Source organism: Lupinus angustifolius, chromosome LG19 (genome assembly GCF_001865875.1).
Source record: "Lupinus angustifolius cultivar Tanjil chromosome LG19, LupAngTanjil_v1.0, whole genome shotgun sequence".
In the NCBI taxonomy this organism is placed as follows: Eukaryota; Viridiplantae; Streptophyta; class Magnoliopsida; order Fabales; family Fabaceae; genus Lupinus; species Lupinus angustifolius.
The window spans coordinates 3,127,401-3,271,579 of record NC_032027.1 but is presented as its reverse complement, the minus strand read 5'-3'; the positions used below and the strand labels follow the sequence as shown (position 1 = coordinate 3,271,579).

Sequence of the window (144,179 nt, the reverse complement as noted above, 5' to 3'; positions counted from 1 at the left end):
AATCGATTTTGCATGAAATCGGGTTGACTCGGTTAGTTTAAGCCTAAAACTAGTGACTTAGGTGGTCGGACCGGCCGAGTCAATCAAAAAATATTTTTTTAAAAAACAACCAAGTTGATGTAGTTTTTCAATGAAAAATAAGTAATTTTAACTTATTTGTAGTTATGTTTGTCATTTGTTAGTTTACATTATAACAAAATTTCGTTGTTTAATTAAATTTAAAACTTATTGTATGTTTTTGTTGTGGTTAAAACATAGTTCATATGTTGTTTGATGTTGTTATCAACTTACTTATATCATTTTATAGTAGTAAAATGTTCTTTTTTGTTGTTTAATTAGGCATGATGACGTTTTTAAATTCTGAGTATATAATTATTAATTATTGTTACGTAATATTGTGAATTTTTTAGAATTTTTAATGCAAACCGAGTTAATCAATCCAATTATTGACCCTCTAGTTGAACCAATAACTCATTGACCTAGTACCCTGAATAAGTCATTGACCGATCCGAGTTCAATAACACTGGGTTGAATTTTTTTGTCACTCCTAATCACCTCATCCATTTTTTAGGTTTTTTTCCTTTTTAAGTTCCTTTTATTTTTTATGAACAAGTTTTAGCCATTTTTTGGGATTGAAACAACTTCTAGGCTGGAGCAACAATGATAGTAAACTGGATCTTAAGAAACCATACCCAACTAAGCAATACAATAATGCTTGACAACATGGAAGAATGCTGGCCAATGAAATATACATTATGTAGGAACCAGACATGTCAAAGATCATTGTTATTTGCTTTAAGTATCCCATTATTTTCATTGACCTTTATTATGACTAAGATATATATTTTTCATGGAAAAGATTCATCTCGAGCACTAGAGAGTCAAATTATGTTTTTTATATGCATCTTGAAGGATAACAATGTCATATTATTATATTTAATGAGATAATAAGGATATATTATCATGACTTTTCTACAGTTTTTTTATACATTATCCTCTCCAATACTAGACTGACCCTGTTTTTATTTTCAAGTCAATTAACATTTGGGTGTACCCCAAATTATATGGAATTTGGGGAGTTACACTAAATTCACTTTCTTCTCATATTTCAATATTGGAAAATGGGGAGTTGCACTCTCAATTATATGATAGTAATGTGTTGAACTACCTATAGAGAATGTTGGTTTGAAAAATAATATTCAACTACTTGAAAAGAAATTTAAACATAAAACCATATTTAATGGCTAATTCTACTTGCACTCGGGAAAGTCTAAAATATCTGGTTTCTAATGTTTTTATAAGCAAATTTGGTATTAAAAGAGCACAACAAATACTCACATAATATAAGAAAGATCATACTTTTAATCAAACTCTCACTTAAACCCTAAATCACTCACACCCAACATCCACACCAAAACCTCTGCATCCAAAGCTTCTGCACAAAAACCTCATGCACACAACAATATTTAGTGACTCTTCCATAGTGAAAAAGCACTGTTTCAAAACCATATGTGGGCATATTATAATTATCCTTCATGAAAAGTTCCCAGTAAATAACATAATGACTCGGGATAGATTTTGTGTACTCAACTACAGCGGTTTGAACTCGTTGAGCAAAATGGATGCATTTTCAATGGCTTTTTGAATCTCAGCCTCACAAGGTTTGCAAATAGGTTTTAAGTTAAGTCCAAAATAGCACTCAGGAGATTCGTACATAATAATCAAGGGTTGAAATATACCGAGTCATAATATCAGTGATAATAACATTAAAGTACTTTGTGTTCGGTCAAAACCGGGTTATTATAGGCTCCCAGTTTCTCTCCAGAACATTCATTCGTAACAAAATCCGAAAGCTCAAGATCAGGATTGATGAGAATCTTTGTCATGAATTCGAGGAAGGTTCAGACTTTTAGAGTTCGTTTGCGAGTATGTTATAAAAAATAAGAAAGAGAAAAAAAACTTCAAAGTTATCTCATAAATATTTTTCATAACTCTAAAGTCTTACAATTTCTTTCATTCCCCTAAAACAAATTTGTTTGTGAGTGAGTTGGATTTTTCTAATTGAAGGAAAAGAAACAAAAAAAAGGTGTATTTTATGACCTCGAAATCTTTCACTTTCTTTAATTACCCTCTCCAAAAATCAACTCACAAATATGTTATTAAACTAGGTGGCGCATAATGATGCCACAAATGATATGGATGTACATGCTTTGGTTGTAGAGGTTATGGATGAGGAGGGCTTGAGGTTTTTGGGAGTTTTAGAGAGTTTGGTTAAAAGGGTAATTTAAGGAGTTAATGTATTTTTCTTATAAAAAAATGAGTATTTTCAAGCATTTTACACAAATAAAATCCAGTTAATTTTTTAAGTAATAAATACACCACATTTTAATAAAATAAAAATATGTCGTTAATATACTGATTAAATTTTTTAAATCTTAAATTCACTTTTAGAAAGAAAAATTTTAAAGTAAATGCCCCAATGACTTTTTTGATTGGATATTTTTTATGAGAAATGATCCCAATGACTTTACACTCCCCAAATGCATCATACACATGACACAAGGTAATCTCATGCAGATATTGTTTGTTGCCATGTTCCATGTGCCTTCTTTTCTAGATATCAATTATTAATACAATTGAAAAATCCATGAGAGGATTGTTCTGATACGACCAACAAAGTGAATCCAAGTGTAATGAAGGGTCATTGGTCATATACCACAATTCCCCAATGTCAAGCCAATTGAGGCAAAAAATCCTCAATTTCCTAAATATGCATTTATTATTGTCATTAAAGGTGTCACATAAATTCTCTAGACATACCACTATAAATCAGTTAATGTCAGGGATGGTGATTGAAATGACTAAAGTACTAGCACTGTATAATTGCTATCCATACATGATTTCCAAAGAGAATGTCAGTTTAAATGTGTTTGGGGATTACAATGCCAAAGATTATGTCTTGTAAATATCATAAAGTTGTGTAAGTCATTCAAGTATGACTAAAGCTGTATATGTTAAATTCACTTTCCCTCATAAGGGGAATAAAAAGGAAAGGTTTTTATTGGTGCTCAAAAAATTCATTGATAAGGGTATGGGAAAGAGGAAGATAAAGAAAAAAAAATATATGTTGTCTCAAAGTATGTTATAAACTATTTCACGAACTGTGTCCCAAATCAATGACAATGAAGAAAAAAAATATTTAATTTTTTAATTAACATGATATATTTTTATTAGTTTAAGACATACTTTAGGACAATATATCCTTGTCCGATAAAGACACTTTGAGTAAAGGAACAAGTGAAAGTGAAAGGTAGCTAGGGAAAAAGTTGATCATCCACTCAATAAGGGCAGAACATGGGACATGCGGGTAGAGAAAAACAATGAAGCAAAGTTTTTGTACCTTTCTTATTTCTCTGTTATCGTATCTAGCATGGTAATATCTTGTTAGGAAAAGGGATAGATCCTTGTATAAAGCATTTGTTGTATAAGAGAGGGTACACATATTTTCCCTACATAATCATATAGGTAGGGGTCCTTGTCTTTAACATATTTAATTTACTAAAAAAATTAAATTTTTCCCAAGTGGCATGGAGCTTTTATGCTTTACCACCGGGTTTCGAATTAACATTATTAAGGTGGTTGGTCATGCATCTTCAATGTCAATGACAAAATATAAAGTAAAAAAACGAACTAAAAGAAAGAAAATTTATCTCATACTTCCAATGTCACTTTATTTAGTTTTATTGGGAAGAGAAGGAACTCCCTAGTTTACAAGGACTCTCTACAGTTCATAAATACTCATAACTAACCTAACCGAAGTGTTATATATGAATGCTGAGAATCCACATTTAGAAGGGTAACTGAAAATCACCCGACACAACACTGAGCAAGTGAGGAATAACATGAAGAGGATTGATTTGAGGAGTGATAATAATAAGTAGCTAGGTATGGGTTTGGTGCTGAAAATGTTACAAAACATTGAGGTCATGCATCTTCAAACTTTAAACAAAGAGATAAGGGTAGATATTATATACTTTGTGCACCAAGAATTTATATGTTGTACGATCGATGCTGGTTTTCCATGAAACGATTACATGAAAAACATCCCATTCAGCACACCACTTTTTGCCATGGTACAACCTCTCTTATCCTTCTTGTTTTGTGGGATTCATGGGATTCTTCACCACAAGGAAAAAGCTTATAGATTTGTTCATTTATACATTACATTGGGTAGATTGGATATCAGTGATTATATCATTAAATTATTAGACAAATTTTATATTGATTAATACAATCTTCACATTTTATCTTAGTTTTGAACCAAAACATAGACAAGGTCACACATATTATAATATTATATATTGAATAAACTGTAAAATGTTGTATACATCTTTATGTTACGTATATCATTGCTATGTTGTTAATAAAATTAAGAGTTAATTACACTGATACCCCTGAATTTTAGTGAAATTACATAAATCACCTCTCATTTTTCTACGCCTACACAAGCCTCATATAGTTTTTATACTTTCGTTACACTGATCACCCCTGCATGATAAATAAATGTAATATTTTAAACAAAAAATATGATAAATACAATTAAGTTAAACAAAACATGGTATATTGTGAGGAGAAATCCAAATAATATACAAATCAATATATCTTTATTATTTTTGTTACAAAATGCATCAACAATTCTAAAGAGATATTGTTTAAATCGCTCTTATACTATATTGTAACGAACCAAAAATAATAAAGAGGTATCGACTCATATATTATTTGGACTTGTCTCCACAATATATCATGTTTTGCTTAACTTAATTGCATTTATCACATTTTTTGTTCAAAAAATTACACTTATGTGTAATTTCGCTAATGAAAATATAAGAATTAGGGGGTTTGTATATGTGTAGAAAAGTAATGAGTGGTTTGCGTAATTTCGCTAAAACTCATAGGATGTCAGTGTAATTTACTCTAAAATTAATCTTAACATTTTTTTGCTTCCAAATTTAACATTTTTTGGACCTCCGGACTTGTGTGTTTCTCAAAGAAGTAATAACCATGTCGTTGTCTCAATTCTGGGAACGTGGGTGGCTTAATCTTGAAGTTATGTTTGGGGTTAAATATTTTGATACAACATTCCCTAGTGTGTGAAAATGGAATTTTATATGCAAATAACATGTTCCACAAATCATTATTAAATGATGTGGAACATGATTTTGGTTATCAACTCATGATCTCAGTGGAAGTGACATTTTATGTTGGTTCAAACTATAATTAGAAACTTATATCAGTATTATAAGTGACAAGTTTTAGCAAATGTTAAAATATCTGAAAGAGTTATACTTTAGAATTGACAGTGTAATATGTATACTAAGGTTTTTTTTATAGTGTAAGTATATCATTAATAATTAATGTTTTAGTAGCTATTACTTTTAATTAAAAGAATATAAATAAATGATGAATAATGCATTATGATGTACGTCTCTAAACTTTAAAATTTATCTTAAACTTAAATATAGATTGGACCGCCCATGTATTAAGGCCCTATCCAGCTTGTCTAAGAGGATATTGTTTATTTTTTGTTTTTGTTGCATATTGAACACTTTGGTCTACCTAATATTGAACTTAAAACTATTAACCTAATATTGATTATGATTTTGGCCCATTGTAAATTATAGAAGTCGAATTACTTTATGTTATTGATAATGGCCTACCTACGTTACTTTTTATCAAAAACTGAAAAGATAAAGTATTAAACCTAATGGTAAACAAAATGAGGGAGCACACTAAATGCATCATTTTATGAGTGCCCATGTTCTATGCTAGAAAGTGTGTTAGTTCATGTATTACTTAATATGATTGGTTATAAAAATATATGGTAATTCAATTTTTAAGTTTAATATATTTATTCAACTAATCACATTAAATGACACATATAGTGACATATTTTATACGATAGAAGATGTACTCCCATAAAATAATGAATACACTAAATATATGTTTTAAATGTGTATTTTGTTTTAAATATGGTAAAATTGGAATATAGAAATTATACATGTTAAATTATATATCGAATATAGAAATTAATAAAGAGGGCAAAATATAGTACCAAGAAAATTGAGGGGTAGGGAATAAATTTGCTTGGAATGGGGTAACCAAGTTGGGGAATAAGAGGAAGAAATTACTAAAAAGAGAAATGGAGTCATTAATAATTAGGTAATAGATAGCTGACAAATGTGCTAAAACATTAAGTTTGGTTCAGTGAAATAGGACTTATGGGATATTGTCCTTTTTGCCAACTAATAGAAACTTAATGAAATGGAACTTATGGCCTTGTTTAAACAAGAGGAGAGTAGCACCAATTAACATTGCTTTGTTGTTGCCTACCTATATTTTGCTCCCTTATTCATGATCCTATGTTTAATAATCTTGTAGGGTCCTCTAGGCATGTGTTTTTGCCCTTTCTCTAATGTATATATCCTCCTACATATATAGCTTCTCTATCATATGCAAAAAATGAAAAATAATAAAAAAGTTATAATTAAAGTAGAGCAGATGAGTAATAATTAATATTACAACACATTATGTTATTTAACAATAAAACGTTGGTCCAGTGGTATAAGACCCTGATGGATTTCCAAAGTCGAAAGCTTGATTCGTAGGAGCGACATTTGTTAGAAGGGACAGTCACGAACCCAAAACGGATTAATTCCTTACTCAAAAAAGTGAAGGGATATATTTGGTAGTACAAAAAAAATTATGTTATTTGTTATCATGATTTTAAAGAGTATAATATCTATATAATGTGAAATATCAAGATTTTTACATACTCAATATATCATTTATTTTTATTAGTTACATTTTAATGGTTATATATAAATGGTTGATAACATAGGAGTATATAAACTTCACATGCATATATACTTTTTTGTCGATTTTAAATTGCAATTTTATTCCTAACATTGCAATTTTTTGGACAGTAAAGTCACATTGCTAAAAAATTTCATAATGGCAATAAATGTAATATAATCAAAACCAACTTTTTAATATCAGTATTTGATATCCTAATTTCTCTGGTAAAGTAAATATCTCACCTTGCATAAAAAAGTAAATATCTGATGTTGAGGAAAGAAAATAAAAGTTTTCACTATGCACACAAAATCAGCGGCTTGTGGGGAACCTGAGTTATCTTGAGACTGTAGCCTTTATTCTATTTGTCTGGAAGAATGGAAAGATTTAATATATGCATCAAATCGAACAAGATTTAGTTACCTTAAAATGTGTGCGTTCTGTATTTTCACTTGAATTAATAATTACTAAAAAAAAGAACCATATAAAGAATTGAATAAAAATAAACTTCAGTAAATTGTCACTTATAATGAGGTTGGAACTTGGAACAAAAAACTTCGAAATTTTAGATTGAAATTATATTTATATATACCTATATATAAATGTGATATGATGGTGACATATGTATATGCCAAATATTATATTGATGAAAATAAAAACACATTTCAATGTTTATTCATACATCTAAAAAGATGTCAAATTTTGACAGTAAACTAGAGGATGATACACAAATGGATGAAATTATTATAACTAAAAAAAATAAAAAAATTGACTAAGTAAATTAAGTCACTTAGTCAACATATATTGCTTAAGATAAATTATTGTGAAAAATTCACCAAAAAATAAACAAATTTTTTATTGTATTATTAAACTCAGACCGATCAATGACTCGGTCAAGGTACTATACCAATGAGTTATTGGTCTAACCAGTGGTTAATGGTTAGACCGATTAACTCGGTTTACATTAAAAATTCTAAAAATTAATAATATTACATAACAATATTTAATAATTGTATACTCAAAATTTAAAAACATTTAATGTACCTAATTAAACAATAATTTTTTTACTACTATAAAATAACACAAACAAGTTGAAAACATTACCGAATAATATATAAACTACGTTTTAACTACAACAAAAACGTACAATAAGTTTAACATTTAACTAAACAATGAAGATTTTGTTATAACGTAAGATAACAAATGATAAACATAATGCAAATAAGTTAAAAATATTAATTGTTTTTTATTGACTCGACCAATCTAACCGGTCCGACAATCTAAATCATTAATTTAGACTTAATTTAACTAAGTCTACCTAATTTTAATACAAAAACGGTTAGATAAGAGGTTCGAACTAGTTATATGGTCAATTCATGATTGAAACGGTTGATTCGAAAACACTATTTCTCCGAATTATTACTCTTTAAATAATACTAGATTGTTAAGGTTAAAGATTTACAAGATAGTATTGTTTATACCTTAAAACTTAATTGATAATAAAAAGAGGAGTTAGCTAATAGATATAACAATCAAGCTTTTATCGAATTAGGTGAGGTTAGCTAACTTAGTTAATAGATATTTAAATTATTTCCAAAACAATGAAATGGGTAATGAGATTTACTTACTTACCTCCAGACATAAAATAAAGAACAATTTCCCACACTTTAGTCAAGGATAAGTGAGGGAGGGGTCTACTTATTCTTTAGAGGAGCCAAAATGAATCATTACTTTACCATTCTCAGACCCTAACAAAGATAATTGCGTCATCAAATTTCAAATTATTGAAAAATTTAACATGAGTATTAAAGTCTCAAATCTAATACAAATAACAAACAAAATGTGTTGACGATCAACTTGATATTGTTCTATTCTTCTTCCCATCAAATTTCTGTCACACCATATACCTCCATCAACGGGACAGTTTCTATAATTAGATTATACAATTCCCCTAAATTACTTCTTTATATTTTTGCTTAATACGTGCAATTGGACGCTTAGTCAACTCATATATAGATTTGGAATCATTTAATTCAAATTAACTCATTCAAAACATCTACCACCTAGCATAAGGAGTTGGCATAAGGTGATTTAATTGGCAATTTTAAATTCGATTGTATATGCAATTGTATTAGGAACCCTTCCATATTAATCTTAAATATTCATAACCTATCAAAGTTAATCATTGTCGTAGACCCAAAAAAATATGCACGCAAGTATTTTTTTTATATTACCAAGAGTGAGATACCTACCTTATAGATAAAAAAATAATCATTTTTTGGGTTCATGACAGCTCCTCTTAACAAGTGTTACTCTCATGAATGAAACCATAACAATTATCCAAATGCTTCTAACAATTGCTTGGTTGGCATGATAAGGGGAGTGTCATTTTTCCTTGTGATTCCTTCCACCACATAATTCATGTAACCAAAAACATAAGATACAAAGAAACTTCTAATGTGGAAAGAGAGAGCTATAATAAGTAACCTTACGCACACAATAGCCTAGCTAGGAGGAAAACCAAACGAATCATAAACCAAATAGCCAATTAAATATACCTAATTCTCTCATTACATTACATCCTTGATCCTATAGCCCTAGATTATTTTACTATATTGAGGGAAAAAAACTTTGTCGTAGATACAATTAGGTTAATTAGTTCAATGGTTACTTCAAACACCAAAATAATTGGGTGAACTCCAATTTTGTGTCTCCTTTCAAACCATAGCCCCCTACCTTAAAATTTTCATTGGAGATAAAAATCATGAACAGGCCCACCCACTGCAATATCATAATTGATTTTCCGACAATATTCTTTGTGAAGACAAGAAGATCACATGATATCTGGAAATTTGTGTTTAGGGTTTCAAGATCGACCATGAGAAAAAAAATTTCAAATCACTTTGAGAAAAAGAGATCACCACTGAGTACAACATTTCTCAATAATTTTTTTTACATATGGTTAAGGATCAAACCTTCATATGCATGCCCCGCTAATTATCCATTAAAATAATAAATTCAAGATTAATTAAATCACAATAAGTTGAAAAGAATAAAAAAAGAAAAAAGAATGGGATGGTCCAGTGTCAAAATTGATATAAAAATGCCAAAAATAAATAAAATACTTGATATCTTTGCTCTATAAATAAAAAAACCACTGAATTACTTGAGTTATGAAAGAAGGAATATATGATATTGTCCACACACAACATAGTAACTTAGGAGCACGATAGAGAAAGTTATAAGGTAGTATGATGATTAAGGTGAAAAGGTTTAAGAAATGAAGTGAAAGATATCGTGAGTTCGAATCTCGCCTATAACAAATTAAAAAATAATTATAAGGTGGTTTGATATTTAGAAAGAATGAGAAAGAGTAAAATAAATGAAGTTGATGGATCTAATCTCACACATAACAAATATTTGATGAAAAAAATCAGTGTAATAATATTTATTTGTCTATTGTGAATTTCAATGAATTTTGATTATAAGGTTTAATTTCCTGTTGTCAAAATTCTTCACACATACCTTCTCTTGTTCGTTTTATAATATTTTTTGGGTTTTTGTTTTGATTTTATTTATAAAATTATTTGCATAGTTTTTTATGTACAAAATAATTTATTATTAAAATAACTTATTTATTCAAGCAATTTGAATAGAAAGAAAATTTGTTTAGTTTCATTAGTAATGACCGTTTAATAATGTTTCCATCCACACTATAAAAAGAAGTGATGTATTATTAGAAATAGAAAACGACAGTAGAACTTTTTACACGACATAAGGAGGCATTTGTATTATTTAAGCTCCGACTGTTAATAAAGTGAGGGTTCCCACATCTTTTAAAAGTATGCTACATAATTATCAGGATATATATAATGCATGTACTAGTAATTAATAATGAGTTTTTTGGATAACATCAACCTTTATAATAAGGAGTTAAAACAAAATAAGTATAAATTAACTCTCAAAATGACACGTGTGTTCTTGGGTATATAATTATGGCAATATGATGATAATTTTCTTTACTTAATTTATTTACTTACTTAATATCCACACTTAAAAAGTTTAAAAGTTATATTTTTGTGTGCTAGCTATAGAGTTATTTTGGAATTATTTATAGGTAACAACTGATTATAATTTTGACATTTTGATAATAATTGTTAAAGAATATATTAATAAGATTTTTTAGTTGTATACGCGGTCAATTCTAAATTAGATTATTATATTAGTTATGAAAATGATTTCACGGTTGTAAATATTGACAATTTAAGGTTTTGCTTTTTCAAATTAAATGCTTCAATTTAAATTAATTTGATGCTCACATTCAAAATATCAAGTTACACGTTTTTCTCTAATTATAATTAGGAATCCAGTTAAAGAATATTATAAAGGGATTGGTTAAATTATAAATTGATTAATCATTGATATTCCTAGATTAATTGTCTTTAAATGTGGTAAATTAATTGTTATGAAATAATCCTCTTTTATAATAATCAACCCCTTTTAATTTTATTATAATTTTGGATACAAATACGGGATGAACATTCATTTCTAGTATTTATCCAATAGAGGAACTCGTGACTTTTCTCCTTACATACACATGTTCGACAATTCAAGTAATGTCCCCAAAAAAAATAGTTCAAGTAATCAACACTATATATAATTTTTATGGAAAGATAATATCTTAATCAACACTCTATATATAATTTTTATGGAAAGATAATATCTTAATCAACACTCTTTATATAAGAATACTACTTATATCTATACATAATTTTTATGGCTAGATAATTTTTATAACTTCAAGTAATCAAAACTCTATATATAATTTTTTAATATTAAAATGTTTTAAAGGCCACATAATACTCTTATTACTATTTTAATAATTATTCGAACTTCAAATGTAATTATTATTTGAATACATATGAATGCAAATAATATCATAAAATCCTATATTATAATTAAAGTATAGAATTCGTCCAACTACAGTGTTTTGGAGTATTCACATGTCATTCTTACAATATTGTGAGAAACTATTTAAAATTTTCAAAATATGAAATAATTTTTTGACATTGTTAACATAAAGTTTTGAAACTTCTAGAGAAATTTAATTTAGATCTATAATAATTATTTATAAAGAACATTTAATTAAAATGAAGAATAATAATGTAATTTGCTTTAAATTTTATATAATTGTTTTGTCTATAGAATTATAACAATGAAAGAATCTCCCATATTTGTTGTTTTATTTATACACTAAATATTCCCAATAGTTTTGAATTTGATACTAGACGCTAGTAACTTCTAATATTACTCATGTAAATTGAATAAAGATCTTTTCAAGTATTAAGGAGAGAAATTATGATTTTGTTTTTAGTTTTAAAGGAAAAAAAATATAATTTTACTATAAATAAAAAAGAGAATACAAGTATTATCATGTTTTTTCTTTATTTTTTTAAGTACTTTGCTCTCTGTTACCAGAGAGAACATCTAGACTCAAGTAAATCACAAGAAAAAAAAACCTTTTTATATAGTTTTGTATTCACTTTAATTTTTTATTTCCTTCCTTTTTCTTTTAAAAAATTGCATGGTAAACATGCAAGGATAGGATCATTCTCGGAAGTTGGTGAAAGTCCTCTTTTTGAAAGGAAAAGTTCCCTCTTTTATTTTTTTCTCGTTGTAGTTTTTAGAAAGATATGTATGATGAATGAATCCCTCCATGACTGTACATTTATGTTTTTATAATGGATGATACTAACCCCACCAAAGTAGAGCATTCATGCAACAAATAAATGTGATTAATTAATCATTCAAAACTTGATCATGCCCAAACCCTCAATCATGGTCATAATTTCTTATTAATTAAGTGTCACCACCACATAAGCCAGTTTGGCATAGTGACTTGATTAACACTTGTTAGTGTTTAGAAATTGACCATGCTATACATATTTTTTTTATTACTACCAAACATATTTATGAGATGTCAGTAAATGTAGAAAGAATATAAATTTAAAGAGAAAAAGAGAAAAAATGGGATGATGATCTCATATAATAGAAAGAAATTATGTGATTGTTGTTAACCCTTTAAATTATTTATTCAAAATATAAAATATTAAATTAGTGTTTCTTTGGTATTATCAAGTATGAAAGATATTATTTCACTCTATGGATAGAGAATTTTAATAGAAAGAAAGAATAACTAAGAAATGTAGATATATATTTTATTAATGTAAGACGTATGCTATATTAAGTAAATGTTATATGGTCATATGAAGCAGTCATAAACGTGAATTATTTTATGATATAAGGCTTAGCGCAAATAATAACTCTACACATTAAGCTAATTACTTAGTGATTCGGACATTAAAAACCTGATTGTTATTTGTGTGAGAGCATTTATACTTTGTAACTGAATACTGTAGGGATTCTCCCAGCAATTGATTTCTGAAGACCAATGATAGTAATGTATACACCTGTACCATTCTGAAAGTTGAATCAAGTGGGAAACAAATCAGACATATCTATTAGGAATAGTATAGTCATGTCAATGATAGAGACAGCTCATGTAATAACACATTCTCACTTTATATATATATAATATAATTTGATATTTTTATATATAATTAGATATATAATTATTATTATTATATTGATTTAGTGGTATAAGATTGTTCAGGATGATAAAAAAATCAATAGTTTGATTCTTAGGAGCAACACTGGTTAACAAATGTCATGTTTGGATATCCTTGGATACCACATTTTTCTTACACATAGTTGTAAAAAATCATAAGAAATATAAGTTACAATGCGTTTGTGAAGATTTACCATACCATATTTAATCCTTGATTTTGTATTCATCTTTTGTGCTTCATAAATTATATTATTTTGCTTATAAAAATATATTTCAGCCACAAATATATATTTTTGGTACTATAAATAATATTCTCTTAAAATAAAGGAACTAATTTTTTTTACAGTTCATAACTGCTCTTTCCAATAAATATCGTTTCTTATTGGGAGGGACAACAATTCAAAACTGAGCTGCAAAAACAATCCATCATGCTTTTCAATAGTTTTTTCCACTTTTGAAAGGTTGTTCGTGTGGGTTTTGCTTACTCATGAAAGTATGCCCTTGCCTGCGGCTTTGTTTAGCTTTTGTTATTTTATCTCAAATAGGATCTTCACCAAGAAGACCTAATTGATTGCATCCAAATGAAAAAAGAAAACAAGATTAGCATATACCTATTTGATTTGATGGGCATGTACGTCAAACATAACTTTAATCACAACTCATATATCTCTTCAGGATAAGGAATACAAACACTGCTCAAAATATTTTTATTCATTTTTAGTTTAGATCATGAGTGATTCATACAATAGTAATAGTAGGAGACTAGTCTATTTTTCAAAAGATAAATATCAATAAAGTAAGTTTTGCTTTTATTCAATAAAGTCTTCTTTATTTCTTAAGAAATTTCATCTCTTTGTTCAGCCTAAGTATCATATATCGAGTTTTTCATAAAGAAATCAATGTAATAATAATATAAAAACTGACAAATCACGTAAAACCGACGATCTTATGACATAAAAAAAAAAGTACCAGTTACCATGCAATTGTGATCCACCAAGTATGAAAAATTCTTCTTCACACATATGGTAGGTTTTTTATTCTTTTTATTTATCAGAACACATATAGTCCTTACTGCTTCTGTACATCTTTTATCAAGGCATGGTCTCTTGCTTCAGCTTGAAGATTTTTCTCTATATTCCCCAACATAAAATAGCCAATACCCACAACTTGGAGAATTTCCCAGCATCAAATTGAGAACAAAATTGTCAAATCAGTGGTGCATATGTCATAAGGATAACGATAATTGAGCAAGAGAAATAATAAAAACAAAACACACTTATTTCTCTAGGGTACCCTTTCAAAAAAAGTTCTATTGGGTACAATCCAATTTCTTTCCTTTTGCTTTATATATTAGTTAAATAAATATACTATATATATACGTAAATATATATTTTTTCTTTTTAAAGTTATAGTGATTATGGTCAAATTTATTTTTGCCCTTTTCCCTTTTTCTTTTAGTGATTGGGTCCTCACTAGCAAAGTTGTCTCATCTACTTTGAGAGGGATCAAAAGTACCTCAAAATAGCCTTCTTAGAATGGTCCATTTATTTAAAAGATCATATATTTTGTTCCAACCAGAAGGCATGGTAATCATTTATTTGAAAAAAAGTAATATAATTCACAAAACTTATATGCAGACATAATTTCTGTGGGTTATGATGCTCATGCATTCATTACGTTTTGATCTAATTCTGAGTGGCTGTATATCTAAAGGAATCAAGAAGGTATAGTTAATTAGTTAGCCATCTTCCTTTTTATATCGAATAAAGAGTTTTCTTTCTAGTGTCATATTTGATTTATATATCTTTGTTAGGTATGTGCACGGGGTGGTATGAGACAGAAATCATGGTAAAGTTTCATTCTAATCAGTCAGTCTAAATAAAATAGAGTTGGAATAATTGTAAACACATAGCATAGTGTCAAAGAATCTTTGTGATTACAAGTTTTTGAGGTCATAAGATGAGTTGTAGGGAGATTCTATTTTAGAAGGAATAAAAATACTGAATGAACTATTTAAGTAGAATTTGGTGTTACATGTGGATTAAAGTAGAACTTGTTCTCCAAGTCCTTCTCAATTCTCACCTTATTAATAAAATTATGCTCTATTTGCTGATTTGGCCCCAGCCAGGTATCACTTGCACCAAGACCTCCTAGACTTCGTGAAGAATAATAAGATATCTTCTTGAAGTGAAGTTACTCACCAAGAAATCACTTTCCGTGATCAATACAGATTTTGGGTTTTCTTGAATACTTAATATTTGAATATAACAATGTAAACTCAACTCTAAAACTCTAAGTAGAATACTCACAAGAACCTATTCTATATGATAAAATTATGCAAAGGTTTTCAGAAAACAGATTTCACAATTTTCTGAAAAAAACAAAATTTTCTTACTTTCACTTTATAATTTATCAAGAAAAACAAGAATGAATTATGCATGAAACCCCTAGAGATGCATGCTACAACTTCAAATTCTAAGCTCTATTCGACATGCCCTTATTCTCTAAACTTTTCTAATGCAATCTATATGACAATGTACGCTAAAAAAACTTCTGGATATGCAAGATATAAAAATTATGAATGTTATGCTACATGGGTCAGAATTCCAGCATTTATACCAAACATACTGATACTGCTATTAATCAATTAATCGTCCACTTAATCGATTAACCGACTGTTAAAAGTTAGTTTTCTGTTATGTCCTAATCGATTATACAATGTCTTAATCAATTAACACACCATCAACGTCAGATTGGTTAACTACTGTAATTCTTAATAATCGATTACACACAATACTTAATCGATTATGTTGATTGAAAATATTTTTCTTGATGTAAGGTAAAATACCTATATGATATGAACATGTTATACATAGCTTTTCAAATATAATACCTTTACTTCATAAGACTATGTATATGAATACATGAGCCTACTTATCATATTATATCTAGATGTGATATCTCAATTTTAATGTTGTTTATGTTAAATCACTTGTGAGGCTCCACCTAGGTTTACCTAACCTAGACTCGATCTAAGGCAATCATTTTAAGACTTCTAATAAAAAAAGTAAAGCTTACAATATTCTAAGTCTATAGATGTAACCCTTGAGTCTTCGGCTCATTGTTTATTGTAGATCTTCAAGCTTACTTGTATATCCGTTGTCTTCATCAAAACTTAGGTTAGCATCAAATGTTCAAGTCTTGACTCTTTGCACTTTCAAGAGAGATTTTGTATTTTATTTTTGTTAATGACCTCTTAGGTGAGTTTAAATGTGATCCTCTTAGTGTGAAAAGGAAAAATATTTTAATCCTACTTTATGCGGTGAATATATTTATGGACTAGGTCCTCTGATTGTTTACTTCTGAATTTGATAACGTTTTTCTACGTTAAAATTATCAGTGTCAATCTTCTATTTTTCTTTATTTTATTCTTCTATTTGCTGCTTTTGTAAGTACACACTTTGCATCACATATAAGAAAAATTGATTATGAATTTCTATACAAACAATAAAAATAAATGTTGAATGATATATTTATGGTATAAAATATTTTATATTGAGAATGCACACATATTAACTTTTAAAGAAAATGGTTAACAAAATAAATTGTTGTACTTATATACATGTAAACATATTTTGGTGGGTAGGAGGTGAACTACCAAAATTGCTCTTTAAGAAAATGCTTACAGAACTAATACTCTTCCTTTTCTCTACTTGGGGGTGCCAGTAGGGGCTAATCGTAGAAGACTTGAGACTTGGCAAAACACTATTGATGTGGTTACTAAAAGACTTGCTTCGTGGAAACATAAACATATTTCTTTTGGCGGGAGGGTAATTTTTCTAAATTCAGTGCTTGCTAATATTCCTACTTACTTACTTTCTTTGTATAAGGATCCTAAAAAGGTCTTAGCAAAACTTGTGAATTTGTAAAGGCGTTTTCTATGGGGTAACAAGAGAGGTGGTAAAGGTATTGCTTGGATTTCTTGGGCGGAGGTTTGTGAACCTAAATCTCTTGGTGGATAGAGGATTAGAGACTTGACTCGTTTCAATGATGTTTTACTGGGGAAATGGAAACGACATAAACTTTAGGATAATGAGGCGCTTTGGCTTAAGGTGGTTAACTCAAAGTAAGGGTATACCATATATTTCTCATCTTCGGCCAATTCTTCTATATGGTGGAAAAATTTGTGTAAAGTTGGTTCTTCCGTTGACTTTATGGGTGGTTGGTTTGGTGAGAACATTTGGAGGGTCATTGATGATGAATCTCAAACTCATTTTTGGTTAGATATCTGAGTGGGAAATCAAAGTGTGAAAAAGATATTCCCCAGACTTTTCACTTTAGCTCTAAATAGAGAGGCATCTGTTGCGGAATGTGGTGATTGGTGTGATGATGTGTGGAAGTGGGAGGTGGTTTGGCATAGGGATCTGCTTGATAGAGAAATAGATACCATTGCGAACTTGTATGTCTTGATTCAAAATCACTCATGCAAGAGGGCTATTGTAGATAGCTGGAGCTAGAGTTTGGATGCATCTGGGAGATATATTGTCAAATCTACTTATCTCAGTCAAGTGGACCAAAATTCTTCTCCTTTAGGTAACTCTTTAAAAAAATTGTTGGATAAATTGTGTTCCCTCAAAAATCTGTTGTTTTTTTTGGAAGCTCATTAGATAGAGAATTTCTGCAAATGTAGAATTATTTAAAAGCAAGATTATTCAGATGATTGAGGACATTAACTATGCTATTTGTTTGAACCATGTGGAATCCATTGGGCATTTGTTTATGTCTTGTGTTTTTGCTTTTGCTGTGTGGAAATGATTTTACTCTTGGTTACAAGTCTCTGTTCAACCTCCAAATTCGATTAGGGAATTCTTATTAATGCATGATGCTCTTAGACTGAATGTAAAAGGGGTAAGTTTGTGGAGGATGTTATGGTTCAGTGAGAGTTGTTCTATTTGGATTATGAGGAATGATTTGATCTTTTTCAACAAGGCTATCAATTATGTGCATATTTTAAATCCAAGCTAGGTCTTGGTCGTGGTTTCTCTCTAAAGTTGCCCCAACTTCTTTTGTGTTTGCAAATTGGTGTAACAATCCAAAAACTTGTATTATATTAACTTCTAACAAGATCAATTTTCGGCCCTTGTCTTATATTGGGTTAGCACCCTTTCTATTGCTTTTAATGCAATCTACTTACCGAAAAAATAGATTTTTCAAATTTCTATATAGGCATTTATAGAAAAATCATTTATTTCATCAAGTCCAAGGTGATTGGATAAAGCTTTCCTCAAAGTAATAATTAGAAATTTGATTTTGTAACCTCATATTTTACCTAGAAAGATAGGGAAGAGATTATTATCTTATTAGAGAGTCCAATACTGAAATATGAAGTAAATATAAGTTTAATAAATTTTAAAATTATTTTATTTAAAAATATAGATAATTTTTGTTGGTAAGAAATTATAGTAATCTTCAGCAGAAATCTGCATTAAAAAACACAGTCCGTTTTCATTACCTTCAATCATGATTGGGTATAAAGAAAACTCAATGGTTACACTTATTAATTAGGTTTGACTTATGTAATTTCTCATACCTATGCTACTTCAATTAGATAAATATCTTTTTTTTTTGTCGAAAAAAAGGTTTCAGCTAATTAAATCTAAATCTTTTTTTAGTCGCAATATCCTTTTTTTTTTCATTCCATACGGGTATGTATAGAAAAGGCTAAATATTTTAATACAAAAGTAAATGGGGTAATTTATTATCTTTTATTTTCTGTAATAATTGGAAGATGATATATTTTTTTCATATTATAATTTTTTTAGTACCAACAAAGCGTTGGTCTGGTGGTGTAAGGTTATGCTAGATCCTTGTATGATCAAAATGTCAAAAGTTTGATTCCTATGAGCGACACTTATTGTGGGAGACAACTACGAACTTCGAAAGAGATTAGTTCATTGCCATAAAGTAATGATATACTTGGTAGTACCAAATGTTATAATTTTTTAGTAGCTATTTATAGTGTAAGCGTGAGATTCTCAAGCTTAAGAAATCCTAATAAATTGAATTGGCAAAAACAAAAGGAAAACTCAGATTGTTAGATACTCATTTTTTTTATCACTAAAACTTCAATGATCACTGAACACTTATACTACATACCATGCTTTCTGTATAGTGTATACAAGAACAAGCTGCTACTCTTTTAGGAAGGCGTTTTTAATTTAATACTTACATTAATTTGTTTTTTTATCTGCAAAACATATATTATTAATGATGTACCATAGGTAAAAATAACTTACAAGAGGTTAATGATTATTGAATACTCAGATTTATTCATATTTTGTAAAGGAATACCTTGTCCCCGTATAGCTTGAGGAACTTCTAATTCAAAAGATTATGAACTTTAAATATAGAAGTATTAGTATTTAAAAGAAATTAGAAGTATTAGTATATAAAAGAAATTAGAAAACGAGCTAGTGATTCGAGCCAAGGGAGACAAAGTTGTCCCTACTGTATTGAAATATGAATGCAAAAGGAGAATATTACATATAACATATTCTTCCATGTTGGGTTGTTTGGTCTCCTTTACATAATCATGGCACGGTATCGCATGAAGCTGCAAAACTAGCTGCCAACCCTGTTCATATTCAATGAAATGTTTTTTTATGTTTTATTGGTAGAAGTGATATAGATTAACAAATTGAAGAGAAGAATCTAGGGATTATAACTCATAGAAATATATATTATAATGCACTACAATTAACTATGACTTCATTGTTTATATCCAAAATGTTGATGCATGTACATGCATGGATTTATACATACGTCACGTAATTATCATTTTTGGGTCCTTTCTCGGTTAACCTTTAAATTATTGGAAAAAAGTATTTTTTTTAAAGTAAGACTCTCTATAAAATAAATAGGGAGAAGTTCATAAAACTCTCTTAAATTTTATGTCTTTTGTAAGTAGATATCATAAACTATTTTTTTTCTTTATAATTACTTCTTAAAATTTAACTATTGGTGAAATAATATATATTTGTTAATTTTAATCCAAATTATTCATTTTTTGATGGCCACAATAATGTGTGGCACTTCCATCTTAGTAGCTCCAACTTATGCAGTCTGTGAGGACCACTACAAACAAATTCACACCAAAATCCAATATGGAAATTAGAATGTACGTCCCTGATTATTATCAAACAACTATCCTATATCCTGGATAAATCCTTAATATGGTTAATAATTTGTGTCTTCCAACAATATTTTTTGATGTGTTACAACAAAACTACATGTGTATGGTACAGTAATAATTTTCATGGTCTACCTTATATTATCTAATGTGTTAATTCTAATTTTGTTTGTTAATAATTTAAAATTGTATGTAGGGATCAATTTCACTGATAGTTAAAGTTTAAGGAGTAATTAGGAAGAAAAAAAGTTCACGATATCTACTTGTAAAAGATATAAAGTTTAAGGGGGTTTTGTGAACTGTTCCCAAATAAATAAATAAATAAAAGTATATATATTATTGATTAATTCAAAATACATTATTGATAATTCTAGGTTTTTTAAAAATTATTCTATGTTCGCCTTGAAAAATAAATTTAAGCCATCACTATTGTGAATCACACGTATGCAGGGCATATTGGGGTATGGGTTGGTTTTAGGAAAGAGACTTCCCATAAAAGCATAAATGCCAAACAAATATGATGTTGAGAGACTTAAACCACACTCATTGTTAAGTGTAGATTGTGATTTTAGATTGTGTTATATATATATATATATATAAAACTGAAAAACGAAATAATCAATCCAACATTTTGAAGAGGTGAAACTTTGATACTTTTTCTTGGTTTATAAACTAAATTTGTAAAAAAAAAGTTGATAAACCAAAAAAAAAAAAAAAACAATGAAGAAATCATGATTCCATGGTATAGGAGAGTCCAAGTAGAGAAGTCAATATAGTGAGTGGTAGGGTTGGTCTCTGCAACAAAGGGGTATGATATTGATTGTCAATAAATGCTTTTAGTTAAAGTTTTCTGTTGAGTTCATCTATTAATTGCTAGTTGCTACCATTCCATTCCTCACAGTCACAAAGGAATTAGCTACCCCACATGCCTATCAACTAATATTGGACAGTGGGTTTGTTTTAAGATATGATTCTTCACAATATATATCCACCAAAAAATTGTTTAATATTGGTGTTATTCTCATAAAATATTATAGTTATACCCATAAAAGTGTTGATATAGTGATAAAAACATGCTACAAGTCTAAGATAGAACCATAGTGCCATCCCTACAAACAATATTAGTGAGGAAAGCAAACCTAAGTATACTTGAATGATTAGTTCTACCTAGGAAATCAACAAAATATTATAAATGTGTATAATATTGTATTGTAGCAAATAATAATACAATTAATGTGTAACCACCGTAGTAAATATAAAATTGAGCTCAATTATTATAATTATAATATGGGAAGGTTATTAGTGTTTGACAATCAAATTTTCCTTAAAGGAAAACACATTTTTGATGTTGTAGTAATTTTAAATGAAATTATCTACGATGCTAAGAGAACTAGAAGATAATATACCCTATTTAAGATTGACTTTGAAAAGGCCTTCAACTCGATCTCCTAGAATTTCATAGATCAAATGATGTCATGTTTGGGTTTTTGTCAGAAATGGAGAGACTAGATAATGGAATGCATCACTATTGTCACAACCTCAATCCTTGTTAATGGAAGCCCTATGAAAGAGATTCACCTCCATCGAGGTCTAAGATAGAGGACCTCTTATCGCCCTTTTTGTTCTTAATCGTTGTCGGAATTGTTAACGATCTACTAAGACAAGCTAACGCAAAAAATCTATTCACACCTTACAAGGTAGGAATCAAAGACTTTTGTGTACCCTTATTTCAATTTTCCGATGATACTATTTGGTTCAGAGAATGCTCTTAGCAGAATATATTGGTTATGAAGAGCATTTTGTATCTATTTGAATTAGCTTCTGGTCTCAAAGTAAACTTCACTCAAAGCAAACTGGTTGGGTTAAATGTTCAGAAAGATCACATCGAGACTTTGTCCAACTTCCTTAATTACAATATCATCACTCAATCTTTCTCTTACTTGGGTATCCCTATGGGTGTGAATCATAGAAGAAGTGTTGGTTGGACTCTTCTCCTCGAAAGGCTGAAATCAAGATTGTCTACATGGAAATTGACTTATATTTCATTTGGAAATTGTCTTATCCTGATTAATGTTGTTTTATATGTTCTTCTTGTGTATTTATTGTCTTTCTATAAAGCTCTAACTACAGTTTTACATTATATTTAAAAAATTCAAAGGGACTTCCTTTGGAGTGGGTGTGAGAGCAAAAGAAAAATTAATTGAGTCAAGTGGGATAATGTGTACAAATAAAAACATAAGGGTGGATTGAGGATAAAAGACATAAATCTTTTCAATTTAGCTTTTTTAGGAAAATGAAAATGGAGGATACTCATTGAGAGCGAGAGCATTTAGAGTAGAGTGTTGAAGTCTAAGTATGAGCAAACTTTTATTGATCTTTCATAGGAAGGGGCCGCAATCCTTCATTGAATAGTTCCTTATGGTTCAGAGACATAGAGAAGCTAGTATGTAAGGGTGTGGACTCAACAAATTGGTTATGGAATGGGGCTGTGAGAAGAGTTGTGAATGAGACCAATACTAGATTCTAGAAAGATAAATGGTTAGGGCATGGTAATCTTATGAATAGGTATAATAGGTTATACCTTCCGAGTTTGAGTAAGGGTACTCTTATTGGCAACCTAGGGATATGGTCAAAGGGGACATAGGAGTGGACCTTAGCATAGCGAAGGCAACCTTTTGTTTGGGAACATGAGCTAATAGATATCTTACGCAGAATCTCCAACAATGCGCACAATAGAGACATACTCCAGATTCATGGGTGTGGTCTCATGACAAAACTAACCTGTATTTAGTCAAATCTATATACAATCTTCTTTCTAAGCAACATCACCAACATGAACACATCCATATGCCTATCAATCTCGTATGGAAATCAAAACATTTTTTGAAGGTCACTACTTTCACATGGAGACTTTTTCATGACAAATTGCCAATTATGAGTGTCTTGATTTGAGTGAGAATCACTTCATCATTGCGAGGATGACTTTTATGCAGGCTTTGTAATAATTAACTAGAATCTCGTCAACATCGTTTTCACTTGCAGATTCATTTATTTTGATTGACAACTCCTTTACATCTGACTCGACTTTTGTACCACTCTATATTTAGGCCCAACAAGCCATTTTGTCATCTACATACGTATTCCACTCCACTGAAAGTGTAGGAAGCTTTAGAAAATCATATGGTTTGCAACAACATGACCAATTTGGTTAGTTAGAAATGATATCATCTTCAACTTAGTTCAGACGTTTTCAAATCAAATTGTAGAAACAACATTGGTGAAGTCTTGGTTATGAATTAAAGAGAAGAAGAGCGAGCACACAATGCCTTATTCTAATTGGATAATCAATCGTCATGATTTCCTTATAAATTTGTTTTGACTTTACTCATCTTTTCAACCACGAATCATTTAACCTTTGTATTTTCCACTTCACATCCTTGTACTATATTGTATCTTCTTATAACTCTGATACACATCTAATAATATTACTTTTGAGAAAAGTTATTATAATTACAATAACACCCCATATACAAAAATGAATTTATAATAGAAAAGTGTCCAAATTATTATAAACTCTTCTTTTTTATACATACTAAATTAATATAAAACTTAACATTTAACAAATGATCTCCTAACTTTAAAAATTAATTATCTACTTTTATTACTTGTCCTGCCTTATTATTTTATCACTAAATGTGTAGATGAAATGATAAGGATTAACCCAACTTAAACAATGATTTATGCTCGAACCCTAAGCATGTCCAATCCGGATATGATTGTTTGTCTACAAGGAGATAAAGACAAAAAAAATCTTACCTTATTTTCTTTACATCTATTCTTTAGTTTTGTTGCATTCTCACTAATTGAGACGTACACTTCATCTTTATAATTAGGTAGCAAATTAAAGTAGCAACCATGCAGAAGAGAAGGTCCACATTTAGTATTGGCTTCCATTGTTTTTCCTCAATCCTCTCTGTCACACATCATATATTTACATGTACATAAGTAATAGCATACAATTTATTCAGTTTATAACTATCTATAATTGCTTGGGTATCATCATCACTCTATCTCTTAAACCTATGCGCATGGTAAACCGAAGGAAATGTTGTAAATTTTGGAGTATCATTTAATTAGCTACAATATAAATTATCTAGAAATGATATTATTTTTAACTCAATTTAGTAAAATCTTAGGGACGATGGATGAACAACAAAGAAGAATAACTTATTCTAACCGAGTGACAAATCCCCTACAATGTCTACCTTAATTGATTTGTAATTATTCTTTGATTACCATTTTACTCTTGTACTAATTATGCACTTTTTGTGCTTTTAAAAAAAAAATTGCCGACAAAAAAAATAAGTACCACAGACCACATGTCTCAACTACATTTTCATATTTGATTTAGAATAAATTCCTTTTATTATAAGTCATTAGTACATTATTAATAATAAATACTTAATTAAAAACATTAATCCTAAACCAGATAATAATTTATTCTCGATTAGACCATCGACAAAGAAGTGATCAAAATTTGCTGAAATGTCGTTTCAGTCTACAGTTTATCCATGAGAAGGAAGAGAGAGTCTGTGTATGTGTATGCACTGTAGAGGCACCAGAAGTTAGTATGTTCTGGAATTTTTGTTGTCTATGTTATTTAACCGATTAAACTTTACAAAATAGTATTAAAATATAATTTTCTATTTTATAATTTTTTATTTTTAATTGAATAAAATTTTCAAATTGGGTTGAGACATAAAATATGACATGAATGTAAACATATGATTCTTATATTACCATTCAGCCCAACCAACCAAATTGGGATCCACGGTCTTGCATTCTCAGCTATATGGCTGACCTTTTACTCATCCCCTCTTATCTTTCTCTCTCTTGAAGTTTTTCTGTGTGCAATAGAGTGGTACTCCAAATTCAAGAAAATATTAAGTATTTTTATGGGTTATACTTTTACCTTATTGGAGTAGTGAGGGAGGGAAATATTTTTTTGATTAGCAATTGAAATTCATTAATTTTAAGAATGATGATTATGATAACAAGGAATAAGGATTTCTATTAATGGAGAAACAAATATTTGATTTTTTATGTATTTTTAATGGTAAAATTATTATTCATTATATAAAATGAAAAAATATCTTATCATATTAGTTATTATGTATTAATAGAGATGATCCTTACTCGATAACAAGTGATACTTAAATTCACATATAGTTTCTAAAAAATAATAAAAGTTGATGGATTTAACCCACATTCAATATAAGAGAAAATGACATGAGCATATAATATTTTTAGAAGACTCCAACAATACAAATATATGTAAGTGGAAAACAATAATAATTTTAATAAAAACAATATTTCCTTACTTTATGTTAGCAAAAAATAGGACATCATTTATAAATGAACCAAGGGAATAACAAAGTTTTTTCCACACACAAACAAATTCTTAATATCATATTTATGTGGTATACACTTAAATTGTTTCTTACTTACAAACTAATCATTTTGAAGTCATAAAATTGTCAAACTAGGTTTTATCTCTACCAATAATTCTTTCCATAACAACAATAATAACAATATTTTGTTTAATAAAAGATAACCACCCAACCAATGTAAATATATTATCTTTTATTATATCTCTTTCTCTCTCTATCCCAAAGCTGCAAATGAGATCCACTTCAACTCATTGCAGTAGTACAAGCCTCCCTTCATACCCATGTAACTTCAGAATGGGACCATTATGATATCACCAATCCTACCTATATATCTTTGCAGCATCCTTATTTTTATAATATATATATATATATATTTATCTTAAAAAGCTAATCATTTGCTTTGAATTTTCCAAGCAGGGGTGAATCTGAAATGGTATATGTTCCATCTATCAACAAACACATCTTTCTCCACTGTCCAAAGCAAAAGGGCATCATATGCAACCCCAGAACAAAAAGCTGACGTTTATTTCAGTTTTCACAGGATGAAAAGCCTAACCTACAATTAACCATAATATACTATCTAGTACTCTTCATTTCTTCATTCTCTCTAATACTTACCTTAACTAAGCCCTCCTCACCCTTATGCCATACCCTTATAATAATTAATAAATTCTAGGCTAGTTTTAAATCATGGTTGAGATTGCCATTGTATTAAATTGTAATTAAGAAAAATGTAATATTTATGTATTATCAATGTAAAAATTTATATACAGTTAATATATTATTCATTATTCATTTCTATTATCTTTTTTCGAATAGTCGATGATGATTAAACATAAATAAGTGATAATGCAATAATAATGTATAAAACTCATATACAGTCAGTAGATATATTTTTTTCTCCATTAAGAAATGTTGGAGGAAAATATAATTGTAAAAATAGGACTATTGTCATTATAATTGTGGTTTTGGATTACAATTTAAATTAATTAGCTTCACTTTATTGGAAGATATATCTTTCACCCACTCATATTATGTCAAATTGTGGATTAATTAGTGAATACGTAATACCATGATGACTCTTGAGAAAAAGAAGCTAGTTGTTATCAATGCCAAGAAATCCATGAAATGCGCCACATGTATTTGTCCACGCACATCCATCATTATCTCCTCAAAGTTTGAAGAGGCCTACTAAAGTTTATGATTTGAGAGGGAAATAAAGAAAAGAAGAAGTTTTTTTTGTCTAGCATGACCCCCTATAATTAATTTCCTGTTTTGTTCTTCAAGTATATACATACATTTCTGTAAAACAAGGAATAGTTTGATTTACATTATTATAAATAATTTTAGAGAAAAAAATATATGTACTAACAATGTATGAGTAATTCATATATTGTTATTGTATCATTCACATTCATATTTAATTATTATTAACTATTCGATAAAAAGTAATACAAATGAATAATAGATGATACAACAATGGTATATAAATCTTCACACTATTAACTCATTATAAAAAATAGGAGACTTCACTCACTTTAGTGTAGGATGTATTCATTTCAACTTAGTATAAAATATACAATATTTCTGTATTATAAAAAGTTAGTAGATACAATCATAAAAATTTAAAGCTAGGTTACATAGCGGATAAAATATAAAATATATAGTATATGTAGGTGTTTATAGCTTGGCAAAATGAACCCACACACCATATATTGTATGGAAAATTAAATACGGAATAAAACTAATTAATCATAACTTGGTCTACTTTATCATTAGGCATTGTGTGCCAACAAAATTATCATTAGGCATTAATCAATTAGCTTGAGTAGTTATGCTTTTGCCAAAGTTAGAAATCAATCAATGATAATACTAATTCATCTGCAATGCCTTAAGAAGGTTAATATATATGAGAAGGGAAATCTTATACAAGTGAACAAAGTCAAAGAAAATGGATTGGTTTACAATAGCATAAGTGATTTTTTACTTACACATAGAAATGCTTGAAATTAAAATCTCCAGTGGTTGAAAAAATCACTTCTAACAATTTAAACTGAAGGAAAGAAGGGAAGGAAGAAAAGAAGAGAAAAGTTGGCTTTCCATTGAAATTTGGTGCTTATATATAGTTCTACATTAGGTAATTATATTCATCTTCAATAACCATTTGACAAAATAATTAAGATAATTCACATTATATAATTAACCATGCCCCAAAAATTATTCCTTGTTCTTTTATATTACTGGGTGGTGGAATCATCATTATCTTGTTCTACTTCAGAAGCTGGTTCATCTTCTTCTTCAAAGCCATCAATCCCATAAGCTGCATGGCCATTTCCAAAAGCTTTTATATGATCTTTAAGTGACCTTTTGTGCTTGAAATCAGAGCCACAAATACAATACCAAAGCTTCCCACAATTCTTTTCATGAGTTCTCCAATCACCCCTAACTGCAAAGGCTTTACCACATTTTCTACACATGAAGGGCTTAATCCCATGCTTCCTCTTGTAATGTGTTTGAAGTGTTCTAAAATCTTTGAGAGGCTTTGTTCTAGGGTGATCAATGTTGTTTCTGCACCCTGGTGCACAACAATAACATGGAAGCCTTAGCATTGCTGTTGGTTGTGTACCCCTCAGTGATTCAGGCCCTTTTCTGTACTGTGATCCATGCCCCCACATATGCATCTGAATTAACAAAATTAAATAACAAGTTATGATGAACACCTCAAAAAGAAGTTAGGATATATATAATAAGGCCGGTAAAACAAAACAAAAGTTTTACTAAATATTTCTTTTGAAAAACAGAAGAAATTTTATTAACATTATAAATTAAGATACTTGAGAACAACCTCTCAGGTAAGTAAAATTGTTTGGCAATTACATAATGATACTAAAAGTTCAAGATGTAAAAGAATTTTTTTTTATCTTGCTCATGAGTCATGACTAAGTAAATCTCAAGGAGCCATACTGAATTTTTGTAGTGTGATATTAAAAATCATGAAGGTGCTAAGATTTATTTAGAAATGCATGATTTTGTGTATTATTAAATTAACTTATCAATAATGAAGAACTGCAGTTTATACATGGACATTAGTTATCTTAGCAGCGGTTTCTAAGGAACACTTTTATTTCGGAGTTCAATGAAATTCAGATGATGAGTTCTCATTTTTCCAACTTTGGTTGCAATATCTGCAAAGGAAAAAAGAAGGAGGCTAATTTGGATGGTATATTGAAGTGAAAGGCTATAGTCAATGTCCCATGTATGGGGCTATCAGCCTTATAGATATAAAAGATGTTTTGATTCAGAGTTTCAGACCAAAGGGCCACAAAGAGAGGCACAAATTGTTGTAGGACTTTAATAATGTGGAAGAGAACACTGCAAAATTTTCAGTTCTATTTGCAGCTGCCAAAGCTAGCACAGACTTCAATGTATGCTAAAGGCATAAGGAACATTGTTTGTGTTGTTTAATCAACGAAAGGGAAAGGTGTACTGATCTCAGTCTCAGTCTGAATCAGGAACAAAAGAATAGTTAATATTATATAAACTGTATAATATAAACTTGGTCATGCAAAAAATGAAAAAATCAAAATAATTTGACTTCACTATAATGAAGAAAAACTAAGATATGATGACAAGAAAACAGGCAAATATTCTTAGGAAAATGGGTAGAAAAATTATTAAAAAAATGAAAACAAGAAGAAGATGAAAGGGAAAAGAAAAGGAGAAGAGGACAAGTAATCCCAAAGATTTATAACCAAACTTTTTTCTTTTTACATCCAAGCATCAGAGAACCGTTAGTGGTTCAAATCAAGGAAAGAAAGATATCGACAGAAAGGAGGAACCAGAAGCAAAGGGAATCCATTTTTACCTTGAATTGGAAAGAAAGTTAGAAGAAGAAAACACATGACAGAGAGTTAAGAAACAAAATAAGAAGGAAAGCCTTTTAGCTGCATCCATGGTTACCAGATTCTCTAGGAAATCATGTGAACCGCATACTCGGTTGAATAAAATCTTATCTCAAGATTTAGTTAACTTTATTTATCATATTCATACATATTTATGGTAACTTATCATTTAAAAACAAATCATGTAATTGTATGATAGTAACATGAAAATTAGTGAAAACTGAGAAACTTGAAACCTGCATGTTGTTGTATCTGTTGAAAGTTTTACAGCAAACAGGACAAGAGAACTGAGTAGGACCAATGAGAATCTGAGAGGGAGTAGGGATCCAGTACTGTCCCTTGTTGAGCCTGTTGTTGAACATGAACCCAGAAGAATCCTCATTGCCACCATCACCACCACCATGTTGTTCTTTATCAGTGATCTCTGAAGAACAATTATTAGAGGAGAGCATAGATGCCATCTCAGCAGCACTAGGGCTTGGTAAACCTATGTGAAGTGCAACAGTAACAGTGGTATCATCTTCATGTTCTTCTTCTTCTTTGTGAAGGTAGATCCTCTCTTCAACATCCATAGCAGTGCAAGAAAGATATTGTTGTTCTTGTTGATCTTGTTCTTCATTATGAATATTATTATTATTATTATTCTCTTTTTGCTTTGCTGGGCTTTGTGTCAAGAGAGGAAGTTCTTCTCTTAAAGGAGGAGAAGGAGGTGAAAAATAAGAAGTAGTTGTTTGAGTTTGAAGGTGGTGGTGGTGGTGGTGATGAAAGTGTAAAAAGGTGGTGGTTGTGTCATCTTTTGTGGGGTTGATGAAGTTATGCAGATAAGGATGTGGATGATGCTGAGAAGGGTTTGGAGAAGAAGATGAAAAATGGTTGAATTGGAAGAAAGGTGAAGATGGAGGAGAAGAGAGGAAATTAGAGTAAGGGTCAGCCATAAGTGTGTGAAAAAAGGTGAAAGGAATGATGAGAGAGTGGGAACAGTTGAAGACTAGGGTCGCTTTGCTTTTATAGAGAGAGAGAAAGAGAGAGAAAGAGAGTGAGAGTGTGAGTACAAGATGGTTGAAGGAAGTGAACGGTGGACATAGATAGAGAAAGGGTAAAAAGAGATTGAGGTATAGACAAGTGGGGGAGATAATTAAAGCAAAACCAAATTAATCTAATTATTAGTTAATCTTTTATAACAACACTACTTTTGTTAGTCTTGGTAAAATCTTTTTTAGGGTGGTTTTGTTGTAGGTAAGGATGGATGAGGATCACATGTCTTCAACTATGTCTCATTCGTGTCTCAAGTCAATCACATGGTGACATGTGAATAAAATAATATTTTAAAAAACAAAAGGTGACAAAAAGTAGTACTCTGATTGACTTGTTACATGGAGTGAGATACCGTTTGGGACAAGTGATCTCTATCCAGGTAAGGATAAGATTTGTACCGTACTCGTCTCTAAATGAAAATGAAATTAGTTTTGAGATTGTGACCCTTTTTCTAAATGTCTCATTTCGTGTCCCAAACCAATCACATGTTGACATGAGAATAAAATAATATTTTAAAAAACAAGGTGACAAACAATAGTACTTTGATTGGCTTGTTACATAGAGTGAAACACCATTTGAGACAGATAATTTCTATCCAGGTAAGAATAAGCTTTGTACCTTACTCGTCTCTAAATGAAAATGAAATTAGTTTTGAGATTGTGACCCTTTTTCTAAACATAACAAAATCTGAATATGTATAGGCCTAATTACAATGAGATAAGATAAGGATGGGCCCAAGTTGATTTGAGATAAAAGTCACAAGCCTAAAGGTAAAGGTTCGGCATCATGGGACGATCGAGTAGAGTGAAAAAAATTCCACCTTTAAACTGAGCCAAAAATCACTTACTTGAACTTGCTAGTGATCAATTTTTTAAATTGATCATATGGGATTTTTATGTGGATGAGCAAACCAACCCTAAACTTGGTTGGTTCGAACCTTGTTGGATCGAGTCAAAATAGTCCAAGTGTATCCCAAAATGGTGCTTCAGGTCAATACGTCTAATTCTTAGGAGTGGAGGCACAACAAATCCAAGCACTACTCGGTCAGATTCACTTACAACCTTCTTACTCACCATAACCAACAACAACCTATCAAAAACCATCATCTTCTTCTCCTCTAGAAATCCAAAGCTCCGTTGAAGGTCGCTACTTTTATTTGGTGACTCTTTCAAGATAGACTTCCTACTATAGTTGCACTTCTGAGGAGAAGAATTTCTTTCACACAAGGAAGAGGAAATTTATGCACCTTTTGCAATGATCATCCTGAATCTACTCATCACCTTTTCTCTTTGTACACCTTCACCTACTCAGTCTGTCAACTTATCTACAATTGCTTAGACTTAGACATTAGAGTTTCTCTCCCTCTAGCACTAATTCATCATTTTACTTCTCATATAGGCATGGTTAAAGACAAGAATTGTTGGAAAGTTTGTAGTGTCATATGGTTAGCTACTATTTAGGTAAATTAGTTATCTAGGAATGATCTCATTTTAATTCAGTTAAGCCCATTCTTGAGAAGATTCTAGAATCAACAAAGGTTAAATCTTAACTTTGGATCAATTGTTAGTGCAAGGAAAACTCAATTCATTATCCCGACTGATTGTCAATCATCTAAATTGTTTCAGTATCATCTTGTAACTAGTTTTTTCTGACTCTTTGTAACTCTTATATTATTTTATTAAAATTTTATTTTGTGGATAAAAATAATAATATCAAATATCACCATTATAACATACTGTTCAATTTGAATTAATAACCACAAGGGAAAATAAGGAAAAAAATAGTTTTAAGGTTTATAATATGAAATAAGTGAAAAGTGTCATAAGGACAATTAAATAACAACAAAGAAAATAATAATTAAAATGGAGCTATTACATTTTTATGTTTTCCATCAAAGGTTTTTGAATGTAGTGTTTAGAGCTAGGGTGGGAATAGACTTGAATTATGTATCGAATTAAAAGCTTGAGTTTTGACATGTTAATATGATATAAACCAACTTTTAAGGTTTATAATCTGACATATTATGCCAATAAACCTTCACACATATAAATAGGTTAATAGGCCTATACATGTAAATATGGAAATATATTTTCATCAACAAATAAAATAATAGAGTAAGGCATCAAGTTAGTTAGCTAAAACATGATTGCAAATATTGTCATTTAATTTTACTAAAGTTACAATTAAATCACCTAATAACAACATCAAAATATAACAAATTCATTCAAATACATGTATTAAATTATCCAACCACGTACAGAGTAAGGCATCAAGTTAGTTAGCTATAAAACTGAAATAATTCAGAAAGATATAATGTTATACTATATATAATGAACTTTGAATTATAGTCTAATAATTTTATTACATATATATGTAACATTAAATAGGCTGGTGTAATTGGTCAAAAAGACTTTTTTTTTGGTAAAGTTTAAGTCTAGCGGATATAATTATACATATAAGTTTTTAGAACCTTTAGTTAACCTTTTTAATAAATAGATTAGTTTAAGCTAGAGCTCAAATATGTTGAGCCACAAGCTCCATCAGAAAGCCTAATTTATTCTCACTCATACTTTTAAGACTTATTTTATTCACAACAACGATTTTTAAACAAAAATTAAGAGTAAACTTTCATTATAATTCTATAGTTTTCTAAGTGTTCAATTTTATGGTATAAAATAGTAGCTGTTAATTTTTTGGAAGAATTGTTTCTACACATTATTCCAAAATTATAAGTGAACCTAGAGGGAGTGTTTAAAGACAAAGTAAACCTCTCTAAAAATGACAAAGTAATTAGGCCTCTTCTTTTCTATAAGTTGGGCTTTGCTATTAATGGCCAATTCATCTATAGTTGTTTTCCTCAGAGAATGAGAGGTATTTCTTTTCCAAAAAATATCTTTGTAATTTTGGATTAAATGTAATGGTTGGAGTATCTCTTCTAATATTTCAATATGATTCTTTGTGCTATAAATATATACTAGGGATAAGGGCATAAGCGATTCCGATTTAAACCACAAAATTGATGCAATCAAATTGAACCTAAACGCAAAATGTGGTTTGGTTCGGTTTCGCGGTTCGGTTATTTTCTTAAGGAATCATTTATGTCCCGTTCGGTTTATGGTTTTATAAATTTAGGAACCCTTGGAACCGAACCGAATCGCATATTAAAGAAATAGATAGATACTATGAAATGTTGTTTTATTGTTTTTTAAATTCTTCAACCAATTTTGTGGCTTAAATTATCAATTTTGTATGAATTGTAATGTTATATATGTTACTAAATTGCTATTATGTTAGTATTATATATGTTATTCCTTACTAAATTGTTTTCTAGGGTCTTCACGATGTGGAACATATCTTCCAACTTTTGTGGTATTGAGTTTGAAACTAACGTATACCATTTATTGTTATACATATATTATTATAAGTTACTAATTGTAAGGTTATATACGTAATTATTATTATATTTTGCTAATTGATATATATCTTACTGATAGATATATGTTATGAATTGTGGATTGTATTATTATATATATATATATGTGATACTTTGTTTTTTTTCCATAAATTACATAATTGTTATATATGTTACAAAAAAATCATTATGAGTTTCAATTTCTTTACTCATCTGTATATGATTCATAATTTTTAATCATAATAGTAGTAGTTATTTTTCTTCTATGACAAACAAAATCTCTTATAATACATTTTGAACTTTCAATTGATGCAATAATTTTTATTAAAAAATAATTGGAAAAACCGTGGAACTGAACCATTCAAGAGCGGTTCGATTCGGTTCCTATAGTTAAATTTGCGGTTAATTGAGTCGAACCGAACTATATGTTTGTGTTTGGTTCGGTCAATAAAATGCACTAAAAATGGAACTGAATCGAACGTTTACGCCCCTAATTACGAAATTGCACAAAGTATCGCTCAGGTTTGTCATGATAATACACACTTCTTATAGTTTTAAAAATCTCTTGCCTTTTTTATTTTACATTTTGAGTCATAATTTAACTTTTAATCAATTAAAAACTAATGAAATTTGTGGTGTGTTCCTTAATATTATGTTTGGGAGTCTTGTTTTGGATGAAGGGGAGAATGAATGAGTTTGAAAAGTGTTTTCTTGTTTGGAGTTGAGTGAAAGAGAGAGAAATTTTTTGAAGGTTTTCTCAAGCTCTCCTCATGTCTATTTTTACCGTTTTCCCTATTTGGGATTCTTCCTCGAGACAAACATGTCAAAGTACCTAAATGTTTTTACTAAAGTTTTACAATTATATGTTTGTTTGTTTCTCATTGTTAATTATATTTTTAAATAGATGGTAAAATAATATTTTTGTTTTACTCTTTATCCTCATCTTTGACGTTTGATCATTTTTTTTCTCATTCTCTCACAACTCTTAAACACAGTCTAAGGGTTGTCTACGAGTTATGTTTTGGAGATGATAGAAGTGAAATGAAAGGCTTTTTAAGCTATTTTACAAGTAATATATTTTATGACTCTAAAGTCATTTATTTCCTTTTTTCTCCTCTAAAACTCAACTCACAATACTCCTACCAAGCTACCAAAGGTGGTGTTGCACCAATCTGGCCCCACCACCCTTGGAATTAAAGCTCCTACCAAGCTACCAAACGTGTTATGAATGTAAAACAATATCAAAATGCTAACACATGTATACTTGATTACTTGTATTGTGTTATTCATTATTCATTATTAGTTTGGAGATAATCTAATAATTTCTCATGCTCATGCTTTCGCAGCAAAAAGAAAACAAATTCTATAGTAGTTTTAAATGGATTAAACATGTAAAATCACTACGCCAGAATTGATATTTAACAACATCCATTTAACAACGTTTATGTGTTGAATGCTGTTAAATATAAGGCGGAAGATAATTAACAATACTTAATGAAGAAATCGATGTTAAATGTGTTATCTTTAGCAACGTTTATTGAAGAAAGCGTTGTTAAATGTGTTAGCTTTAATAGAGCTTATTGAAGTAAGCGTTGTTAAAGATCGTACTTCATATATTTAACAACACTCTTTCAATAAGCGTTGTTAAATATGTTATCTTTAACAACGCTTATTGAAAAAACTGATGTTAAATGTGTTATCTTTAACAACGCTTATTGAAGCAAGCGTTTTTAAATGTCATATTTCATATATTTAACAGCACTCCTTCAATAAAGGTGATATCTTTAATAGCCACTACGCCAGATATCGTAATAAACAGCGGTCATTCAATAACACAATTTTGAATGGCGCTGTTGAAAATGAGGCGGAAGAACATCAACAACGCATAATAAAGCATACACTGTCAATTTGTGTGACTTCAACAACTCACAATGCGCTGTTAAACATCAGTAACGTTAGCCCTGACTTGAATGATTTATTTTTAACAGCGCATTTGATAGGAAGCATTGTTGATGTGAATATATGCAACAACGCATATTTAAGGAAGCGTCGTTGAAGATGACATTGTAATTGCGCTTGCTTAATTATGCGTTGTTGATGTTTTACGACTTTTAAGCGTCCGAGAAATTAATGGTGAGTAGTAATGCGTCTCTCCGTTTGTTGAAATATTAATGGTTGAGTGATTATGCATTTCTTGGTTGTTGGAATATTAATGGTTGAGTGATTATGCGTTTCTTGGTTGTTGAAATATTAATGGTTGCTCATTTATAAATATTGTGGTTCACTCGATGTTCTAATTTATCAGTAAGCTAAGAGCCTAAGAGTATGTGTTTCTATAAGAATATGATCATGAAAATAGGAGGAAGAAAACACAAAGTAGTAAAAAAAGGGAGCAATACTTCAAAGAGTGAAAAAGAGAAAAAGCACCTAGATTTGTATAGAGGAATCGAAGAAAAATTTGTGTTTCTGTTTCATAATCATGTCAATGAGGTCTTTAACAAGTTTTGATTTTGCAAAAAGACCCAGATTTCATAAGGCAGATGTCTGTCATACAAGATTTGCGTGAGATAAAGTTTGCAATTGAAAGTAAATAAAAGGAAAAGGGGAATGAATTATTTAGTTCATTGAGTATAATTATTTGTCTTCATCATCCGCAACAATTCCTAAGTACAACAGTTCATTGATTTCTTTCATTTGATTTTCATGGGAAAAGCACCCGAATTTTAAAAGGAAATCAATGAACTGTTGTACAAGATTTGTGTAGAGGAGTAGAGGAAAAAATTATGGACAAGATTATTTCCTCTTCTACCAAATTATTTAGTTCATTGTAATGTATTTTGTCTCTCTGAATGAGTAATAAAACAATTATTTTGGATGTTAATTTTTGTTTTTTGTTAATTATTTGGATGATTATTCTCTTTAATATTTTTGCACTGTTTCTTATTATTAATAAACACAATAAACAAATTATCAATACTTAATAAATACAAAAACAAATTAACAAAATATAATGTTTAATATTTTATCCAGTTTCGTATTAATAAATACAATTATATAGTAATAATCTACTTCATGACAACTTCATGTTAATTTAAGTAAATTCATGTTGAATAAATATTTTCCAGTTATGTAAAATGTTAATTTAATAGCACATAAATACGAATACGCTGTTAATTTGGTAAACGAAAACGAGTTTCGTGAACTATAACTATGTTGTCAATTAGATTCTATTCAACATCACATAATTAAGATAGCGCTGTCAATTAGATTCTAATCAGTAGCGCATCATCTCGGTAGCGCTTTTGATGTGTAAATGAAAATAAGTAGTAATCATCTGGATACACAACAACAGCGCAATCCTTAATATGCACTGTTGAAGATGTTGATGCAACGTCGCTACGTTAAATATGTGTTGTGGAAGAGGTCGTGTTCATAAAATGAGTAGTGTACAGTTGGATACACAACAACAGTGCAATCGTTAATATGCGTTGTTGAAGATGTTAATACAACATCGCAATCGTTAATATGCGCTGTTGAATAGATCAATACAACATCGCTATCGTTAATATGTGCTATGGTTACTACAGTTTAAATATCTAAAACATGAATTGTTTCCTCTACACTCTCAAACTTACTCGAAAAGAAATCTTCACACTCTCATCAAACCCTCATACTCTCATAAACTAAAAAAACTTCATCAATGACTTCCTAAAATGGCGATCATGTATCTCACAGTGGTGACGAAGCTACACCGACTCCACAAGATCATCAAATTGTTTCTTAAAAACGACCTCCACATGGAATGACTTCCATGAAGAATGTCATTCGGTCAAGAAGCAAGGACGTGAAGATAGAAGTTCAATGGAACTCTAAAGGCCAACCATTAAACAAGAAGGGTGACAAAGCATTGGTAAGCTACATTGGTGTTGTTGTTAGGCAGAATCTGAAGCTAACAATCAAGAAATGAGTGATGTAGAGAATACCGAGCGTATTTAGAATGAAATAACAGTAAGTTTATATTTTCCGTTTTTGTGTTTTCATGCATTCTACGTATATATGTTACGTTTTGATGCAATGTACGTATATGCATGCAATATATAATATATATGTGTTTTTATTTCAGACAACATTTGATGTTGGTGAGGAGCATAAGGATTATATCTTTAAATCGGCTGGCAAGGCTCTCCGACAATTCTGAATTGATGCCGAAAAATTACTCAGAGATGTTGATGGAAATGTCAAAACCATTTCCTCATTAAAAAAAATGAATTAGGATGCATTGTTGAAGATACTATCAAACCCTAAAAATTAAACTGTTCCCACATTCATCAGCAATCCTAACACTCATTTACTCTCAAAATCGACCTCGAAAATCATTTAACCTTAAAATCATTCACTCATTCAACACCGAAAATCATTCACTCACTCAACACAAAAATCATTCAACGCCGATTTCGAAAATCCTTCACTCGTTTAACCTCAAAATCACCATTAACCTATTCAACACCGAATTGTAAGTGAGTTTTTCTTATAGTTATTTGTCTTTTTAATTATATTACATTTAGCTTGTATTGAGTTATAAATATTTTCCTTATAAATGAGTGAAAGTAATTTCACTCATTTAGCTTGTATTGAGTTGGGGTTTCCGACTCATTTAGCTTACATTATGAGTTAGGATTCTGATCATAATAATTGATTTGCTCTGCTTGGTGAGCTTAACTCTAAGCTTTAAGGATTTACGCTTACATTATAGGTTTTTTTTAATAGAAAATGGATCAAAAATGGATGAGTGTCAATCGATTGACGAAGGAGTATGATGAAGTCATTTGCAATTGTTAGGTCTGCAATTGAGAATACTGAAAACTCTAGTAGAATTGTATGTCCTTGCATAAGATGTTGTTACTCAAACCGAATTACTCTAAATGAGTTAAAATGTCATTTACTGTGTCATGGTATTGATCAAGGTTATGTATGTTGGACAAGACATGGTGAGACGAGAGACATTATGAATTATGATGATGAGATGCATATGAAAGACAAGTACACAAATGCATATGAAGACGATCGGTTCGAGGACGTTGAGAAACCATTATATGATGGTTGTACTAAATTCACAAGATTGGCAGCGGTATCAAGGTTGTATAAGTTGAAATCTGTTAATGGATGGACCGATAAGAGTTTCACCGACTTGCTTGCACTTCTGAAGGATATGTTGTCGGAAGATAATGTGCTCTTTTCTCGAACCTATGATGCAAAACAAATGTTACGCTCCATAGGCATGGACTACACTAGGATACATGCTTGTGAAAATGATTGCATCTTATTTTTTAATGAGTATGCTTCATTAAAGTTTTATCCTAAATGTAATACATCACGATATAAGAAGGAAGACTCAATTTCCAAAAAGGTTGTATGATATTTTTCCATCAAAGCAAGATTCAAGCGTATGTTTAGCAATACCAAAGATGTAAAGAAGTTGACATGGCATAATGAAGAAAGGATTAAAGATGGCAAGCTTCGGCATCCTGTAGATTCTCCTCAATGGAGAAAATTTGATCACGATTATCCTAGTTTTGGTCAAGAATCAAGAAATCTACACCTTCCATTGTCAACAGATGGAATTAACACACATAGTGTTCAAAGTTGCTCCCACATTATATGGTCAGTGATGTTGGTGATATACAATCTACCTCCTCCTCTATGCATGAAGCGCAAATATGTGATATTATCTATGTTAATATCTAGACCTAAACAACTAGGAAATGACATAGACATATATTTGGCTCCATTAATTGAAGACTTGAAACAAATGTGGGAGACATGCATAAATGTATATGATGTGTATAGGGAAGAAAGCTTTAACTTGAGGGCTTTGTTGTTCGGCACAATCAATGATTTCCCTACATATGGTAATCTGTTTGAATATAATACAAAAGGACATTTTGCATATCATGTATATAAAGACAATACTCATTCAATGATTTCCTCGATGTTATGCATATTGAAATAATTGTGTTTGAAAGTCTCCTTGGTACCTTACTCAATGTCACTGATAAGACTAAAGATGGCTTGAATGCAAGGTTTAACTTGGTTAGTATGGGAATAAGAAAAGAATTGGGGCCGATGATAAAGGGAAAACGTACATTTCTATCTTCAACAGCTTATACTTTGTCGAGGAAGGAGAAAATAAAATTTTGTAAATTTATTCATGGTGTTAAATTTCAGAAGGGTACTCTTCCAACATTCAGAACCTCATATCAATGAAAGACCTCAAGTTAAAAGGTCTTAAGTCTCATTATTGTCATGTACTTATGGAGTATTTCTTGTCTATTGAAATACGATCAATTCTACCTAAAAAAGTTCGAAGAACCATAACTAGGTTATGCTTTTTCTTCAAGGCAATTTGTAACAAAATGATTGACCCTGAGAAATTACCTGTATTGCAAAGACAAATTATTTTGACTTTGAGTGAGCTTGAAATATATTTCCCACCTTCTTTTTTTGACATAATGGTTCATCTAAGCATTCATCTTGTTCGAGAGACATAACTATGTGACCCTTCCTATATGAGATGGATGAACCCCTTTGAGCGTTATATGAAGACATTAAAAAGGTATGTGGAGAATCGATCAAGACCAGAGGGTTGTATTGTCGAGCAATATGTTGTTGAAGAAGCTCTTGATTTTTGTACCAGATACCTTACCGATGGTGATTTCATAGGCATTCCAAAGCCTCGATATGCAAAAAAACATTTGGTGAAGGTATTACTGAGAATGAAATATTGATCATAATAAGAAGTAAATTGGAGCAAACACATTTATATGTTTTACACAATGCCGACGAGGTTGAGCCATATGTTGAAAGACACACGGGGATGCTAAGGAAGTGTTACCCAAGTAAGAATGAAAATTGGATTTCCAAATAGCATAATTGGTGTTTCATAAAGTTGCTAAAAATCACATTAATGAGGAGTTGAATATAAATGCATATTCGGTTTCCGAAAGATTGAAATGGTTAGCCAATGGTCCCAGCCTTCATGTCTTATCCTACACTAATTACCTGATTAATGGGTTCATATTTTATACAAAAAAACAAGATGATCAAAGTAAAATGCAATATAATGGTGTGACTCTTGTTGCTCGAACTTTACACATGTCAAGTGCAAAAGATAGAAACTCAATATATGTGAACATGTCATACTTTGGAGTGATTGAACACATATAGGAATTGGATTACACAATGTTTAGGATGCCGATTTTTTATTGTATGTGGGTTGATAACAACAATGGAGTTGATGAGTTAGGGTTCATCAAGTGGATCTTAATAGACCAGAATATAAAGATGAGTCATTTATTCTAGCATCACAAGCTCAACGAGTATTCTATGTTAGTGATCCAACTGATATAAAATGGTACATTGTTCTTTTAACTAACAAAATAATCATCAATAATATTGCTGGCCAAGAATATGAAGATATTGATGAGGATGATCCTTTTTTTGGGACATATCAGTCACATGAGAGCGGACCAACTACAGATGAAGATTTATATTCAAGAGATGATCACGATGAAGGGCTTTGGATAAATCAATATGCTCCTCCAGACAATGATGTCCCTAAAAGACAAAAACAATCAAAGAAAAGGAAAAAAATAGATGCAAGTAGTCTTTGTATAATTTTGATTGTGTGTAATTTTATAATATTGTTTCTTTGTAATTTGTATAATTTTTTTATTTGTAATTATGTATTCTATCAAAATATAATTGGCATGATATTCATTGTTTTGTATTTTGTATTGTATTGATATTTAATAAAACAAATTTCTGGCATGTATTAATGTGTGTGTATTGTTCAGAATGTATAAATGTCTGTGTTGTTGAAAATGTCTGTTCTGCTAATAAATGTATATGCATGTATTAATTTATACAAATCATCAGTGAATTCTAGGGGAAGCCCTGACATACACTATTGTAAAGGATAACTACAACATCGCTTTATATAGAAAGCAATGTTGTACATTATTAATACAACTGCATTATGTGTGTGATATGTTGTTGTATTAAAGTGTTGTTTGAGAAAATTTATGAATAATACAACAACGCTTTTCTGTTATTGCGTTATTAACGCTTTTCTGTTAATAAGACCTATAAAATGCATTGTTTATTTAAGACTATATGATAGAGCTTTGTGGACGAGGCGTTGTTGTATTGATCCATTATATGACAGCACTTTGTGGACGAGGCATTGTTGTATTAATGAACTATATGACAGTGTTTTTTATGTGTTTTGATGTGATATATAGTCAATACAACAAAGTTTGTGAAGCATTGTTAATGATGACCATATACTACTGCAGACAACTCTACTAGTGAAAACATTGTTATACATCTAAAATAAGCATTGTTGAACGACAACTCTAGCGTAGTGAATGTTTCATAACGTTTATAAAGCAATTTTAATTTTAAACAAAAGAATATGGTTTAGTAATAATTAACTATTGGATCATATTAACAAGTATTTATGCAGGTACGTACCAGATGAGTATCATGATACACGTCTTCTTCATAGGTTATTATTATAAATATTTGATGCAAGTTCTTTTATGAATACCGACATTTACGAATATAATTGTCATCCTTTAATAAACTTATAAAGATTGCCCTATTTTATCTCTTCGTTGCCTCTATATACTATACTCACTTCATTTAATATCTTTTCTTAGTTGACGATAACAATAACGTATTAAGAAATCAATAAATGAATTAAACACTCTTATTTATTGTTTAAGAGATACAAAATAAAATTAATAAATTATATAATTAAAAAACAACTTTGATGCATTCTTGAAATTCTAAAACAACTTATTTAAATAAACAAAAATCCTAAATTAAAAAAGACAAGGAATTGAAGCCTTGAAAGGAGTGTTGTGTTAGAGCGGGAGATCTATGGAGAAAATATAATAGAGAAAATGATATCGATAATTTAATGTGGTTCGACAATTTGCCTACATCCACAACTGAAGAGCAACAAGGATTATTTCACTATGATAAAAGAGAACTACAAGTGTTTCACTCACATCCAAAAACCCAAGTACACCTAATTTCACTCTCACTCAAGTATTTCTCACACAATTAGAACAACAGAACAAGAAGAGAGAATATGCACTAAGTTAAGTATTTGATGTGTCTTACAATGGCATGAAACACTCTTATTTATAACCAAAGCTCTTGAAGATTATGTGGCCAAAGAGAAAGAGCATTAATGTTGGTTTCCCCATAGCCAATTCTTTTTAATTAGCTAGAAATTCTCCCTTTCTTTAAGATGATCTTTAGCCACTTTTTTTTTTCTTGACTCAAGAAAGTCTTTTCATCATCTTTTTCTTTTAGCCAATAATCAATAAATCTCCACCTTGGCTAAAAGACTATCATAGTTATTCTCCTGCTACTCTTCTTCATGCTCACTAGAGATTCTGAATATTAATCAAGTCCAGACAATGTCTGAACTTGGTAATTGGAATTGGCTTCGTCATCATGTCTGTCGGATTATCTGCAGTGAGTATTTTCTCCACTCTAAGAACTCATCTCTCCATTATTGATTGTAGTGTTGCTTCCCAACTAATATGCTTAGTTCTTTCATGATACATTGGATTCTTTGTCAGATGTATAGCACTTTGACTATCACAATAGATGGTTGTTTCTTCGAGTTGTATACTCAACTCTTCAATTAGACCTTTCTCCCAAATGTCTTCCTTTACAGCTTCTGTTACTGTGATGTACTCTGCCTCAATTGTAGACAAAGCAACAATTGATTGTAGTGTTGCTTTCCAACTAATAGTACAACCACACAGTGTAAAGACATATTTGGTGAGCGATCTTCGTTTATCTAGATATCGAGCATAATCCGAGTCAGCATATCCAGTGATCTTGTTTGCAACATCTTTGACTTTACCATACAAAAGCCCTATATTTATGGTACCTTTCAGATAGCGCATAATCCACTTCACAGCCTTCCAGTGAACTTTACCAGGATTTGCCAAATATCTGCTTACCACACTTATTGCAAGAGCAATATCTGGTATAGTGCACACCATGACATACATGAGACTCCCAACCGCACTAGCATAAGGTACACTTGACATCTCCTCTTTTTCATTCTCAGTTTGTGGACACAAGGCCATTGAAAGTTTGAAATGAGTCGCCAATAGAGTAGTGACTAGTTTAGCATTTTGCATGTCAAATCGTTCCAACACTTTCTCAATGTACTTCTTTTGTGACAGAAAGAGTATTCCCTCTTTTCTATCCCTCTGAATCGCCATTCCCAGAATTTTCTTTGCAGCTTCTAAGTTCTTCATTTCAAACTCTGAGCTCAATTGAGCTTTCAAGTTTCTAATTTCTGACATGTTCTTACATGCGATCAACATGTCATCAATATATAAAAGTAAATATATGAATGACTTATTTTCAAGTTTCTTGTAGTAGACGCAAATATCATGTTTACTTCTCGAATATCCATTTTCAAGCATGAAGGTGTCAAATCGTCGATACCATGTCTGGAAGATTGCTTTAGGCCATATAAAGATTTCTTCAGCAAGTAAATATGATCTTTCATCCCTTGAACTTCAAATCCTTCAGGTTGTTTCATGTAAATATGTTCCTCCAACTCACCATACAAGAATGGCGTTTTGACATCTAGTTGCTCAAGTTCTAGATCAAAGTGAGCTACAATTACAAGTAGGATGCGAATAGAGCTATGTTTTACCACAGGAGAGAAAACTTCATTGAAATAAATGCCTTCTCTTTGTGTAAAACCTTTGGCCACCAGTCGCGCCTTGAATCTTGCATCTTCAACCCTAGGGATTCCTTCCTTCTTTCTTCTTAAAGACCCATTTGCATCCAACAATCTGTTGAGCCTTCGGCCGCTTCACAAGAACCCAAGTATGATTCTTATGAAGAGACTCAATTTCCTTTGTCATGGCGTAAATCCATTTGGAAGCTTCTTTGTTGTTGATAGCTTCTTCATATGATTGTGGTTCACAATTACTTATATCATTAGCAACATTTAGAGCGTATGACACCAGATCAACATAGCCATACTTTTCTGTAGGTTTTATATGTCTCATTTTCTTATCCCTAGCCAACTGATAATGTTGTAATTGAGAGATATTAGTATCAGTACATGCATCTTGGACTTCTTCTTCTTGATCAAGTGTTTTTTCTTTTGTTGGTTCCACCTCAAACTCCACTTTCTCCAAGATATTAGGATGTTCATTTTCACTTGATGACTCTGTATGAGGCTTTAGTATTTCAGCTTCATTAAAAGTAACATCTCTACTAATAATGTATTTTCTTTTCTCTGGCCACCATAACTTATATTCTTTCACACCATCAGGATATCCAAGAAAAATGCATTTCAATGCTCTTGCATCAAGTTTTCCTTCTTTGTTATGAGCATATGCAGGACAACCAAATATCCTCAAATTTTCATAATTTGTCGGAATACCCAACCACATCTCTTCTGGAGTTTTGAAACTAATGGTCGTTGATGGACATCTATTGATCAAGTAACAAGTTGTACTGATAGCTTCCGCCCAAAATTCTTTTGGCAATCTAGTATTTGACAACATACATCTTGTCATTTCAAGTAAAGTTCTATTCATTCGTTCTGCAAGCCCATTTTGTTATGGAGTGTGCCTCACGGTATAATGTCTAACAATATCGTGATCCTTGCAAAAAATTCCGAATTCTCTGCTGTAGAATTCTAGACCATTGTCAGTTCTAAGTCTCTTGATCTTTCTCCCGGTTTGCTTTTAGATCAAGGTTTTCTACTGTTTGAACTAGACAAATGTTTCACTTTTGTGTTTCAAAATGAAGATCCACGCCTTTCTTAAATAGTTATCAATAAATATTAACATGTATCTGCTACCATCATGAGAAGGTACTTGGGGAAAGACCCCACAAGTCATAATGTACATAATCTAACGTGCCTCTGGTTCGATGAACTGCAGTAATGAATTTTATCCGACATTGTTTTCCAAAAACACAGTATTTACAAAAGTCTACCTTCCCGACTTGTTGATCGCATAGTAATCCTTGTTTGGCCAACTCGACCATACTTCTTTCACCAACATGACCCATTCTTAGATGTCATAGTTTGGTGACATCAGAATCAGATGTTGAGGAGACAGTAGCAACACCCGTGATTATGTTACCTTGTAACATATAGAGACTATTCTCTTTCTTTCCTTTCATTACATTCATAGTGTCTTTAGATATTCTTATAGTCCCTTCTTCACCTTTGTAGCTATAACCTTTTGAATCTAGTGTTCCAAAGGAAATCAGATTTTTCTTCAATTCTGGAACATGCCTTACATCTGTCAACGTCCTTACGATTTTGTCGAACATCATGATTCTAATTATGTTGATGTTAATGACCTTCCAGGGAGCATTATTTCCCAAAAGGACTTTGCCTTCATCTAAGGGTTGGTAAGTGGAAAACCAATCCTTAATGGGACACATGTGATATGAGCATCCAAAACAAGTATCCATTCATCTTTTGAGTCTTGCTCTGAGACTATTAGTGCATCTGCACTATCATAGCCATTTGCTATAACTACATCTCCATATTCATAAATCTTTTTCTTGCCTTTGTGCTCTATGCAATTCTTTCTTATATGCCCCTCCTTGTGACAGTGAAAGCATTTATACTTTCTCGGTTTTGCTTTAGAATTGGACCTAGATTTCCCTCTTTTACCAAATTGATTTCGCCTCTCTGTTCTTCCTCTAGCAAAAAGACTATCACCTGAGCCTTCAGATCTCGAATCTGAAACTCTTTTCTTCAGTTCTTTCGAGTGCAACGCTGCTTTTACTTCGTCCAAGGTCAGATCTTCTCGACCATACATTATGGTGTCGATGAAGTGCTCATAAGAACTTGGAATGGAACATGGTAGAAGAATTGATAGATCTTCATCTTCAATTTTAACATCAATATTCTTTAGATCAAGAATAATTTTATTAAATTCATTCAAATGATCTTTTATGGTCTTTCATTCCTGCATTTGAAGAGTACATCTTATTTTCTTCAAATACAGCATGTTGGTGAGTGACTTCATCATGTACAGGCTTTTCAGCTTCAACCATAATGAAGTAGTTGCAGTTTCATCTGATACTTCTCGTAGAACTTCATCTTCCAAGCACAACAAAATTGCACTATGTGCTCTTTCCAGGTTTTCATCCTTCTCGTCCTCGATCAGACCCTATGGTAACTTGTTTCTACCTTCCAAGGCTTTGCCCAAGTCTTGATGAACTAGTAGAACTTTCATCTTCAATCGCCATAGGTTGAAATCATTTTCTCCATTAAATTTCTCCAAATCAAATTTAGCACTCGCCATGATAACCGTATACAGGAACAATGTCGTAGTCCGTGAACATACACCAGGAAAGTTCCTAGGAAATAGAGGTGGGTCTTAACAGACACGCTTAAATATCAGGTCTTTCCTAAGATAGAACTTTCCTAGACATGCACTTTCACACTATTATACATTTCCATTAATAAGAATAATTCTTTTCTAGTGTATAAGATCATACAATGCTGCGAACACAAAACATACTAAGAATTTTCTTTTAGATCGTACGGCTTAGCATGCAAGAGCTCTACGAGCTCTGATACCAGTTTGTTGGAGCAGAAGACTCATAGAGAAAATATAATAGAGAAAATGACACCGAGAATTTAATGTGGTTCGGCAATTTGCCTACGTCCACAGCTGAAGAGCAACAAGGATTATTTCACTATGATAAAAGAGAACTACAAGTGTTTCACTCACTTCCCAAAACCCAAGTACACTCAATTTCACTCTCACTCAAGTATTTCTCACACAATTAGAACAATAGAACAAGAAGAGAGAATATGCAATTAAACTAAGTATTTGGTGCGTCTTACAATGGCATGAACACTCATATTTATAGCCAAAGCTCTTGAAAATTATGTCGCCAAATAGAAAGAGCATTAATGTTGGTTTCACCATAGCCACTTCTTTTTACTTGGCTAGAAATTCTCTCTTTCTTCAAGATAATCTTTAGTCACTTTTTTTTGTTTGACTCAAGAAAGTCTTTTCATCATCTTTTTCTTTTAGCCAATAATCAATATGTTGTATTATCATGCTAATAACTAATAAGCAAATGATGATAGTGAATTGTTTTAGATTAACCAAACATTATTCAACGGTATCATTGTAAACCTAGTTTCTCTATTTATATATGATCTGATTTAGTTACTTTGTTAGTATCTCCACTCTCCTCCAATTAAAAAAATTGATTTGAGTTTATAAAGGTGAAGACGCTAATTTAGATCAATGAGAAAACACATAAAAATTATGATTTATGTTAATTGACTTATAAATCTGTTGGATTGTCTGAATTTAGTAAGAATATAACTAGAAGAATTATGTATTGTCTACTAACTTTAACATAGGATTCTCAAATTTAAATACAAATCATAAAACATAGGATTCATATGCTCCATTTCGAAAAGCTTAGTCCCATTCAATTGTTTTACCTTTTTGTTATGCTTTTCTAGTGACACTAATTGATTTCGTGCTATTAAATTTCAAAGCCTCTTTCATTTTTACCCGTTAATTACTTCATTAATGTAACATGCTTGCTGAAGATGCTTTATGAAGCTAGGTGTGTATATATATATATAAATACACTGTGTGTATTTATAGCTTAGTTATTGCATATTGTCATCACTGTTTAAGAGTCTAACTAGTACGTGTTTGTTACGATGGTTACTTGGTCATGTATAGTCGTAGAAGAGTGTAAAAAAGCATAGTAACCTGCAGTGTCATAACCTGAGTTTCTGTTCATTAATTGACCCTACAATGACCAAAGGAGCCAAAGAATTTGTGTTGACCATTGAAAGTATAGTGGTCTAAATAATAGCCCATGCAAGAAGGAGCTAGAAGGAGAAGATACAAACAGTAAGGATTTACTGTTTATGAGAATTAAACTTTGAACATTATATTTGTAATCTCTATCTATCACTTATTTTAAATGTTTTAGTATGCATAGATTTTATAAATATTTCAACACATAATGACACCGCTAGGTTCGAAACAAGCCAAACCGAGTGGAACTAGTGTTCAACTCGATAAGATTTACTCGACTCGTTCTTTGACTCAAACTCGAAACAAGTTCAGTCGATTGAAGTTCGTGAAACTAATGTTCGATTCAATTTATTAGCTCAAATTCGTTGGGTTCATTAAGAGTTTGTGAACAATTGATTCTGTTTGTTAGTTCGAATGATAATTATTTATTTAATATATATAAAATAGTTTTTTTTAAATGTATGTATATATATACAATTTATATATAATTAAATCAACTCATAAACCTAACAAGTCGAACCTAATAAGTTTAGTTTTTAGCTCATGACATTCCATATTATCCTTATTCCAAGGTTTAAAGAACAATTAGCAACAAGGGCATGGTTTATTTTTCTAGTTATGGAAATTCTTTATGGATACATGTCCTAAAAAATCTCTTTCTCCATGTCCCAAGCCAATCACATTACAACAAGTAATCAAAAAATTTGTTTTCAGTTTTTAAGATTTTTTTGCTTAACTAGTTGACATTATTTAATATGATTGGTATATAATGGAACACCAAATCTTGGGACATATTATCTTCATTCTTGTTGATGATGAGGGAAAGTAACTACCCACTCAACCTCCTTTTCCTTGCATTTATTATTTAAGATCATGAGGGTATGCCCCTTTATATTTTGGACAGAGTTTTGTACTCGTCCTTGTTGTATCAATTTCCTATAGCATCTATAAGGTCCACACATAGACCATTGTGATATGCCCATAGGAGTGATAATATTTGTGGTGCTTAGACTTGACAATCCATCTTTATTGTCTTAAGATTCACAATTTCGGAAGGTTGCAAGTATCTATATAGTACATATCCTCTACGAGTTTAATTCATGGAATCCAAGAAGCATGCTCACTGAAAATACCTAGAGATAAACTCTTTAGACTTGGTGAACTTTATGCACGTGCTCCTCTTATTAATTGATTGCTTAACACCAACATAATTGAAAATATTCAGTTGAAAACTGTGTGTTTAATCTATTAGTGATCCATCCTTGAACAAACTTTGGATGGTTCAAGGTTGAACATTGTTGGTCATAGCATTGATGCCGTTAGTCGAACCTAAGGGTAAGTATTCTCGACTATATCTTTTTTATAGGCAAATATTAACATTTGTAACTCGAACTTTAACTACCTTATAATTTCAACCCTATCTTCCACCCTAATCGGTTAACCACCTTATGAATAGGGAACTTGCCATGAAAAATACTAGGATTAAAGGATAAAAAGGAATAAGCACTTTCAAATCTTAACTGAAAACCTTACCCTCAATATTGCACATGCCGCAACAAATATTATGATTCAAGGATAAAAAAGGAACCTTGATGACAAGCGTTTCCATGCCAGGAACTTGTGCGAAGAACCATTCTCTGAAGTTGGGACTGGAGTGACTCAAAAGTTTTCATTAAAAATGGTTGTGCACCTCCTTTCGGTGAAAGACTCATATGTGAAGAGTTCCCTTGATGACACAATATAGAGAGGGTTTTCAAAGGGAGGGCCATTACAGATCAAATGCAACTGTTGAATGGGCGCGTAACGATGCTAACTCGATTCATACCCAAGGTTGCAGAAAAATGTATATAATTGTTCAAACTCCTGAAGAAATGTGAAGTTTTAATGTTGAACCCATAATGCAAACTCACCTTCATTGTGTACCTTTCAGCATTTGCAGAGGTCGTTAGTTCAGTCATGCATCATAAGAGAAAGTATAAAAGTTCAAAAGCCAACATATATACTTTCAGTTAGGCCTTTAAGGCCTCAAGCTCAATATCAAAGATTGTAAACATAGACTTTACCCTATTCATGATAGCACACCGTACCATCTATGGTAGTACTTCCAATCTAACCTCCTACTAGATAGAACGAACTTAATTAACAATATCTTAAATAATGGTTTTGATAGCAGTTTCAAAATTTACAAGACCTTAACGTTTTGGACAATTGCATGCATTTATGGTCGATGCAACTACAACTGCGAGCATTGATGGTCGATGCAACCATGGTTTCGTAGACTCCTAAAACTTTGACATATTGGCATGTATAGCAAGGACCAGATTTGATGCATAAAAGGTGAGGTTTGAGTATCTGAAAGGTGTGATACTCAGGTAAGAATTCAAGATGAGAACATCGAGTAATAAAACATCCTTATCCTCATAGCTATTGCGTGTCATCTTGAAGAGTTGACCTTTAGAGTTGTCCAGAATAGGATATTATTTCAGTGGGAGAACAACTAAAGTTTCTAAGAAAGGTTTAGCTTGAAATCTTTGATAGTTGGGTTGCTTAAAATAAATTATTTTGGAATAATTCTAATATTGTCTAAAAGTGGAAGAAGAAGAGAGATTAAAGCTATATAGTTAGGAATTAATAATGATGATGATGTGAGTATAGTTAGACACATGTTGTGTTACACAGTATTTGGGTCAGAGTATGAGCTGGGCTATACCTATTGACTAAATTTGTGTGGTGGGAAAGAAGGAGCATGAAATGGGGTTTAGGCTATAACATTATGTATGTTGCATAATTGTTTTGTCAATGCATGGGGAATTGTTGCTTACAATTACACCATAAATCTAGGTTTTCTTATTCTCATCTCTAACATTTTAAGAGGACCACTTTATCTTCACCACCTTTCTCTTTTTCTTCTCTTCTTAATAGTTAATATATGTAAAACTGTGAGTAAGGAGAAATCCGAAACAGTATAAGAGACAATCAGAATATCGTATTGAATTGTACTATCTTGACAGAAGTAGATCAATAGCATAAATATTACCTTTATTACGTTTTACTGTTATATTAATTACTCAAGTACCTCACCATAGCTTCACGTTTACCAATCTCAGTTTCGTGACAGATAATTAAGATTTAAGAAAAAAGCAAATACTATTTGAAACTAACAAATGAAAGAAACTCATTTTAGTTTACGTTTCATATAATTGGAATGAGACGATATGATAAGTTCATGGTACAAAAATCAACAAAGATTGATTCAATTAGTAAATATCAAGGATTTATCTCATATCCTCGGAACACTTGTTGGGAGAGACAATCACAAATCTCAAAAAAGATGAGGGAATTCCTTGGTAGAGACAATCACTTACTCTTTAAGTACTCTCTAAGTGGTTAACCTATGAGCACATCTATAAACCCTCTTTATGTTGTTAGATCTACTCTAACACTGATGAGCCAACACAGCTCAACTATCTAAACTTACAAAGAAAAGTAACAAATAAAAATAAAGAGTGCAGAATATTCAAAGCTCTAAAAATATCTTGTTCATAACTTAAATTTAATTTATTTTTAATTGTGAAACCAAATAGTGTTTTGAGCAAATACATCATATAACCTAAATTTCATTCATGGATAACATGGAGGAGTGAGTAAATATTATTAATGTTTTTTTTTATCATGTTCCAAGGGAAGGACTTGTAGAGTAAAATGTGGTTTGTTACTATGTAGTCTCTTTGACTGATAAGGAACGATGTTATTTTCAATAGTATGGAGTTGAGTTATATTTAGACATTGGATTTGATCCAGATTAGATCTTGACATGGTTTTCTTTTTTTGTTGGTGTTAATTATCTAGTTTTTGCAAATTGGTACATTGATCCTTCGACATGCATTTTAACTTGTTGCTAGTTTTTCTGTCTTTCTTTTTCCTTTATAATAATGGGTTAGCACCCTTGTACTTTCCTAATACAATTCCTTTTGTTTAGCAAAAAAAAATGTTTGAAGATATATAATTATTTATGGACTCTAGCTTGTTTTGTATGCATTTAACAAAAAAGGTAGAAGTAAAATTGTGCAGCTAAAAGGGGACACAATCAAACAAATTTTCCAAAAAAAGAGTATTTATGTCTACCAGAAATCCCATGCTTCTTTCATCCTTTTACATTTCCAACACTGCATGAGTAAGTTTACATTGTAAGATGAAAATCACTAAATAATTATGTGCCCATGCAATGCCATGTCTTCTGTAAACTTCCAAATATCTCTGTCTGCCATTGCCAATTCCCATATTCTCATGAAAAATAAATAATACTCAATGCTTAAAAAAAATAACTTTCTTAATTTCTGCATGTTCTTGTAATTGTAAGTCTAGTGGTAGTAGGAACTAACATGTATTCCTTCAATCTTTTTTTGTGTGCATATTTTCATTAAAAAAACAATCTTAAATATATCATAATCCGTATCCTAAGAACATTTCTTAATAATATATTCCTCATTACTTTATAAATATTATTTTTTGCAGAAATTTTTAATTCATATTTAATTATCATTCTTATAGTTCAAAACAAAATATCATTCTTAGATATTGAATATTGGTCTTTGACCTTATACAATAACTAACAATTTAATAAGATTTTATACCCTTGAATCATTTTTTTGCTGATAATCATGTTGGGGTTTTGTTAACGGAAAGAAAAGAAGAGAATAGTGAAGGCATTGAAGAAGAGAGAATTGGAATAAGAGAAATGTATTAGTGGAAAGCATAACTAACTTTTGAATTTATCAACTACTTTCTATACTTGGAAAGTCTTAACTAACTCTATTTTAATTACATTTTATCATACACTAGCTTGAGTTACAACTCTATTTCAACATTCCCTTCTAATTCAAGCCTTGGGTAGGATGCAATTTGTGTGCCGAAACCACTCCAATTCGTCTTCTTAACTCTGCAAATCTATCAACTTTGAGTGTCTTGGTAAACTCATCAGCAAGTTGTTCCTCTGTTCTGCAGTATGTCACTTTTATTCTTTCTTTGTTCACCAGGTCTCTTAGGAAGTGAAACCTCACCTCTATATGTTTACTTCTGCCATGGCTAACTAGATTTATAGATAGATTGATGGCAGACACATTGTCTATCTTCAATTGCGAAGGTTTATGCACATCAATCTTTACTTCTGCTAGCAACTCTTCTAACCATACAGCTTGGCAAGCAGCATAACAGCCAGAGATATATTCAACTTCATAACTTGACAGAGCAATAACCTCTTACTTTTTTGAATACCATGAGATGGGTGCATTATTGATCAAGAACAAATAGGTTGAAGTGCTCTTCCTTTCAACAGGATCTCCTCCATAATCTAAATCAGAATAGGCAATTAGTTTCAATGCAGAACTGTGTCTGTCCTTTGGAAATAGAATTTCATAGTCAATTGTCCCTTTGATGTACCTTAAGATCCTCTTAGCAGATAGCATATGAGGTCTTTTGGACTTGCACATAAACCTGTTCACTACTCCAACACTAAATGCTAGATCAGGTCTACTATTGCATATAAATCTTAGGGAACCAACTATTTGTTTGAACTCAGTTTCATTCACAGGCTTTCCTTCTTCATCTCTGCTCAATTTCGAATTTGTTTCAGTAGGAGTTGATGCAGCATTACAGGCTTTCATGTTGAACTTTTCTAGCATTTCTATTGCATATTTATTTTGATGCATTAGAATCCCTGCAATTGTGTATGCAAATTCCATCCCAAGGAAATAACTTAGCTTGCCTAAATCAGTCATATCAAATTCTGCCTGCATAATTTTCTTAAACTCTTTGATGGATTCCGAATTTGATCCAGTGATCAATAGGTCATCCACATATAAGCAAATGATTAGCAAGCCCCCAAGCTTCCCTTCTTTGACATAGACACCATGTTCAACAGTGCACTTCTTAACATTGAGTTTGTATATGAAGGAATCAATCCTTCTGTTCCATGCCCTTGGGGCTTGCTTTAAGCCATACAAGGCTTTGTTCAATTTATGGACCAATTGTTCCTTGCCTCTTTTGATGAAACCGGGTGGTTGTTGCACATAAACTTCTTCCAATAGTGGTCCATGTAAGAAAGCAGACTTCACATCAAGCTGAAACAGAGACCAATTTTTGGCACAAGCAGTTGCAATCACCATTCTAATGGTTTCAATCCTTACCACATGAGCAAAGACTTCTGAGTAATATAGCCCTTGTTTCTGCAACCAATCTTGCTTTGTACTTTGATATTGAGCCATCAGGATTGATCTTCTACTTAAAGATCCATTTCACCTCTATGTGATGCTTGCCCTTTGGTAGTTCAACTAGGTTCCAAGTCTCATTCTTTTCAATTGCTTTGATTTCTTCCTTCATTGTCTGCTTCCAAACTTCCTGTTTTAGTGCCTCTAAGTCATCTAATGGAACTGCTTCAGCCATCAATGCTAGGTGAATCAATCCACCCTCTTCAATGATCTGATCATCTGAATTTACCTCATAGTCACTAAATCTGATAGGTCTTGACCTATGCCTCTGAGTTCTTTGATATGGAGCCACCATGATTGATGCAGGTTCAATTTCTTCTAGATCATATGTTAGTTGATTCTCAGACCTGGTTTCTTCATCAATGCCCCTACGAATCACCTTCTTTAGATTGGTGTGCATCAGTTTCCAATCCCACTTTTCATGTTCTAGAACAAGAACATCTCTGTTGATTGTGATTTTTCTTTGATTAGGTCATACAGCCTATAAGCACATGTGGGGTGATATCCGACAAACATCATTGCCTCACTTTTATCTTGAAGCTTTGTTCTCTTTTGATCTGTGACATGCCTGAAAGCTAATGAGCCAAATACTCTGAGATGGCTAACTGGTGGTTTTCTTCCAGACCGGATCTCAATTGGTACTTTTCCTTCAATCTTCTTAGTGGGGCTTCTATTCAGAATGTAGACTGAGGTTGACACAGCTTCAGCCCATAGTTTTTGAGGTAAATCCTTTTCTTTGATCAAGCTCCTTGCCATGTTCATGATGGTCATATTTCTCCTCTCTACTAGACCATTATGTTGTTGTGTGTCTGATGAAGTTACTTCATGCTTGATCCCTTACTTCATGCAGAATGATTCAAACTCATTTGATGTGTATTCACATCATCCATCTGTTCTAAGTACTTTTAGTTGTCTACCATTTTCCTTTTCAGCAGTTGCTTTGAAGTTTATGAAAGCTTAAAATGCATTTCCTTTGGTTTTCAACACATCAATCCAAGTCATCCTGCTGAATTCATCAACAAAGGTTATGTACTACCTGTTGTCAGGCAAGGATTATGTCTCAAAGGGGCCACAAATATCTTAGTAGACAACATCCAGTGTTCCTCTTGATCTCATACACACATCTGCTTTGAAAGGATTTTTGGTTTGTTTTCCAACTAAGCATACTTCACACATGTTTTCAGGCAGTGAGGTGATTGATAATCCAGTCACCATTTGTTTGGTCCCTAGGTGATGTAGACTCCTGAAGTTCAAATGTCCATACCTTGAGTGCCATAACCAGCTTTCATTAGAGGTTTCCATAGTGGCTAGGCACTGCACTTTAGCTCATTTAATGTCAACTTGGAAGGTTCTGTTTCTTGTCAATTGGCTTCTAATGATCAAGTTCTTTTCTGCATCAAACAATTCAAGTTTGTCATTCTTCATTAGAACACATAAAGAACATCTATGATCATTACCTTGGAGCCATTTTGTCTCATGATGATTACATTTCCCATTCCTTCCACCTCTAATGAGTTGTCATCAAGAAACTTCACCTTGCTCTTCTTTCATGAATCAAAATTAGTCAACCACTCCTTGTGCTTGGTCAGATGATTTGAGCATCCTAAATTCACGTACCAAGATTCAGTTTATGAGTTTCCACCACTTGTTGTTACCGTAGGATTCAGAGGTTCTTAATCTGAGTCTTCTTATGTTGCATAGACTTCTTCATGACCCTTTTGTCTTGCCTTTTCTGCATGACACTCATGAATAATGTCTCATTTTGTGACAATTGAAGCACTCTACATTCTTCTTATCAAACCTTTTGCTATTTGCATTCATTCTTGACCCTCCTCTAGAAGATTCAGGTCAAACATGATTTAGTTTATTATTTCCCTTCCATTTTTTGTCTTTCTTCCTATCATCTTCTTTGAAGTGGCTTGCCTTTAGTGCTTGTTCTGATTTCTTCATTGGACATATATCAAGCATTCTCATTTCATGTGTCTCAACTGAACTTTGTAGCTCCTTAATCTTCATTGCATTAACATCTTTTGATTCTTCAATTGCTACAATAATGAAGTCAAACTTTTGAGGCAAGGATCTCATGATCTTTTCAATTATCATGAGATCTGTAACTTGTTCTCCAAACCATTTCATCTGATTGGTGATTGTTAACACCTTGGTGAAGTATTCACATATCCTATCTCCTTCTTCCATGTACAACAACTCATATTGTCTCTTTAGGGTTTGAAGTTTTACCTTTTTAATCTTCTCTCCCCCTGCATGACTTCGAATCAGAGTATCCCAAGCTTCCTTGGCAGTGGTTGCATTCTGAATCTTCTTAAAGTGCACATCATCCACACATTGGTGAATTAAGAACAGTGTTTTGTTGTCCTTCTTATTGGCATATTTGAAAGTTGCTCTCTACAACTCAGTGGCATTAGTGTGTAATGGAAGAAATCCATCTTCAACCACTTCACTTACTTCTTGAAAGAAGAAGAGCACCTTCATTTGTGTTCTCCATCTATCCCAATTTTTATCAGTGAGAATTGAGAGCCCCATTGATTGAAGATTGGTATCATTTCCCACCATTTTGAATTTTGCAGAGAGTCTGTCCTTCAATCAGTGAATCTGTCCTTCAACTTCAACTTTATGGACTCCACCGAATTGCTTTAATCACTAACTCCTTCGATTTGCACCAAGAATTATTCACCCTCAATAAATCTTGATTTTCTTCAATAGGTCCCTTTTTCGTATAGCGCTGATACCAGAATTTGTTGGGGTTTTGTTATCAGAAAGAAAAGAAGAGAATAGTGAAGGCAGCAAAGAAGAGAGAATTGGAATAAGAGAGATGCATGAGTGAAATGTATATTAATTATTTATGCATAGATTCAATGTATGCCATTTATAGTAAGCAAAGCATAACTAACTTTTGAATCTATCAACTACTTTCTATACTTGGAAAGTCTTAACTAACTCTATTTTAATTATATTTTATCCTACACTAGCTTGAATTATAACTCTATTTCAGCAAATCACAACTACAATGTAAAGTCAAACCTCCAACAGAGAAAATTATTTAACCAATCAAGAGCTATGTGACAAATATATAATGAAGCAATGAAAGAATAAGAAAAGAAGCTATACATAATATTAATGTACTGTCTGGTAGGTCAAATTTTAGAGAGTTGGTGATGTCACTTAATCTTGGAAGAGAGGTGGCAGTTAAATGGAAGCATGATGATTGCAACTAACTGTTCATAAAGGTTGTAACATAATTTCCTCTCTCCAAGTTTAATTTTTTCACTGTTCATGATGAAAGATAGAGCTTAGAATTGTATATTATACATTCATCAATCATCATCAGGCTCATATATGTAATAACACAATTAAGGAAACCTAATACTATAAAGGATGTCTTAACTAAATATCAAGCTATGCACTTTTTTTCCAGTTTCAATATCATTATTGTTTTTCCCATTCATTCTAATGTCAAAGTAATTAACACTCAATTGATGGTGGTATTTGTTAAGTTAACAATGAAAGCCAGATTAATCTTTGTTAATTGTTGTTTCCACACCATGATAAGTCTTTTACAAATTCAGCTAATATATAACATTTCCAAATTTTCATCCATAATTATTTTCTGATGTTTTTTTTTTCCAAGTATTTTGTTGGTGTATGCAGCATCCTGCCTTAGTTAGAACCAGGTAGAGTTAGAGTCAAAATGTGACCTTCTACTAACTTTTGGCTTAGTAGTGAAAAGCACTTAATGCTGTAAGTGATATCAAAGCAAGTCACAAATTTGATTCTAGGTAGTCATGTCTTGGAAGGGAAATTATGAAGTTAATCCCTAACTAATGGCTATAACTTTTGAACTAATAATAAAGATTTAAACCAACATGTATTAACACTTTCATCACTATCTAAAATTAATCATTGTTTTAACCAAGCACAAATAACTTAATCACTTGTTATGAGGCTTCGGTCATGGTGAAGGGCCCTGGGAAAAGTCTAAAAAATAATGTCATTTTAAGACAGACCCACAAACTATATAGTATATACCATTAAAAGATTAATAATTGAGAAGTTGTCACTTTGTGTTGTATCCTTTAAATACCTTAGCAGCTATAACATGAACACATAAAGTGGTATTCAAGTGAATTCATTTTCCTCTGCTGATTTGAAAAATTATAAGAATGTGTTGGATAGGGTATGAACATGTAAGTTAGAATATTGCATTCCTAGACATATCTATGGTGAAAGAAGAAAAACTGGATTCAGCTGACAATGTAATTCTCATGCATCATATTCTGAATGTGTTCAAAATCAAATCACATTAACAACCAAACACCACATTATATCATCTTATACTCCAAAAAATTTCCTCAATAAATACAGAAAGTATTCAATGAGGGAAAAAATACATCTACTGTATTGAGAATATTAATATCTCAATTAGTAGTGAAAGGATTTAGACTTATTCTAAGTATTGAACAATCTATCATAATATATGTAGCTGACAATGAAATTTTCAATAACTAAGTCTGGGTACAAACCCAGGAAAAATAGATAGACACTAGAGTAATGTCAAATAGTGTATAGAAGAATTGGATACAAACATAGGGTAGATTTTCAAAGCCAAAAAAAATGAGTATTACATAAGTCCCTAAACACACATACATAGATGGAGTTCACCAAAACATGATTGTAGATGGAGTCCCAAACTATGTATAGGAGATTATAGTTTAGGCAACAAACAAGTGTTAAGTCTAATGTTGTTTGTCATTACTTTCCTCCAATTGTTCAATCTTTTTCTTTGCAGGAACAACCTTGGATGGGGTTGAACGTTCTGATTGTGAGAACCTAATCAAGATGTGCATGAGAGCAGTAACAATGGCCAAACCAAAAGATGAAAATGCAACACCCTTCCATGATGAAAGTAGTGAAGACCATTGGAGGAACTTTATAAACCCAGCAATAACAAGACAAGCCCAAGATATTACCACCTGTAAAAACATGAGATTAATGGTTCATAGTCAAACATCCATAAACACAAGGATAACTGATTCTAAGGGTTAGATATAGAGAAAGTATCTCACCACAAGAGACTTTATTGGTCTACCAGTATCCTGAAGCTCTTGATCACTGAAAGTATCCTCAGCTATATGTTTGTCTAATAAGGAATCCTAATTTGCCAAGTGGTAGAAGTGTAAATAAATTTGGTATTATATTATTATTATTAAACAATCAAAGAACAAGAATATATACATACAAGGGCTATTGGTTCAAGTTTTTTCTATAAAAAAAGTTATTTATAATTAAAAGAAAAGACCATTATTTTCATCAAATAGTTTTTTCTGAAATGTTAATTTTAACTTCTTGCCAAAATGTTTCTGCAAAATCGAATCTAGAAAGTAAATTTGTTCAGGACCCTAAACAAATGGCTGCATAAAAAGTCTACAGCACCAGAAGCATTGTACACAATTTTAAAAATCTACTATTAAATTTTATTTTTAACAAAAACTGAATAAGTATACCATTGTTATTTGTATGTGGGCCCTGTGGGAATAAAAAATAAAACAGCAACATAAGTTCAATCAGAGCACAAACCTTTGCCACAAATATATCACGACACCATTGAGCAACAGAGTCATCTGTTTCAGGCAATTCCTTCATCAAATGCCGCTTGATATGAACATGCACCTATGGTGGTAAAAATTCAGTAAAGTATTAATTAAACAAGACATTTTAAAAGTATAAGATTTAGGAAGGAAGCTTAGGAATCCTCTTAATGAACTCAAACAAGTTAAAACAAAGGCTAAACATAAAAGAACTATCAAGAAAACTAAACAGCATAAGGAAGCCATGTCAAATTATTCAGCCCACAAGAAGCTAAATAGGAAACATGTATCTTATAGAGGTTAGTATTCTTCAAACAACACTACCTCCAAAGTCCCAAAAATAACTGTGATGTACCACAGAAACCAAGAACAAAAAGGTTATCCAAAAGTCTCCAAGATAACAAAGCAAAGTGAAACAAATGATTATATGTTCAACCATGGTGTTAAGGAAACACCACAATCCAAAAATTGAATACAATTTCAAAAATTCAACTCTGCTCAAAAAGAAGAAAGAATAATTATTGTCAGTAATGCAATAGCCTCCTTACCATGATCTGTTTTTTTCATAGCTACCATTTGTAAAAGCAGTTAGAGAAATACCCTTGTATTAATAGCAGTGTCACGATCGGATAAAATAACATGTACAAAATAATATGCACAAGCACACACGCGGAGCATGGAACCCACTCCTTTTAACAAAATAAGCTTGCTGAGAGCAAAAGAATTGAGCTGTTGACAGTTTCTCTCCAGCAAGATAAAGTCAATCAAGTTACAAGCATGTAATTTGTTGATAGAGAAAAGAATTTCAAAACCAGGAAAACCACAACAACCATGTCAGACTCTGACTGTGATAATAATAATAACAAAACTAATAATAAATCACTCCAAATAGCACATTCAATGACACTTGAGCACATAAAATCAAGAGACTAAAGATATAGTTGCTCCAAAACTACGATTTTAACTTGCTTACCACTGAAGGTTGCCCCTTGAAGAGTCTCAGCATAGTAGGAGCAGGTGAACTCTTAGGGATGGCCACGGTCATATCATAAATGGCAGGAACAAATGAGCGCATATGACTTACTGCTGCAACAAACCCCTAAAAGCAACAGAGTTGAGTTAATAATTCAGAAAAGGCAACAGAAAAGAACAATGGGTCCTAATATAATAGATAGCACATAGCCCCTATTATGGTTCAATACATTAGACTAAATGAACCATAATAGAGGTCATGTCAATATAAGTTATGAACTTGATAATGGAAAAAGAAGCCGGACAACTCAAAAACATGTGATGTTGTGAACTTTCAAACCGCACCTGGTAGCATTGTCATACAATTTTTTTAATTCAAAATAAATATATTTTATGAAAGGAAATACAAAACCCAATACAACAGACAATTCAAAAACTCTACTGTAGAGGTAAAGATTGGAATCATATTATACCACAAGTCACTAGATTTAAGTACCATGAGTCAATCATACAAGACGGTGAGGAAATTGACAGAGATATGAACCATAGGATTCAAGCGGGTTGGATGAAATAGCAGAGTGTTTTATGTGTCATACGTGATACAAAGGTATAGCTCAAGCTTAAGGGGAGGTTATATCGCACAACTATAAGACCTGCAATATTATATGGAATTGAATGTTGGATGATAAAATGTCAACAAGAGAATAGACTAGATGTAGCAGAGATGAGAATGTTACGTTGGATGAGTGGACACACCACCCAGGATAGGATTAGAGATAAATGCATTAGGGAGAAATTGGAGTAGCTCCTATTATAGAAAAGATGGTAGGATCGCGTCTAAGGTGGTTTGGATATGTGTGGAGAAGACTGGTAGAAGCCCCCGTAAGGAGAGTAGATCAAATGAAGGCTAGTCCAATTCCTAAAGGAAGAGGGAGACCAAGAAAAAACATAGGTGAAATGATTAAGAAAGACTTAGAGACCAATGTTTTGTAGATGAACATGATTTATAATAGAGCATTATGACATCGTTCAATCCATGTAGTTGACCCTACCTAGTGGGGTAAAGATTTGGTTATTATTGTTGACCAAACAAAACAACAACATAGTAATGCACCAAAGCTACCCAATCGTTATGCATATTAATAATGGAAACTCACTACAAACCATAGGAAGAACACCAAAGAAAGGCTTGAATGTAATAAACACAATCTTATTCCAAACAAGTTTAGGGGTAGAGAGTCACTCTTAAAGATGAGCATGCTGCTCCAACCAAAAACACCAAAGGATATCAGAAACCGGGGATTGCCAAAAAAAATTACCCTTCTTGTTTTTACCAAGGCCTTCATAACTAACCATCAGAAACTGCTCAAGGTAGAGCATTAAACCAATTATGATTTAATCAAGCCTAATAAAATTCAAAAAATAGCATTAATTGATCAAGGTAAAGCAGAAGTTTTATGGCTTTTCCATCAGTAATGCAGGACATACAAAATCAAGAAATCACAAGTTTAAAGATCACATGATCTCATTCTGGCTTACTTACAGAAAAAAGGCAGGTTGTAATGTCCCAAAGGCCTTACTAGATCACAACTTCTTAGAGTTCTTACTGCTATGAGTTTTTGATTTATTAATTCACTATTTTTAGTCTGTGGTATTGTATTGATTTCTTATTTCATGACGATTGGCTTTTTTGGTCTGTTTTCATGGTATATAGGTGTTATTGGATTTCAATTACACCCCGAGTTTATCTTATTGGTTTGCTAGTGGTGCAAAATACAGAGCCTCGACCCTAGAAAATTGTAAAAATAGGATTCTACTCCCAAGTCTAGTAGGATAAGTTAAACGAGGTTTATCAAACAGTTTTGGGCCTTTGCTATGATGCAGATTCAGAACCGATGTACAAGACTTCATTTTTTTTGGAAATACCTATTTGGGCTCTCAACCAAATTTAAGATTGTTAACTAAGGGTCCCAATTATTGATAAATCCATGCCTAATATGTATGCATGCAAAATATAAACTATTAATCCTTCCCACAGTTGTATGTTTTCATTTTGATCGATCATCAGATAGATGAACTATGGCAGCATAGTGCTCAATTCTTGTTTGTGTGATGCAATCAAACCCTAGATGTGATGCAATCAAACCCTAGATGTGATGCCCAAGCCACTTCTTTTCAACAGTTTTCTTTAATTTTCTACATTATCTAAACCTATTTTTCCTTGGAAGGTAGCATGCAGACACCCAAAATAAGTTTGAAAAAAAAAACAGGACCACAGATTTACAATTCTAATAGATCAAAATATATAGATAAGCTTCAGAGTAACTAAAATAAAGTGTGTTTATCTCTAAGTTGAATTTTATATAGCCCTCAAAGTGTTTCATGAATTGGTTACGCATGCCTATATGGACCTAACATGTGGTTCAAAAAAGTGATATCCACAAGAATACCAACTTTAAATCATGCTCGAGCTGCCCTTGCCAGCTAGAGTGATGTCAACCTACTTATAAGCAGTACAGTAGTAACACGATTTCATCAATAAACCTGCTACAATTTGCAAGTGCATAGAAGCAAACATAGAATAGTTGAGCCTGATAGCTAGACCAGATTAATGCAGCATAGCTTCCAATATAAATTAAAAAAAAACAAGTGCAAGAAGAATACAATTAGACAAATAAGATTAGATAATATTTATACACTTCACCTTAGTTCTAGGAATCAAAGTGTTTCTAGGAACTGGATACCCGGTGGAGGCTGCATATTCCTGAGCAGCTAATAGTTTAGCCTGTGTAAAGCGTGTTCCTTCTACGAAAAGAGCCAACCAAAAGGGAAGAGGGTAATCACTCAGTCGCTGGAGGCCTGACTGCATATATGTTAATGAAACATTCAAATGAGATTCCAAAGGTAATCAAAGTATCAAACAGCTTAGACACACACACTGGGGGAGAGGGAAAGGGCTCTAGACTCATTTTATATAGTGCTGCACAAGTAAGAAAACATCAATAGACAAATACAAAAACATAACAAACTTCTTATCATATGATCCTGAAATGCATAATGAATTATATTCTTTGTAACCATACCTTTAATGTGTTTTCATCCTTAGCCCAACTTCTCTCCAGAAAAAGATACTCCGAAAACCACATTGACCAGCCAATGACCTGCATATGTAGAACTTATCATATAACATTGACAGTAAATAATTGAGATTTCATAAGCAGAAAATGTAACTTTTAATTCCTTACACATGATATGTATGAGATGAACCTACACTTTGGTGATAAAAAAAACATTAGAGTATTTGCTTCTTCCAAGCAGGTAAATTGCATGCATTACTTTAAAGCCTACAATTGTTGCTTTTGAAATATAAAAGAAAGTGGAACATTTAAGAGAATTGAAGGTGTTTAGTGTTACAGTTTTCAAGGATTAAGATCCTCTAAAGTGCATGGCTTATTTCTTCATAACAACTGAATAAAAAAATAATTCCCTCTCTTCTTTACATGAAGTACAAGTCATGCTAGTATACCGGCAGAAACTTTGATGATTTCTTCATCACAGCGAGAGTGCTGCCGAGGCAACCTGAACGCTGTTCAAAAACATAAAATAACCAATCAGCAGTTGAAGCACAAACCAAATAAAGTAGCAGAAATATGGGTAAGCTACTTCATACTTTCATAAGCTATATGACCTGTACTAGTATGACAATATCAAATAGTTCGCGTCCTTAAATGAAATAAGCCACTTGCGCTATACACAAGTGAATTTTGGTTAATTTGTTTGCATTAAAGATGTGGAAATGGTCATACCAAAAAAGATAATCACCTGAGCTAAAACCCATCCAACGAGCCAATCAATATCACTTTTGTGATTGCATATGACAAGTGCATGCTCTTTACCTGGAAATTCCAAAACAGAATCAAATTATTTATATGAAAGCAAATATTGTCCCCAGAAATTCCACTTTTCCTTTCTAGAAGAAGACTAGCATAAGTGCACAACCCAAAAAGAAAGAACAAGGTGGGGACAGATGTATCAAACACTAATTTATGGGTTAACAAAAGACTTACCCATCAAACGAAGGGTTTCACTATCTGTGAATACTTGGACCTGGAGACAGAAAGTTCCAGATCAAATATTTGATTATCCCAAATGCAACATAAAAAACTTACAAATTACATCTCATAAATAACGTCCTTATGACAACACAAGCAATATTTGATCCATCTAGCCAACTCCGCCTAGTGGGAAAAGGCTCTGCTTGTTGTTGTCATTAATTATTTCTTCAAATAACCAACTTCTCTCCGAGAGGATCAGGTTTCTCAAAAGTATTAACAACAACAACAAAGCCTTTTCCCACTAGGTGGTTTAAAAGTATAAAATAATGAAAGAAGATATATCAAAAGAATAAAATTTCATTCAGTTGCATATGTCATGGCTACAATCAACCAACCACCTAAACAATCAGCATCGTTTGACGGGAATGGATTTCAAAAGGAGCTCTTCAAAGAATTGTCTAACAGGCTAACGTTTCCGATTGCTCAAAATACATTATTACAGAAAAGCATTTTCTCCTAATTAAGTTGTAATTTAAGGCAAGAAAATTCAAAGGAAGCAAAAAAAATTATTTCAGAAGAATAACTTCTGTTTTGGCATTTGAAATCGCAAATCGCAGAAACATTTGTTTTAAATAAAACCAAAGGTTTATTATAGAAAGAGATGGAAAATGAATATGTATGAGCTTAATTGAATAGTAGACCATGCCTTGTGACTATTAAATATTAATATCCAGTCTCTCTAAATCTTTACATCTTATGTAGGTTTTTACTTTTCACAGAGATGCAAGCAAAAGGAAGGCCATGTTTTATGAAGAAGGGAGGCAAATATAAGAATATGAATAAGATAACAAATCCCCCTAAGCCCTATAGCGACCAGAAAAATTAAAAATGAGTAATTTCTAATCCTGGCTATTGTTGCTGCAGAAATCCTGGGAAAGTCATCACTAAATTTCCTTTGCTCAATTAAACTTCTTACATGAAAAACAAGTACCAGCTAGAGTAGCTTTAATCAGCTGGAAGTCCATAAAATTCAAGTCACATGTTAATTTTAAGTTTTTAACATTTTCATTCACTTAGTACTGGAAACAAAGGAAATGGGTTTATTTCCTAATGATTTGAAGCAACCTTCACCTACATATTTGGGTCTAAATTATACAAAACACAATATAAACTACAGCTCTAACATATTGTTCCTCGTAAGGCACACATGTACTAGGTAGCCAAATTTCCCATGTCCAATCTTACCACATCATATGATAGAGATGAATAGGCCCAAAGGTTTTTTAATCCTTATAGGTTTGTAACAAAGAACAATTTAAGAATAATATGTTGACTGAATTCCATATTTGTAGAATCCACATGAAGAAAGCAACATGCAAAAACAAAACAACACCCGTGACAATTAAGTGAAAGTGTGAAACTAACTAAATTCATAGACAACAGTAGTGCAAAAAACAAGATTAAGAGAACTTGAAACTGGATAAGCACCTTAAGTCCTGCCCACCAATCAATAATCCATACGAGTTCCAGCCACAACAACTCTGCTACTACCCGGTTGACCCGTCTGTATAAATTCTTTGACAGTGGGCGTACAAGGACATAGCATATTGCCTGAGACCAAAAAAACAAGAGGTCAAGCTAATTGATTGATGTAATTCAAGATCTTCAAATATTCAACTCAACCGTTTGCTTCATATTTATTTGTACCTAGTTTCAAGAGAGAAAAATGTATATAAACTTTGCACACTCAATTTGCATTGATGATAGAAAATAGCAAATTGGAGAAAATAGTTTCTTTAACTCTTTCAAAATGACAGTAGGCCTTCTTGTTAAACAATGAAGTACTGTAAAGTACTACGAGCAATAAAATAAATTTGGGATGCTGAAAGCAAATGTGCCTCCCTTTCGAAATCTTGCCTTTCATTTCAAATTCCTTTTCTTGGCAAACTTCCATATCAAGTACCTCAGCAATCAGAAATGCGCCAACTCTATCACATTGTCTCTCTTTATGAAAGAACGTTTACTGAAGCAGTAATGACTGAATCATATGAATAGCTACACCTAATTGTCTATATGAAGTAATTGGCTATGGAAGTCTGAAAGGACACCAAATTCTACACTTACCCAAAGACTTGTGTTTGAGAACCTTCATAGCAAAAGAAGCCCCTATGGTTATGGTTGGACGTTTGAAAAGAGTAAGAGGGTTGTGCATTTGTACCTTTACATTGTCAACTCATCATCCACCATTTATGTACATGAGTTTTAATATATGAATGGTAGATGATACACTGACCCCATAAAAAAAACCTTCACATTGTTGATGCACACCAATTAAATCAAAATTGAATGTAATGAAATGAATAATAAGTTTGTTCTGTCTCATTCCATCTCCTACCCCAAATTGGTAAGAAAGAAAACTAGAGGTGATATATTTCACCATCTTAATCTTATTTTAAAGAATCCAAACAATAAAAACCTAATAACATCCCATTCCATCCATCAAAACATAGCATATTGTTCAAGATTTGCATATCCATGCCCAATGATAATTAGCAAAACCCACATAGAGATAACATATAAAGCCCATATTTTTAGCTAATAAAATATAAGACCGGTCCACTACACGAAGCTCTCACCTAATGACATATGCAGTCCCTCACAGGCGAAGAAGTTGTTTCTGGGTTTGTAGTGAATAAAATCAAAGCAAAAAAACACAGAAAATCCAGCAAACTAACACAGCATGGATCCCAATCTCAGATAGGAATAAAAACATAGCAATCAACAAATCACATGAAATAAGAAGCAATAATAATAATAATAACCTAGAAAATAGAATAATAAAAATAATAAAAAATGAAAATGAATGAAGAAAAACCTGAATGAGATTAACAACGAGACCTGAAGCAAAGAAGAGCAAGCCCAATGGAACCACGACAGCTGCTGCTGCAACAGCCATCGTTTCTCTCTCTCTCTCTTACTCACACAACAAATATTATATATATATATAGAGAGAGAGAGAAAATAAATTGATGAAAAAATGAATGAATTGAATTATGATTACTACAAGTTACAGTGTTGATTCTGTGATTTGAAATTGTTGAAATGAAAACAGAGAGAATCACAATACTGTGTGCGTGGGTGGAAGATGCTGTGTGGATTTGGATTCTCCAACTATTTATTTTATTTTTATTTATTTATTTATTTTTATCTACGTTCTTCTTTATCCTTCGCTTCATTTTCTTCCGTTGATATCAATGATGCCATAAAGATAAAACTAAAATCCCTAATTTCGTTATCTTTTTTAGTTTTTAATTTTTACCTACTTCTCCTTCCAATTCTTAAATGAATAATTAACTAAGTTATACAAAACTAATAAATGGTTGACGTAGTAGTGTCCCTCTAGAACTCATCTAGATTTCCATAATGATTAAAAAAATTAAAGGTTCAATTCCTAAAATCGATATTTATTAGGAGGGATAGTCATGTACCCTGAAAAAATGAATTAGTTTTTTATATAAAAAATAAGTTATACCAAATCTTTATACTAAATGTACCAAAAAAATCTTTATACTAATGTACTACAAGTATATTTAAGTCATAATATCTTATTTTATATTGATAATATTGTAATTCAAAAAATTTATAAAAGGTTTTTACACTATTAGCAAATTATCAACTATTAATTTTTAACTATTATTGATCATCAAATAAGAATAATACATATCAATGATGAATTAGACAATGTAAAAAAAATTATATTATCAGTACATAAATTTTAGATTATTTCATAAATTAGTTAGATATATCATTCTATTTGTACTTTGTATCACCTTGAATGGGAGTTGGTTTAGAAATAAACACAATAAAATATAAATTGTTTTTTAGTTTTTCTCTCATCTATCCTTTATCCCTTGACATCACCAATCACACCTTGACACATAATTTAAATACTATAAAAAATCTAGCATATTTTTTTATAAATATATTAATGATTAAAGTGTGTACAGTATTATTAAACCTTTTACAAAATGTATATCATATATAAAACTTTTATAATAATAGTATTGTATCATATCAATTTATTTATACTTGACTTTAGAAATGACATAGATAAAATAAAAGGTTTTGTAACTATTAAGTTTTGAATACATTTTTATTCATTTAAGCAAATAAGTTGGAGCATAAAGTTACTATATATGTATGGCAATACTACATTAATTAGAATTACAAATGAACAAGGCTTAAATTGATATTCAACAGTTTTTTTTGGGCAAGATCCATGTGAGTTTGCAATAGAATGTAGTGTTACATTAAATAGAGCTTCAAAATTACTATAGAAAATGATGAATCAACAACGCTTGTTCTAATAATTGTTGTAGAAAATGGAGAATCAACAATCTGTTGATTTTGCTATATACAATAACGTCCGCTTAAGTGAGTGATGTTGAATATGACAAATCTACAGCACTGTCTTGAGCAGGTACCGTTGATTCTCCACTTTCTGTGACATCTTTTAGTAAACATTGTTAAATTTCATAACACTATTGTTTGTTATGCAATAATGTTAATGCATGAGTAGCAAGTGTGCAACTATCTTTAGTACTAAGATCATAACTTGTAAATGATAATGCCTCTTAGTTGTCTTTTATTGATTGTTACTGATCTCCTTTGCATACAAAAATCATGCGCTCTGAATACGATTAATGTATTCAAACAGATTTAATGTCTCATCATATACCTCCTGACTATCATGGTTTTGTATATCGCCTTTAATATAGACTTTTGTTTTAGGGTAACCTCTCACAACACAAAAAATTGAATTGTCGATCACAATAAAAAAACTCCTAATACATCATAAACTTGTAAATAATTTAAGAGAATAAAGTATCTCCTTACATCAGGAGATAACTTATCTCCTTAAATTGATTCGGTGTTTGACACATGTCTTATTTCCTTTCTCTCATGAAGTTTTCATTTTAAAATATAATATAAAAAATATGACACATGTCAAACACTGAATAGATTTAATGAGATAAATTATCTCATGATACAATGAGATAATTTATTCTCATAATTTAAACTGATATTTCCTAGCTCACATAACAATTTGTCATTTCTTAAATATTTGTATTGTCAATCATATTATATTTGTTCTTATGGGCATCCATCACATCTATCGATGAAATATCAGAAAGTGTCTTGTTTAGATTCAAATATAAGATAAAATAAATTATTAACGTAATTAAAAAATACTATTAATTGTCATATAATGTAATACTTATGATGCTTTATAATTGTCATACTTATGATGCTTTATACGGATACAATAGCTTTGATGTTCTTTTGCAGTTTTCTAAAATTACTTTCTACTAAAATAAACAAAAAATACATCAATATATGCTTTTTCATACATAAAAAAGTAAGGGTAATTTATATTAATGTTATCAAGAAAGACTTGTATTTTGTACTATTAGTGACAATTCCTACAATCAATCTCATGAATGATATTTGCACATTTTTTTCTAGGTTTAAAGTTGATGTTTCTCTCAATATCTCACATATTTTATATTTCTAAATTGTCTATGACTTTTAACAAAAGCTTTAAGTATATAATCTTTGTGATCCTCACACATCAAAAAGTAGACCGTAAAAAGATAAGTAAAAAATTATGGTAAACACATGTACACAGAGAAATGTGAATAAGGTAATGGGTAAAGTATGTTAATGTTATGTCATTTCAATTGTCAAATGATATTATTCATATTAGCCAATATTTTATTCTTACAATTGCAAAACCAGTATTTGTTAAACAATTACCCTAGTTCGCAAATGTATTGTCACACTTTTTGTTACATGTTTAACCTTCATATATTTCATTCAATTGTTAATTTGTCATTTTTGCTTCTTCTATGAGTAATTTTTTTCACAACAATCATCTCACACATATATTTCTTTTAACTCGGAATAGCATCATCACTATTATGAGATTACATCCTCAATATGCAACAAACAAAATTAAATTAAAATGATACAAATGCTTAAGAACATTAGACGACTAGATTATACAAATCTTGTGTTATTATGTTGGATTAAAGACATAATATGATTTTTAGTCTACATCAAATGAAGTATTGATAAAAACATAAGTTGCTTTTAGTGTCATTGGTGAAACTACTTTGTGACTCGTTACTCATTTTCACACTCACATACAATTAGATGATCTCTACATGAAGTCCCTTGTTGTTGGAGCAAAATATTTTTTGTTGCCCATACATGACATTATAAGGTCAATAAATTTCCTAAGCACTTCATAGAGCAAAAAAATTAGTGATAGTAACTACAAATAGATACATGCAAATTGAAAACTAGAAGTAAGAGGAAAACTAACAAAAAAAGAAAAGAAAAAACATCAGAAATTGGGAAAACTCACTTTTCGTGTTAATAAAGAATGAATGTCGTGGGAAGTTTATTTAAATGAATGTTGTAGGAATGTGAGTTATATTTTTGTGTTTAAATATTCAATAAAATAAAGAACGCTTAATACAAAAAAAACGTATTGAATATGGACAATCAATTTTGTTGAATTATATCGAACAATGCAAAAACTATTCAGATACAAAATTTGTTTAATTAAATAAAAATATCTAGAAAATAATTGGATACTTAGAATATTTACACATATAGATATTAAGAATATAACAAATTTAGAATATTTAGTACTTTAAATAGTATAATATTTATATTATTGAAAGTTTTCTTTATTTTTATTTCCATATTTATATCCAAATAATAGAATAATGTAATCTTGGAATTAATATATAATATTTTCAAACACACATGTTCTATAGTTACTATATGAGAAGTCAAAAAATTCAACAGCGCTCAATGAAGTAGACATTGTCGATCCTCACATATTCGATATCACATGCTCTACTGTATATTGTTGATTTTCATACTCGTAAACTTTGCCTATCATTTAATAACATTCTATCTACGGGCCGACGATGTTGGGTGTGTGTTGTTAAAACACAATTCTAGCATAGTGTATATATATAAGAGTTTTCTCACATACAAAATATGAAAGTAATAAGCTTGGATCAATAAACCATACATAAATGATTATGATTTAGTTCATGGTCACATATGCACTTATATTTTAATATTGATCATTCAAAGAATATATAATAGTTAATATGAATAGTTCATAATTCTCACAATAACAATTATTCTCATTTTAATCATCATTATATATGTGTAAAGAGGTAAAAAAAACTACCTATTTATACTCGGCTTTGGAAATGACATAGATAAAATATCATTTGAATGCATTTTAATAATTTATGCATAAATAAAAATAAATTTACTACATATGTAAGATATATATAGGCTTTGGGAGGGCATGTGCCCCACTTGGAGATAGAGATCAAATGTCTTTGATAATGTCTTATTAATCTCTCTCGGACCCATCAAAATGTCATTCTTATTATTTTTTGTTTTTAAAATTTTTCTTTTATTCATTTGACAATATATAATTGACTTATAATAGAAAATAAAACATTATTTGAAACAGATAATCTCTCCCTACTTAATTTAGACCTTCTAGGTCCCTAGTGTCGTAAAATATTTAAATATGCTAACATACTTTTAAATAGGATAATAAAACTACCTATAAATAAATTTATTTTACACCAACAATTAAGTTACATTCTTTGTATATATTTTTACATATATATTAATTTAGTTATATTAAAATAACATAAATTATTGGTATAATTAGTATGTTGTTTTGCTTATTAGACTTTTTAAATACCCTAAACTGGCATTTTAAGTTAAATACATTTTTAAAATATGATCTATCTTATTATAAGGATGGTTAGATACCCGTAACATGTGAGGTAGCATGTTCCCACTTCTAATCATCATTCATCAATCTCAAGGTCCTAAATGTCATCGACATTATTAAGCTTCAACAATTATTTAAATTAAAAATAAGATAAGATTCACTTACTCTAAGAATAAGTTAAAAAAATTACTTCATATCTTAGTTATTCATCTAATCATGTTGGGTGTTGATGAACAGATAAATTATATCCTACCAATGTTTGATAGATATTACATAATTCACTAGATAATAAAGGCATGTGATATAAATTATAAAAAATGATAAATTTATCCTTATATTATAGTTAATACCTTCCTATAAATGACTACCGTATGTTATTCTATAATGAAAGCATTGAAAATGACGAAGGTAGGTTGGTTGTTCTTCTTTAGGTCAATGTATCTTTATGGAAATAATGGAGAGACTAATTGTTTAAATATTATCATTTTTACATTTTTATGTAAACAAAGTTTTTTCTTTCATTTTGAAAGGGTGGGTGGAATTTTAATATGATAATAACCTTCCACAAAATGATAACTCTATTATTCAAACTTTTAGCCTCCTTGCATGTTAGATTTTGGAGGGGAATGAAGAAAAATTGAAGGCTCTAGAGATATGAAATAACTTGTACAATGACTCTAAAGCCTTCAATTTTATTTCATTTCCCTTCAAAACTTATCTCGCAAACATACTCTTAAAAAATCTTGTATTAAGCTAAACAAACAGAAAAATTAGGTCATTGTAGGGTAGCAGGAACATTGTTAAATTCTACTAAGTATGTTGATAGTCTATTAATGCTCTTCTTTTTCATGAGTAAGGATCATCTCCATTAATGGAGAGGCAATTGCATATTTTTCACTTGTTTTTAATAGCAAAAATGTGATTTTATTATAATAAAAAAGATATATGTAATTGAAAGTTACATTTCTTCTTACTTTTTGAAGCATTTATCTCTCCGGATAGGATCCTAACTCCTTATTCATTTGCATGTGATGCACTTTGCAAAAATGAATTCAAACTTAGGTAAATGGTTACCATTATGTTAATTAGTTGTTTTTATTTAATTTGGTTGGTCAACTAATTATTTTTGAAGACTTTATTGCAGAAAGTCTTTGGCCACCAGAAGAAATAAATTACTGCCCACCCCACCAACCCCTTCATTTATGCATTGATGGATAGAAATTCCATAGACTTGTCACACTTTTCCTTTACATGAAGTTATGTGTAAGTGATTAGTTTAGTAGTGTAATGTTCGTTAGATCACTAGCAAGAATGACTAAAAGATCAAGAGTTTGTTTTTTTAGAACAATACTTGTTGGAAATATTAGCCACACACTTTGAAATGAATTAGTTTCTTATCAAAAAGTGAGGAAATATTTTTGGTAATACAAAAAGAACTATGAAGTTGACGACACTAAAGTAAGAATGGTGTGCTTTTTGCAATATGACGCTTATTAACTTTAATGGAAATCCAAATTGATATATGACTGCATGCATTACTACAAAGGGGTGTTCTCTACGTTGCTTTCTATGTAACCAATAATCCATTGAGCATCCATTTTGACCTAAAAAACAACCAACAATATATTGCTTCTTCTAATAACGATATATTAATACTTTGGTTTATCAAAATAATATATTCCTAATTATACGACCTCCATTTTGAAGATTTTTTATTCTTGGTGCATTAATGTTTATTTTCATGTTTACTCTTATTTAATATTTTATTGATTTACATAAGAAGTGACAAAAATCAATGATGGCAGAGAAACAAATAACATTTTAGAAAAAATGTCATATAAATAAGTGTATAATTCTATGAATCATCATGTAAAGTTTTTTTATACGATCAATATATATTCACTGTTTATCTATATTAATTTTAGTAGTGTCTGTATGTGATTACTTAAAATACTTTATTCTTCTCTTTTTTATTGTAACATTTAACATTAACTTTTGAAATATATATAGTATAAAATTTACTAATGTTATTTTGAGTTTTAACTTTTAACAACTAAATTTGTGAAAATTTTAAGTTCTCATTTTATTTTTAAATGGGTTTTTTGATGGACATGTAAAGATAAAAAAAACAAAAAGTAAAAGAGATGATATGCCAAAAAAAAGTGAAAGAGATGGAAATAATTTGATCTCTATAAGAAAATTTTGTTTAAATAATACTAATGATAAAATTATGTTGATAAACTTGCATATAATTTTTTTATTTAATTCACTACGTTGAATTTAATATCCATACAATGCTAATATAATAAGTGTCAGTGTAGTAATCATTTATATATATTAATTTTATAAAAAATTAATAATCATTAACATAAAATATATGCTAATTGATTTACCATTTTATCTTTTAATCGACAAGTTACCCGTGCAATGTACAAGGTGATTTTTTTTTGTCGCATAATTAAGAACACATATATTACATGTGCATTTATGGTTAAGAACATGCAGGTTGCTCGTGCATTTACACGGTTAAAAACACATATGTTACCAGTGCATTCGTATTGTTAAGAACACGTATATGAGTCGTGCATTCACATGATTAAAAAACAAAAATGTTACTCATTCATTCGCATTGCTAAAAAAACACATGTTACACGTACATTTGCATAGTTAAAACACACATGTTACTCATACATTTGCAATGTTAAGAACACATGTGTTAAGCATGTATTTGCTTGTTCAAACACGTAAGGAAAATAAATGACAATTTTGAATATCATTTCAAATAGAAATTTCAAATAATAATTCACTTACTCCTTGTTATATTTCAAATAATAAGATATGATTTTTCAGAACTCCACTCACTAATTTTAACCTTGTAATTTTAGATCTAAATAGAAATAAAAAATAACTGTATTTTTAATTTAATCATAATGTTGTTGTTCAAAATAGAATTAAGAATGCCTTCCATTTTTTTATAATTAATGTGTGTTTTTTTTCTTTCTTTGATCGTGTGTTGAAATAATATTAATTAATAGATTGTAGAGAGGAGATTAGAAAATATTTAAATAATAAGAAATGATGTTTCTTCCAAAATAATTTATAATTAATGTATTTTTCTTTCTTTATTTGATCGTGTGTGTTGGAATAATATTAATTAATACATTGGAGAGAGGAGATTGGAAGATAAAGAAATAAACTTAAAAAATTATTCAACTAAAATTTTTAATGTAATTTGTCATTGCTATTTGAGTTCAAACAATTATTATAGAGTAAATTACACTGACACCCCATAAGTTTTAGCAAAATTACAAAATTATCTCTCACTTTTTTACACCATGTATCTTTATTATTTTTGGTTCGTTATAATATATTACAAGAGCGATTTAAATAATATCTCTTTAGAATTTTTTGATGCATTCTGTAACAAAAAATAATAAAGATACATTGATTGTATATTATTTGGATTTGTCTCTATAATATATCATGTTTTGTTTAACTTAATTGCATTTATCATATTTTTTGTTTAAAAGATTACACTTATTTCTCATGCAGGGGTGGCCAGTATAACGAAAGTATAAAAAATAATGGTTTTATGTAGGTGTAAAAAATAAGGGGTGATCTGTGTAATTTCGCTAAAACTTAAGAGATATCAGTATAATTTACTCTTTATTATAATAATGGAAAAATATAGAAGCTCCTATCCTGTGTGTGAAGCTTCATCATAGCAAATGAAGTTGTTTTGGAAAGAAAATATTGTTATATATTTATTATATAGGTAATAGATTAATACCTTAAGTTGACTATGTCATTTAGAGATTGAGATTTCAATGCCATTTGGCATTTAACTACATTAAAAGGAGTATGAATTTTATGAGGTAACTAGCAACTTCGTTATGCATTTAGATTTTGGAGTACACATATGTTGTCTTACTCCTTTATGTAACAGGGGATATATGATTGACCAAAAAAATATTTAATAATTGTGATTTTAACTTAAATATATTTTTTCAATTAATCAAAGATAATAGTGTATGTAGTGGTACAAAAAGTGAGACATCAAATGTTTTCCCATGTATTTGCAAGGGATTTATTTTTTGGGGTACAATTATTATATGAGCGAAGGGAGATGCCTATAATTTGGAGGACAAGCACCAACTAAAAGACATTTGTTGGAGACACATTTAAAGAATAAGGGGTTATTCCAAATCCAAGTCATCAAGTTAAATTCAATAAAATGAAGATATGTGCAAGTGGGACATGTGCATTTTTGGCAGCCACATACACCTATTTTCAAGTGTGTTTTTCAATTGAATAATGAATAATATATGTGTATAACTCGTATGAAAACGTTACAATTAAAGGTGTAAGGAAAGAGAGTGGTATGATAATTTTGCTTTATGGGAGAATGTCGTGTGATATGAATTGTTTCCTTCTTGGAATAGACGTGTGGAATGGATTGTTTTCCCTTTTGGAGGATTGGCGTGGTAACTTAAGAAAAATGATTTATTTCTTTTTGGTGGTTGTGTGGTTCAATGGAGAATTGGTGATATGGTTATTTGTTTCATTTCTTTTGAGGAAATGTAATACAACTTAAGGAGGGATGATTTGTTTCTTTCTGTGGTTGTGTGATTTAAGGAGAGATGGTGATATGATTTGTTTCCTGTTTTAGGTTACCATGTGAATTATGATGATAGTTAATAGTGTTTATATTTAAATCTTTTTGAACTCGAAATAATAACATTTTTGTAAGGGAAATTCGTGTGAAATTGGGAGCTGATTACAATCAGACATTAGTTGACCTTTATTGTCATATTTAGGTCATTCAAGTGTGATTCATAGTGTTAATTTTGTGGAGTCAAGTGGTTAACCACACAACTACTTGTAACCGAGTTTGATATGAGAAATACAAGTTGAATTTTGTTGGAAATTATCCACCTTATAGTGAGAATTGTTCTCCTAAGTTATTGGTTGAACCAAGACATCCTTGTTCTTGTCAAGAACCTCAGTTTTTGTGGCGAACTACACCCTGGGTTATCAAACAATTAACCATTGTTTGTGGCACAGTTGTTCTTATCAAGAATCATTTCTTGTGACAAACTTCATCTCGGCTTATCAAAATCTTGTTTGTGTCGTCATCCTTCTTCATATCTTAATCACATTCTTTTATCCAATATAAACAAATACATATACAATTTTACTGCATTATTATTCAATACAATCCACAACATATATCAAATACACCAACCAATAAACGATCATCCAAAAAGGAACCACCCTAAGGAGGTTGCTATCAGGTTAAGAGCACGCATATTACTTTTATATTCACGTCATTAAAAACACACATGTTATCAGTGCATTCATATGGTTAAAAATGCGTATGTTACATGTACATTCGTATTGTTGAGAATATATATTTTACATATGTATTCGTATGGTTAAAAACACATATGTTACCCATACATTACATTCATATTGTTAAGAACACATGTGTTATCTGTGCATTCGCATGGTTAAAAATACATATATTACTCGTAAATTCGCATTTTTGAGAATACACATGTTATTCATACATTCATATGATCAAAATATATTCAAACACATAAGGAAAATACTTGACAATTTCAAATTGAGTTTTCCAATGAAAATAAGGAAACCGAAACAATGATATTGTGTGATTTTTTTAAAATAAATATTTACAAAGTTGTAGAAAATGAAATAATTTTTTAATTTTGAATTTGATTTTTTAATGAAAATAGAGAAATCGAATAGTGGTGTTATATGAGTCTTTTTTATTAAAAATAAATATTTAAAAGTTATAAAAAATGAAAGAGTTTTTCATAATTTGAATTTGATTTTTTAATTATAATAAGGAAAAATAAGAACAAATGTACAAAATAAATAAAAAATACACTTTAAAGAGATTAGTTGAAGAGAAGAATAGAAGAAAACGATCAAATTAATGAGTAGAAAAGTGTGAGTGTTATGTGCTTACTAAGGAAATGAGAGAGAAAGATAGGAAAGAGAAAAACACAAACACTTTTTTAGAGAGAAAGATGTGAACTTTAAAAATAATTCAACAATAATTTAATATGATGTCACTGTTAGTTGAACTAGATAAAAAGGAGGTGGAAACAAGTAAGTGAGAAAAGAAATTGAAAAATATAAGATGTATTTAATTAATTAAAGAAAATAATATATATGCATTGACAGTATAAAGATTTATACACAATCATTGTATTATTTACATTTTATTTGTATTACATTTATTTAATTAATAGGCAATGATAAATTGAAAATGAATGGTAAATGATACAATTACACTATAAAAATTCATAAACTGCTAGTGCATCCTATTAATGAATGGACAATGAATGAAATTGCACATAATCATGGAATGGAAAAATATGTAATGTTTGCTAGTTAATGTAATGATGAAAAATTATTTTGCATTTAATTTAATATGTTGGACAAGAATGAATATTAATGCATGAGAGAAAAGTTAGGTGATGTGTGTTTGAGGCTATGTACATGGTCTTAAAATGAAGGGGTGTGTGATATGGTATGTGATTATCCATGATAAGGAAAAGTAATGGTGCAAGATGTGTGTGAAATGTTGTAGATGTACATGTTTAGGCGCAAAAAAAATCATGAGATTATGATTCGTCTCTAAGAGGAATAGTGTTGAGACTTGTTTTCTTATATAGTTAATAGATTATTTTGCATTTAATTTAATATGTTGGTCAAAAATGAATATTAAACTATTAAACCGTCTAGTTGGACCGGATGATTTCATATATAATTTATATAAATATTAGTTATATATTAACACAAATTTTACATAATTAATAATTATATATAATTATATTGAAATAACATTTTACCATCTTTTTTAGACTAGAGTAAAACAAAACATTAAAGTATTGTTCTATTTCTTTTAAAATTTAAGTGAACCATCACTTCCCTGGTTATTGTGGTTCAACCGTGTTTAACATGGTCGGACCATAATTTTTCCAGTTCAAAGCAGCCTAACCCCTCATTCAGTTAAGACTACAACTAGAATTGTTTTCAAGTCCGGTCAATAGTCAAACCAGTTGAACCACCTGATCTTGTCCAATTATCACAACATTATGTTTAGGCCGGGGGAGTGATATTGTGATATGTGTTCAAGAGGAATAGTGTTAAAATATATAGTTAATAGATATCTTATTGAAATCAATTCATAGTTTTAAATGATAACTGTACATATTTTAGATCGAGTTGATACAAATTCAGGAATATGTGAAACTTTACGAAGCAAAAATGAATATTTTTCAACTCCACTACATTTAAAATTGGGCTTGAGAGTTCATGCTCAGACTTTGGTAACGAAAAACACGACCAAATTTAACATGCTCTCGTACTTTTTAAAGTTTTGGAAATATATTTTTGGATGTTATATATTTAAAATTTCTCAAAGTCAACACTTACAAGTCTCTAACAAAACTATATTCATGCTCACATAAGAAACACCTAACTTTACTTCTACAACTTTTCCAAGCTTATAACAAAACTAATAAATAAAAGAAAGAGAATATATTGTCACTATGATTACACATTTGATATCCAACAACAAGTTGTGTCATCAACTGTGATTAAGCATAAAAATAATTAATTTTTAATTTTTAACTTAAATATATATTTTCAACCAATGAGATGCTATTGATACATGTTGTAACACAACTTGTGGATAACATATGTGCTCTCTTGACACTACATCATCATTCACCATTCATATTTGTTAATATTGATTATTAGGGATGACAATAAAAACCAAATCTTAAATATCTGTCCAAACCCAATTCAAATTTAACAAGGAAAACTCGATATAAATGGATTCGAGTTTTACTCAAGTTCAATTTTCGGGTTCGGGTTCTGTATAATTTATACTCTACTGCGAACTCGATTAATATATGCAAAATTACATGTAAAACCTATATATATTGGACAGGTTGAAACCCGATCCATCTCATTCGGATTCCTAATGATCCATAATAGAAAAAACTAATAAAGAATAATATAGTAACTCTCCATATATGTCTACATAGTGCATTTATTACATTAAAACAAAATAAGGGTTTGTGTAGTGGGAAAGTGGTGAAACGAATATAAACTGAACGCAGTGTTTTCTACTTTCGTTCTTCCATTTGATTCAGTCTTTTAGCAGCAATGACATTCTCAACCTCAATCTCTTCTTCTCACTCCATTTTCAACTTTCAACAACAACGCTACTTCAATCTTCACCATTCCCACACCACCCGAAACGTCGTCGTATGCTCTGCAAAACCCATTTCTCCGCCGAAGCTCAGCGCCGTCGATTCCTCCAAGGATCGAATCGGGTCCCTGAGTCAGGTTTCAGGAGTATTGGGTTGTCAATGGGGTGATGAGGGTAAAGGTAAACTCGTTGATATCTTAGCCCAACACTTTGAAATCGTTGCTCGTTGTCAGGTACTATAATAATCTACTCTAACCTCTCAAGTTCACTCCTTTTTCCGTTTTTACCCCTTTTCCGTTTCCTATAAATCATGGGTAGTTCATGGAATTCAATGAAATGAAGTATATTGTGTTGTTAGGTTAGTGTTGGAATTTGAAAAGAAGATTTTTTCTGTGTGTTTTAGGTGTAAATCATAACTAATATATGTTTGTTTGTCGAAGGAGATGGTTCATTGTACTGTGGTCTGAGGTTGTTCCAAGTTGTAACAATGTGATTGAGTCATTTCTGCTCATGGACCCAATAGTTATGTATTAGTCAATGCTTTTATTTAAGATTTTGGAATTATTAGGATTCTCTGGACATTGATTGGCAGACTTAATGATTTATGGTAGACTATTATGGTGTCGGTTGATCCATGTAGCCGACCCACCCGGTGGGACTAAGGCTTAGTTATTGTTGTTGTTCTCTAAATTGGTTGGCTGGCTAATTAACGTTGTGGTTCACCTTTATGAGTTATGAGCGTTACATAATTGGTTCCATTTGGTGCTTCTGAATGAATTAGGTCACTCGCCACACCTTTTTTCTGTGTTATTTGACCTGAAAATTTGTGATCATGTGTATCAGGGTGGAGCTAATGCTGGCCATACCATTTATAATTCGGAAGGGAAGAAGTTTGCCCTTCATCTTGTTCCGTCCGGTATCCTTAATGAGGATACTCTCTGTGTTATTGGGAATGGAGTTGTGGTGCATCTGCCAGGGCTGTTTAAAGAAATTGATGGGCTTGAATCGAATGGGGTCTCTTGCAAGGGAAGGATATTGATCTCTGATCGTGCTAACCTGTTGTTTGATTTCCACCAAACAGTGGATGGGCTGAGAGAAGCTGAGCTTAATAAATCTTTCATTGGCACAACTAAGAGAGGCATTGGACCGTGCTACTCCAGCAAGGTTAACCGTAATGGCATTAGAGTGGGGGACTTGAGACACATGGATACTTTTCCTCAGAAGCTTGATCTTTTATTATCGGACGCGGCATCAAGGTTCCAAGATTTCAAATATGGTCCAGAGGTGCTCAAAGAAGAAGTTGAAAATTACAAGAGATATGCTGAGAGATTGGAACCCTACATTGACGATACTGTTCATGTCATAAATGATGCCATAGCACAAAAGAAGAAGATTTTGGTTGAAGGAGGTCAAGCTACCATGCTGGACATTGATTTTGGCACTTATCCCTTTGTTACTTCATCTAGCCCTTCTGCTGGTGGGATATGCACTGGTCTTGGTATTGCTCCAAGAGCTATCGGTGATTTAATAGGAGTGGTATGTAGACACTTATCTTTGCATTATTGTTTGTTAAATTAGTTGCTCATCTTTTCCTATTTGTTTGAATTGGCTTACCTAGGAAGAAGCTTATGCTTCTTATAAGTTAACTTATTTTTTTTCCTGTTTTTTTATCGATCAAATATAATTTTTACAACCTAACCACATAGCTTGCTAATCTTTCTTTTGGCTGTGCAGGTGAAAGCATACACTACACGAGTTGGTTCTGGTCCTTTCCCTACAGAAATTGTGGGTCCAGGAGGTGATCTCCTTAGATCTGCTGGCCATGAGTTTGGCACAACCACTGGCCGTCCTCGACGCTGTGGTTGGCTTGATCTAGTTGCATTAAGATTCTCCTGTCAGATCAATGGTTTTTCGTCACTGAATCTTACCAAGCTGGATGTTTTATCGGATCTTGATGAAATACAGTTGGGTGTTGCTTATAAGCATGCTGATGGTACCACAATCAATTCATTCCCTTCAGATCTCGATATTCTTGAGCAGTTGAAGGTTAATTTTCTGTCTTTCCCTTCCACTGCATTCCTCCACTTTCCCCCGAGTTCTCGGTAGCAGAATCAAGTGTTTTTATTTGGTTTTATTACTAGTACATTGCTTGGGGATTGGTATTTAACTTTCTTATAATTATTTCTCTTTTTACGCTTTAGGTTGAATATGAAGTACATCCTGGATGGAAGACTGACATTTCTAAAATTAGAAACTACTCCGACCTCCCTAAAGCTGCGCGGCAATATGTGGAAAGGATAGAAGAGCTTGTTGGTACCCCTATCCACTACATTGGTGTTGGGCCCGGACGTGATGCTCTCATATATAAATGAGTTAAAGATATGCCTCCTCCAGCAACTTGAAGATTTTCACATGGAAGTATTTTTTGCCACCAACTTTCAGAGATTTGGGATGAAAGTGAATTTGTAGTGACTATTGAGGATTACCTACTTGATGTATCATGTTGTTAAGTTATACACCATCAAGGCATTTTGGGTTTCTGCATAAATTTGATAATGTAAGCTTTTCACTTTAATAAAGGCATTTTTGAGTTTCTGCATGAAGTAGATGCATGCTAATAATCTGTCTACTGCTATTCATTTAGCAGAAACAATGTTGTACTTTTAGTAATGACCAAATGCTTTTGCTCTGCTTTATCTCCAAAATTATTGTCATGGTTTTGTTGTTACATGTAATTTGTGTTCTCATGTTCTCACTTATCATTTACCACCAATTTCACTTATGCCTCTTGGTGATTAATTTCTTATGCTTCTTAGACTTTTAATTTTCTACACTAGCAAGTCCTATTTGAGCCAAGAACATTCAGCTAGCTCTTTCAGCCTGAATTTTATAACCAACTAGCAAAAAAGTGAATAATTATTAATAATGGAGACTGAATTGAAAGTTTTGTTCATTATAAAGACTAAATTAAAAATAAATTTTATGAATAAGGATGAAAATATATATTTTAATTGGCATACAGTCATAATTCTATGACTGCATATTATAGTTTATGACACATGAAAATATTAGGAGGTATATATTTTTTAAGTACAAATCATTTACCTTCACACAATTTTCAGTGAATGATTTGAAATTCTCAATTGAACCTCCACCCCACCAATCACCATGACACTAAACAATACTTTCATAGACATCAGCAACAACAACCTAAGATCCTATAATAGTAACACATTTATTCATGAACAATCAAAATTATGTTTATTATCCAAGTGAAATGTACTTAAGATACAACCATAAACAATAGGGGAACCTAAAACTTAAAATGAAACACACAACTGCTATCTACTTTTCATGTTTGTCCAATGTTAACTAGTATGAAAATAGAGACTCTTTGTAAAAAGCAGCTTCACATCCACGAAGATCATCACAATACATATAATGCTCTATCACCTTTCCTTTGGCATTGCATTTCACCAAGCATTTTCCACCATTAATTCCAACAATGTCACCATTTTTGGTGGACCAAATAGGGTAAAAGTAATGGCATTTTATTGGAAGTTCATCCACATAAACAACAATAGACTTACTCCAAGATGAAACCACCTTGTATTCTTTCATTACCCATATATCAATCACATTGTATCCACTGACACAGAGACTAAGAAATCCTCCAAGAACACATAAATCACAACATCCTGGTATTATGTTGCAATCTTCTGCTGGAAGAGGCACCTCAAAAAAACTCCTTTTCATCAAATTAAAGGCAAGAACAATGTTCTTCGGAACATCGCTACGAAGGGCTAACCAATGAATGCTATCATTTAAGACCATTCCAACACCTCCAAAGACATTGATATAAGGAGGCAAATGAGTATCCTCAATATTATTCCATTCATTAGTTTTCAAAGAGAAGAACCCACAATGGGTTTCAAAATCTTCAACATAGTGATAGGTTGTTAAATCATCTTCTGGGTCACATGATGTTAGAACAACCACCAAGTACTCATCTCTTGATGCATCATAACCAAAACCATAGAAACTGTTTGGTTTAAAGGCATACACATTGGTTGAGTCAATAAGAAAAGATAGTTTTGTGTATACACTAGTTGATGGATTCCACAAATAAAAATATGAATCATGATGCAAGAATAGAAGAAACCCTCTGCATGAACCTTTAATATTAGAATAAGTTGGACGCAAAAAGCTAGTATTTTTTACAGCATGATCAGAATGAGTGTTAAGTGATGAATCTAACTCAACACATCTAGCTTGAGAATCATAACTAAAAGGTGGTGGCAAATACAAAAATCTATGAGCGAGTGCAGCATCGTTTTCAAAGTGCCATGTTGCGAAATGAGGATCAGATATGAGAGAAAACCAAGACTTAGACACAGATTTGAAACGTAACAAAGACTTTACTGGTAATAGGGTAAGGATTGAAACTATTAGATTCTCAGGAAGATGCACCATATTCTCCATATTCATCTATGGCTCTTTCACAAAGAAAGTATATTTCTTAGTTTTTAGTTACATTTATGTTCTATACTTCATTCATATATATATACACAATATTTTAGATATAGAATCCATGATAAGATAAGCACCATATTTTCATTGGTGTCAATCTTGTCATATATTTAGAAGATCAATATCATATTTTATTCTTTATTCAATCTTCATCAATAATCTTGTGATATATATAGAAGACCAAAATTATAATTATTGTTTGCTTAATTATGATCAATACGTTTTTTAATATAACTATATTGGTTTACTTAGTTTTTCAACTTTTTATCCTCGTTATTAATGTTGGTGTTAAGAAAACTGTTTTCTTTTAAGAGTAGCGATAATTCTTATTAAAAACTATTATAGATAATTGTTTTTAAATAATTTCATTTGATATTGTTTTGTGAAATTCTTTTTATTTTTATATTTTTAAATAGAAATCTAATATGTGGTAGGAAGATATTTTCTAATTTAATTTTTTTAATGATTAGTTGAAACTTTATTTTTAATTTTCGAAACATGAAAATAGGTGGCTAAAGTCTTTCACATCTTTAGCACTCTTAATATTATCATATTTTTTAAAAATAGAGTCTATAAATATATTTAAAAAATAGATATCTTTTTCTATGTTTCAGAGTGATTCATGATGTCAATCTTATTATATCTTTAAAAGATCAAAATCCTATTTTTATTATTAGGATTGTAATCTTGGGAAAACTTGGAGAAGCATTAAAGAGAGCATACATTATAAAAAATGCTTCGAATAATGCTTCAATTTTTTTTTTTACTTGCAAAATCTTTATAATAAGTGTCTTATCTTGTAGTAATATTTTAAGGATTGAAACCCACCATTATCTCTACAAAGCAATTTAATGCTTCGATATTGAATTCTTCTCACACATATTCCGTTAGGCTTTTAAGATTCAACCATATCAAGTTTTTTTAATCATTTTATGTTAATGTTGTAACAAATTGAAAAATCTAGAAGAAAAATCTATATAGTAATTTTAGTTCTGAACCACACTTTTTGTATTGATTTATCTAAAATACATGATTGCCCATAAATATGATATGATTTGATTAAAATTATGTATAATGGTGTCATTATCTTAAAACAACAACTGGATAAACTAGAGTTATAATAATTATCATAAGTTTGATTCTGAATACATAATAATAATAATAATTAGGGCCGGAAATGAACCCAACCAAATCGTTATTAGTTCGAAACTCGATTTATTATTTAGCTCGATAAACTTAGTTCATGAACCAAATGAGCTAAACTTGAGTTAGAAATTAAGCTCGTTAAATAAATGAGCCGAACTTAAGTTGAATATAGTTCGACTCATTAGGTTCATGAGCTAGATCGATAGATTTATATATATATATATATACTTAATTAATTAATTATTTATATATATATAAAAACTAATTTTTATGTTTATTATGACTCATACATTATTTTTTATATTTATTGTTATTATATATATATATATATATATATATATAAAACCTTTTCAAATATTTTTCAAATTTTAATTAATTATTTGAGTTGTCCAAATAAACCATTTGAACTAAACCAAATAGTTCATGAACTTTAACCGAGTCGAATTCGAACTAAAAAACATACCGAACTTAAGTCAAGTTTTGAGCTGAATTAATCCTTATCAAACTGAATTCTGGTTCAACTTGTTTCCAATGCTAATAATAATCTTGATAATGATACCTTTTTATTACTAATTACTCTATACCCTCCACCGTTGCATTTCTCTACAATATGTTACTATACTTCAATTTAAAATACAAGATATCTGAATATTTATTTACATTAATGTTTTTAATCATAAAAATATTTTTTAGACCAATATTATATGGTTTACTAGTATTCTCATTCAGTTGTTCCCTGTATTTATATCATTTTTATTTCATCTTCCCACTTTATCATGACCCGTAACTAGAGTGTTCACTCATACTCCATATCTCTCAATTTGCATTCTCATTTTTCTGATATCAAATGTGCATACAATGTTTTTATAATTTTTATATTTTTTTATATCAAGTGTATATTTTACAAAATTATTAGCAACTTGTATATTATAAAGACAAACACAAAAAATATTGGATATAATAAAAGGCAAAATTGGAATATAGAAATTATGTCTATTCAATTATATGATCCTTTAATCATGTTTTAGCTTTATGTGTACTAGTGTGTCGACATACAGTCGACCCACACTCTTATTTTATTACATTAAATATTTTTATTAAGTATTAAATTTGTATTTTTTATTTTAGAGAATTACAATGTTTTAATTGGATGTACTTCATATTATATTTTTGTATTTATTATAATATTCAACTTAAAATGAGATGTATTGATTATAGTTTTTATAATTATATAGATTTACTTTAGAAATAAAAAATGTTAAAGAGCAAAATAGGAAAATAGGACCATGATAATAATTATTTTAAGTTTTGACTTTATATATAACTAGCGTGTTGACAGTCACTATCGTGTCTATCAATCCGCTTTCCTATCATTTATAATGTATAGTTTGTCTGTTAAACATAATATTTTGTGTTGAATTTATTTGATTGGTGTAATGCTCTATAATCTATATTAAAGACTGATAGTCACAATGTAAGAATAAAAAATAATTAACTAAATAATATGAGCATATATTAGATGGAGATGAACATTAGGTTATATATGATTTTTTTTGTAAAAATTAGAAAATAATGAGGGCAAAATAGGAAGAACCACAAATTACATCATGTTAGATGGTTATTTTGGGCTTTCCTTAGTATAGATATATAGAAGTATATATATATATATATACCCAATTGAATTCTAAAATTGGTAGATTCCAACCTTGCAAAATTTTCACCTTATATATCTTATATGACAGGTGTTATTAATATCATATTTATCATCAAATTAGTTAGAGTATTGATATAATAATACAATGGTTCAATTGATGGTTTACTAATTAAACTGTATACTATAAAATTAGATATACATAAATAATGTATTAACTTTAATATTGAAAAATCAATAAAAAACTAATAAATTTTTTATTCTCATTAAAAAATTAATTTAAAATAAAAACCCACTGAAATAACCTGATTTTGATCGGTATGATTGTATTACCGATATAATTATTATATCATACTGTTATTAAAATCAATTTACTAATTAAACCAATCGACACCAACCAATTTTTTTACAATACTGAATAAAACAAAAGCTTACTATATAAAGACTACTTTCACTAGTGCACTACACTTTTAATTCTTAAACACGCCCTAAATTGTTTTATATTTGTTTACCGATTAAGTAATTAAAATAAAAAACCTAGTCAATAGTATAAATCTATCATTTATCTTTAAATAAACTCACAAACCTATACCACAACTATAATTCATAATAAGTCATATCAAACATATAATCAAAATAAAATTGTTAAAATAAGTACATTTAATGAAATAACATGAAATTGGTTAATAATGTTTAAAATATATTAAGAATATAATTAAATAATACATTAAACAAATACATAAGCATAAAATCATGATAATTATACTTAAAATATTGTTCAAAATTAGTTAGTTTCATCTTAAAAAATTTCACATATATACTCAACCAATGAAGATGATAAAAATATTGTAAAAAGTTCTTAATAATATCAATTAGGATTCATTGGAAGATGAAAAAAAAATTAAAAAGGTTGGCGAGGAAAAATAAATGAAAGGTGTAAGAAAAATTATATAGAACTATTACTTGTAGAGAAAGAGATTGGCACTATTTTACTTATAAACTACTACAAACTAGACAAATAAAAAATATATGAGCCAACATCTAATCTATTTTTATTGATCTAAATTAGAATTATGAGTCAAATAATATTATTATATGTTATAAAGTATATTAAAAATAATTATTTTGACTTATTTAATTTTTATGAGTATTATTTTGAGTTTTTTAATTTTTGTGACATCGAATAAAAAATAATTTTAAGGAATATATGTCTGTACCCAAAATATATTAAAACTCAAAAGATTATTATTTATAAAAGAATTGGTAATTTTACCAACCCCTATTTAAAATTGGGTTTTTCAGTATCCACAACACAACCCTCTTAGTTTATAATCAAGCAAAATTGAAAACAGTGCATTTTTTCGCTGAAAATTTCTCACTTTTCTCTGTTTTTCTGTTCTTCAATGGAGAAAGGGGCAAGTAAGAAGAAAGCTCTCTCTTTGGACCAGTTCATCTCTATTACTAATCCTCTTCTTGACTTAGAAAAGGTACCTACTTATTGCTGTAATTCAAGTTTTCAACTTTCTGATACCCTTTATTTTAATTTACAACTTTAACATCAATTTCGTGCTATCTACTGTCAATGGTGAAATGGGTTACATTGACGTATTACAATAATGAAAAAGATCATAACTTTAGAATACTGGTGTATATGGTCGCTTTTAAATGAGTGAATGATGAGTTTTCCTTTTCAATTTTGTTTTTTGTCTTTGGATTAGGAAGCTGAGATATCAAACTCAATTGCCACTGGCACGTCGAGGAATTTGGATCATGCTCAAAAGAGGGGCTCAACAATCCTCAACTTGAAGTGCGTGGATGTTCAGGTTACTTGTTTTTTTTCACTTCATCACCTTTTTTATAATTGTTTTGGCTTATATTCCACACTCACATATTAATTTCCTAGTACAATGTTCGATGAGTTAGTCTCACAGGAGTGCCTATGTCCGATGACTTGGTCTCGTAGGAATGCCTAAGTTTGATGAGTTAGTCTCATAGGTAGTGTTTGGTAGATGTATCAAAACCGGATGAAACAGAATGAGTTATGTTCCACGTATGGTATATTTTATGAACATAACAAGACATGAGTTTAAAAATTACAACACTTTGATTCCACCAAAAGTAGTGAAATCAAAGCGAACATAACAGAATATCATGTTTCTTCATATCCTGTCTGCACGTCAAATGCTACCATAGGAATGAGTGCCTGCCCCGGTCGAAGACAAGAAAAAGAAAATGTCGGAGGCAAGCCAAAGGACAAAGGAAGATGGAATTTATAGGCTGGAAAAAGGAAAAAGAGGAATTGCAGAAGTGGAAATTTATAAAGCTTGCAGTTGATTTTTCTTGTTTTGTTGTGCTATTTAAGTAGTAACTGGATCTTCAATTCATATGGTGTTCTTATATTGTTCCCCTCCCTCCCTGAAAAAAATATCCATAAACAGACAGGGCTTATGGGCAAATCTTTGATCGAGTTCCAGTCTACAAAAGGAGATGTTCTTCCTGCACACAAGGTAAAGAATCAACTTCCTTTTATTATTGTAATCTGTTCAATCTCAAACTGTTTATACCGGTTGACTCATATTTAAAGAAGTGGTGCTTTTTTGTGGTCAATCTTATATGAATTATTATTCTATTTTTACTGTTTGCATTTCCCCGTCTTTAAATTATGTTTCTTGGATGACTTGTCCATTTTTAAGTTATCTTTTATGTATACCTCGAACTTCCTCATACCCTTTGTTATCCCTAGTATAAATACGTGCTTCTAGTATTCTGAGAATGACACAACATTGAATAGCACCATAACTTTCTGGAGGCAATGATGTCTTCTATTTTGCAGTTTGGCACTTACGACGTTGTTGTTTTAAAGCTCAACAAGGCTGATTTAGGTTCTCCTGCTCTTGGACAGGGTGTAGTTTACAGGTTAAAGGTAACTCTTAGTGATTAGACTTGTGAAAAGATAAGAAAATAATTGCTCCTGCTGTTAGGTACTAATGGTCCCAGCTTTGAACATCACATTGACTTGCTTGATACATTTACTAACAGGATTCATCAATAACTGTTGCCTTTGATGATATACCAGAAGATGGTTTAAACAGTCCCCTAAGGCTGGAAAAAGTAGCAAATGAGGTGCGTTGATTAGTTCATGGATGCTTTTTACTTCTTCATGTATAGAATAGTTATGCAATCTGATACTGAATAATTCAATTGTTAGACCATGATTTCATTTTCCATGATGCCTTATAATACTCATTTGGACTTATTGTCAATCAGAAAAATGTAATTTTAGTAATATAATTCTTTATCTATCTATACTGCCATGTGAGTTTTGACATATACTATAATTTTATGTTCGATCATTTTCTGTTGTGTAAGCCTACATTTTATCACCTTGAACCTTTATATCTTTTTTTGTTACCCATTTTTGTCATCTTATATGCTGCAATATTTATTGCACATGCAGGTTACATATCGCAGGATGAAAGATGCATTAATACAGTTGAGTAAAGGAGTGAAGGGTCCTGCCACTGATCTAGTTCCTGTCTTATTTGGGGAGAGGGTACCAACAATTTCCAAAAAGGATGCATCCTTCACTCCCTTTAATAAAAACCTCGATCATTCTCAGGTGTGTGTAACCTAATTTCTTATACGGCCATTTTTTTTGCCTAAACATATTTCTACTTTTTGGAATCTATTTTCATTGAATGTATTTCATCTAATAAAAACCATAGGTGAAATGATTAGGAAAGATTTACCAGCCAATGCTTTGTCAATAAACATGATTTATGATAGAACATTATGGTATCGTTCAATCCATGTAGCCGACCCCACCTAGTGGGATTAAAGCTTAATTGTTGTTGTATTGTTTCATCTAAGGTAGTTTCTGCCTTTGTAATAAGCATAAAGCATATTTGTATATTAGTTACAGCAGGTATTTAATGCCTATTATGATTCAGGGACTCCTAGAAGAAATATTCCCAATTTTGGTACATTAACCAGTCGTTATTTGAATAATATTCAAAGAGTGTTTTATGTTTAAACATACAGTTTGACATATTTACTTAATTAATCTCGAGTTCTCACATTCGCATTTTAGATATTCTTTCTCCAACCATGAATCATGAATCTCCAAAAAAATATCTCATGATAATTATTCTGAATTCTGGCTCCACTCCCAACTTTATAATTGTTTATTGAGGCCTTAACTGGATTACTTTAAAACTATGAGAGACATCATAAGAATTAAAAGAATAGAACACTCAGGTTTTATTTATCATCTAATCATAACAAAAAACCTGAGTTTTATTAGTTTCCATTGCATAACTAAGCTAGAATGAATATCACACATTTCCAGCGCATGCTCTATACTTTATTTTGTTGAAAATAAGTGGACCAGAAATCAGCTAATCTTGTTTTACACGATCAGCATTTAATTTTAATCAGAGAAGCAGTCAAAATTCTGAAAAAATATTGGTTAATCTACTTGGGCAGAAACTTGTTGGCTTTCCATTTTTTATTTTATAGTCAGCGGATTGGAGATAAGTGAACACTGTTCTTGGAAAAACTCTTGCAAAACAATTTTCCTAAATACCATAAATCAAATTCAAGTAGTTTTAGTATGTTAGTGGCCATAATGTGTATTGGTTTTAGGATATCAATTAACCAGTACAAAATGTACCTGTTACTGTAATAGTGGTGTTTCAGCATATGAATATTTCATATTTTTTGCTTTGCACATCTGCCTTGTATTCACAATGTTATGGATTTCTGTTTTTATCCCCAAAGAAAGATGCAATTTCAAAAGCCCTATCATCGAAGAATGTGTTTTTGCTACATGGACCTCCCGGAACTGGAAAAACTACAACAGTGGTAGAAATTATATTACAAGAAGTGAAACGGGGATCTAAGATTCTGGCTTGTGCTGCCTCAAATATTGCTGTTGACAACATTGTTGAGCGGCTAGTTCCACATAGGTATAATTATTTTATTATCTGTTATGCTCTAATAGTAATTAGCTAGTTTCACTTGATCGAAGTCTTGTGAAATTGTGATAGTAACTTTTCCATATGACGACATGAAGCAACGAAGTTATGTCTACACTTGAGAATTTGTTTTTCATTGAACGAACAAAATTGCATAGAAAGGAATATGTTTTTTCCTCCTTTCTAGTTCTATCCATTGAGAAAGTAATGATATTGTGTAAACTTTATAAGCTGGAACCCTTTTTTATGCTTCTATTCATGTTTAATTTTTATTGTTTTCCCTCATTTTGGGACGTGTTCTTCACTTCGTATGGGTTTGTCATGTAAAATTATGTATTACAACTCATTCTCGATGTCCAACTTCTTAATTAGAGTTAAGCTGGTGAGAGTGGGACATCCTGCACGTTTATTGCCTCAAGTACTGGATAGTGCACTTGATGCTCAGGTATACAATGACTACTTACTCAAATCCTAAAATTGATTCAATGTCTTCATAATTTAATTTAATTTTCTTTGATCATTTAATACTACTACTGTGCTACACAATAGCATCAGCAAAAGAACATTCAAATTTATATATGGAAACCTATATTTTTGTATACACGAAGAATTTATCAAGACAAAGAAGAAAAGCACAAAGAAGGAGGATAAGAGGTTCTACTTGAGATGCAAAAGGAAACAAAAGTCAAACATAAAATAAAAGAAGCAAAGCCATAAGCTCAAGAGAGTTCTCCATTCTCTCAGTAGATACAAGATCCATGATAGAAAACCCCCTTACAAAACTTGACTGCCAATAGAAGCCAAGAAAACTACCCTGTCAAACACAAGATGAGAAGGAAAAGTTTCTGGTTAAAAATTATGGCATTGTGCTCCATCCACAAGTACCAAATTCTAACCAACCAATCTCACTCCTTGCTACAGAAACCTTTAAAATGAAAAGACAAAATTGGACCCAATGCTCCAAAAATGCTAATGAGCCAATTCCACAACTGCCACGCAACTTCATGATGCTAAGTTTTCTCTAAGCAAGATTCCTGACAAAGTATCAGATATTCTATTATTTATCTATCTCTTTCTCTCTCTTATTTTGGATGCTTTCTAGTTATAATATTTATTGTTGGACTAAATTACTTAGTATTCCTTCAGCATTTAAGTTTCAGATAAAATGTTTTATATGTCATGGCTCATCATTGTTGTTTTCACCCTTCTACGTGGAATTTTTATGATATCAGGTACTACGAGGAGATAATAGCGGCCTTGCAAATGACATTCGGAAAGAAATGAAGGTGAGATTTAGAACGAATTTAGAAAACCGAATATTAATTCTGAAGTATGAATTTATTTCCATGGCCGAGATTGTTGTTGTCATCTAGTTGATGTTCCTAAGAGTGTTTCTTCAGATGTCATCGTTGATGCCATCTTTAACTTCATGTTAGCACAATTGAATATAATTATGCAAGAACAATTTTCACAGGATTTGACGTATTTTTTCAGGCATTGAATGGAAAGCTGCTGAAAACCAAAGACAAAAATACAAGGAGGGGCATACAAAAGGAGCTTAGGACTCTATCCAAAGAAGAGCGTAAAAGGCAGCAGCTTGCTGTAACAGATGTAATTAAAAGTGCTGATGTCGTATTGACAACTTTGATTGGGGCATTTACTAAGAAACTACAGAGCACGTCGTTTGATTTGGTGATTATTGATGAAGCTGCTCAAGCACTTGAGATAGCATGTTGGATACCTCTGCTGAAGGTAATGTCGAGTTCACTACATTCAATGTTGGTCATAACGCTATTACATGCAGACTTCTTTTTATCGTCTTCTGATTACATGTATGTGTCAGGTTATGTTTAATTGCTCCTTGAACACTTATATTACCACCAGTGTTTGGTGGGTGGGGGAGGAAGGGAAAATAGATAAGTGATATATTGAAAATAAGGCCAGGTTGGTTTATTTAGGAAAAAAGTTTAGGCACCACAATTTGAAAACTATAACTCACATTTTAGATTTTCTGGCACGAGTTGCATCATGTACTACAAGTCTACTACTGATCCTAAACTTTTTTTCATTTCTTTTGGTGAATGATCCTAAACTGCATTTTAATTATAGTAATCGTATCCTCCATTTCTCCCATAATGTCTAAAAGTGTTATTGACTTGATCCAACAACCGCCACAAAAGATCAGAATCAAATATCAAACTAAACTCAATCATAAGTTTTATGAGGAGTATTACAGTTTGCTGCCTTTTGCAAAAAGAGAAATGGCTCTGCACTGGAAAAAAATAAAATCTTGATAGTAAACTTTGGATTGATTCAGCTTTAAAATAGATAACCTTCTAATCATTACATGCCTAATGTTATTTTGATTATATTGAATTAATTGAATAGTTCATTGTTTTAGGGTTCAAGATGCATACTTTCAGGGGACCATCTTCAACTTCCTCCAACCATTCAAAGTGTTGAAGCTGAGAAGAAAGGCTTAGGAAGAACCCTCTTTGAAAGACTTGCAGAAATGTATGGAGATGAAGTCACATCTATGCTTACTGTCCAGTACCGTATGCATGAACTTATCATGGATTGGTCTTCTAAAGAGCTTTACAACAGCAAGGTGATCCTACTTTTCAAATATTGTCTTGATATTGTATCACCACAGAGCATGATTTTTCAATCCTGAACTGAAAAGCCAGATTATAGTGGGCGATGAACATTTTGGTATATCTTCATGCATAATACTATGTGATAACAGGTCAAGGCTCATGCAAGTGTTGCTGCTCATATGCTGTTTGATCTTGAGGATGTGAAGAAGACATCTTCGACCGAACCAACCCTTCTTCTCATAGACATAGCTGGGTATGTTGGTTTATGTCTTGTTGAGAAATATGCTCTCATAACTGCTTGACGAGTCTGTCCTTATGGAATAAAGACATGATATTGTCTTCCTAATGAAAATTGGCACATTATAATTTTGTGTACATTGGTTAATGATTTGGCATTCTGAATATTCTACTTGCAGTAATTGCTATTTCAGTTTTTTCTATCTAGTCAAAAACATTAATATATGGCTAAATTTGTATGAGAAAACTTACATCACATAGGAGGCAATAAAGTTCTTTTATATCAAGTGGCTTTACAGAAGCCTATAACAATGTATTAGAGTATTCAAAAGGAATGTAATCAAATTTTTATATTGCTGAACTTTAGATGTGACATGGAAGAAAAGAAAGATGAAGAAGATAGCACCCTTAATGAAGGTGAAGCTGAGGTAGCTATGGCTCACGCAAACAGACTAGTGCAAAGTGGGGTGCTTCCTTCTGATATTGGAATTATTACTCCATATGCCGCTCAGGTAGAAAGTTGTTCCGTGTGAACCTTTGCTGTAAATGAGCTTCATATCCTAGTAGTTTTTTGAAGGATGCCAATGTAGCAGTAGCAGATCTTTTTCCTAATCCTGGTAACTAGTATGGCAGGTTGTTTTACTCAAGATGCTGAGAAACAATGACGATCGACTAAAGGATGTTGAAATCTCAACAGTTGATGGCTTCCAGGGAAGGGAGAAAGAAGCGATTATCATATCAATGGTTCGATCCAACTCAAGGAAAGAGGTATTTCTAACATGTCTGCTACCTTTTTTATTTGCCTGATGAAGGTCTTACATGACAGATTTGTTAGCATAAAGATTAAGAAAAGTGAAATGGAATAAAATTTTCAGGTGGGCTTTTTAAGTGATCGCAGGCGAATGAATGTTGCTGTGACACGGGCAAGAAGGCACTGCTGTCTTGTCTGTGACACTGATACAGTCACCGGTGATGGGTTTCTAAAGCGGCTGATTGAGTATTTTGAAGAAAATGGCGAGTATCAGAGTGCATCCGAGTACCAGAATGAGTAGACCTGATCCCCAAGGTTAAGATTGCTATTGCTGCTCTCTTGTGATCAATTTTTTTGCTTTTGGTGATGTTACTAGCAGATCTGTGATGGTTTCTCAAATATGTCCTATCTCCTATGCTATTTGGAATTGAAGGAATTTGATATAGTATATGGAAACTGTTTTATTTTAAAAAGTACATTTTTTTTGTAAAATTAGTACCTTGTACAATCAAGTGGAAGTGGATTTTTCAGTCTCTTCTATCATTTTGCTTATTTTTTTCATGCATTACTATGATAATTCTAACCATTTCATATTTTTATTAGAACAATAGTATCATATGTTGATAAGCACCATAGAAATTTGACAAAGTTTTATATTGACTGTCGACTGTCTAACACAGACACTCACTATTTATCCGAATTTAGGATCAACTATGTATAACATCAAGCACACATAGGTAGGTTTAACCACATCATGTTTTTAATTACTTTCCTAAACTTGTGCTATCAAAATCTTGAAATTTGTAAAATTTATTGCACAAATGAGACATGGTTTTGTTCCATGGGGGGAAAGTATATTTTATCACAGTAGCTGAAGTTGCTGATTTTGACTAGACCACACACCCCACTCCTCTAAGATAAATAAAAAGCTAAATATAAGTAAGTCAAAAGTATATTACTACCATTCTCTAACACCAAAATAAGATCCTTTCTTGCACAAGTAGTCTTCTTTTCTAAGCTACTATCCTACTCATAGTTGGCAACAGATTGAAATTCATCAAAACATAAAACAAACTGGAATAGAGAAGTAGTTGAACCAAAAAACCATCTGATCTATGGCTTAGGCTAAATATACCAAGTACTCATACCTAACTAGATTTCAACTCCATAAAAGCTAAGATAAGGCACTTCTCATTTCTTGAAAAACCAGATAAGTTTCTTAGAAATTCCAAATGGAAGTGGAGAAAGTGGGGTCATCATTTATGTCATATGCTTCGAACTGTGTACCTTCTGTTTCCTGAATACCTGCAATTTCATGCATCTCAATCAATGTTTCCCAGTTAACACTCTTGTCAGAAAACACTCCTAGTTGATCACTCTCATCTCTCGACACAGCTTCAGGTACCGCTGTTGAACTTCCCGAGCTATCAGTTCCTTCTGTCTGCCTTTCTTCTCTCACTATTCCCATCTGTTGAAGAAACTCATGTAGGTCTATCTGCGGTTTCTCCTGAAAATATCCAAGCATATCTTCGGACGATGTTTGCACATTTTTTTCTCCCGGGCGATTTTCTGGGTGGCTTTTCAGAGTTTCTGTGTTTAGACCATTGGTTGATGAACTAAATGGGAATGATGATTGACTTGCAACCCCTTTTTTCTTAAACTGTTGTAGCCTTTGATGGATTAAATGAACACTAGGTTGAGCATTCACATTGAGTAATCCACAAGAAGGAAACATTGACATGAAATTCTTTGAAGGCAACCATTTGAACTTCCCAGATTTGATAGGAGAATCAGTGGAACATGGTTGCAAGTGAGGAAGGTTAAGGTATGCATCTGGTCCATAGAGTTTCCTTGCAGCCTCATCATAAGCCATGGCAGCTTCTTCAGCTGTAGCAAAAGAACCAAGCCATAGCCTGGTTCTCTTCTTGGGCTCTCTTATCTCAGCTACCCATTTCCCCCATGTTCTCTGTCGAACGCCTCGATACTTGCACGAAGCATTCTGAGGGCCGCCTTTACCCCGAGTTGGCCCTTTCTTCCATGGCTTCAAAGGGGATTTTCTGCATGTATCCATGGTTGATATTGGAATATTGTTGAACAATGGAAAAGTGATGATGGTGTGTTATATGTAGTAGTGATAGTTGGAAGTGTAGTAGTGCATGGTGTGTATGCATGGCGCGGTATATGTAGGAGCAAAGAGTGAAGTTTGGTATAAATGTTGTCACGTTTGGATATATGTTGCAAAAGCTCATGTGAGTGTGTGACCGTTACTGAGTGTATACTTCAAATCCTTTTTTCTTACTTTCTTACTAATAACTAATAACTTTTCTGGGTTATTTTTATTAGTTCTTTTACATAGGGAATTAGTAAAAGATAAAAAGGAGGCTATAAAATTGTACTATGTTCTATGTGATACATCATTCTTTACATTATTATAATTATAAAGTCTTCTTTTATATGGAACCTAACACACCATATGATATTGTTGATAATGTGGTATAAAATATTTAATCCAATGCAACCATTCATATCATCTTTACCTTTCATTTTCAAAAATCTTACTTATCTAAACATTTAAACATAAATAATATTCTTTTATAAATAATGATGAATATGGCTTGGCAATGCTATTACCTAACAAAAATTGTATTTTGATTTCATGGAGGGATCATCAATACCAACAACTTGATAGTCCATGAAGAATGCTACAATGCAATATAAGATGTAGCTTTTGTTCCATAACCCTAGCTTCAAATTGTGACATTTAGATAGTAAATTGTTCTATTTATACTAAGGATTAACTCTAACTAGTGTAATATTACTATATCCTATTGCTCACTAGTACAAATCCAAACCCGCTAAAGATAAAATAATTTTATAAAAATAAGAATTTTGAGAAGTTAAGATCCTTAAAAACACAGTAAATTTTAATTGAGTACTATAATTAACCTAATCTAGTAATTATTTCAAAGAAAAATTAAGGCTCAAGGTACTAATTTATCCTAGTCTAATATATAATAATTACTCTAATTTTAAGTCTAACCACATTAGTTAACAGGGTCCACTCTTATCCGTTATGTCAACCACCGTTATTTATAAAAAAACATAAATTAGATTATATCTATTTAAGAACCCAGTTTTTTACCTCTTTCTATTTTTTAGTCTGAACTTCAAATTCTGGTTTTTATATTACTAAAAGCTACCTATTACAATATGTTATGCATATCATTCATCTTTTATTTTAAACATATTTCCTGTTCTAATTTAGAATTTCATAAAAGTTATAAGCTATTAAAAAATATCTAACACAAAATGCTTACTAGTAAGTAGTAACTTAGAAAAGAGTATGAGATAGAAAAAGGGGTATGGATATTGTTAAGGTGGTGAATACTGAAGAGAATATTTTCAAGACTTTTTCCAAAGTCATGTAGTTATTTATTCATCCTTGGATTCTATTTCTATAACGTTGAATTTGTCCTACAAGATAAGGAATTTAAGTAAGACCCACCTAAACATTTTCCATTTTCACGAGCCATATTTCACATGTTGTCCTGCCATACAAAACCTGATTCTCGAGACTTACTTCACCTTTATCCCATGCAATTGTTCCCTATGTAAATCTCAGTGTTAAAATAACCAAATGATACATGCTGTGACTACATCTATTAAACCATGAGTGATAATCTTGCAATATCAGAGGACAATGTATCACATGGTTAATAGGGGTGTTCGTGGAATGGTTTCGGACAAGTATCGGTTGGCTTGAATCCGGTTCGATATTTTGATTCGGGCATGACTATATGTTGGACAATACTTCAGGAATTCCTTTTTTCCTTTTCTCAACACAACAACTTGCAAGTTTAATGCAGTAATAGGATACTAGTTTTAACAATGTAATAGTGGTAGCTTATGGCAAATATTTCTTGAGGAATAAAAGTAGAGAGCATAAGAGAAATGAACTAAGGATACAAATCAAATGTATAAAGATTATGAAAGGTGCAAATAGCAACAAATCTAGTTCTACAGATACAGCTAGGGACCTTGTATACACATAATATGACATTATGGAAAACTTTCAGCAGCTAGAGGTTATCAAGATCAAGCCTTTTCATTAAGATTTTGAGTAAGCTCTGCAATGTTATTCCCTTTACCCTTCAAGTCTTTTGGTGTCATCGACGTCGCTTATCATACACACGAGGACCAAATGCCGAAATTTTCTTCAAAGGAGTTTCTAGGTCACAAAAACCAAATTTCTGTAAACATATATAAGCTAAAAATACATAAAACACCCCTCCTCAGTGCTCACCAAAAAATACGGAAAAAAAACAGAGAAATAACATATGAAATTATAGGGCTGAAGGTGGAATAAAACAAATCTGATATGTAGACCCAACTTCTTTAACTAATTTAATGCAGTATTAGAAAGTTCTGAAACACTGTTGAGATATTATTTAGTTGATTGTATTGCATCTTTACCATTACTAGTTTCCTTAGATAGATAATTCATTACTAGTTTCCTAAGATAACATATATATGTGTGTGTATGTGTGTGTGTGACAAGATAGATGCATATGATATATATGCTCCAGATTGAGGGGTGTTGAGAATTTGGGATAGTATTTAGTTGACTGTATTGTATTATTATCATTACTAGTTTCCTTAAATGGTTCTAATTCCTTAAGATTAGGGATTGATTAGTCAAAGCCAGTGTATTTATTGTAACAAATATCAATCAAATAATAAGTCATTCACGCATTATTCACATTCAAGTCACAGAATCTGGAAGCTAAGGAAATCCAATTTTGAAGAGCACAGAAACATAATGCAGTTAGCTATTTCTAAGAAGTGATGAAGAAATAAATTTAATACCCTTACCAATCAGCTCTTCCCACTCAGCTTTCCTTGGAGTTTGTCTCCATCATGAATGAGAGACTGCTTGAGATTTGCTGCAAATAAAAATAAAAATGAGAACACTAGAATGAGTGTGCCAGTGCGAGTCTTTATATCGCGATTTACATTAAAAATGACACAGCAAGACAGCAAAAGTTTGAAGCAAGCTCCAGTTAGGTATTGGTTAAAACTTAAAAATGAATGAATAATTCCAATTATCTATCAAAGAGCAGTTGAAAGTTACAGTAAAAGGAAATCGGAAATACCTCCTGAAGAAAATCTTGTTCACATAAAACAAATTAAAACATCAAATAGGAAACTTCTAAAAAGCTCAAATTTATTACAAGTGAAGTGACCACATACATGGGGGAAATATAAAAACTTACTTTGGCCTTTTACGCTTCTTGAATCTCCTGGCATATCTAGAAAAAATAGATTCATGTTCGTCATTAGAAATTTCCTCTTCGTCAGTGTCATGTGCATAAACAGGATCTTCTTTTTTAACTGTATTGTGCTGTTCTAGCATTTCTTCTGTGATGTTTTGATTGACAGAGAGAACAGTTGTTTTTTCACAAGACAAATCATCATCACCATCTAGAAGTTCAGTTGGCACCTGGTTTTCTTCAACTCCTCGACTAGTTGAACTTTTTAAGTTTAACATTTCACCCCTTTGTTCTTCACTTAATCGTTCTACATACCCATTATTTACAATTTCCTTTTCTTTGCACGTTGAATTGGCAAATGATGTAAGGGCTTGTAGCTGACTTCTTTCGATGTGAAGACTATTCACTTCATGCTCACCTACATGATCTTCTTTATTCTCTCCAGTCCTTGGGAACCGATCATTTGCATTGTTTTTGTCATGAGTATGCTCATGCTCACTACTCATCCATAAAAAACTATGACCTTTTCTATGAACTTCATGACGAAGTTTTATGTCTTGATGCCTTATATCCTTATGAATGAAGCTGGATAGTTCTTTTCTTGCCAAGGAAGCATTTTTCTTAGCTTCAAGATATTCAGAAATAGCATGACAATACGCACAAAATGGGCAAAAAAAGTTGCTCTCTGCATCAATATGAACAGAGGTACCCAGACAAGTTTTATGAACCATCAACGGGCAACTGGTTGTTTTACAAACCAATAATTTACCACCTTGGTTGCACATCACACAAAAGTGGTTTCCAGTCTGCTCAGTACATGCTGACAAATCATGACCAAATGTGCACTGAGAGTTCAAGAATTGATGCTTTTTGGCTGCAACATCAATTGTTTCATTGTGATAGTCATCACTATCACTTGATAACTCTGCTCCACATGCATCAACAGTATCACCTACAGCTTTATTACTGATAACTGGTTGTTGAGAGACATTCAAAGATGCAGCATTTGGTTCATTCAGTTGAAAATCTATATCCCGTTTAGATTGGGATTCATTAATTATATTCGGATCTTTATGGAAATCATCAACATTTTTTGGAATAGGCAAAACATGATGCCCAGTATCATCTTTGGTTTCATCCAAAGATGTATTTTGGCAAGGTTCATCTCTAGATGTATGTGGAGGCATCAAGGTGGTTGACATACCAAGAAGACTTTCAGGAAGCTTACGCTGAATTTTGTTTGGTTGCGGAACTTTTATTGGGACTGATTCATCAGCTTCATGTTGTTGACAATATTTACCTCCGGATGTATGCTGAAGCATCACAGTAGAATTGAGGGGAATATTTAATTCATCATGGGAGACATCATTATTACTACTGGCTTTGCACCGATTTGAAGTGACGAACCTATTCTGTCTATCTTCTAATGAGCCTTCTCCTAGATTTTCCCTGATATTCTTTTCTACGTGAGACCTTCCGCTCTCAGAAACCAGAAAAAAATTGTCAGTTGAATTTTCTACAACCCCTTTTCCACCTGGAGAAACTGGCTTTTCTTTCTTAGACTCAGTATTTGAAGATCCATTACATTTAATCTTCTCTGCGTTCATTAGGAAAACATCACAATCACTTTTACGAACTTGCTTTTCATGCGGGTATCCCACAACATGCTCATCAGCTGAATCAACCCTATTCCTCTTAGAGGGTAAAAAAATTGTACCATTGCATTCACCATCATTCACATGTACTGGACGAACCTCATTTTGAAATGCCAAACCACTCCTCGCTTTTAAGTAATCAGTATATGGATGAGTACCCTCAAAGATTGATTCTTTCAGCTACTCGTCAAGGAAAAGGGGGACACAACCCAAAAAAGAAGAGTGAATAAAAATGCATTAAATTCATAAGGGATGAAGACAGGTAAAAACATTTCTTTACTTAATAACAAAAGGAGACTACCATTACCTGCTCTAAGTGACATTTAACACTGTTAGCTCTTTTATGCATAATAAATGGGAAAATGTCCCATTTCGAAAGCTCTGGTCCAGCCACTTTCAGATTCGACAATGGTATCTGATTTATTTAAAAAATAAATAAAAAATGTATGTCAATAACATAACAATAAAGCTACTATACTATCATAAAACATCTCCAAGGAAATATAATTAATGGGCAACCAAATTGTTTCATCCAGCTTATGACATATGCAGCACAACTTGATTACATATCAAGATCGTTTCAATAACTTTACCTCATTCAAGATTTGTTGGAGGACGTCTTCACAACCAAGTGAAAAATCAAACCTAACTCTTGAATCTAGGCTAGTAGAAGCATCATCATCACAATTTGTTATATGAGCAGAACCAAAAATGTCCTCCAAACATCTCAGAGCAAGTAATTCCCTTGTCTTTTCACAAAAATCATCCCGTTCTACAGGGGCCACATCAATCAAACCTGGAAGACAGAAAAGGGAAGAAACCTAATTAACAACTGTAAAACTTGAAAGAGCATTTAAAATAAAAATTAGGCTGAATTTAAGGCCATGTTTTATTTCTTTTCTATTTTCATTTTTCAGTTGCTATATTCATTATATTTACAGAAATGTCACCTTGTTTTGATCAAATTTTCTTGTTTTCAAAATTTTTCTGAGAAAATGACAAGAAAAATTGGTGCTTTCATCATTTCATTCACAAAAATTTGAAATCAAGAAAAAACAGGAAGTTATATTTTACAATTAAACCCTTTCTTCTGTTTTCCGAGACCCTTGGTATTCAGAAATCACTTTGAACTCAGACTAATCCGAATAGAGCCATTCAAGAGAGCAAAATTCTCCCAACGCCTAACTTTTGTGAATACATGGATAGCATATTAAAGAGTGACCTAGAACACGAGACCTCCACCTAGTGGAGTCTAGGGATAATAAATTTACGCAACCTTACTCCTACAAGCATGATTCGAACCTGTAACAGGTCACAAGAGGCATCAATCTTATCGTTGCACCGAGACTCACATCGAAAAAAAACCTTTTTTCAATTTCATTCATACCCTGTAAAGTAGATATGGGGATTTCCTTGCAGGAAGCTAGGGCTTGAATGACCCAAAGCCATGGTAGTGTTGGTGATCCCATAATTTTCAACTGCATCAAAAATACCAAAATAAATATAAATAAATAAACAAAATAGTAGTTTTGCATATACATGAGACTAGTTCATAGTATAGAAACTACATTACATGAACAACATAGGGAAAAAATACAGAATTAAAATTAAGCAAATGGCTTCTAATAACAGCAAAATAGAAATGAACCTCGATGAAATTGAATTTATGTATGGGAACAGAAACAGTGCGTAGAACGGTTCATTCGTTTCTGAAAACCTCAGAAACTGAAAAATGAAAAATTTGGAAATGGGTAATGAGGGAAATTTGAAAGAGGAAATCGTACTTTGGATTCGATTGCATCAGTCTCGCGCTTTGTCACCTTCAAATGCACTATCAACTGCGAAATTTTCATATGTTTTCTTTTTATTAATTGAAATTGAACTTTTATATATTTAATTGCATAATTGTTTTTTTTTTTGCTTCTCATTAATTGCATAATTGTTAACATGTCTTTCTTAGGAAGCTTCAATTTTTTTTTTGGAAGAAGGAATAATTTATAATTTAGTGAAAATAAAATTTAGATCAACAAAGACAGAAATAAAGATTAATTGTGAATAATATGTTTTTATTTTATTTTCTTATTTTTGGTGTTGAAATGGTACGTTTTTTATTTTACAATTATTGGTATTTTAAAATTTTATTTGTAGTATCATCCTTTGTTTCACATTTTGGATTATATCACCAACAAGGTATTGGTCAATCTAGTAGTATAAAATCAGACTTGATCCTCAAAGTCAATAATTCGATTTCTAGGAGCGACACTCATTAGGAGGACACCTATAAAATTTAGAATGAATCAATTCCTTACCCAAAAAAAGTGAAAAAATATACTTGGTACTACAAAAAAATTACATCATGTGATAAGGTTGTTAGGAATCATAATTATATCACACTCCAATTGTATTGTGACAATAAATCATAATAATGAAACATCATGCCTTTGGGTTACAGCGCAACACATCAAAACTATATTTATCACCTTTAAATCATATCAAACTCAAAAATATTTTTTGAATCACAACCCATATAGTAACAATTTAAAATATTGTTATCATATAATAACATTTTCCTAAAAGCAATGTGAATATATATTCACTGCGTTCTAAAAATCAAATGATATTAAGTTCATATCTTATATGCTTATAAATAGTAACTTGTCTATGGCTATCCTATTAAGTATACAATTTTATACGTATAGTGGTTATTGCAATGTATAGTGTAATTGTCTTCAAAGTTATGACGAACATGTGAAGAAAGTAAGAAACACTAAAAAATGTAACTTAAAGGAAAAGTGTCTGTAGTTATATTAAATTAATACAAAATGATATAATATATATGACATATAGATAGATTTATATTTTTATATACCAACTTTGTAAGAATTGTTAAGTCCTCCAAATTTATTTAAGCAAATTAAATTAATTTTGTTAGTTTGTTATATGTGTAATTTATTTGATAGTGAAGTATAAAAGTATTTAATAAAAATTATTAATAATGAATAAAAGTTCGTTATTTTTAAGTTTTATTATTACTAAGAAAGCTCTATGTCTATATTTTGGCCTATTAAGTGTTGATATAAGTTGTTTGTGTCAACCTTATTAAAATATAACAATTACATACCTTTTTTAAGAATGATTGATAATTATATTATTTAATTTTTCAACATGCTTCTATTTCATTGTTATATATATAGTTTTTTTACTTATAAGACACTAATTGGATGAATATTTCATGTACAAATTGTTGAATTGAATCTTCTTCTTCCCATTTTATCAAACTACCACAAATTGTTGGTTTATGATATTCAACAACAAAAAAACGAGACATCAATAGGATTGAAATGATTTAAAGTATATTAGACAATAAAGTCAAGCTGAAATAACTTTTTAAAATCCAAACCTTTTGTTTTTAACTTGTTACAATAAGTTAGTGAGAAAACACAAGCCTTGAAAACCCTTGATTTAGAGTATTCTTAGGTAGAAACTTATTTGGAGAGATTTATCACCACCTTCAAATCTTATACGCACTACTATGTATAAATTTCATTAGCATCAATGGATAAACAATGTTTGTTATTAACACAATACTATAAGGTAATGTTTATATGTACTTTCAATATTCTATATCCAACTATCCTACATTTTATGTCCCATTATGTACCAATTTAATGAAAAATTATTATATATTTAAAAATAAAATAATATAAAATAACACGAGGATAGAAAGTTTTAGGACAAAAGATCTTCCTTCTATCCCACAACTCATCACCATTATCTGTAGACATTCATACAAGGTCTTTAATCTTTATATTTGTTTCATAACTTTGCTAATCCCTTAATACAAATATTTTTAATAATTTCCTTATTAAGTAACTACCACTTCACCATGTTATGCATTTTCTGGTTTCCTTTTAAAAACAAATATGTCTTATTCTCCCACATATTGTTCATATTTATTATATAACATTATCTTGTGTGACACTTCATGAAGTACTGTATAAAACAATCTTCAAATTTTGGTGCATCTAAGAGAGACACGACATTCTTAAATTACACACATTTAATATTAAATAAGGTGTATATGTAAGAAAACATCATCTTTTTACCAACCAAATACTTCTTAACACAACATATTCTTAATGGAAGATTAAAACATAAATTAAATATATATTAACTTATATTTTTTATCAATAAAAATGAAAGATTATAATACACATTTTTTTTATAGAAGATTTGCTCCCTTATCCACAAACTTGGTATTAGAAAAAGTGAGGCACATGATGTTAGCCATTTACTTTAAGGAGGTTTCTAGGTTTGACTATTAATATATTGCCATTACAAACAGCTTCCTAACAAGTATACATTGAATTTGCCACTTTTCATGCTGAAATTAAAGTTGACAACTTTATTTCTTCCCCATTAATTATATGGACATAATTACATAACACCACATTTCAATATAAATATTATGGAAAGTGTTGCTTTCATGAAAATGAAATCAACCATAAACTTCTAAATATCTCCTTTATTATAGTTAAAGAAAAGGAATACCTAGGAAGATGGCATGATTCACTTTCATAAATTGTACAAAGTAAATACCACTTCTTCTCCTTGCCCACCATAAAGCTTTTTTGTTCTAGCAAGGGTAATAAGGAATTTCATATTTGTGAATTGTGATACAATTCTAAGGTTTTTCCCCAATTTCTGAAATAGTAATATATTTTTTGTACTACTACGAGTATCCTTCACTTTATGGTAAGAAACTAATTATTTTCGGAGTAAGTAATTGCCTCTCCCAATAAGTGTCGCTCACATGAGTTGAACATTGACCTTTTGATTATCCTAGAGATCTAATAGAGCCTTACACATTAAATCAACGATTATGAAATAGTAAATTGAATCAGCTTAAAGTCATCTATTATTTAGAATTGAATGATGGTGAAATTATTAAACTAAGATATGATTTAGATAAGATTATTACTATGACATAACAAACTTCCCTACCACAACACAAATCAAAACCAGAATATTAATTAACAATACTACTCACCGGAAACAAATAAATAAATTCTAACTAGTATTTACTAGTAATATACTAGGTGAAATAGGGTAGAACACAGTGAAAAAAAGGAGTTTATTTTTATTGCATTTCTCAATCTATAAAGTTTTATATCATCAATCAATAATAATAATACATGACAATAAACAGCCATCAATGACAAATGAAATGTTTTGTTTCATAAAAGAAGTTAAATTGAGTTTAATCTCGGAATCTTTGTAAGATCTACCCAAATCCTTATGACTTAAAAGAACACTTATAAAAATATAAATCCATCAAAAAATCTGGATCCTCATATATTATAATTGTTCCCTAAAAATGAGTAATTCATTATTAATTTATAAAATTTTATTGGATGAGATGTAAATGATTATTGCACTGACCACAAATGGCTACAATCTAAAAGACAAAGATTGCAGACAACATTAACCAAAACAAAAAACCAAGATTTGACATGTGAGGACTATATTTATTCACCAACACTGGTTATTAACATGTAATTACACATCCTTGTACAATATAATCCCATCTCAAAAGTCTAACTTTTTTGGGATTCAAAAACAAAAAAAAGTCAAATATCATAACCCATACAAATTTACATGACCAAAATACATAAATAAAAGGAAAAGTGAGAAGATATAACTCTACCATGTTACATGAATGATGGAATTGAAGATCCTAGAGAAAGCAAGTGTAATAGGTGTATATGCATGAAGAGATAAGAGATTGGAGTCTCTAAGGAAGTGTTGAATGGTATGAACAAAGAGGTTGAAGCTTCTGATTGGAGGAATGTACAAGGTGAGAGGAACAGCAGAAAAGGCTATAGCAAACACAAGTTGCAACATTTTTTTGTTCCTCTTTTTTTCTATGTATTGATGAGATTTATATTATTGCTAATTGATGAAATCTATGAAGAGAATAAGGTATGATGTGATTGTGAATAGGGTGTCCTCTTCATAGGACCTTGTATTGTGGGAAAATGAAGACAAAGGGTAGCTATTCATTAGGGGTGTGATGGGTGTGGAAAAGTTTCTTACTTTACCATAATGACACATTTATTTATTTGTGTTACAACATGGTTGGTTTGTTGAAGTGAAAATATAGAGGACAAATTTGTGATATATAGGGAACAAACTTCTATTATTGTCATAATCTTTTCCCTAAACAAATTGTGTAAACTAATTTTTCCTTATACTAATAGTTACACGTATTTATTAACTAAACTTAATTTATACTATTTTTTTGTAGAGAACTTATGAGTTACTACCATGAATAATTATTTTATTTAAAATAAAAGAATCAAAATTTCTTATTTAATTAATCTACATTTACTTAGTGTACATAAATTGAGTAAATTAAGTTAATTAGAAAGAATCTTCTTAAGGGAGACTTTTCACAATTTAGCTAATTAGCTAATGAATTGTGTGAGAAAGTGGAATAGATGTAAATATTTTTTCATTGCAATAAATGATATTTTCCTTCTTTTTTCTAAAGTAAAAGTGAGTACTATTTTTCCTAGGAATTGAATAATTAAAGTATCTCTTTTTACTACCTTGTTTTCTTGTAAAAAATAAAAAGTAAAAGTGAATACTATTTTTCCAAAGCAGTTAAGTATAAATTTACTTTTCTTCAAGAAATGAGGAATGTTCACTTCAATCTATTTCCCATACATGATAGCACAAAGAGTTACAAGATCACAATATTAAAGTAACCAAGCAATTGATGTATCATGATGTGGACATGTAAATTCTTGAATTTTACAATAATCTGGTATCAAAAGCTTGATCATGGTTATATTTACAAGTAATGACTCTTCAAATTTTGACAAAATTCATAAAGAAATGCATGCTAGCAACTTGGTGCATATCTGCTGCAACTGTGGTGAAGGATCTGATGAAGAAATGGGTGAGAGTACAGACCTTGCTTTTAATAGTCCACCTGATATGTTTGCCACTATCACATCATCACTAGCCATAAGAGATGCTATTAACTTCGCCCCTGCCATCCTTTCCTGCTTAACATTAATCATACACCAATCTTATAATATGGCACTTCAATAATATGGAGACACTTTATACAAAACCATACAGGCTTCAATATTTGTTTTCTACCAATACAATATTAGAATGTATAATTTATGTTGAAAAGGACTACTGAAAAATACAGACCTCAAGCTATTTGAATATCAATACCAATTTTCTAGGTAAGCTAGAAGCCTACTTTTTTTTCAAGAAAAGATTTTCAGGCTACATTCTTTATATTTTCTATGAATTTAATTGCAAGTTGCAATTAGCACAATATATGTAGGACTAGCAGAAAGTTCTGAGTGGTATCTAATGCACCATTGGTTATGCCTATCCAACAAGGATATGGCAGTCTAATGAAATTAGAAGTGTCACACGATTTGCCTATGAACCCTAATATCAATCTCAGATTATAACTTATAATGACCGAAAACACAGAAGGAAAAGAGGGGTGACCAAGTAATATGTGTTCAGATAAATGTTATTGCACCAAAAAAAGTTGGTGAAAATCGTATTGAATAACATGGTAATCAGCTTCAAACCACGAGTTACGTATGCATCATTGGTACATTTGATACATTGACCCATTGTTATATCTAGCAGCAAGTAAATAAACATTTACAAGAGACTTTTGTCAATTTGTTTATCCCTCTATAAAATCACATACATGGTATTATTAATGTGAAAGAGTTAAGATACCTTCTCCGAATCCTTTCTCAGTGCTTTTAATGAAACTTTGAGAAGGTCAGATGCATAAGGAAGAATTGCAGATCTTAGATGGTAGACAGCTGAAAATAAGACCTGGATGCATGCAGCTCTAATTTCTGACTTCTTTTCAAACTGTTGACATAATACTAGTTTCAGAAACCAGAAAGACCGATGGTAAAGTTTCAAGTACTACAACTCCATTGAACTCATACTATCAGGTAAACGTGAACAAAATATGCAATGGTACCTCAAGAGAATTAAGGAGAAAAGGAATAACTTGTGCCGCAAATTGCTTCTTGCAGGATTCTGAGATCTTCTGGCAAGCACTGATGAGAGCATTACCCAGGCACAGACGAAAAGAGAGAGGAACTGCACCCACAAATTCACAGCTTTCATCACCCAACTCAGGAGCAGAAGTAATTTCCTTGTCATTAACGAACCGCTTGATCACATAGGTGATAACAGAATTCCCTGCAACAGCAGACTCAAGACATTTGAGATGAAGAAATCACATTCATATTTACCCAATAACATTTTCTTCTTTATATTTATTCATTCAGGATAACATGCACATAATACTACCTTTCTTCCCAACAACACTAGTTCTTTTTGGTATGGAGTCTGTGATTAATTCCCCAGCTTGTTGTTCAGCACATATCATCAATGCTAGACAGTCAATGCATCCATGTTGTGCTTTAGAAACTGCAAGAAAAAGTTACGCCTGTCAAAATTTGTTTTAAAATGAATAGAATTGAAAGAAAAATAAGAAACTAAATAGTTTCAAACCTGAATCAGAATTTAGACAAGGCCATAATAGAACCAATTCAATCATCCTTCTAATTGCAAGCATTGAAGGATGATAAAGAGACTCCTGGCCTCTAACCTATGTATCCAAAGAAACCAAATTAGTGCAAGCTAAATTGGAACAATTAATAGTAGAAACTGACACATACTTCTAAATAGCAGGAGATAACAATATAAATATTGGCAAGTAATTACCACAAGCGATGTGCAGATTGAAAATAAACACGTCTTGATCTTCAGTATATTCTTAGAATCAACAGCTTGCTCTAACACGGAGCAAAGAACTGGGAATAAAACCTAAAAAATCAAACAGCGTGGAAAGTTTAAAGTAGTCCCTGAAAACTGCCAAGATAACAAAGTAAAAAAGGTTGATTGAGGTGCCAGAAGCCCAGAATATGATGTTATTTAGATGGCATATCTGTCATAAAGAGGTATGACTGTATGAGTGTAACCTAAGCATTGTATATTTTACACAGTAATAATAATAACAACCAATTATCCAAAACTGGCAGAACTGAGAGCTCTGTGGGAAAAAAATCTAACTGAGGATTGAGGAATTGCTTCTAAAAGTTTCCAAGCAAGCTTTGTAAAAGCAATGCCAAAAAACTATAAAACTGAAATGTAAATAAGACTATTTCTCATTACTTGTGGATGAATGCGTCCACACAGCTCAGCAGAAAGTTTCCGAACATCTTCAAATTCAAACTCATAAAATGCCCTGAAAAAATGAATGGCATCAAATATGCATCAGGCTCCTGTATTGTTTATTGGAGAGAGATAGAAGCTATGCCCACTGCTCAAGGACCAATACCTGCTTAAAAGGAGAGCAGCAATCGACTCACAACCAATGTTAGTGTTCCCGCTGCCTGAATGTAACAAACAAGAATATATATTGTAATGAAGTCACAAGAAAGTTGTGATCGATTAACAGGGGGAAAACACAAACTCTAGTCTGATAGACATGTAGTAGTTTATGTACTGTCATGAAACATATTTCGAAAAGATTAGGCTATTAGGTGAAGGCACACAAATAATTTTATTATATCTCTAATATGACTCCTAGCACAAAAGCCCTTTGGCTTTGAATAGTGAATAATGCATACACCCTCCTTTAATATGTGATAAAATTCAAGTTTTACATAAGAGAATGAGGGCAGCAAGAGTCGAACTCTAGACCACTAGGTCATAGAGGCTCTAATATTATGTCATGAACCATCTCCCCAAAGCTTAAGCTGTTAAATCAAGGCACAAGAATGTCATAATTAAATCTGTAACAACCTGGGATTATTGTATTATGATGGCTTTATTAAACTCAAGAACCGGGCATTGATTCACAGGATTGAAATCCAGAGCCATGGATTTGTATAATTGAAAACCTATAAGTCCAGTAATTTCATTTCAATAAAAAAATAATTCCAATAATCTCTATCCAAATTTTGGAAGGTTAAAGAACTCCGATGGATCTTGCACTTGCAGAATACCATCAATACATATGTGATGGTAGAACAAAATCAACAAATAGCCATCAAGACGATCATTAAAATAGAAAGAAATACACAGGGCATGAATATATACCAATATTTTGCGTGAGATGCCCATACATAATTGATGAATTGAGGTTGTTGAAAGTTTTCAAGGGAAGCATCTTAATTATGAGTAAGGGGCAAAGATGCTCAAACATAGACCGCTGCATTTCTTCAAACTCATCACTGGTATAGGATCTGCTCTCCCATCTTGATAAGAAACTTTCACCAATCCTGCTACAGAATTGACAATGTGTTAGAGGCAAGAAACTGCCACCAGGTGCACCACCACATTAAGTCCAGTTTTGAGAAATTTATGTAGACATGTTCAATGTGATGACAAGAAATATGGACAATAAATTATATTTGTAATAATCCAAATGCAAAGGCTGTAAATTTATGAGTGAGATATATTCAGAAAACATTTAAGGCACAAGAAAAACAGATAGAGCCATCATAAATCTCTCACGGAACCATTAGTCCATTACGCTGACAGACAAAACACACATTCAGATAAATCCACAACTTTCACACAATCAGTACTTTGTTACTTTGCTTCTAATGCCTCCACCACTTTAGCCAATAAGCCCAGACACATTTTAGAGACCCCTTGAGCTTGAATCATTCATAACACCACCAAACCAACATAAATGTCCCCCACTTTCTTTGGCTCCATAAAGTGAGCACAATTGAAACCAAATTATAATGTCCAATCAATGCATCTCAGATACGACACAAACAGAAATCCTTGGTGGTTTAGTTAAAACCTTCATACTCACAATTATAGACTAGGGGAACATATAATAGCGATATTGTTTGATCTCTAAACAAGTAGTTTAGAAGCACTTCAATGTAAAGACAAATGTAATGCATAACTCACTCCGTCTGTTCTCTAGCATGCAACAGAACATGATGCAAGACAAGATCAGCAACATTTGCCAGGTTTTCACTTATACAACTCAAGAATTTGACAATGGTTGCATTTGATGGATCTGCAAACAACTTGTCAACCAGTGGTCCAATTAAAGAGTTCCAATCTTCAACCTGTTATACATTTGAATTAACAGATTAGAATATTTTTACTAATCTAAATGACATGTATCCCCAGGTACACTTATTGGAACCATTTTATAAAAAGTTAATAAAAAAACTACAAAAGCAAGACATAAAATAACTATCATTTATGCAAGAAGTGCAAACATCATTCACGACAGAAAACCAACATAACATAGACAAAATGTAATGCACGTGATCAAGCCATGGGTCACTTATACTGGGAGGAATAGATATATCAAAAAATAACTTCAAACAAAAAATGGGTGTCAAACCTCAACTCTTAGAGGATAGAGGTTTGTTGTATACACTATAATATTATTAGTCTTGTTCAACAGCTTAACCTTTGGAATGATTTCATTCTTCACATGGATCAAGGGAAATTTTATCCACATCGAAGTTTCAATTGTAGTCACCCCAACTCCTCATAATCAAGTTGAAATTTAGATAAGTTATGTGGCCTGGTGCTATATCATCATCTATGGTTTTAGTGTGAAGGGCCTTAAAGTGAGGGGGCAGATTAGAGATAAACAACACTCCTTAGGTGTGCACTGCTTAAGCTTTTCGGATGATTTGGTTTTTGAGAAGATTAAAAGACTCTGGTAACACAACACTGTTTTAAGAGTCTTAAAATGATAAGAGAATATATTGTTTATGACCACTATGAAGTTATGGGCTTATGGCAGTCTAGGATTTTCCTTAACCAAGCCATCCAATTTACCTTTTTTCCCTAATAAATATATCAATCAACTATTTCTTAATCTGGTTACAGAGTCACAATAAAAAAGGTCAAAGTCACGACATAGACGTATTCATAATTGCATAATCAATCTTACACTTTTAGACCACTCGGGAACCAGTTTAAGTACTCGGTCAGTGTCCAACTTTGATCCTGGCACCAAAGAAAAAGCATGAGAACAAAATGGTTGCAGAATTTTTAACCAACAAGAAGCATAGAAAACTGAAGTGCATAACTAAGAGACTGAGATTACCTTATAGCTGAACATTATAGTCACAGTTGTAAACAAGGAAAAGAATGTGATTTTCATAAAACTGACTTCTCAATAACAAATAGTGTTCTGACATTTCACAATTTCAATTGAAAAACGCAGATTTTTCCACAACAAACTCCTATACTTTCTTCAGTTAAAAGCCTTAGATGAACTTTAGCCTTAGGTTATTTGAATTTAATATGAAATTTTACAAACAAATGATCTACAAGTCAATGGCATCCAATCAATGAATGCTTTTGTAAGAAATGCCTGAACACATAGTTATTATACGGTATAAAACTAATCACATTTTAAATAGGTGTCAATAAATTCCAACCCTGAGAAATGAAACCAGCTCATGCAAAGTCCATAAATTTGTGATGTCAAAAGTGTGTGAAGAGTATGATACCTTTATCTCCAGTGAACTGAGGAAGATCTAGGCTTTGGCTAATATTGCTGCAAGAATAAGGAGACAACTTTTAGTGAAGCTGTGATATGTTCACATACTCCAGCTCTAGAAACATAAGTTTTTGGTTCTTGGCAAATTTAAAAGCCCAGTGGAAGGAGGCAAGAAAAGAGAACATACCTAAGACAGTCAAGCAGCAAGAATATGACTTCAGTTCTCTGGTTGTGTTGCTTGAGGACTCCAGCGATGGCATCACTAGCTGGTGATTGGCACTCATCCGGAGAGTAAACAAGAGTGATCAATGCAGGCAAGTACAATGAAGGATCTGCACGAGCAAGTAATCCAGCAATGACAACATGCCACCATACATAATAGGAAAACAAGTACCAAAAAAGACAAATATACAACTGCGTAATGACCACCACAACTTTATAGGCAAAGTTCTATGCAGTAGGTGTCATATATATGCATGTAATGTATACATGTTTTTGTGACAAGACAATAAGACATACTGGAAACTGGAAACTTCAATGGAGCTATAGGATTAATATAAAAAAATGCTTAAATAGACATATGCCAGTCAATGTAAACTGTGTACTGCAAAGAAAACAGGAGTATGAAGAAGGATCACAACAAATAATGACGAAGAAATTAAGGAAAGAGATGTGAAAAAGGAAAATACATAGAAGGCTAGAAGCAAACAACCTAAAAGCTTAACATATTAGGCAGGAGCTCATAAATTGCACTTAAATATGTCTTCAACACACTACCTAATGTGAAAGAACTTTGGACTTGAGGGGTGAAAGAAAGCACAGGCCTGCAAATACCATTTGCTTGAAATTTAATTTTAAAACAACAACCATGGTGCGGATCAAACTCTTTATCATTTGGATAATGTGGCTCCAACATCATGTCAAGAAACAATTTATAAGCTAAAAAACTCAGCCACTACTAGAAAGCCCAATAATAGTTTTCATATCTCCAACAGTAACATATACATAAGAAATAAAAATGCACCTTATATTTTCAGTATTAGTACTAACCTATCCTTGGAAGCAATTTGGATGCCTGCTCGCGAAGCACAGCTTCTTTATCTCCAAGCCGTTCTAGCAATTTGTTGGCTACATCTTGCCTAAATAGTCATGTTAACAAATAATTATATAAACAACTAAAAATTACAGTATAACTATATGGGCAACCATACCAAGCAGAAAAGGGAAATGGTTTTTGTGACTCTGATGATATATGAATGACTTCTGATATAACATCCATAGCATTTCTTCTCTGTGAAATGTTAGCAGAAGCTAGACGCTTTAGAACTTCAATAATACATTTGTTATCATTGCTCCTGTTGGATCATGAAGGATATCAGTTCCAAATTAAGAGGAAAAATTTCAAACTTAAATAGTTTCCTATCTAGTATCATATGAGAAAGAATAGATACGCTACATTAAGCAATATTCTGCTATCAGCATAACAACAGCTCTAGCTGTACCATCCCGCTCATCCAGAAGGTGCAGCAGAAAAGGCACAACAATATTCGCCTGGCTAGTGTCAGTATGTGTGTCTTCTTGTGAGTAATTTGGCTTCAAAATGATCGCCTTGAATATCGAAACAATCCCAACTATCACATCTTCATCAGTGCAATTAAGCTACAGAAAAACAGGGACAGGTAAATAAAAAAGTGTTCCAGTGTCACTCTAATATGAGAATCTAATGGGGAGATTATGCTATTCCCATTTTCATTAAAATTATTCCACCAAACTTAACATGACCTAAAATAACTCGAAAGCAAGATCATGATGCCAGAAGGACCTTCTATCAGCTATAGGAATTTAAAGTTTTTGAATGTTGCGTAGAATTTCGAGAGCTTCCAGAAATGCTTGAGAATCATCTCTTAGCTTCTTTGAATTATATAGACTTAATACAACATCAAATCCCCCGGTTGTAGGGATCAATCTTATGCTAAGTTTCCTGATTTATTTACAGAAAGAATCAAGCAAATATCTAAACTAAAATAATATCAGCAGGTAGTACTGGAATTTTTAAAATAAAGCAGTAGACTATGTTTTGAAAGTGTCATAGGGAAACCGATAATGTCAGTTATACTATAGAAGGGTTTGGAACATATTGTCTGCTGTCAGTTACACTGCTTAAAAATTGAGCATTGATCTTTCTTTCAATAACAAGGGCATTATACTGCATCCAGACCATTGCCATCATACAATGTCAGAACAGACAATAACTAACCTTTTGCTGTCGCAAAATGGTAGCAAGTTGATATCCATATTTTCTTTGATAAAATTATAGCCACATTGATTAAGTACTAAACCTAATGCATGGGAAAGTATATGCAAAATTTTGATGGGATATAGATTTAGTACAATCGTTTGTAGGATTTATAGTTGCGCAATGGTCTTTTTTAAAATATATCAACAATATATCTCTTCAAAACCTGGGGTAGAGGTACCTACCTGGGGTACTAGAATGCGTGAGATATTCATCCCAAATTCTAACATCGTGCTTTCGAATCTCTTGCTGCCTAGACGTCCCAATAGCAAGCACAAACAATTCACAAAAAACTTTCTAGTTTCCCCACCGTCCTTGCTATCAGCATGCCCACCAGCATGGTTGTCCATATAATACTGCAAATGTAGGTGCACCACAATAAACAGGATACAATAAAAATAATGAATATGATAAATCGACAAGGAGCAGCTGAAAGTCTTCAGCTTCTTTTTCGGGTAAAATAAAGCCTTAAACTTTTAATTGATTACACAACAAATCACTTACAATAGAATAACATATCCAACCCTCAACTTGACCTATTTGATCATGGATTCGTGGGGGAAATATATTCTAACCTTCAAGCTTGAGGGAATACAACCAAACACATTATCTACAAAAAAATTCCCTTCCCTAAATGCAGTAAATAAATTAAATCCTAAATATCCTTATACGATGACATGAAGTCAAAATATATTCTCTTTGCAAACAAGATTTACTAGTCAAAATATATTCTCTTTGCAAACAAGATAGACTAGTCGGGATTGATTTATCTCCCCTTGGCATGCATCAGACAGAAACACCTCTCCATTTGACATTAATTGGGACACAAGGTAATTGCACAAATTATTTTAAAACAACAACTTAGCTAAGCTCTAGTGCATATAACCTCAATGCCAGACAAATACTGGTTCAACAGTTCCTTGTAATTCTGAGAAAACTTCTGATCTTCCAAGTGTAATAGCATGCTATAATGCTTCCAGCAGGATGAGAGTAGTAGATCCCCAGTCTTGAGAGCATTAAAATCTGTTTTCAATGTTGCAGATGAAGAAAAACATTATGGTTCATTTGATACTGTGTGAACAAATTAAATGAGGAACCATAGAAAAAAGAATTGATTCCAGAACCTGCCTCATTTTGAAAGGACCCATAGTGATCCTTTATCTCCACTAGCCATTTAAGAACTTGTTCCAAACCTTTGGCATGTAAAAAACGACTTTTTTTGCTCCACTGCATTGTAAGATTAAGATCAATCAACTGAATAAGTTCAATGCAGAGTTTAAAAGAAGGCAACAGGCAAAGGTTACTGGTTGAATCATGTTATTTGCATTCTTATTTCTTGTGTTCAGGTTAGTAATTTTAGCGACAAAAGTTGACAAATTCGCCTGAACCTACCACATTCCTAATTCAGTTTCAATTGCTAGATCAATAAGAATGGTGTTTGCAGTAACAGAATGATTGCCAACATAAATCTGGGTAGTTTTATATCAGTAGTGGTAAAGAATGTGGAAAAAGAGCTCAGTGACTACTATTTTCAGTCCATTCATTCAACATGCAGATCTATATGATATTAAGTATGCAATTATAGGGCTTACAAAAAATCATCAACCTATAATCAGAAAGGGATTTCTTTTATTTTTCCGAACTAAAAATGATGGAAAATGTTTCAACACCTAACCCAAAAGTTTTATTAACGGACAGCATAATTTAATAGTACTTTCATTTTCTAATGTTAACTTGTTCAATATAATTTTCCAAATTGAATATCATAATTTCATAAGACGGATATATGGCACATTTAACTAGAAGACTAGAACATAAATGATTCAGATTAGAGTTAAAGGTATATAACTTACAGCAAGGAGTCTTTGCACCAAACAAATAAGCTCATCTAAATGATGCCACAGAATATAGTTCCTTTCCATCATCGAAATCAACAAAGATTTCGAATCCACTTTCACATTCTTGTAAGCGGTAGGAGTTTGTATAGAAGTTATTGCCCGGTCTTTCGCTTTGATGTTTAATTTCAACTTCTTACCTTGAACCTCGGCTAATTTTGTTAATGCGCCAGAAAGGGTCAAAAAACAATCAGCGGCAGACACTGCAAGACGCGATGGAAACTCAAAACCATCCAGCAAAGTGCTGGAAACCCAGTGGTCAGATAACCAAAAATTGATGGAATAATTGAGGAATTGATAAAAAGAAAGTTGTACAGATGCTAACCCATAAAAGGGTAAAGATTAAGAGATGTTGAGTTAAACATTATTGGAACAAAATAAAGACATAACATTTTGCAACAGATTTATGAAAATGAAAAGCAATCAACAATTTAGAGATTATTGCTACACTGCAATATTAATCAGTCAAATTTTCTAGCCATCAGATTATTATCTCCTAACAGCAAACTGCTACATTGCCTAAAATTCAACAACATAGCTCCCAATCTTAAAGGTTCGTGACTGAGTAGCCAAAAAAATGAAATCATCAGAGACAGCGGCTTACATGTGATCATACAGTAGAATATAATAATAAAAATTAAAAGAAAGGGCTGGGGGAATAAAAGAGTGAAAGGTACAGTAGAATTTCGATTAAATGCTCCAATTTATAAAGCAAGAGAAAATAATATTAAGTAGCAAAAACAAAAAGGTAATAAAAAGATAATAAAAACATTTATGCTCTTATCATTTACTGGAATGTAGAACCAAAGCAAAAGTCGTTTTGGCAATAGATCTGATGATTGTTAAGCATACAAGTACAACGCTTTTATAGATGAAATAAGCCACTAAACAACATTAACTTGCATCAACGTTAATTTTTAAAATGCAAAAGAGATTCATCAAACACGAAAATACCTTCCTTTACTCACAATGCCAGCCAAATCTGGAAGGCGGGTGGAGAGCACCTTCAACAAATCAGCATGCCTCTCCTTTATTCCTGTCATACACAAGTCATTATTTCATTAAAAAAAAGGTTTTCTACTTTTCCATGTGTGTTTAAGCCATTTTCACACAAAAATCTAAGAAAACATTGTTTTAATAAAAGACTCACTACAAAGAACAGACACAAAAATGATGAAAAGCACTTTATGAGAAGGGAACAATAATAATATCAACATTTCAAACAATGAAAATTGCAAATTTACCAGTGAACGTGGATTGATGAATGGAGTTTTCGTATTCGACAAGACTCCGAACAAGGACACACCAACCAAACAACAAATACTGGTCATCCTTTCTGGTGATAATGGAAATGAGACCTTCAGCAACTGGCTCAAAGAGAAGCTCATCTTGAAAGAGCCAATTCAACAAAATCATTGCTTGCCCACCCTGCTTAGAGTCCTTGCACTTCAAAGCCTGCCAACAATACACCAAAAAAATGCTATGATCACGATTATGGGAATGTAAGAGCTAGTTTGTTTAAGCTTTTTCACAAAACAAAAAAGTGTTTTCTATACTTCAGCATTTTGGATTTTGTTTAAGCCCTAATTAAATAAACCACCCTAAAATAAGCTAAAAATGTTATTTTATCAAGTTGCTTACTGAAATAAGCTAAACAAAGGTTATAGTAAGTTCACAAACTTAAAGTAACTTATTTTCATAATTTGTCCAAAGCTCTAATAACCTCTTCGAAATGTCTCTTAAAAAGCACAGCCCAATATTAAAAATTAAAATCTGAAATTCAGCTTTATCATAAACTAAATGTTCCAGATTAAAAGAAAATCACTTGTGATAAACTTACATGTTGACAAACTCAAATCCTAAGTTACTTTTACTGAAATATAACCTTAACAAAAGTCCAATAGAAAGTGCATAACCTATTTTCATAAAATTGTTTTCAGAATCTCTTGTATATTTTTCCATCGTCTATAATATTCAGTTCAGATAAAGTCACACCCTAATTCCAACAACAACAATAAAATTGAATGCAATAGAGTAATTAATTTATACATTATGGATAATTGGAGCGAGGAATTGATGGAGGGAGTGATTGTTATGCGCAGCGTCGTTTACATATTTGTGGAGAAACCATAGTGAGTGCTCAATAGATTGAGTGTGATGATGTGAGTTTGAAGAAGAAGAAGAGAGGGTTGAAACGGCGTCGTTTAGCTTTTTGGGAGTTGCAGTGAGAAGAGAAGTTATGGAACGTGCGAGTGTAACGGAAACAATGGATTCTTCTACTTCTACTTCTTCCATTTTCGTCTTCACCATTCAATTCTGAAACTGGTATGAACTTCTATTACAATGGAAGAAATTGTTAAATAAGTTATGGGCCTTGCGTTTCATATCAACCCAAAAACTATTTGGGCCTTCAAATTTACTACTTTTTTTGTTAAATAAGTTATGGGCCTTGCCTTTTATATCAACCCAAAAATAGTCTATTCTTCGTTTTTTGTACTACTAAGGGGATCCCTCATTTTTTGGTAGGGAATTACTCATTTTCGGGAGTATGGTGGTCTCTCAATAAGTGTCGCTCCCAGGAATTGAACTATTGACTTTTTAGTTATCATAATGATCTAACAAGGTCTTACATCACTAGACTAACGTTTTGTTACTGTGATAAACTCCATTTGTGAGCACATGCATAAATTTGAGCATTGTCTTTTTTGTTTTTTTGGTTATGTGTGTATATTGGTTAATGGTTATTATCAACTCAAAGACAAAGTAGGCTGATGTAGAATTTCAGTTGATAGGAGCATACCAATTCTAATGATACTAAGATTAAATTACTCATCCAACTATTCTTGACATTTTCTACACACCAAAAAGATTAGGTACAACTATTTCACTTTAAAATATGTGTGATATATTTTTTTATATCGTGAGTTCATCTATTATTTATGTATACAACTTTTGTTTAAAGTGTAAACGATTATTAAAAAAATAAATAGTAGAAGATGCATTAACATTGTAAAAAGCATAAACTAATTTCTATAAACTATTATGAAAGGTTGTTGTTTAACACGAGATTTTTATTTTTTGTACATATATAACACGATATTTTACATACACTGATCACTTATGTGGGAAAGTGATGTGTTATTCTTTCACATTTTAATATAGTATGTGCAACTTTAGCTACATACAGAAAAGGGAAAGTATAATTAGCGCTGTGATCTACCATTTATTTGAAATATTTATTTTAAAAGTTAACAATAATTAAATATCAATGATAGATTATATAATAATAATATATAAAACTTATACACTATCAATACATACATCTTTTTCTCATATTTTATTATATAAGCTACCGTTTGGCATTCAAAGAGAACAAAATAGAACGTGTCACTTTTTTTTCTTCAATTTTGGTAGAGAAACAAAATATCTATTTTTTAATTCCACATTCATTTCTTTACAAAATGATTGCAATATTTATGTACATTTGGTACATCATTTATTAATCATTTATATTATTTTTTTATAGAATTGATGATTATTAAAGATAAATGATAAGTACTTAAATGATAATATATAAAACTCATATACTATTAGTAGATACATTTTCTCTCTTATAAAATAACTTAAATATTAAATACAACTTTATAACTTGAATCCTTATTATTAGAATGAACTCGTTGTGACCTTGATGCACGTTGATGGAGCTCCAGATCTCAGATAAAGAACAACATAAACTAAAAGTAACAAATTGCCCGTCTGGCTCAGTTGGTAGAGCGCAAGGCTCTTAACCTTGTGGTCGTGGGTTCGAGCCCCACGGTGGGCGCTTTTTGTTTTTTCAAAAAAAGTTAACAATTTATACTTTTCTTACAACACTTTCTCAGGGAAAATGAAAAGCTTAAAAATAAAGTGTCACCAAGTTGTGTTATATAATATATAGAATAAAATAACCTTGTGCATAAAGGTGAAGTTCTGATTCATAGAGGAAAAAAGCTGGCCCAAGGGCCTCACAAGTTATTTTTCTATATGTTATCATGATTTGGTAAACCTTAGAATTAGAATAAAATTTAATTTCCTATGGTGGTAGTAGTTTGCCATAATATTATATCTTTTAAGATTTATCTAATATTTTATGCCAGAAGAAAAACTTTTCAATCTCTTAAATAGTTTTTTGCTTTTAAAAATTCTTTGATGCTTAGAATTAGAATATATATATATTTGGAATGATTGAGAATGATAAATTTGAGTCTTACAACCATATAGGGATGAGTAGAATTAAAAGTTAGTTAGTAGTTATACTCACATGATAATCATGTGTCATTTTTTTAATCTTAACCGTTCAAATAAGATACAATGATTTATAACTTATTCGCTATATATATTTGATGACTATATTATGATAGAGATAGTTCAACAGAAACCAAAGGGTCTTTTTCTTTGTCTACCTTTACATATTCAAACTCAGCTTTTCAACTAATTGTTGTGTTAAAGTGCTTAGTGAAAATCCATTTGAAGATTCACCTACTTGAGATAGCATCAGCTTCTACAAGAACTCAAATGAAATGGCAAAAACTTGAAGAAAAAAAGCAACAAAAATCAATGTCAATGCCTTCTGAATATGCTACTTCTTCTGATTCCAAAGAACTTGGTATTAAGAATGTTGAAGAGGATAATGAGGAAGGTGTTTGTTCAAGTGGTTGTGTTACACCAAAGGCTAAGAGGTTTAGAATACCAGAGGTTTTAACATGTCCACCAGCTCCAAAGAAAAGAAGGGTTATTTCCAAATACTCAGCAAAAAGATCAAGAAAGTTTTTTGCTTCACCTGATATAGAGTTATTCTTCTTTTCTGCACTCAGAAATGTATCTGCTTGAAGTTTTAATTCCAATTTGAGTGTGAACTTTTTTAGTTTAGTTTGTTTGTTTAGAGGGTGATTATGTTGTTTTATGATCAAAATTGTTGATCCTTTGAAGTGATAGATTTTATGGTAATTTTGTAGTATGCAATTATGTTATATGCTTAATATGCATGACTTTTTTTCTTCATTCTTGATGCTTCTCAAGTTTTGATTTTTTGTTTTCTGCTTTGAAGTTATGCTACTAATCTAGTAGTGTAAAGCATGGAACTTATTATATTTTGTATGCAAATTAGATTTATTTATCTTTCAATTAATTTGTATCTTAACTTTGATGTTCTTAGAATATGTCTTGCATGGATATATGTGCATAAATAAGGTCAATAATGCAATGTTCATGAATAACTTTGATGAAAACTAATTGTAATTCAAGTGAGAAGTGATTGATAACATCATAATCCATTAGTTTAACACAACTTTCAAAATACTTTGCAGGTTTATAGTATAAAGTATTAATAATGCTTAGAAGAAAAAGAAATGGTAACAAAACTCATACCTCCAATTAGGTTGAGAAGATGGAGTTATATAATAAGTTGATTAAAGTTCACAAATGAAGCTGATTAATTAATATTTACTTTGTTAGATTAATATGTTGATATATATATATATATATATATCACTCTTTCAAACGTTTAACTTATCTAATAAATGTACATTTGGTAGCTCTATTTGCTTGAATATGTTACCTAGATAGTGTGTTCATCACACAACACATAAAAAAGATAGGAAAAAGAAAAGAAAAAGCAGCTTTTGAAAGCTGAAGTAGTTAATGCTTTTGGGTATTCAATTTTTGGCCTTTAATCTATTTTCCTTTCTCCTTTTAACATGGATATTGATCAAATGCATTCCTCACATAAAGCATCTATAATCTTTTTTTATGCTAAGTCTTCTTTCTTATCATATAGATTCTTTATGCATTGCAAAATTTGTACTTAGATGTGTCCAGGCTACTTTATACGATTAAAGTTGCATGCATTTATTATATAAAGTTGGCATAAGCTGAAAATTAAAATTATTGCTATCATTATCATTGTGGCCCTTAGCTTTAGAAAAAGAATATAAAAATTGGAAATAAAAGTACTGCATATGCAGCTGCAAAATGAGAATCCAACGATGGAAAGCTTTGCCATGGAACATGTAACAAAAAAGTGATAATGTAGATAAATCATGCTAGTTTTGATTTATTATAGAGTATAAAATCTATGTAAGGATAATGTAAATATTTTTTTGCACTTTATGAATACACTACACCATTCACGGTTTATATTTGTATACTTAAAATTCAATAATAATTAAAATATGAATGACAAATAATATATCGATAATATAAAAACTCTTATAGTTTTGTATATATTATTTTCTTTACTATATGATTATGAGTTCATGGTCAAAATGCATGGTATCCTAAAGAGCACATGGAAAAGGAGAATACAATGAAGAAGCTTGAGTGGGTGGTAATCACTTTAATATGTTATTTTTGTTTGGATAGTTTGAGATGGAGAATTTTTTTTCTTTGCCTTTGAAATTTTTATATGATTGGATCATTTTTTTTTTTGCATAAAGCATTGTGTAAAGAGAATGACATCAACTAATTTGGATTCATATTTATAAACTACAATAATATAATATATCTTCATTTTCATCATCTTTAATTCTTAGAATCCATAGAGAAGAGAAATTTGAAAATGTATGAAGACATTTTCATTGAAATGAATGAGTTATCATACAAGAGTTCACAACTTACTATTTATAGTAGTTAGTTAACTAACTCCCCTAACAGATTTTTATAAAGGGAAAATAATGTAGAAAAGGCTATAACCAATGAACCAAAGCCTACATAATCAATATAATTGTAAACTAATCCAATCCATGAGAAGGATAGTAGAACCAGACGCCAAATAACACGAAACAACATCAATCAAGCATATAAACCAACATCCCCCTCAAGTTGGGTGGTGGAGAGAGCACAAACCCAACTTGGACACAAAAGACTGAAATGAGGCATGAGGCAAAGGTTTGGTGAATGCATCAGCCAACTAATCAGAGGAAGCAATGGGAAGAACGTGAATGAGACCATGTTGAATCTTCTCACGAATAACATGACAATCCACCTCAATATACTTGGATCTCTCATGAAAAACAGGATTGTGTGCAAAGTAAATGGCAGACCTGTTGTCACAATAAACTGAGGCAGGATTCAATAATGGAATATGCAGATCATTTAACAGATAGTTGAGCCACTGCAACTCATAAGCCAAGCTACCAAGATCCCTATACTTAGCCTCAGAAGATGACATGTTGATAGTGTTTTGTTTCTTGGACTTCCATGAAATGAGAGAAGAGCCAAGGAAAATACAGAAACTAGTGATGGACTTCCTAGTGTCCAAACAGCAGGCCCAATTTGAATCAGAAAAACCATTAAGCTTAAGAGAAGAGGTGGAAGAGAAGAAAAGCCCTTGAGTAGGAGAAGACTTCAAAGTGGAGTACTCTAAGAGCTTCCTTATAATGCACATCCATAGGCTTGCACAGGAAGAGGATGAGCTGTTGAACTGCATATGTTATGTCAAGCCTAGAAATAGTGAGATATAGTAATATCCCTACAAGCCTTCTGTAACACAGAACATCAGAGAAGGGAGTACCTTGTTCAAGCCGCAACTTAAGTGAGGGATTAAAAGGAATCTTGGCAGGTTTGGTAGCCAAGGAACCTGAGTCCTCAAGAAGAGATAAGGCATACTTTCTCTAGTTTAAGTGAATACCATCCTTCCTTCTAGCAATCTTAAGACCTAGAAAAAAACTGAGAGAGCCTAGATCCTTGATCTTGAAAGTATGGTCAAGAAATTGCTTAACTAACTGGATCTCATCAAGGTTATCTCCAACTAAGACCATATCATCCATATACACCAAGATGGCAGTGAAGGAAGTAGGAGCAGACTTAGTGAAAAGAGCTTGATCTGCTTGTGAGTGGGAATATCCCAAGGAGATCAAGGCAACAGAAATAGTGGTGTGTCATTCTCTGATTCCTTATTTCAAACCATAAAGGGACTTGTGGAGCTTGCAAACTTGATGAGGATTGTCAAGTGAGAGGCCTAGATGAGGTGACATATATACCTATTCATGCAAATCTCCATGGAGAAATGCATTGTTCACATCAAGTTGTTCTAAGAACCAACCCTTAATAGCATGTAGAGCCAAAACAGTCCTGAATGTGGTGATTTTGACCACAGGGAGAAAGTGTCAAAGAAATCCACACCTTCCAATTGAGTGTAGCCCTTAGCAACTAACCTGGCCTTATGCCTCTCAAGAGTCCCATCAGCATGAACCTTGGTTTTATACATCCATTTGCAGCCTATACGAACCTTCTTAGGGGGAAGGGAAACCAGAGACCAAGTGTTGTTTTGACTCAAGGCTAATAACACAACATCCATAGCTTCTCTCCAATGACTCAATTTAGTCTGCTTATAAGTTGTGGGATCAGGTGCACTAGAGATGATGACACAAAACTTCTTATAATCAGATGAACATCTAGAATAGTTCAAAATAGAGGACATGAGATAGAGGACCTTGGGTGAGGAATGTGTGGGATGAGCAATAGTATGAGCAAGAGTACAATGATAATCTTGCAGATGAGAAGGTGGTCTTCTCTGTCTAGTGGACTATCTAGGAGGAAGAACACTTGAAGAAGAAGTTGTGTGTGACTCAGGTGTAGAGGGAGATTGAGACTCAGAAGATGTGTTTGACTCAGAAAAAGTGTTTAACTCGGGTGTAGGGATTGTGTTTGACTTAAGAAAAGTGTGACCAATAACTAGAGGGACAGAAGAGGGAGACTCAGGTGTATGGTTTAGAGGACTAGATGAAGAAATGGACAAAGGGAAGACAGCTTCATAGAACACAATATCCCTAGATAAGAGGATTTCATTAGACACCAAGTCATAAAGGATAAAACCCTTAGTGCCATCTTTGTAACCTAGAAACATACATTTTCTAGCCCTTGGGTCAAGTTTACCCCTCCCTACAGCAAGGGTGCTAGCATAAGCTAGACAACCAAAGACCTTTAATGACTCTAAAGTAGGTAATGAGCCATAAAGAAACTGATATGGACTTGAGTTTTTCAATGGAGGACTAGGCAATCTATTGATAATATGGACAACATGTTGTATAGAAAAATTCCAAAGAGTGGAGGGTAAATGAGATTGAAAGAAAATGGCTCTAGCAACATTGAGAATATGTTGGTGTTTCCTTGCAACCATCCTATTTTGTTGGGCTGTGGCCACACAAGATCTCTGATGCAAGATTCCCTTAGAAGAGAAGAAATCATGCATCAAGAACTCAACTCCATTATCACTCCTAAGATATTGTAATTTAGTATTGAATTGAGTCTCAACAAAATTAACAAAATTGGTGATATGTTGTATGGTTTCACTCTTGTTTTTCATTAGGATTACCCAAGTAAATCTTGTAAAGTCATCAACTAAAGTAAGGAAATAATTGTGGCCCAAAAGAGAAGTGGTTGAATAGGGGCCCCATATATCAGCATGTAACAACTAAAAACTTTTATTAGAATGAGTATTGCTATTACAAAAAGGTAACCTATTTTGTCTAGAAGTATGACAGACATCACAAGGAATATGTGTTTCATTACATAAGGAATAAAATAAAAATGACTAGACAAGGTCTTAATCAGAGATAATGGAGCATGTCCAAGTCTGAGATACCACAAATTAAACTCATTGGTGTGACTAGAAGATGAGTGTGAGACAGAAATGAAAGAATGTACTTTATGCAAGAGATTGATAACAAACAACCCTTATTTTAGGCTAGTTGTACCAATCACTTTCTTGGAAATACTTTGTACAATGGTACGAGAGTTGAGATGAAAGATTAGCTGACATTTTCCTAACTACATGAATGAGTTATCATACAAGAGTTCACAATTTACTATTTATAGTAGTTGGTTAACTAACTTCCCCAACAGATTTCTATAAAGGAAAAATAATGTAGAAAAGGCTATAAACAATGATCAATGCGTACATAATCAATATAATTATAAACTAATCCAATCCATGAGAAGGATAGTCGAACTAGATGCCAAACAACATGAAACAACATCAATCAAGCATATAAACCAACATTAATTAAAGTCTGATTAAACTAAAAAAAGTAATGATGGTATCAAATCATGATTTTAGTTGTTGGAAGAGATAAAATTTTAGGAGAGAGAATAAATAATTAAATTCTTGTAAAAGTATTTTTTTTATATGAAAATGATAGATGAGGGTAGATTTGGAAAGCACCATAAAACAAATAAATTTATGAAAATGAAGAGATAAAAATTTAGGAGTGAGAATAAATAATTAAATTCTTGTATATTTTTTTTATGAAAATGATAGATAAGGGTAGATTTGGAAAGCACCATAAAACAAATAAATGGAATGTGTTAACAATAACAAGTATGTTGGAGTGCTAATAACCTCACACTAAAAAATATATAATAAAAAAAGAAATCCACATATCTGGAAAACAAAACAGAGTAATTTAAATAAATATGATATTTTATAAACTTTTTTATATCCATATTTTTGTGTGTGAAAGAAAGAAGGCTAAACAAACTTTTTTGTATTAACAAAACAAGTTTGAGAACGAAGGTGTGTCCCATTTGATCTTCAAGGTCAAAGTTTGATTTCTACGAGCAACACTTATTGGAAAAAATAACTACAATCTCTAAAATGGATTACTTCATTACCAAAAAAAGTGAGAGGTTACTCTTGATAATATAAAAGAACAAGTTTGAGATATACTATTTGGACCCAAATTTATAGATTTGGATGTTAAACTTTTTCAAAAATCCCTTGATATCTTTAGTTTTATTTCCCTCCTATAATCTTTTCTTTTCTTATAACTCATATATACTAACTCTTATATTCTAAAATCCCACTAACTCCATGTTCTATATTTTTCAAAGTCACCATTAACTTCTTTATTTTTCAAAACAACACAAACATAAGTTATTCTCTATTCTTCAAAACACCACACACTTACACTATTCTCTATTCTTTAAACTCACCAACATTCTTATCAAACCCCACACACCTATGAAGAATGATTCTCTTCATTAATATACAAGTGCATGTTTCTCTTTGTTTTTAATATCAAAACTGTTATTTCATTATAATTAAAATGACAAATTTGTCATTAAAAATTGTATTTTCCTTTATTTTTTGAAATATTTATCTCTCCATTAATAAAGAGAATCCTAACTCCACACCTACATCTCCATCGTGCAAGGGCACCATAAGTTCATCCATCAACTTAACACTGTCACTAAAAGATGAATAGAACTCATTTTGATTCATATATTTTATTCTCTATAAGACTTATGGGCCTTCTTTGAATAGAACTTTGCCACCTTTGATACATTATATTATGTACTTTTCTGGTTGATGATTATAGACCGAAGTGAACCATCAAAATAATAATATTCGAGGTTCAGTTTGCTTCAGTTGCGTCTATAAAATGATAAATATATGCGGTTTATGTTCTCTTTGCATGCTTGTACTTTGGTCCTTTTAAGGAGGTTTGTTATATTCATGATAAAAAAAACATGAGTAATTTTTAAGGTAACTTAATTGTTATACACTGTTTATAGGCCAAACTTATGACTCTCAATTATGAATTTAAAATCTGTGCATTGATATTATAAAGTTTTGTACATTGTATATCATTTCCTATTGATTTATATCAATGATAGATGATTTACTAATAATATAAAAAACACTTATATTATCAATGTATAAATATTAAATTTTGGGCTAAAATATGAATAGTTTAATTTGATAAATAGACAAATAGTTAATCACATCATATTTAGTTGAATTAGTTGGATAAATAATTAGTGAATTAATGTTTAATGATATCTATCTCATTGTATAAAGTTAAAAACGTACCTAATGATCTAGATAATTAAATATATATAATTTTTATATTTCAATTTTGTCCTTTAATACTACTATATAAGTGTAATTTACTCTAACTAAAATTTTCACCACAATCATAGACTAATGTCCTATATAGACATGGTAACTTATATTTATGAATATAAGAAATAATATATCTTTCTATAAAACTAGTATATAATTTTTTTATCCACATAAATATGATATATATATTGTTCGTAAACTAATCAGAATATTACAACCTTATAATATAACATTTATGTAGGAAGATTTATATACTAATTTTATAAAAATCTATATTATGCTTCTATATTTATATCATTTTTACTTTTAGCTGAACTTTTATCTAATTTTGCACACAAAATAGAATTCAAATTTTGTACGCTTGTGAGGATTTTATCCCAATCAAGTTCTTAACATATATCTAATTATAGTATATTTATAAACTCTCAAGCTAACATGAGACTCTCTTTTTTTTTTAAAAGTCAATTATTTTGAATTAATATTCAACACAAGGTACTAAATTTGAGTCTTTCAAATGAAAAAAAGATGGAAATTTTAATTCTCTTAATCCTTAAATAAATTTTTCCTGGAAAAAATATTTTGAAAAATGAATTTTCTTAACTCAGCTTAATAGATGCCTAATATAATTTTCAGATGGACAACTATTTTCTTCTTATTCTAATCATAATATATAATAATGTGAAAAAATTTAGACCTTGCACTTGCAAATGTTCCTAGATGAAGTTAGAATACATGCTCCTATGGCTTATGCCCCCACCTCATGGAGTTTGGCTCGAATCAACGGTCCAGATTTAAAATTGATATTTAATTTAATTTTAAAAAATTACAAAAATAAATCAAACACAAAACCCGGATGAAGGAAGAGGAAGAAAATATTTTCACCATTGCATTCATTCCTCAAGCGTTGTTGTTGCATAAGCCACCTCCACATCCCTTCTCACCACCACTTTTTCTCCAACGAGTCACTATCTCCTCCACTTCTTTATGTTCCCCTCCATAAATTTTAGTTCAAAATATAGATTGAACTTCAAAATATTCATTCTGGATTTGTCTAATTTAGTACACATAAACATGTTTTCTTGTGTGCACCATATGTTTGACAAAATGTTTTAATAAAAGTTGTGTTTGAGAAAATGACTACAAAGCTTCTATTATATATCATCACAGTGAATATAGAGGAGGTAGTGACTCGCTGGAGAAGAAGTGATGAGAAGGGATGTGGAGGTGGCTGTGCAACAACAACACATGAGGAATGAGTGCAATAGTGAAAAGGTTTTCTCCCTTTTCCTTCATCCAGTTTCTGTATTTGCTTTACTTTTGTGATTTTTTTAAATTAAATTAAATATTAAGTTTAAATCTGTGCCATTAATTTGTTTTTAGACACATGGCATAATCTCTTCTAGTAGGCCTCTCTAGTATAGGAGAGGAGCTAGACTTGAGAGCGAACAAAGATTCTCTCCATTAATGGAGAAGCAAGTGCATATTTTTGCACTTGTTTTTAGTGACAAAAATATAATTTTATTATAATATGTGTTACTGGAAATTGCATTTTCCTTTATTTTTTGAAGTATTTGTCTCTCTATTAATGGAGAGAATCTTAACTCGGTTAGAGCATGTACATGGAAGAATAAAACTTTATGGTTTCATGTAATAGTTTATGATTTATTATATTTATCATAAATTAAGAAAATATATATGTTTTTCTATTCCATTCGTGAATCATTATTCATTACTATTATTATTATTGTAATTTTATGTTTTATAAGTTTTGGCTTTCTTCTCCTTTTTGATCTCTTTGAAAAAATAAGAACAAAACAAGAATATCACCTAAATAATGCTTTTGAAAATAAGAATGACTTAGATGATGAAGAAGCATGAGAATATTATTATTTGCTGAACCCTTGTGCTGGCTCTATATATGTCTGTGTCAAAATCCACTTTACTATTCAAAAGTCACAAATGAAAACTGCATTAGAGAACATTGCCAATTATTCTCTTCTCTTTATATGTACCCCAAACTAATAAGATGGATTTGACTAGAAAACGTGTCTATGGTTTAATTTAGGAAAGCATTTTTGTTATACATGATACTCAAATCCTTAATAATTATAGTGATTGGTTAGGGATGGAGATCGGTATGTTGGGAACATATCTTTTGTCCTATAAAGTGTGTCATTCTATGTGTTATCAGTTGTGATTGGTCAGAAAAATATTTAAATTTCAACTTAAATACATTATTTTCAACCGATCACATCAAATAGTAATTATAGTTATACTTTTTTGAACATAACATATACTACCGGTATGTTGGGTTCTACTATGCCCCTTGATGGTTTGATCTTTCTGGAATCTAATATGGTTAGGCTTTTTTTTTCCGATATGGTTAAAATTGATTTGGAAATAACTTAAGTTTTAAACTGATTTTAGATTGTTAAGATAGCAAATTAGTGTTTGGTTAAGGTTCAAAACTGTTGTAAACCAGTTTTTAGTCCAAACCCACTTACAATATAAATAAAAGATGATTTAAAAATTGAACTGGTTTTAAAATTGATTATAAACTTGAACTAGTTCTAAAACCTGAACCAAATAGTTTAAAATTGATTTGGCTTAAGAAATGTTTTGAATAAAATGTTTTGTTGGTTGAATTTGGTTTATGATTTAGTATATTGGTTTTTAACAACGTTTTTGTAACACACCTAATATTACTAAGTGCTATCCTCCTTAATTTAAACCAGAATTTCAATTTTTTTTATTGTCGGTGGATAATGATCATGATTAGGAGGATGTACAAAAACAAGGTTTTCTTTAATGGATGAGGATCTGATGTCCCCAACCATGTCTCCAATCACGTCCCTGACCAATCACAATAAAACAAAATTAATAAAGTTATAAATATTTAATTTTTTAACTGACGTGACATAATAGGATTGGTCTGGGACAGAGTTTAGGACAGAAAATCATTGTCCCTCTTTAATTTTGTTTTCTACAACAATATGACAAGTGGAATGCTTTATATGACTACAACATCCTAACATAGGACATAAGTTTAGTTCTAGGTTCCATCATGGTCATATCAAAATGTTGATGGCCTAACTTTCTCAAATAAAATTTCTACATGGACAAAACACGTCACCCACCATAATTCCAAAATATAAGCTTTGGAGATTCCAATTAGACAATAATTCACAAAGAGGATAATATTTCCTTTGTTGTATCATATCATTGTTATTTGAGAGCATCTACAAATAACAAATTAGATCCAAGTTGAATCTCATAATCCTAATATTTTTTTAGTAATACCTAAGGTGTTTGGTGACTAATTTATAAAGACTAATCCACAATGATCCTAATCTGACTCAGTTTATTTCTACCCTTAGTTATAAAGACTAATGGCAAGTTAAATGTTTGGTAGGATATTATCATGAGTTACGATCACAATACGTAAGATTTCGATCTTGTCAAATACGTGCTTTTAAGTTTTATCCAAAAAAGAACTCTGCACAAAATAGATAAACTGCAACCATGTTTTATTTGCCTTGTTAAAATATACTAAGAAGCAGTAATCAAAATTCATCTAATTGCTTGAGTCGGGAATAATAATGATGTAGTAGTCAATAATCCTAAAGGCGTAGTACGATTTCCATAACAATTAAAGAACCCCACAAGAAGGAAAGAACAAGATATAAATAAAAAATATGTTTAAGACATGAATCTAATGCATGATCACTTGTCCCAAGTTAGTCGACAAAAGTTCATTGAATGTTAGCTAAACTGATCCATCCCGGTCAAACCATCTGAAAATGAGCTTACGGCTTGAAAATCTAACCGTCTTGTCCGTCCGGGTGCGCCGCCTTTTAGCGAGGACACATCCAACATGATCCTGATAAAGCCAAGTAGTATACAAAGTTATTACTCAACTCACTCTTTGATGCTAAATTAAGTAATGTGTTCACAAGAAGACTTACAGATTCTTGGATTCCTTTTCTAGTTCTGAAGACATGCAGTTTATGATGATCTTGTCATCTATCTTTGACAATGAGTGGTTCATTGGTAGAATGATCTCTCTAGGTGCTGAATTGACAGATTAAACACACAAGTTTCTCTCCATGATCATTGAAAATTGTGGAACTAAAGATCAAGTTTATCTATTGCACCAAAATTCTTACCTGATTTAGGTGAGGCAGTGACAAAACCATCTAGGCCCAATAATTTCTGCACCAATGAATATTTTTGCATCAGCATAATTAAGGCTTAAGAACTTATCTCAAAGGTTAGTTTCATAGCAACATTGGTAGGTAAATCTTGGTCAAAGAAGAACAAAAAATAATAAACTTCTCAAAGATGCAGTTAGTTTTTGCTTTAGCACTAGTTACCTTAAGTTTCTCGTAACACTCCTCAAGGTTGTCATTGTATAGGATGAAATCGAATATCTTAGACGAATTCCCTTGCTCAATCTCAGCCTCAGCATTTCGAAGTCGTTTCAGGACCTGTTCCTCTGTCTCTGTCCCTCTGGTTCCAAAGCATCGAGTTTAGCACGAAATCGTACAATGTTTGAGGATTAAAATGACACTATATAGCTATTACTCACCTGCCACGGAGGCGCTTCTCCAAATCTTCCATTGACGGGGGACAGATAAATATGAATATGGCTTCAAGAGAACTAGCCCTCACAGATCTTGCCCCTTGAACATCAATGTCAAGTATACATCTCTGAATCAACAAAAAAATATTTCATTATCTTAGATGGGTGGCCCAATGCACGAGACTCCCGCTTAGTGAGGCTAGGCGAGGGTAAATGTTTGCAACCTTACCCGCACAAGTGGAGGGTAATTTGTCAATAATATTTCAGGTCTTTATAAGAGTTTGTAAAAACTAATCGATTATAAGGACAACTGCTAGGGTAAAAAACTGTTTGTTATATAAATAAACCCTTCGGTTGCAGTTTAATGTTCTAAATACCCATGCTTCGAGTAAAATGTGTTAGAATACTATTTTAGTAGAAGAAACTTACTTTCCCTGCATCTGCTACCACTTCAACAGCCTCAACACTGGTCCCATATAGATTTCCATGAACAGAAGCAAACTCAAGAAATTTTCCATCCTTAATCTCTTTCTCCATTACACTCTTCTCGGTAAAATGGTAATGGACCCCATCTTTCTCCATATTTCTTGGAGCACGGGTGGTGTGGCTCACAGAAAAACCAAACATTGATGGGAATTCCTTCATGAGCATTGATATCAATGTTCCTTTACCTACTCCAGAAGGACCACTAATAACAATAGGCTTTTCAGCATTGCCTGTCACACCCTTACTCCAAACAACAACCGCATTCCCGAAATTATTTTGCAGTTGCCTAACATATTGTGTGTCAAACTGCGAAAAATGAGAAAATGAAAATTTAGCATACATTAGGCATTTTTAGAGATATCTACTATTGTTTCAAAGCCTACATGCACATCAAAAAGTCCTTTACTATTAGATTAATATGCAAAACACCAACCTCCAAAAACCATATTTGATCATCTGGTTTAGAACCCTTCTTAAGAATTAGTATCCGATCTTTCAAAAGCACGGCTGAGTGGCCTTTGCATGACAAGGGTTTGATGCCATGCACAGTGGGATGAACCCTGAAATTTAAAATGGAGATCAGCAACAAAAACTTAAGAGAGGCAACTATGGTGCTAAGAAACCTTCAACTAACCATTCGCCACGACTACGGTCAAAAATTTGAACTTCAATGGACAAAGTTCCATCATCAGCTCCACCAATGACATACTGTCAAACAAAATGGAGGCCCACTTTTGTTTTAGGCAGAAGATTCACTAGGTACTAAACTACTAACTAATCTAATGAATGATAAAGAACATATAATATATATAGATAATCTTCATAGCATGTTGTATAAATTATAATCATACCGTTTTGTCACCAATGGTAGTAGTTGTTTTGCAAGTTCCATTTTTCAATTCAAAGCCATTGAGAGGCTCATTTTGCAAGTCATCAACAAGGAATGCTGGTGCCTCTCCCTAGTGAACACAACCAAAGATATATTATGATGCATAAAAGCAAAACCTTTTGGTCCAAAATTGAACATCATGATCTAACTACATTCTCCGAGAAACTATACATTCTTGTAAATTGTAAACATTCTATAACCCTCAATGTGATATAAGGGGAAAAGGGGTTTACCATAGAGTTATGTATTCCTGGAATCTTGAATTAAATCCTGATCAAAAAGCATAAACAAATATGAAATCAAGCCACCAAAATATGCAAAAATTGTAAATAACTTAGAGAACATAAATTCCCTTCAAAATAGTAGACATTACAAGCTGTGATGTTAAAGTAACAAAGCCAATATATTCTAATGAGATTTACATATAGATCAGCCCAGATTCCATTAACTTCAATGAAAATAAAACCTGCAGATTTATAAGACAAAAACTCACCAAAATTTGTTTTTTATTCAACACATATCCCTGATCCCTCATAATAATAAAAATTGGAAGAAAATTAACAAAATTTCTTCACAATTTGACTTCCAGCATGAAAATTCAAACGAAAAAATGAATCTTTAAAAGTGGGGTAAGAATAAAATGAAGCGAAGTACACGCAATCAGAAGAAACAAAGGAAACAGAAGAAAACCCAGATCGCAATAGGTAAAAAGTTAAAATCTTGAACAAAATTGAGAGCACCAATGTTGATGATACCTTAGCAAAGAGAATCTGTTTTGGCTATGAAAAATGTAGTGTTTTGATGAGAAGCTTAGAATGAAAGAAAGGTTAGAGTTGATGATGAAAATAGAAGAATGAAGAAAAAGAGAATGGAGAGAAAAGGGTGAGAGAAAAAGTGAAGAAGGAATTCATATTTGTAGGCAGAAAACAAGAAAAGTGGTGGCGGCTTTCTTTCTTCACAAACCAAACAAGTTGAAGGGAAAGGGCTTTCATTTTCTTACCTGGGGTGCTTATCAACCTTCTTCTTCTTTCTCTCTTCTTCCTATACTACCCCTTTTCTTAACCCTTCTATAAGGGTAAAACAGTCAAATAAAATGATGTTAAATACTCATATAACATTTTCATTTAACACTTGTGTAACTGAATCAAAAAAATAAAAATAACTTTCACCCATGCAATGGCCTAAATAATCATAAAAATCGATAAAAATAACATTTATCTTTCTTTTTTCTATTATGCAATTTTATTTTGTTGATGTTAACTCTCTCAAATTTTCAATACGTGTATTATTATAGCATGAAAAGTGAAAACAATCATGTTATTATTCAAAAAATATTTAGCTGTGAAATATTTATAATGAATAACTCTAATTTATAGTTTTTTGAGTCATACTTGTCAGACTTTAATCCCAATAAGATGATTGCAAAAAAATCCAATACCCCAATGATGACGCCAACTTTCATGCACACTTGGCTAATAATGAGCATACGCAGGAATCTTCTATTTTTTCGGTGATCAAGACTTTGACCAGGTAGTGTGAGACACAATCATATATTTTGTCCTAAAAATGTAGCATAAATAAATGATATATAAAATGATACATTTTTTGAGACAAAAAATATATTTAGTCCTACTTTATTTTTTCCTTAAAATGTTAGTTTTGTTTGATATGAGGGTCTTTAAAGTGAGTATATACTTTTATTTTAAGAATAAATATATATTATCAATATAAAAATTTATATATAACGTGATTTACAATTGAAGTATAAAAAGTTTATTAACTATTGTATACCTTTTTAAGTCTTATAATATTTGTGCATTGTCTATTTAAATATTTATAATAGTATTATATTATTTATCATTTATTTATATTACTTTTTTAAGTATTAATAATGATTGACAATAAATGATGATTGATGGATTAATGATGTATCAAACTCTTATATTGTAGTGAATATATTTTTTTCTCAATTTTTAATATGTTAACCCCACAAAGAAAGCAACCCAAACGTGTATTATTTTGTATGTATTCAAGGCTGTAGAATAATTCCTTTTTTCTTACAACCAAACCAAATCGTTTATAGTATTTGGATTTTATATCTAGATCAAACTGTATTGAACTAAATCGTAAGAAATATTCTTGTACATAATATAATATTTTTTTCGTTTTTCCTTTAAGTAGATACAAACTGCAAACATATTTATCCTCTATCTCAATAAGGTACAACATAATTCATAAATGAAATGAATTGTTGAGGAATATAAAATTTACTTTGACATCTCTACATCTCATAAAAGATTCACTTATGGTTTTGGTAAAAACACATCCTTAGTAATTTTAAGATAATTTTTTTAATTTGAGGTTGTAAGAAGAGTTGCTTTTAGGTAGTGAATTATGAAAATCTATATAAAATTATTTGTATAAATTAATAATATATTTTTGGTAGTTAAATTAGGAGGGTATGATAAAAATAAACAATTGAGCATGAAAAATAATCTTGCAAGAATTAATCTTAAAGGGGTTAAGCTTCATAAAGGAGCTTATGACCAACAATAGTTAACCCAATAAACAAATATTTGAGTTCCTATTAGAGTTTGATCATTATTATGTGTTTGGTAAATATCTTATTGGTATAAGATTAAGTCCATTTAGGTGATTTTTATGCTTTAAAAGACATTATTCTTTGATTGTTAGTTAAGAATGCATTGATGCACCAAAAAATGACCTGATGAAAAGATAGTCTACATTCATTATTAAAAAAACGACTAAAAATAATTTTTGAACATATTTTAAAGCTAAAAAAAGTTTTTTATTTGAAAAAATAAGCATTAGTAAATATGTTTTAAAGTCAAGCTTAAAACTCACCACCATCATATATCTAAGCTTCAATTTTTATGCTAAAACTTTCTTAAGAGTATGTGATTGCCCTTTGTTTAGAAATGATGAATATATAAAACCAGAAAGGTTTGTTATAATATTCTTTTAATAATCAATCAATACTTAATTTATGTACCAAAAAATCAATACTTAATTTAAAAAAGATATTAAATAAAAAGGTATAGTAAATATATCACTCGTCACTTTTCAAAATTAAAAATAAACATGTATGTAAAGAAGTTAAAAACAGAAAACATAAAAGAGAGGTAATGAGAGAAACTGACAATTTGTATTTTATTTCATTGAATGAATATGATCAAGCTATCTCCTTTATATAATCCAAGGGAAGCATTACAAAAGAGAAGAGAATGAGAGATAACATGAACAACAAGTTACCTCTTCTAACTACCTAACTAATTGTTTCTGTTGACACAGAAACAAACCAACTAACACATAAAACTGATTTAGTAACAAACTTAATGAATCAGTTCTTAAAACAAGACTTTAAGACTTATACTCTAATATACCCCCCTGAAACTTAGGATGACTGATTAGAGAAGCTAAATCAGTGACTTTAAGTTGTTTCCTTAGTAATAAAAACCTTGCAGTGGCCAAAGGTTTTGTAAGGACATTTGCTGTTTGAAACTCAGATGGAACATGTTTAACTAGGAGAGTCTTAGCATGAATTTTGTCTATCACAAAGAAGAGATCAAGCTCTATGTGCTTGGTTCTGTTGCGAAGAACAGGATTATGTGTCATAGCTACAGTACTTAGGTTATCAAACAAAATTAGAGGAGTTTAATGAGGAATATTGAGTTCAGAAAGAAGGGACTCAACCCAAATCATCTCTTGAGCAGTTAGGGCAAGACTCTTGTACTCAACCTCTGTGCTGGATCTGGACACAATCTGTTGTTTTTTAGACCACCGTGTTATGACATTAGGACCCATAAAAAGGCAAGCCCCTGAGATGGACTTCCTATCATCAGGATCAGAGGCCCAATCTGCATCACATAGGCAAGTGAGAGCAATAGGAACAGAGGAAACAGTAGATGTTGTCTTGAGATGAATGCCATAAGTAATTGTCCCTTTGAGATACCTAAGTATCCTTTTAACTGTCACCCAATGCTGATCCAGAGGATAACTCATGTATTGGCAAACTTTCTTAACACTAAAGGCCAAATCAGGTCTAGTTATAGTTGCATACTGAAGAGCACCAACAACTGACCTAAACAGTGAGGGATTTTCAAAGGCTTCTGTTCCAGTTTTAGAAAGCTTGCAAGCACTTGACATAGGATTAACACTAGGCTTGACACTGTCCATATGAGCTTTTATAAGCAAATCCTTGACATACTTGCTTTGAGAGAGAAAGAGAGCCATCTGAAATATGTTTGACCTCAATGCCTAGAAAGTAATCCAACTTGCCTAGATTTTTGAGAGCAAAACTAGAACTGAGTTTGTTGAGCAAGTGAGAAACTTCTGAACCAGATGATCCAGTGATGATGATATCATCAACATATACCAAAACAAACATTTTTTGAGAACTAGAGATGAACAAAGA

General features: G+C 31.3%; 10 protein-coding genes and 1 non-coding gene across 19 annotated transcripts; 3 read left to right on the top strand and 8 right to left on the bottom strand.

Annotated features, from left to right (window-relative positions):
* LOC109333752 (zinc finger protein WIP2-like) lies at nucleotides 28,195–31,052 on the bottom strand. Its single transcript, XM_019569319.1, has 2 exons — nucleotides 30,258–31,052; nucleotides 28,195–28,800 (listed from the first exon to the last, which is right to left on the bottom strand). Exons 1-2 carry the CDS (start codon nucleotides 30,954–30,956, stop codon nucleotides 28,357–28,359), a joined length of 1,143 nt encoding a protein of 380 aa, XP_019424864.1. The 5' UTR covers nucleotides 30,957–31,052; the 3' UTR covers nucleotides 28,195–28,356.
* LOC109334615 (1-acyl-sn-glycerol-3-phosphate acyltransferase 2) lies at nucleotides 60,084–76,835 on the bottom strand. Of its 2 annotated transcripts, none has more exons than XM_019570483.1 (12): nucleotides 76,831–76,835; nucleotides 69,119–69,204; nucleotides 67,732–67,854; nucleotides 66,256–66,295; nucleotides 66,011–66,084; nucleotides 65,715–65,774; nucleotides 65,272–65,349; nucleotides 64,893–65,051; nucleotides 62,190–62,315; nucleotides 61,206–61,298; nucleotides 60,695–60,781; nucleotides 60,084–60,601 (listed from the first exon to the last, which is right to left on the bottom strand). In XM_019570483.1, exons 2-12 carry the CDS (start codon nucleotides 69,197–69,199, stop codon nucleotides 60,365–60,367), a joined length of 1,158 nt encoding a protein of 385 aa, XP_019426028.1. In that variant the 5' UTR covers nucleotides 69,200–69,204; nucleotides 76,831–76,835; the 3' UTR covers nucleotides 60,084–60,364. The 2 variants fall into 2 exon arrangements, with proteins under 2 accessions (XP_019426028.1, XP_019426029.1); XM_019570484.1 differs by lacking the exon at nucleotides 76,831–76,835 and having other exon boundaries at nucleotides 60,084–60,318; nucleotides 60,364–60,601; nucleotides 69,119–69,388.
* On the top strand, nucleotides 82,207–85,096 carry LOC109334557 (adenylosuccinate synthetase 2, chloroplastic). 3 transcript variants are annotated; one of them, XM_019570391.1, is made up of 5 exons: nucleotides 82,207–82,570; nucleotides 83,181–83,873; nucleotides 84,072–84,383; nucleotides 84,539–84,749; nucleotides 84,794–85,096. In XM_019570391.1, the coding sequence occupies exons 1-4, from the start codon at nucleotides 82,292–82,294 to the stop codon at nucleotides 84,707–84,709; spliced, it is 1,455 nt and encodes a 484-aa protein (XP_019425936.1). In that variant the 5' UTR covers nucleotides 82,207–82,291; the 3' UTR covers nucleotides 84,710–84,749; nucleotides 84,794–85,096. The 3 variants fall into 3 exon arrangements, with proteins under 3 accessions (XP_019425936.1, XP_019425937.1, XP_019425935.1); XM_019570392.1 differs by having other exon boundaries at nucleotides 84,539–84,750; nucleotides 84,797–85,096; XM_019570390.1 differs by having other exon boundaries at nucleotides 84,539–85,090.
* On the bottom strand, nucleotides 85,587–86,819 carry LOC109333911 (F-box/kelch-repeat protein At3g23880-like). Its single transcript, XM_019569493.1, has one exon. It carries the CDS (start codon nucleotides 86,817–86,819, stop codon nucleotides 85,710–85,712), a length of 1,110 nt encoding a protein of 369 aa, XP_019425038.1. The 3' UTR covers nucleotides 85,587–85,709.
* On the top strand, nucleotides 90,972–98,768 carry LOC109334656 (DNA-binding protein SMUBP-2). Its single transcript, XM_019570535.1, has 15 exons — nucleotides 90,972–91,151; nucleotides 91,383–91,487; nucleotides 92,103–92,171; nucleotides 92,498–92,587; nucleotides 92,704–92,787; nucleotides 93,122–93,283; nucleotides 94,444–94,631; nucleotides 95,013–95,085; nucleotides 95,873–95,926; nucleotides 96,135–96,392; nucleotides 97,042–97,248; nucleotides 97,387–97,490; nucleotides 97,842–97,986; nucleotides 98,108–98,242; nucleotides 98,350–98,768. The coding sequence occupies exons 1-15, from the start codon at nucleotides 91,068–91,070 to the stop codon at nucleotides 98,524–98,526; spliced, it is 1,935 nt and encodes a 644-aa protein (XP_019426080.1). The 5' UTR covers nucleotides 90,972–91,067; the 3' UTR covers nucleotides 98,527–98,768.
* Nucleotides 99,190–100,507, bottom strand: LOC109334658 (dehydration-responsive element-binding protein 2F). The gene has a single exon (XM_019570536.1). The coding sequence runs from the start codon at nucleotides 100,294–100,296 to the stop codon at nucleotides 99,445–99,447; it is 852 nt and encodes a 283-aa protein (XP_019426081.1). The 5' UTR covers nucleotides 100,297–100,507; the 3' UTR covers nucleotides 99,190–99,444.
* On the bottom strand, nucleotides 102,178–107,052 carry LOC109334660. Of its 4 annotated transcripts, none has more exons than XM_019570540.1 (7): nucleotides 106,935–107,052; nucleotides 106,538–106,628; nucleotides 105,744–105,946; nucleotides 105,458–105,565; nucleotides 103,499–105,330; nucleotides 103,098–103,168; nucleotides 102,178–102,475 (listed from the first exon to the last, which is right to left on the bottom strand). In XM_019570540.1, exons 1-6 carry the CDS (start codon nucleotides 107,001–107,003, stop codon nucleotides 103,141–103,143), a joined length of 2,331 nt encoding a protein of 776 aa, XP_019426085.1. In that variant the 5' UTR covers nucleotides 107,004–107,052; the 3' UTR covers nucleotides 102,178–102,475; nucleotides 103,098–103,140. The 4 variants fall into 4 exon arrangements, with proteins under 4 accessions (XP_019426085.1, XP_019426086.1, XP_019426087.1 ...); XM_019570541.1 differs by having other exon boundaries at nucleotides 102,178–102,453; XM_019570542.1 differs by lacking the exon at nucleotides 106,935–107,052 and adding an exon at nucleotides 106,799–106,928.
* LOC109334506 lies at nucleotides 111,848–124,247 on the bottom strand. 2 transcript variants are annotated; one of them, XM_019570323.1, is made up of 23 exons: nucleotides 123,953–124,247; nucleotides 123,148–123,358; nucleotides 122,858–122,939; nucleotides 121,862–122,147; nucleotides 121,133–121,235; nucleotides 120,895–121,031; nucleotides 120,194–120,364; nucleotides 119,169–119,371; nucleotides 118,924–119,067; nucleotides 118,763–118,851; nucleotides 117,900–118,044; nucleotides 117,723–117,769; nucleotides 117,158–117,213; nucleotides 116,149–116,312; nucleotides 115,321–115,505; nucleotides 114,557–114,611; nucleotides 114,391–114,463; nucleotides 113,941–114,042; nucleotides 113,728–113,824; nucleotides 113,524–113,643; nucleotides 113,189–113,412; nucleotides 112,933–113,073; nucleotides 111,848–112,220 (listed from the first exon to the last, which is right to left on the bottom strand). In XM_019570323.1, exons 1-23 carry the CDS (start codon nucleotides 124,211–124,213, stop codon nucleotides 112,041–112,043), a joined length of 3,276 nt encoding a protein of 1,091 aa, XP_019425868.1. In that variant the 5' UTR covers nucleotides 124,214–124,247; the 3' UTR covers nucleotides 111,848–112,040. The 2 variants fall into 2 exon arrangements, with proteins under 2 accessions (XP_019425868.1, XP_019425869.1); XM_019570324.1 differs by having other exon boundaries at nucleotides 115,321–115,502; nucleotides 123,953–124,246.
* TRNAK-CUU lies at nucleotides 125,654–125,726 on the top strand. Its single transcript has one exon. It is a non-coding gene; the product is annotated as a tRNA-Lys (tRNA).
* On the bottom strand, nucleotides 128,850–129,326 carry LOC109333910 (uncharacterized mitochondrial protein AtMg00810-like). The gene has a single exon (XM_019569492.1). It carries the CDS (start codon nucleotides 129,324–129,326, stop codon nucleotides 128,850–128,852), a length of 477 nt encoding a protein of 158 aa, XP_019425037.1.
* On the bottom strand, nucleotides 137,348–140,734 carry LOC109334820 (guanylate kinase 2). Of its 2 annotated transcripts, XM_019570782.1 has the most exons (11): nucleotides 140,500–140,734; nucleotides 139,978–140,014; nucleotides 139,707–139,814; nucleotides 139,490–139,563; nucleotides 139,289–139,415; nucleotides 138,799–139,161; nucleotides 138,376–138,497; nucleotides 138,161–138,296; nucleotides 137,954–137,999; nucleotides 137,753–137,858; nucleotides 137,348–137,667 (listed from the first exon to the last, which is right to left on the bottom strand). In XM_019570782.1, exons 2-11 carry the CDS (start codon nucleotides 139,978–139,980, stop codon nucleotides 137,550–137,552), a joined length of 1,203 nt encoding a protein of 400 aa, XP_019426327.1. In that variant the 5' UTR covers nucleotides 139,981–140,014; nucleotides 140,500–140,734; the 3' UTR covers nucleotides 137,348–137,549. The 2 variants fall into 2 exon arrangements, with proteins under 2 accessions (XP_019426327.1, XP_019426328.1); XM_019570783.1 differs by lacking the exon at nucleotides 139,490–139,563.

Coding starts and splice junctions, on each gene's coding strand:
- LOC109333752 (XM_019569319.1), bottom strand. CDS start 30,956: ATGGCTGACCCTTACTCTAATTTCCTCTCTTCTCCTCCATCTTCACCT. Junction 28,801..30,257: donor ACAGATACAACAACATGCAG/GTTTCAAGTTTC, acceptor TTGTTAATTCAG/ATGCATATGTGGGGGCATGG.
- LOC109333911 (XM_019569493.1), bottom strand. CDS start 86,819: ATGGAGAATATGGTGCATCTTCCTGAGAATCTAATAGTTTCAATCCTT.
- LOC109334660 (XM_019570540.1), bottom strand. CDS start 107,003: ATGAAAATTTCGCAGTTGATAGTGCATTTGAAGGTGACAAAGCGCGAG. Junction 105,566..105,743: donor TCCAACAAATCTTGAATGAG/GTAAAGTTATTG, acceptor TAAATAAATCAG/ATACCATTGTCGAATCTGAA. Junction 105,331..105,457: donor TTAAATGTCACTTAGAGCAG/GTAATGGTAGTC, acceptor CTTGACGAGTAG/CTGAAAGAATCAATCTTTGA.
- LOC109334615 (XM_019570483.1), bottom strand. CDS start 69,199: ATGGCTGTTGCAGCAGCAGCTGTCGTGGTTCCATTGGGCTTGCTCTTC. Junction 66,085..66,255: donor TGAAACCCTTCGTTTGATGG/GTAAGTCTTTTG, acceptor TGGAATTTCCAG/GTAAAGAGCATGCACTTGTC. Junction 65,052..65,271: donor AGGATGAAAACACATTAAAG/GTATGGTTACAA, acceptor ACATATATGCAG/TCAGGCCTCCAGCGACTGAG.
- LOC109334557 (XM_019570391.1), top strand. CDS start 82,292: ATGACATTCTCAACCTCAATCTCTTCTTCTCACTCCATTTTCAACTTT. Junction 82,571..83,180: donor AAATCGTTGCTCGTTGTCAG/GTACTATAATAA, acceptor CATGTGTATCAG/GGTGGAGCTAATGCTGGCCA. Junction 83,874..84,071: donor TCGGTGATTTAATAGGAGTG/GTATGTAGACAC, acceptor TTGGCTGTGCAG/GTGAAAGCATACACTACACG.
- LOC109334506 (XM_019570323.1), bottom strand. CDS start 124,213: ATGGTGAAGACGAAAATGGAAGAAGTAGAAGTAGAAGAATCCATTGTT. Junction 114,464..114,556: donor GCTGCTCTCCTTTTAAGCAG/GTATTGGTCCTT, acceptor TCATTTTTTCAG/GGCATTTTATGAGTTTGAAT. Junction 113,825..113,940: donor CAATCTGCACATCGCTTGTG/GTAATTACTTGC, acceptor TTGGATACATAG/GTTAGAGGCCAGGAGTCTCT.
- LOC109334658 (XM_019570536.1), bottom strand. CDS start 100,296: ATGGATACATGCAGAAAATCCCCTTTGAAGCCATGGAAGAAAGGGCCA.
- LOC109334820 (XM_019570782.1), bottom strand. Junction 138,498..138,798: donor TGGTAGCAGATGCAGGGAAA/GTAAGTTTCTTC, acceptor TTGTTGATTCAG/AGATGTATACTTGACATTGA. Junction 138,000..138,160: donor AGTGTTACGAGAAACTTAAG/GTAACTAGTGCT, acceptor TCATTGGTGCAG/AAATTATTGGGCCTAGATGG.
- LOC109334656 (XM_019570535.1), top strand. CDS start 91,068: ATGGAGAAAGGGGCAAGTAAGAAGAAAGCTCTCTCTTTGGACCAGTTC. Junction 91,152..91,382: donor CTCTTCTTGACTTAGAAAAG/GTACCTACTTAT, acceptor TCTTTGGATTAG/GAAGCTGAGATATCAAACTC. Junction 94,632..95,012: donor GAGCGGCTAGTTCCACATAG/GTATAATTATTT, acceptor CTTCTTAATTAG/AGTTAAGCTGGTGAGAGTGG.
- LOC109333910 (XM_019569492.1), bottom strand. CDS start 129,326: ATGTGCATTATAAGGAAGCTCTTAGAGTACTCCACTTTGAAGTCTTCT.